Raw genomic sequence first — 142781 nt, 5'->3', positions numbered from 1 at the left:
ATCCTAAAGTGGCTTTGGATCAGTAGGAAGTTAGCATTCTGGTAATCTAACAGGCTTTAGGCTTCTGGCTAGCCAAATGACTCTTAGTGTAAAAAGGTTTTGAGTGGTTGGTATGACCAGACTAGTTCTAATTAAGTTCTGTCCATATACTGTAACTTTTGCTTTGATATTAAAGTCATTACTGAATGACTTTGGCTAGTTTCTGAGTTATTGCCAAGCACTGCTTTGATGCTAACATTTCTTTAAGGATGGTGTTGCATTGGACTGCCACAGTCATGTTTATATGTTTATATCCATCCTGGCCTTTCTTGCTTGTGTTCAGTAGTTACTTTATTCCCACTGGCATAAGGTTTATTCTTTGCAACAAAAAAAATAGTTCTAATGTGTACCAGTGTCTGGAGAATTGTGCTTCACTGAATATCAAATAACTCATTTCATGGACATAGAATCTCAGTCTTTGAAAGGTATCTAACTTACTCCTCTTTCCCAATCCACAGAAAGGAAGGAAGTGCTCGCGTACACACAAGGCCCCAGAGCCGCATCGCTTGTCCTACGCCGGCTGCAGGAGCACTCGCTTGTACAGACCCAACTACTGCGGGGTGTGCAGGGACGGCCGCTGCTGCTCCCCTCGTCGCACGCGCACAGCCACCGTGACCTTCGCCTGCCCTGACGGGGACCTTTTCAGCAGATCCGTCATGTTCATCCAGTCCTGCAAGTGCAGCGATGAGTGCAACCATCTGAACGACGCGGCGATGCCCCCACAACTCTGGCTCTACGGAGACGTTCACAAATTCAAGGACTAGTTGTTGTTGCCCCCGCCTTGCCTGCATTCCTCCATAACAGCGTAAATTGCCACCCATTAGTGATACTTTTTATAGAGCAGCTGTTCCTAGTGTAGCTATTGAATAGATGCAGGCAATGATCACAGATGAGGAGATGTTTTTTCTGGAGGAGAATGTTCTGCCTTTCTCGGAATGTTCCATGAACTGTGGCACTTCAGCCAAGGAGAAAGGAGCAAGCGTGGGGACAAACTCTTAAGGATGGCCATCATTTCTTGCTACTCTAGGTGTTGCTAACTTATAGAAAACTGGTTTTATGGTTGATATGAAAGGAAATCTGAAACAAGGACTTTAGTGGAAGACTTGACAAGACTTTAATGGCAATTGCAAAAGGTTGCGGTTTGTCTCGCAATGGTATTTATTCCTTGATATTTATTCAAGAGACAGACATGTTGAAACTTTGGCATGCCACTGGGATAAGAGATTTTTTCTTGGAGCCTCTCTGTGGCTGAAATCCACGGACGGACAGCTGTCAGTCACAAGCAGGAGAGGCAGACTGGTCCATGACGGTCAGAGACCAGCATCCGAAGACCGATGACCAAGAATGCCAGGGGGAGAAAAGCAAAAAAAAAAAAAAAAAAAAAAAGACAAGCTAAACCTGATGGGTTTAGTATTTGTACACTCCGAGGAAATATGTCAAAGGTTGTTTATACAGCTGGACTCATCTCCTGCCTTTGCCTTCACAAGAAACTGAGACATTTAGCAAGCACCAGAAGAACAAGCCTGGGATTCTGGCGTCGAGCAGTCGACCACCTAATTCTGTGCAAATTACAATCTTTCAGGGGAAAATCAGCCCCTCTCTGGTTTTTGCTATAAAAATAAAATCTAAAAGCTGCGTGTGTGATGAGGTAAACATGCAATTTGTGGAACCGCGCTACTGCCTAATCTGGCCTGTAATTGAGCAGCACCCAATGTGACTGAAACAAAACAAGAAGCCGTGTCTTTTCATGTTAAAGAGGTGTCTGTTTCCTCAAACTGCTGACTTCGCAGTCGAGTCAGAAATAAGTTTTCCGTTGGGTGCAAAACCCTGGAACTGTAAGGACTCTCAAAGAGAGACTGATTCTAGGTGGGCACTGTATATTCTTTGATTTATATACAACTGGGAAACAAAAGCATCACCCTTAACTATTGCTTGGATTAGTTTGTGCACCTTATGTCAACTTTTATACAATGTCTCAGTGTCAAGTGTGAATACAAGGCAGACATGTCCAAGTCATTATCTTGTACCACTGCAGGTGTAGTTTTTTTTTTTATCCTTGCTATCTGCCCATGTAGATGCTGTGGTTTTGTCATTTTGACTAGTTCCAAGAGACACTGTAGAGCAGCTATGTACAGATGAATTTGTAACTTTGTAGTTCTACCTGCTGTATAAGGGCCCCTTATTCTGTTGAGTTAGTTCATGTATAGTTTAAACACTGAACTCTGAACCTGGGTTCAGGTTCCTGATGAGAATACCATACCAATTTGAGAGCATTTCAAAAAATGTCTAAAGCAATACTGTTTTTTATATTGTGGAAGGAGGGTTTACCCAAAGATTGGTTTTGAAGTGATAACTTTTAAAAAATTTTTTTTACAAATAAAGAAACTCTTACCCTTACTGTGTTGAAGTTTTAAATAAAAACGCAGCCGTTAGCCATTGAAGCAATATAATTAATTTCCTCTTGACAATTTGGTCAAGGCTGCAGTTATCCCTGTTGTGGGTGTACCTTTTTTTCTACCACACTTTTTCCTTCCACTTAACTTTCTATGAATATGCTTGGCTGTAGCACTCTTTCTCATAACTGTGTCCTGACTCAGAATCCTTTTAGAGGCTCAAGAAACCTTGGCAGGTGTTTCCAATATTTTTCCCACGATGTTTCTTAATGCTTTTTGAGGTATGAACTCTTGGCTTTTTATTATCCTTAACCAAAATCACCCAAATTCACAACCCAAAGGCATGAAATATTTCACTCCATGTAAAATTCTAGTTTCTTTTGAACATTTTCTGAGCTGTAATTTTAAGTTAAATACTAGCTACAGCATGATACGGCCCATAATCCCAGTATTCCGTTCACACGCTATTTTGGTTGGTGTACCAGCATCAACATTAAAAAAAGGTGTCAAACTCATTAAAAAGAATAAACAAAAAAGGAGCTTTAATTTCCGTAAAATGTAAGAAAAGTGGTCTTCTATTTCCATAATGTGAGCAAGCGAGACTTTAGTTATGGGTGTCAAGGTAAACTATATTGATAATAGATAAACTACCTAGCTTAGCTATTGTTCTGTAGTGATTGCCGAAATGTCTTTTTTTCCCCTAAAATACAGATTTAACTGTTTAGAAGTATTTTAACTCATAATGTGAAAACTACAAATACCATTATCTTTTAATAAGGTAACTTCTGTAAAAAGGTAATATCAAGTAAAATTGACTTTTTTGAGCCCTACGCCATGTTGTCATTCCCTCATCAAAAACATACGCAGTGTCGCCTTGAATCTTCCGTACATTCTTGAGAAATCCTTTAATCTCCCATGGCAACCATTCAGGCGTGCTGAACGCCTCGGTGGATGTAGCACCGTTTCCAAGCTTCAGCCTCAGACAGGACCAATGTCTTCAGTTATACAACCCCTGGCAAAAAGTATGGAATCACCAGTGTTGGATGAGCAGTCATTCAGACATTTCATGCTGTAAAACAAACTCGGATCAAAAACATGACACAATATTAAGGTCGTTCCAAAGTGCAACTTGTTGGCTTTCAGGAACACTCAAAGAAATGAAGAGAAAACATTGTGGAAGTCAGTGAATGATACTTTTATTGACCAAACACAGGGAAATAAATATGGAATCACTCAATTCTGAGGAAAAAAGTATGGAATCATGAAAAACACATAAACAAAAGACCATTCAAAATACATCACTAGTATTTAGTTGCACCATCTTTGGCTTTTATAACAGCTTTTAGTCTCTGAGGCATGGACTTGATGAGGGACAAACAGTATTTGGTGCCTACTCTCTTTGATAGCAGTTGCCAGATCAGCTTTGCAGGTTGGAGCCTTCTTGTGGAACATTTTTTTCAATCTCCACCACAGGTTTTCTATTGGGTTGAGATCTGGACTATTTGCAGGCCATGACATCGACTGAATGTGTCTTTCTTCAAGGAATGCCTTCACTGTTTTTGCCCTATGGCACGATGCATTGTCATCTTGGAAAATTATTTCATCATCTCCAAACATCTGTTCAATTGAAGGGATGAGAAAACTGTCCAAAATGTCAATGTAAACTTGTGCATTGATAGAAGAATTAACCACAGTCATCTCCCCAGTGCCTTTGCCTGACATGCAGCCCCATATCATCAAGGACTGTGGAAATTTGGTTGTTTTCTTCAGGCAGGCCTCTTCATAAATCTCACTGGAACGGCACCAAACAAAAGTTCCAGCATCATCACCTTGTCCAATGCAGATTCTTGACTCATCACTGAAGACAACTTTCATCCAGTCATCCACAGTCCATGATTGCCTCTCCTTAGCCCATCGGAATCTTGTTCTTTTATGGTTAGGTGTCAATGCTGGTTTTCATTTAGCTTTCCTGTATTGAAATCCCACCTCCTTTAGGCGATTTCTTACGGTTCGGTCACATACATTGACTCCAGCTTCCTCCCATTTATGCTTCATCTGTTTAGTTGTACTTTTTTAGTTTTCAAGACAAATGACCTTTAGTTGTTTGTCTTGACGCTTTAATGTCTTTCTTGGTCTACCAGTACGCTTGGCTTTAACAACCATTCCATGCTGTTTGTGTTTGGACCATATCTTGGATACAGCTGACTGTGAACAGCCCACATCTTTAGCAACCATGCGTGAAGGGTTACCTTCTTCAAGAAGTTTCACAATCCTCTCTTTTGTTTCAAGGGACATTTCTCTTGTTGGAGTCATGGTTCTCGCCACTCCACTTCGTCCAGCAGCCCTCCAAGGTGTCATGACTGCAGGTGTTTTGAACTGCACACTAACGGGCACATCTAATCTGGGGCAGGTGTCCATTTAGGGAAAGGAAATAGACTGGGTGTGTCCTTTTTTCTACCTCCAATTTGAGTGATTCCATACTTTTTTCCTCAGAATTGAGTGATTCCATATTTATTTCCCTGTGTTTGGTCAATAAAAGTATCATTCACTGACTTCCACAATGTTTTCTCTTCATTTCTTTGAGTGTTCCTGAAAGCCAACAAGTTGCACTTTGGAATGACCTTAATATTGTATCATGTTTTTGATCCGAGTTTGTTTTACAGCATGAAATGTCTGAATGACTGCTCATCCAACACTGGTGATTCCATACTTTTTGCCAGGGGTTGTATTTGATATGTACAGCATTTCTTTTTATATAACTGAAGGCAACTTACTGAAGTTACTCGATTGTGCTGTAAAATTATATGTGGCTGGAAAACAAATACTGCCCCTTTAAAATCTACAGAAAAAAAGCTGTTCAATTCAAAACATTCACTATAAAAATAAATTGTTACTCATATCAAAGATTCTAGTGGTAGTTGTAGATGCTGTTGGTTGTGGGTAAAAAGGATCTCCTGTTTTAACTACAGCACCTAAATTTAGTGGGTTCCTTTATGTAGCAATGTGCCAACTATAACTCAATCTGCTGAAATATTGTAGCAGCAGTAGGAATTTTTGTACTAAAGAAATTAAAAACTGTTTTACATTTTCATATAAATTCTGCTACACCACCACTCCACGTGTTGCCAAGACCATTCCTAGCTGCTAGCATGGTTTATAAGTCAGTTTCAAGCAGCCACTTTTCTCATTTGTTTGTTCCAATTTATTTTTATGTTTACACACCAAAGTACTACGACATACATAGTGAGAATCAGCGTTTTGAGGGGGTACACTGCCTAAACTTAGCCAAAATCTGCCATTTCACCACTAGGATTCTACTTGTTGACTTAATATATAGAAGGTATTCCATTAGAAAGTTGTAGAAAGAGCTGCCACATGAGCCAAATCAGTCGGTTTACTCAAATCTAAAGACCGCTGACCTTTAGCATTGAAGATATAAAACCCTACAATACAAATCTAGGCTTCGGGAAAAGCAAAAAAGAAAAACGAAAAAAAAAACAAAACAAAAAAAGCAAGACAGCTCCAAGTTACTCCTCAAGTCTATTAAGGTTTACCTCAACAGCGCAATAAAACAATGAGGACAACAGTCTTAATGAGAGAGCACAACAATAAAAATGGCATTTTATAAAAAGTTTTAATTGAGGCAAAACAAAAAAAATAAAAGAAACCATAAAAGAAATTAAAATCAAACCCCCCTGCCCCATAAACTGACAATAAAAATAAAGGTTTTTGTGAACAAACGTGCAGAGCTTTCAAATCAACAACGAAGTACATCTACTTCCAAATAAAAAGACTGGATCCACGAAGAGGAGACTTCTGTTGGTCTGGAGGGGTGGGGGCTCATCTGGACTGCTCGACTGGGCAAAGGAGAGATGCATCAGACATCCGCAGACTTCTAAAATGCAATAAACACCTTTAGGCTGAGCTGTGGTGAGAACTTACTGTAAGAGGAGATGTCGATCTCATCCGGCAGCTCAGCCACGTTGACTTCAAAGCGGTCCTGCACGTCGTTCAGAATCTTGGCGTCAGTTTCATCCGACACGAAGGTTATGGCCAGGCCTTTGGTTCCGAACCGACCGGCACGGGCGACCTAATCGTTAAATCCAAAATCCAGTAGAACACCTTAAGTACGCTCCCAAATATCCAAACTGAAAAGAAAGTCTTGGAATGTTTTGAAATAGCCGAGAGAGAGAAGAGGAAGGAAGGAAGGCTGGTTTCTCACCCTGTGCAAATAGGTGTCTGAGTCTTCAGGCATGTCGTAGTTGAAGACGATGTTCACCCTCTCGATGTCCATCCCTCGGCCAAATAGGTTGGTCGCCACCAAGATCCGTCTCTGGAAGTCCTTGAACTGCTGGTAGCGAGAGAGTCTGGGAGGAGAGCAGCAACAAAAGTGTTAACGTCCTGCTTAGGGCTGCAAATAACGATTATTGTGTTGATTATTTTATCCATTTGTCAGGTAAAAAAAATGGACACATTTTGCAAATTTTTCATTTAATCATTTGCACCTTTTTTTTAAACAGCATTTGAAATGCATGTAAAAAAATTATTCAATTACTTTTTCGAATAAGAAAATAAAATGGCAACAGTATTTCGTGTCTACTTTTGGATTAATAATTGCATAACAAAAGGTATCATATCAAACATAAAACCGGTATTTATTTTACAGAATTTGAACTAAGCGTTGCTAAAATAACTGAGGAGTTCTGTGTGAACCACATTTACAGACAGAGATGATTTTTTCCCCCCCATTTTAAATACAAAATATCTGTGTTCTTTGTACAGTTCTGGCTTCATAAACACTCCTCTGTGTTGTTCCTCCAGCAGGTGGCCATTTCTTTGGTTTATATTCTCCAGTTAATGATTAATCGATTACTAAACTAGTTGAATTGCTCGTTTCAGCTTTAGTGCAAGATGCCTTCTGCTGCCATGAACACATTTAGCTGGTCCAGGCTTGTGTGTTTATCGGTGTGTGAGCAGAGCGATGAGCTTTCTTGGGGTCTCACCTTTCCTCCTGAACCATTGCTCTGTGGATGGCGATGGCAGGGAAGTTCTGCTCCACCAGCAGCTGAGACAGAGCGATGCAGCGCTGCACAGACTTGACAAAGATCACCACCTAGAGGCAAAGCGTAGGAACTTAGCGGCACGACACCAGGCTACAAATGTGGGTAGGTTTAAAGGGGAAATTTGAATATCTGTGAAACAGATCAATTTTCTGTGTCGCTCATTTCTGAAAATGAAACTCGGAATTGTATAGATTTATGACAGAGTGAAATATTTTAAGCAGTTATGGCTAACATAATGAAAACCCAAAATTCAGTCTCAGAAAATTACAATGTTGCTTAAGATAAATAATATACAGCACTCTGAATAACCAGCTTTTGTAGCAAAGACCTTTTGTCACATAACCTCCTTGTGGAGGATGTGAAGGACGTCTGACTGCATCCTACTAATCCAGACTGAGATCATCAATATACTTCTCTGATATCCTGAATTAGGGGTTTTCATTATCTGCAATAGGACAGAAGGTTTGAAATATTTTTGCTTTCTGCAACAAATCTATACTAAATATGAGTTTAAGTTTCTGAAACAGGTGACAAAAAAAACCTTAAACCTTTCCTCCATCCTTTAGTGTTTTTGCTGTTTAACTTGAGGAGCTCCATGACGACGACGTGTCAGAAAGTGTCTGGCCCGTAGATTTACCTGGTTGAACTCCAAGACGTCCAGCAGGTCAAAGAGCTTGCGGTTTTTCTCGCTGTCCTTCAGTTTACAGTAGTACTGCTGCAGTCCGTGCAGCGTAAGTTTGGTCTCGTCGTCCACAAACACCTCCATCGGCTGCAGGGGAAACATGGATGAAAATGAAACATGATACAAACGGCAGCCTCTAGTGAATTTACTCCTTTTTATTTGTATTTTGCTTTCCTTATATCTGAATGAAACTTACAGCGCTCGTTTTAATTTATAATGCGATTAATGGATAAAACGCTTATTGTGACAGGCTGAAGTAATCCTAATACCCCAAACTTGACAGAATGTGAAAAAGTTAGGAGTTTTTCTTACGTCCTGCATGAATTTGCGGCAGACTGGCCGGATCTCCTTACTCAGTGTAGCGCTGAACATCATGACCTGCTTCTCATGAGGGGTGATCCTGAAGATGTCCTGCACGTCACGCCTCATGTCTGCAGGGGGAAGAAAAGGAAAGAAAACCATAAGCACACTCGCCTTTAGCTTCGAACAGCTGGCGACAAGTGGGAAGACGTACCGAGCGCCTCCAGCATCTTGTCGCACTCGTCCAGGACGAAATGCTTGACGTTCTTCAGACTCAGGGTCTTGTTGCGGATCAGAGCCAGGGTCCGCCCGGGGGTCCCGACCACGATGTGAGGGCAGTTCTTCTTCAGGGTGTCCTCGTCCTTCTTGATGGCCAGGCCGCCGAAGAACACGGCGCACTTCACGTTGGGCATGTACTTGGAGAAGCGCTCGTACTCTTTGCTGATCTGGAAGGCCAGCTCTCGTGTGTGGCACATGACTAACACAGAGACCTGGAGGGAGTGAGGCGCCGTGGAAGACGAATCAGTTATTCCCCCAAACAGATGGAAACATCAATTTTTGACTAAGAAAAAGACTCATTTAAACTTTAAGTAATCAATTAATTTATCAATTATTCCGACAATTGATTAATCGGATTAAAACTATATACGGTCCTGTCACGATAAATTGTCAGACGTTATTGCGATAAACGATAATATTGTTGTTTTGAGACCATTTCCAAGTAATATTATGGTAATGGTATAATATTGCAAGAATACATTGTAAAAAAAAATCATTAAACTTTAAAATCTAATGAACATTTAACAAAAGCACTGGAAGACACTAAATATAAAAAATAAATAAATACACAAAAGAACAAACAAAAGGATTTATGGAGTCTCTAAACAGCTGTTGAGACTAAAACACCAGACTGAAAATTTTTATCATCCAGTTTTTGGTAGAAAGAGAAAAACAAATCATGCAAATGAATATTACTGAGTTTGTTTTAAATGATCATGGACTTAATTATGTCTATTATAGGAGAGCACAAGTAAATCTGCCTCAATTGTCTTAATATTGGAAGATCGCGATCAATCCTTCAGCAATAAACGGTTGTGTGATTCAATAACTTTTTATCAATCAAATCAAGGCAGAGTTTATTTGTATACTGCAAATTTTAGCCAACATGAAAAGATGATCAATATCATTTAACGTTAAGAAGTATTCATGTTTTGCAGCCAGCATCGGTTTCATACATATTTTTTCTTCCACAAACGGCCCTCTGAGGACATCTATGATCTTTGTGTGGCCCAAAACTAAAATGAGTTCTTTACAGTTTGCCAAATCCGACCCAAACCGCTGCGGTCCGCTAAGCGAACCCACCTGTCCATCGACGGGCTCAATCTGTTGCAACGTGGCCAGGACAAACACGGCCGTCTTGCCCATGCCAGACTTGGCTTGGCACAGGATGTCCATGCCGAGGATGGCCTGGGGGATGCACTCATGCTGGACTGAAAACAGAAACATTAAAAAGATACTTAAAAATAATAATAATAATAATAATAATCAAGAATCAAAAGAAAAAATACTTCAGCAGCATATTCATTGAAAATTATTGTCCTTGAATGATAATGCAGGTGCAAACAAACAAGCCTAGCCAGAAATTCCACATCTATAAAATACTAGGGTGTGTAATTTCTACTATGCTGTCCAGCTGTAAAATGTATGAGTCACTAGATCTGCCTTTTTCCCCTCACTGAAGCAGCAAGGAAGAAATAAATCTCCAAAAATAAGAGAAATCAACTCTTAGTAATTACTTTTTTTAATAATACAAGTTTAATAACCACTTCCAAGGTTTAATTCATGTTATTAATGCAGAATGACATTTATCTGCCCATAATAATAATAACAAACAATAAAAACAGCATGATGCTGCCACCGCCATGTTTTAAGATTTGTTCAGGGTAGGCAGTTATCACTCCATTCTGCAGGAGCATGCATCAGCAGCTCTAATCAAATTCAGCAGCAATAACAAGGGAAATGTCCTATAATCATATGTCTGATATAAATATGGTTGTTTAGAAAAGGTGTCTGATGGTTATTAAATGAGATTATAGAATCAGGTGGAGGGTGGAAAGGGAAGATAAAATGTCTGTTATTACTGCCGGAAAAACTCTGGTTAGTCAGAAACTAGCATCTTACTGTAGAAACTTTACACAGTGGAAGTGGCATTTCTAACTGCATTTTAACAAAATGTCTTTATACTTTGACAAGTTCTAAGTATAAAAATCATCCTGGGTATGTATTCTAATATTTAAACCCTATTCTCCACTCGGATTCAGTCATATCAAAATTTTATAAAAGAATCAAGCAAAAATGGAAAAATTTAAATAAAAATAAGTCTGAATAACTAAAATAGCTGGAGGAAGTTTGACTTCATTTTGCCACTGCAGTATTTTATAATAATAATAATAATAATAATAATAATAATAATAAAAACATGAAATGTCTTTTTACAATTGCGTGACCTTTACCTTCAGACGGATGCTCGAAACCACAGTCTATGATGGCCCGGAGGAGCTCCGGCTTCAGGAGGAAGTCCCTGAAGCCGGAGCTGTGGATGGAAACATAAGACCCCTTCACCTCCTTCTTCCCCGCTGGGGTTGCGCTCTCCGGGGCTCCTTGTGGCTCATCATCTTCCTCATAATCGAGCAGCTCGTTGTCAACGTCATTCTCAGCCATTATACGTGATTATGTGTTTTACTGGTAAACACAAACAAAACATTACTTATGGAAGTTTTCATTATAAAGTACGTCGTTTAATATGTGTTGTGGTTCCGTAAAAGATCCCGAATTCGCCCACGCTCAATGCAAAGCAGACCATTTGTATTGTCTTAGCCCGGCACGCTATTCAAAACATACTGGTATAAAGTCGACGTTTACTAGCTGATTCTGCTTGAGGTTTTTACAACCAACAGCAGTAGTTGTTGGAGTTTGCGCAAAAAGCGTACTTCGAACGAAATCTGCATGCGAGAAAGAAAAGAAAAACACACAAATGGGTCAGACAGCGCGTCGTTTTAACTGTTAGCTTCTGAATGCTAACCACAATGAAAATCTATTGTGTTGCATAACCGTTGCTAACTTAGCGTGTTGTACAGTTTAAAATGGACTTCTGCTACCATGCTCTACATATAAGACGTTTATTACTTGAAGTTAAATTTAGAGGTAAACACAGGAGCTAAATTTAAAGAAAAACAGCAGAATTGACCAGGCGTTGGAGAAGCTAAGCTAAAATGCTAAGCTACAGCGCTCTAGCGTCAACGGCCGGGTTAAGCTAACAACGATTTCAATTTAACACGGGCTTCCTGCTGACAAAATCTAAATACATACAATTAAAACGTGAACGTTTAACCATACACTAACCTTGTAAACACTAGGAACTGTAATAATTAAGCTCTATATGGAGCTAATACCTGTACGAGGTTAGCGCTGAAATCCACCGGATCAAAACCGCATGGAGAGGCCTCAGTCGGTTTATACAGGCAACCGGAAGTTCCGCATACGGCTGCAAAAACTCTATTTTATTGGTGGGTTTGTTCAAATGCGGCCAGCGATTGGAGGAAAGGTGTGCCACAGTTCTCTGCGGTCCGAAAAAGCGGGATCGAGCGACGACGCGTTCGGTGTACGGTTGCTCGTAAGGGACATTAACTAGCTGTATATAATTACACGTTTACGCTTTTAGGCAAGTACATTGAAGTGATCAAAGAAATTGTATACCAAGTAAATGATCTCATTTTAAAGTTCATAAATGTGATTTTTAAATGATACTTCTTAAATTATGTAAATTAAAATTTAGGGGGGTTGTAACTTGCAATATAATACATGCTTCTCGGGTAATATATATCCATCAATCTATATTTAAGCACTGAAGCGTTTAGGACTACAGCATTCATAATAAATAATAAACGTGAATAAAATATACAGACAAGTGGAAAGCAAATCTAGATTTTTTTTTCTTTCAAAAAGCAACTTCTATTCACATCACCTCCCTTCATTCAATAAAAGGTTTGTGGCTTTCTCAGTGTACCAACACATCTTGATTTATGTGAAGATGAATAACACTTCTTATAATCACTTGCAAGGAGTAAGTAAAATGTTTGTATATTTTTAAAATGCTTATGTAATAGGAGAGTATATGTATTCAAATATATTTCATTTTGAAAATAATTTAAATCAAATGTTCCCTTCTTTAGTCATCTATATTTGTACATTTACTAAAACAGCACAAAATACTAAATTTAGTTGTAGCGTGTGCACAATCTGTTATTGTTCCAGTTAAGCTATATGATTAAGTAATAAAAAGTATTCACAAAATAAAATGTATTCTTCTGAAACCAGAGAATTAAACCACTCTTTTGTTAATACAGACCTACATAATCACCAGTGTCATTGTTAGATCCAGAGTTATGCATCCTTTTGGCATCAGAGTCACCATAATTCTTTATGGTACTGATTCAGCAAAGTGTCAGGAACTCCAGAGATTTTGGTCCTTACAGACAATTGAGTAAGATTTCCTCCGTAAAAACACTCATCAGTCACTCCGCGCTCACCCTGAGGGAAAAATCTCCAACTCTGTCTACGTTCACTATCCAGTTTTCTCCCCAGGAACAGTTTCTTCCTCATTCTGATGCTCAGTTTGAACTTGAGCAAGCCGTCTTCACCATGTCTAGTCGCCTGAATGCATTGAGTTCCTAGTTTTGGGATTGGCTGATTCATTATTTGTGTTAACAAGCTATTAAGCAGGCATACCTTTGAGTGTAAAAGTAAGCTGTTGAAATGTGTTTTACAATGACGTGTATGTGTTTTTTATGCTACTTAGCATTACCATGCTGATATGCCAAACTGAGATGTTTCCTAATAAAAGTGACCAGTGGGTGTAAATAATTTTTGTGCACTGCTGACAATAAAGATATTTAAACAAATGCAAACTGACAGTGAGTTTAAATGATAAAAATACACATTGTGATCATTTTTTTATGTTTCCAACTGACTTAGCTCCAGTTTTATCTCCTCGGTGCTGCTTTCAATTAATATAACATAAAACAGACAATTTCATCCTAGGGTTAGCTTCAGAACTGACCAGTTTTATATGCGTAATAAGCATGTTTCTTATATGCATTAAACAATTTTAATGCATCATTCTAAGATTTGTTTTGCTCTTGTCAAAAATGTCAAATTAAGCTAAATAGGTAATTAAACGTACAACAGCTCCTTTGCCTTCCCCCATTGCTAACTAGAAAAAAAATCAATCAAAGCCAAGAATAGTTTTCCTTATAGCTGTCAATCACCTTCCATATGGCGCTGCTCACCCTCTCCTTCCAGCTTCCCATTTTCTCTCTGCTAAATAGCATGGTCACCAATGACAACGGATAAATTGTTTTCTTGTAACGAAAAGTTGTTTCTCCACATTTAGCAGCAGATACATAAAGTTGATTGACAGCGTTAAGACCCTCCTTCTGTCTCTGATTGGTTGTTTTTGGGATGGCAAAAAAAAATTTGTTTTGGAGATTTAAAAAGAATGTTAAAAAAATTATATATTTTTCATAAAAGTTACATAGTGCAGCTTTAAAAAGCAGTACACTAAGTTTAGTTAAAATGTTAAATTTTGCTCAGGTGTCAGGTCAGAGTCGCCTATAAACCTTATATCTGTGACTCTAGAGCTGAAGAGAAGCTCCACTGAGTGGGAGAATACGGGAAAGTGTCGGACTCTGGCCTGGAGAGATCCTCAAAGTATCCCTCTCTGGTGGCGTAAGAACGGCTCAGGAAGTCCCTGACGTGTGGAGGCAAGGAGAGGAACAGCCACCTCTCTACCAGCAGCCCACCTCCACAGAGCCCCAGACAGCAGCCCAGCTCCGCAGGCAGCTCTTCCAGACTATTGCTGCGCAAATCCAACCTGGACAGGTGGCTCAACGCTGAAATTCCCCCAGGCAGTGAACCGATAGAGTTGCGAGACACGTTCAGGATGCGGAGCTCCAAACAGTTGAAGAGGTCAGAGGTTAGGCTCTCTAACCTGTTTCCACTCAGGTCTAGTTCTGTCAGCAGCGCCAACGCCTTGACCTCAGAGGGCAGCTCAGGTAACAGGTTGCCAGCCAGCAGCAGCCGACGAAGCCGGTGGAGCGTGAAGAGCGCCGGGGGCAGACTCTTCAATTGGTTGTTGGACAGATCCAAGAGCTCCAAGGCTCGAAGGACTCCGACGGTGGGCGGCAGTGCCAACACACGATTGTAGGCGAGTTTGAGGCAAGAGAGACACTGCAGGTGGACCAGACCGAGCAGTTCCTCCAGGGTTCTCAAGTTGTTGTGCTGCAAGTCGAGCGTCCGGAGGTGAGTCAGCGCGAGCAGGGCCGAGGGCAGGCGGTCCAGCTGGCAGTCCTGCAGCTGGAGTTCTGTCAGGTCCGCCATTCGCTTGAGTCCCGTCAGCACAAGCAGCCTCGCGCCTTCATTGTGTATCTCCAGCTTCACCAAGCTGCCCGCCACCTCGCACAGCTCTGACGGAACCCTCTGCAGCATCCCGTGGATCACCAGAACGCGGAGGTGGCGGAGCTGCCGCAGGCTCCCCAGAGCCCAGCCGTGACCGACGCCGCCCTCGCTGCCCAAGCGACCCGAAAGGTGGAGCTCGTGCAGGTTGCGAAGGGAGAGGATCCAACTGGGGATCTGTGACGCCTGAGCGAAGGTGATGTGGAGAACCTCAAGGCGTTCCTGGAGGACCGCGAGCGCACCGGGATCCACAGCCGCGGGGCAGTGGTAAAGGTGGAGCTCTCTGTGTGTGTGGGGGGGCATCAAAGCAAGAGAATATGAAAAGTATGGAAGATGATCACTGAAAAAAACAACTCTAACTTTAATCTCAGAATTTTGAGTTTTTCTTGTCAGAATTCTGACTTTAATGTGAAAATTCTGTCAGAATTCAGATTATTTTTCTCAAAATTCTGACTTTAGTCTCAGAATTCTGACTTTTTTGTCAGAATTTTGACTTTAATGAGTATTCTGTCTGAATTCTGATATATTTTCTCAGGATTCTGACTTTTTTTCCAGTTATCTCATAACCCTGAGAAAAATAAAAGAAATCTGACGTTCTCATAATTCTGAGAAAAAACTCTAAATTCATTTTGGTTTTTTTCCACTGGTCCTAATCCTCTTCCGTAAGGTAAAGAACATGCGGCTGATTTCCTGTACATCTCACCTGAGTGAAGTCATGTTTGCCACCTGCGAAGTAAACCTGGCGTCAGCGATGAGCTCCAGTTTGAGGGCGTGAAGCTGGCTGAGGGTGAACAGAGCCGGAGGGAGGCGAGGCAGGGCGACGAGCTGCAGGGAGCTGCAGCCCTCTGCGTCCACGCTGGTCAAAGCCTGGAGCTTCTCCTCTCCCCAGTGCCTCTCCAGGCTCTGCTCCAGCAGTCTGCTCTCGCTGACCGGGGACAGAAACACGGAGAGGCGCTGCACCAGCAGCGGGTCATACTGCTCCAGCATGTGGATGAGGAAGGCCAGGTCATTCATCAGATCGGGAATGTCTTTCGGCGAGTGGAAGGAATATTTTCGAAGACAGCTAAGGAGAGGTAATGAAACAAGAAAAAAAAATCAAATGGAAAGAGAAATGTAAAATAGGACATAAGGTGATACACTTCTAAAAAAAAACTAAGTGACACAGAGAAATGCTTCATTAAATAACATTAATATTCCTCAGAATATTAATTAATTCTCTTTAAAACACAGAAATGCACCAAGTGTCAAAGTCAGACTTCTTTGACACAACTACATATTGTTTAATTAATTTTTTAATTTAGTTTTTTTTCTTCTTTTTTGCTTCATTTTGTCTTATTTATTCTTGTGTAATTTTATATAAACATACATAGATGTATGTGACTACATATTTTATATTCTTTTTGTAATGTGCAAAAGGTTACTTGTACTTCACTTTAAAGAAAAGTAAAATAAAACTTTGATCACAAAACAAACAAAAAAAAACAGCTACATGAGATTATTTCTGCCTCTAGCTACGGCTATTAACAATAATCTGAGTTTGCATTATATCTAATTTTCCTATGAGAATATATTTTGAATTGAATTTAACTACAATTAATTTCAGGAATACTTTATTAATCTCAAAAGGAAATTAAATGTTATTTTTATAGAAATTTTTTCAGAGTTGTCGTAGATGCAGATGGCTGCAGGAAGGAAGAATCTCCTGTAGCAGTCTGTACTACAGTGACTCTGAAGAAGCTTCTGACTGAAGATGCTCTGTTGGTTCCATAAATGTCATATAAACGACTAAACATCAAGTCAAACCATTTTTAAAAACATCATTGAGCTGGGGATAAAAGGCCAAACTGGATCTATGAGACACCAGGAACCTTCCTGAGGCTTAAACCTATGAAATGTCTGACCGCTTGACGCGAGTCCTAACCTGCGAAAAATCCAGCTGAGGGTGTAAAAATTAAGAAACGCATAAATCCCTAGAAGGATTAGGTAGGTCACAAGCAGCTTGCGCAGGAGGGACGAGAGCGAGTGGACGCATTCAAAAGTTTTGTAGCTCAGCAGGATTCGCTCTGCAGGCTGACAGATATGGCTGAAGGAGAGGGAGCTGAGGAACGGGATGGTGTAGCTCATGATCAGCGTTACCATCAGCAGCTTAAACATCGTTTGAGCCAAGTAAACCTGGAAAGACAAACCAAGACTTGTAAATGTAAATGTAAAATTGATAGCATACGTCCTTATTGGTATGTTGGTTAAAGGTGCAGTAGGTAACTTTTATTTAAAAAAAATATATGTTTTTTGAATATTTGTTAAAACTTCCACCATTTAATGACATGATGATATGAGATAGTGTGTGAAAAGTTCAACTCAGCCCTGAGCTACAATCTCCATCTGAAGAAATGCACAGCTCCCGGCCAGAAACAACCAATCAGAGGCAGGAGGAGGGGCTTAGTGCTGTCCATCTGTCTTGTGAACACGCTGTTAAATGTGCTAATGGCCGAAAAACAACTTAACATCACGGGGGAAACCTTTTATGCTTATGACCACTCTAACAAGCTTTAGCATTTATGGCAGCAATAGCGCTAAGGCCCGCCTCCTGGCTCTGATTGGTTATTTCTAGTTAGCACTGGGAGAAGGCAGAGGAGCTCAATTTTTCTGACTTATACAATACTGTCACGACATGGTGAGAGTTTTAACAAAAATGTAAAAAAAAAAAAAAAGACAACATAATTTCATAGATGTTATATACTGCAGTTTTAAAGCAACATACCTGACTGGAAGGTTGCCAGAACTTACAAAGTTTTCTAAACAACAGATTACAGATATGAAGTTCCTGTACCTTATAAATGACAGCAGAGCTTTCACAGTGAGACCGAAACTTCCTGACTCTTTCAAACAGGGCCCTGGCCTGTTCTCCGTCACTTTTATCCAGACTCAATACCTGCCTGGGGCGTTCACTGTCCACTGAAGGCTCAGAAGAGCACAAGTGCCCCTCAGAGCCAAGGGACACAGACGACATGGTGGAATTAGAGGAAAGGGTGGAAGGGCAAGGAGAAGGTGGGTAGGCCGACCGCCTCAAAAGCGGACTGTTTGTGCCGGAGTCTATGCTCGAGTGGCCCGTACGGGCCGGCGCCATTGAAAAGCAAGCTGCAGACGCGGTGGCGTGGCGGGGCCTTCTCTCCAGATCTCGGATGTTTTCCTGGCGTGCAGCTTGGGACAGGGCCTGGGACGTCCAGGGGGACTCGCAGCATTTTGCCAAAATGGACAGGAATTGTTCAATGCGGGAAGAGGTGTGAGGGAAGTGCAGCCAGAAGGAGCCGCTGGCGACCAGCAGCAGAGACTGCAGCAGGGCCATGTAGGGGAAGAAGCGTGAACAGAAGGGTAAAGCTTCATGGTAGCACACCTAGACGGACAAACATTTCCATTAGGTGAGGCAAATTAATGGCTACAGCTATGACATATTAACCACAGTTTTAGAAAACCTGCTGCCAAATAATACTTTCCAGGTAATAATTATTTCTGGTCATTGCCTTCCTACGCAATTCTCATCTCCCTTCCGTACTCCTTACGGACTTTCTCTCATTGAAGTGGATTTCTAAGATAGAATTTCAATCGGGCCGATCAACGAACAGGAGGAGAAGGGCAGGTTGTGAATGATGTCATTGATTTTCTACGCTGTTTTAGAATTGTGATCTGCTTGTAGTCTTAGCAATACCATCGGATGAAGTTAACGAAGCCGTTAAATTCATGTTGGCCATGCCTCCAAAGATTAAATTAACATTAGCAGCCATCTTGTTTGGCTCGGCAGTTCTCTCTTTGCAGTGGAGGATGGTTGTTTGTAGCGCAGCCAAATTCCAGTAAGCTTCATAACATGGAACTGGCACATTACGTTAGCTAAAAGTTAGCAACCAGGTAAAATTGACACTTCAACACAGTCCACACTTCCAGGAAGCAATCGTTTTGTCATCTCTGGACAAAGCAAAGCAGAGAAAAAGGGGCTGGTTTTTACTAGACATTTATAGGTTTAAGGACCTATAAATGAGGATGGAGAAAGCGATGGATAATCAAAGTTTTTTCCAAATGTATGAACCACAGTCATGTTGTGCTGCTTCAGAAGGACAAGTTGCTAACTACTGGTTATAGGCATAAAGTAGGAATTTCAGGGTGTTTAAGGATCTACATTAAGAGAGTCCTGATACTTTAGGCAAAGGTAACTGAAAGTTTTGAGATTCTGTTTACGCAATTTCTATTGAATACGATTTAAACCACAATCATTTATGGGTTTTACTTCAACAGTTTATCCTTCCAATCATATATAGCCTGAAGGTAAATAATGATACCTGGCTAACATAAATATACTGCTGGTAAACCAGATGTGTGCGGCGTCCCTTTGCAGGTGACTGAAGATTCGGACCGATGCTGTGAGGAACATGCAGAGGGGCTTCAGAAGACACGAGGACTGCGTCGCTGCCAACTGGTGGATGGTGAACACCGCCGGTTGCGTTGAAAGGCGGTTCAGAAGGAATGCACACCACCCTGTCCCTGGACAGCTGCACAGTACAAGCCAGGACAGACGTCATCAGCATCAGAACCACCAGGTAGTCCATGAAAACTTCCCACCAGGGCTTCAGCAGCTTCCACGTGTTCTGATGCGGATCCACAGGCGCCAGTTCCGACAGGGAGAACATGTCCAGTCTGAAGGATGTCTGTAAGATACTTGTTGGTTAAACTAAACACTACTTAGCTATTTTTAGTTTTAACTCTCACAGTCAGAGAACATCAACTTTGATTTATCCCACCTGGCTGAAAACTTGCTCCACAACTTTTCTGCTGTTCCTCCTCTGCCACTTTGCAGAGAGTTGAGGCCAGAGCGCTCCGGTTCTGTGGTGAAAAACAAACTCCTCCTGAGCTGGCCAACCCGCCAGCTTTTCCAAGTGTTGCCATAGAGATGGAGAATATGCTGCTGAGAATTCAGTCCAGTCGTAGGACCTTATGGTCTGTTGAACGCTTTACCACAGCCTTGAACTCCTTTCAAACTACAGAGAGGAATACCATGAGGAATTCACAAAAACTGAGAAAAATATTACTTTCTAGCAACATAACTAACCTGGAGAAGTATGCTAAATGAGCACCCGAACAGTTAACTTTCTTAAAGAATAAACTGGATTACAGGCAGATTACTCATGTAAACTAGTCCAAGTCAAGCATTTAGAGAAATGATCATAAACTCTCTAAATGATGTCTGCTGAATTCAATGCCTTGTCAAAGTTAACATATAAAACAATATTCTTTTCACATTTTGTCATATTAAAGTCACAAACTTTGCATTTTTGGGTATCTTTAAAGACCAATGCAAAGTAGTTCTTAATTGTAAAGTGGAACAATAATAATACATGTATACAAGGAGTGTGACAAACATTTGTATTTACCCACTTTTACAGCTGAGTACCTTTAACAATATCTCAAGCTCATTCTTGGCAGATAATTTCACTTATAACAATATTTTTTCTATGTTTCTATGTTCTATGTTCCCCACCTCTTGTGCAACTTCCCCACAAGAGGTGGGGAAGTTGCAGCTGAACATAATCTGACAGTGGAACAAGTATTTTATTTTATTTATTTTTATTATTATTATTATTATTATTATTATTATTATTATTTTAAAACAATTTTAAGAAACTAACTTGAAATTAGCTGCTATATCTTACTGAAAAGTTACTTATAAGTTATTTTTTTCTTATTCCAAGTCTACTAAGCTATTTGCACCAGAAACTAGACAAACTAGACTGGTGATCGAGCATTTGCTGTGGCTGCTCCTCGTCTTTGGAACTCTCTCCCGGACTATTTGAGAGCCCCGCAATCATTGTCCGATTTTAAAACTGGCTTGAAAACTTTCCTCTTTAGACAAGCCTTCTCCACTTTTATTTGACAGTCTTTTTTTTAATTGTTGATTTTATGTTTTTAGATGAACCATGTAGCACTTTGAGATTTTTTATTAATGAAAAGTGCATTATAAATTTAATGTATTATTATTATTATTAAAAGCACTTCAAACTTAAGTACTGAAGTTGAGCTAAGTTAGCAAAGTTTAAGCTAACTTAGCTTACTTAAGTTTAGCTAATTTAGCTTTAACTTTGCTAACTTAGCTAAACTTCAATGCTTAAATTTTACACAAAGTGTTAAACATCATTACTGACCGTTCATGATAGGTCAGACTGCAGACGCTTTGAAAATGATACGTGTATCCGATTTAGTGCCACACATGGAAGGGGCACAGATGTACTTTGGAGAGTGAAAAGATTAGAATTGGGTCGTTCTTACAAAGTTCGGAAAAGTTGGATGTCGGAATGTTCCTGCTCTGTGAACCTAGCCTTTGACTGGTCAGAGCAGACAGACCAGCCACTGAAAATACTTCATTTTATTTTCTAAAAAAACAAATAAACAACTAAGTAAACAATAAAAACATGAGGCAAAGTTAAAAAAAAATAAAAAATATATATATATATATATATATATATATATATATATATATATATATATATATATATATATATATATATATATATATATATATAGACTATATATATATATTTTTTTATTTTATTTTTTATATATATACTCAACGGTCAAAACTGGCAAAAAATCTAATTCAAAAATACTTTATTGATTCCAATTCAAATTAAATAAAGAAGCTCTTTTATAATTTTTTTCCATATGTTCACTTTCACAATCTACTTACTGATTTTGGTTTGCGTTGTAAACAAAGTTCCCTCATTTTCCAGCAGATGGTGCCAAAATCAAGGTTTAGACTCAAAAAGCGGCGTTTGAATCCACAGCTTTAATTATAGCAACGTAGCAGTTCCTGCCATGGCAGCTTTATCACAGACAGTGATAAATCTAAAACTGGCCTATTTCTCAGTTCATGTAACTATTAACATCTGTTCCTACTGAAGGATTACATCTTGTGCTTCATCATATGCCATTTCCTTTTGTTTTTAGACCACTAAGAATCTTTGGCAGAGATGCAAACTGACAATAAACCACAATGAGATCTACTCCACACAGCTGGTGTGTGTGTGTGTTCTGTATATCTGCGTTGTGTGAAGTATGGAGATGTGTGTCTACGTGTATACTGTCGAGCGACGAGCACAGAGTTAGAAAACAAGAGGTGGGGAAGTTGCAACTGAACATGTATGTAAGTGAGAGAGGCATTCGCTAGTACCACAGAGGAAAATCTCAAAATAAAACATGCAAGTGTGACGGGCAGGGTTGACTGTTACACACTGCAACATCTCAGTTGGCTGCTGTATCAGCGACAGTACATCATGCTCCTGATTCCTGAGCCTTTCTGTTTAGAAGAAAATAAGCAACAGAGGGGACCAGTTCTTAACTTGAGAATGGACAAAGGAACAAATACCGAGAAGAGTTCAACCAGGTTCAGGAAAACACTGCAATATTGTGCTTTGAGATTCTTGAAATGCTCCTTCGTTCATCGTTAAAATCCCTGAACAGTGTGTGGTTGTCAACATGAATTTAATTCCTTTAAGGTCCATTTATTGACTCAAATATAGCTTGAATTATTTAAATCGATAAGCATTTTTGCTATTGTGTGAAGGCAAAATTTTCTACATCACTTAATTCATTTCTGCTGTTTTAAGTTTTTGTTTCATTAATCAAATTAGCAACTCTCCCGTTTTAATCGAAGCCAGCAATTCGCCCAGACATACGTAGCCACTCCAGCCACTTATAATATGTCTACAGAAGCTTTACTATGAAATACACCAGGTAATAAAAAATAATAAAAAGTGAATTTACTTACAGAGCCTAGCTGGCATATTAACTATCATTTCATTGCCCAGCCAGGCCAGAAACCATCAACATCTGAACTCCTGTTCTTACTTTTATAAGTATGCAGAATATTTCTCTGGTATTTTTGTACTAATTTAATAATGAATGATTTAGGTTGTTAAAATGAAAATGTCTTAGGAATGTGACCAGTATTTTGTTGAATTGATGCCACAAAGAAACAGAAAAATAAACCTGCAAGGTGCACTTAATAAAGAAGTGAGTGTATAGTACAAACTCAGAAACATAATTGTTATTTAATTATTTTATTAAGTGGAAAAGAATTGACTTTGTTTTATAATATCGTTCTATTGCCATTTTAGTTTAACATTCTAAGATGTTGTAGACTAACATTAATATAACACAAAAAAGACTAAGAAAGCAAACAATTTAAATGTTCAAAAAGATGTCCAAAGCCAACTTTTTATATATTACAAACCCAAACATCCATTTTGTTTGGTTGTTGTATTAGTAAATAAAAAATTATTAACCAGAACTAACTACTGAAAGAGTTTCATGAGGTGTTGTCATGAACAATCACGATTTTGCACTGTGGTTACATGTTTCGACACCATCTTAGTTTAGCATGTGATCCTGCTAAGATATTATAAAATGCAACAAAAAAACATGTGTAGAACTGTTTTTAAATTACAAGTCTAAAACACATTATTTGTTGTTTTTATTTTTGAGTGAAAAGTCATTGATAAAAAATTGCTCACTATGTCTGCATGACTGCTTTGCCCTGAAGCTAATTGTTCCATTTTAGCTTAGCATATTAGCATGCTAACATTTTGCTGAAATAATAGTAGAAAAGCATAAAAACATCAAAGTAAATGTACAAAATAAAGGTCAACTTTATATTAAAAGTCTAAAAGATAATGTTGTGTTGTATTATTAACTCAAAAGGATCAGATAAATGGGTTTTTAAAATATATTTTAGTGATCTTTCTGGATTTTGCCTTCTAATTACAATCAGACGAATATTAGATCCTAATTTATATCCTTATAACACGTTGTATTTTTAACTTAAACCCTTATTAGCAGGTTACATCACCTATTGCTTCCTTAAATCTGATTATTAGTATTGTGTGATGTTTTATTGAGCAACAGACCAACCGGTTGGGTTGTTTGCGTTTGAGCTGCTTTGTTGCTGAGAAAACAGACAAAGAAACTTTTTTCTGTTTTGTCATTTGTTTCAGAGAAACATGGCCACAAAATTAGACGGCAGAACTTTGGTGTGGCAGGATGAACATTAGAAGCAGACCATATCCTACCAACACCCTCGGGGTTGTTTTTTTTTTTTAAAGTTCTGCTGCAAAAGAGCTTGCGGCTTGACACCTTTTTCATTTGCAATCTTATGCCTAAACACAGTGATGCACTCGCACATCCACACGACCCATGGGCAGATATGCTTTGGGTGGGGCCGTGTTATGTGACAGGATTCACACAAGTCCACATCATGAGAAAATATCGGCAACTTGTTGCAGACCTCTCACACCACGCGAAAAGCTTGAAGTAGAAGAAAACAGTTCATAACCTTTGCCAGTCTGAGTTTTCAAATATGTAAGATTACTTCCAATAATTTCCCAATTATGAGCTCAATAATGTACATCTTATCTCATTATATTTAAGATTTAAAACATGCCAAGCAGATTTTGGCAGAGTTAACTCAGCATCCATTGTGGATTCTGTTTTTTAGATGGGCTCTCTTATTTTGATCATTCTTTTTATTATATTCTGATTTCTTCTTACATTTCCTGTATCGTTTTATCATTTATTGTGATAAAATTCTTATTGTGATACAAATTTTAATTTATCGCTGTGGATAGTCTTGAACCATACATCTATGGTGTGTGAATGTGTTTTTTGTTACAGAACATTAGTGTACTTTGGTAGTTTTGGCCTATATTTGTTGGTTTCGGAAACCACGTCAACTGACTTCCAATCAAAATTGGGGTTTGGATCTGGAATATGGTCAATTAAAGTCAGTGTGTCATCAGAATTTTATCAATAGCCTGTTGTTTGAAGTAGGCATGCATCGGTTGGAGCTTTTATGGCCAATCGATGATTATCTATCATCGATTAAAGCATAACATGTCAGTTCGGATTTCTGCCAATACTGACTTTTTTGTCTGAAATATTGATAAATGTAGCAAGAAAGTCGCTGAGATGGCAACAGTCGATTTTTTGGCCTTTGCTGCGGTAGTTAATGGATAAGATTGACTTCACATGTAAGCATCAACCAATCACAAATCTCCCAAAATTACAAAAACCAAGGCCGATTTATCGGTGCATTCCTAGTTTGAGGCTTTAAACTCTCTAGAACTGTTTTAATCTAAATTCTTCACACACATAATTCCATTATGTAGTATTTAAATATTTTAAATACTTCTTCCTCATATGTTTGATCATTTAGATGGAGGAATTTGCTGATTTCTTTAGCAGCTGACCCCATATCAACACCCTTCCACCACCGTGCCTCACATTAAAGATGAGCTAGCTGTGGCCTGCTGCACCTTAGTTTATGCTATCTGGTCATAAAACTATCTATCCATTCATCTTCTTATATCCTTATCCCACTGGGGTCAGGAGGGGTGCTTGTGCCTGTCTCCAGCTGTCAACGGGCGAGAGGCGGAGTCACCCTGGACAGGTCGCCAGTCCATCACTGTGCATTATAAAAACTACTGTTTTATTATTATACTATATTTACAACCCATTGGTTCCACTGGTTTTCCAAAGTAAGATGAAACAAATTTTAGACTTCGTCATGACACTTTGGGACAATGGGTACCACTGCCTTGATCAGAGCCACAAAAAACTTGTTCTAGATCTGGTTGGAACTTCTGGAAGATATCGAACGTCTGCTCGATATCAAGTTTGATTTCACATGTAGGCAGCAGCTGGCTTGTGTACCATGTCAATTTAGAGTTCTCACACCTCCTTACCTCTCTGTAACCCTGCATCGCCAAAGTGAATCAGCTCTCACTTGGTTTCATGTGTGGGAGTGGGGATGCCCATATGATGGTTGAATTTGAGTGATTTTGAAATGATCATTGCTTTATTTAACCACAGCGACCGCCGTCGCCACGTTTTTTTTTTGTTTTTTTTTTTTTAAATATGTTTTCCTTTCTGTGCCTTTACAAAATCGCTATAAGCTAAAAGTTCGGGGGAGGTTTTTTGAGGTTACCTGAGAACACGGGGATAAATAGTGTAACTGTTGGGTTTGAATCTGAATCTGTGATGCTTTCAATCTGAAAGCAATTGATTGAAAAGAGTGGGAGGATGCTATAAGCTGCAACATAGAAAGAAAAATACCTCAGCAAAATATTTGCTTCCTGTTCAGTGGGTGGCAAAGGCCTACTTGAGAGCGTTGTGGCTTTACTTTTGAACATGACTCCGTAATACATTACTATACTGTGGGTCGAGTTCAATGTTCCCATGGCTGTAATAAAAATAGAGTTAGTTAGGAGGCATACATAACAAGGCGTCTGTGTTGTTTTTTTTTTTGAGTTAATCCCTCTGCTGTATTTCACTTCCACATGAAGCACGTGTAGATACCCCAAATCTCAAGAAGTTCTGAAGACTTGATTTCCTCTCTCTCTCTCGTCTACAAAGCGAGAGAAAGCCGTGCATTGACCTTAACCTTTGCTCTTTTGACTTACATAGCCGAAGAAAGTCGAACAGTTTCGCAGAAATGAGTGTCGAGCAGGTGGGTGGGGATTAACGAGGGACATAGTGGAAGCTGCTGGCCGTGAGAAAGTGGCACGGCACTTCGTTTTGCAAGTCCCATGACTGAAACCACTGTAAGCCACCCGCCGCAGGAGCTACTGAGATAAACACCAAAGAACAGAAAATGTGGTCTGACCTGCCACCGACCCAATAAGTGACATTTTTCTTGCTGCTATCATTGATAATGACTCATTATCAAAGCGACATCACCAAATGTTTTCTCTAAGATGCTGTATCAGAAGACTGTAGCTATGTGTATGATTTGCTCTTCAGTTGGTGTAGATTTAAATCAGGGGTGTCCAAGTCCGTTCCTGGAAGGCGTGGTGTCCTGCAACTTTCATGTGTGTCCCCTGTCCAGCACAACTGAGGATGTAGACGAGTTTGACAGATAATCAGTGTAATATCTGAGTCAGACATGCTGAAGTAGAGAGACATTCAGAAGCTGCAGGACACTGAGAAATGGAGTTAGACAGCTGTGATTTAAAAGATTTTTCTAGAAGCATGGATCCCTGGAGAGGATCCACCCAGAGAGGTAACACGTAATTGTCATCTTACCTTACCTATCTTTGAACAATCTTAGCTTGGATAAAATCAAAGAGCCCAGAACAACATCCAAAGAAATTAACGGTGAACTCCAAGGTCAAGGTACATCGGTGTCAGATCACACTATCTGTCATCGTTTGAGGCAAAGCGAACTTCATGGGAGACGACCAAGGACCACTGTAGAAAGCAAGTCTATAAAAAAGGCAGACTGGAATTTGCAACAACGCATATTAAAGACCTAAAAGGCTTATGGGAGAATGTTGTTTGGACAGATGAGACAAAACTGGAGCTTTCTCGTAAGGTATATCAGATGCAAAAATGAAGCATTCCAAGAAAAGAACAATGTCCCTTCTGTAAAACATGGAGAAGGTGTGTATTCTGGGGCTGCTATGATGCATCTGGCGTAGGGTGTCTTGAGTCTATGCTAGGTACGATGGAACCTCAAGACAACGAAGGCTTTTGGGAGCGACAGAAAGCCTGGTCTCCCCTCAAACCTGAGACAACTTGAGCAGTTTGAAAGGAGAGGGTAAAAATACATGTGGACAGGTGCAGAAGGTCTCAGAAATTGCTTGATTGCTGGAATTGCCTCATAGCTTTTACCTTGAACATGCTTGTATGTAGCTATCTTTCTAATTGCTTGGACAACTCTCTCCTTGGCTTCCTGTGGTCAATGTTGGGTGTGGTATGTGTCATGTCACCAAACCAAACTACTTGTCATCCTTTCAATAGACAGACTGACTGATTACAAGTTTGAATACTCTTGTAATGCTAATTAGACGACTTCCATTAGTTTAACATGTCCCTATGGTCAAATTATTTTCAGTCTTTCCACCCCTCTTTTACTAGTTTGTTTTTTAAACTAAATTATGTTGAATCACACTTACCATGCAAGGCAATGTCTGATTTTCATTGGTTCATTTTCAGTCATTTTTTATTCACTATTATTTTTTTCAGGTATCATTGTGGGCTTATCTGTCATTAACAGAGACGTACCAATAATTTTATACACGTGTATGTATTTATTTCAGTCACTCCCTTATTCATTTGCTGCTAGTGCCACAGGACCAATATGATTGAGAAGTAACTAAAACTGACATTTGCTTAAAGAGTTACATTGTTTTTCAATACTGATGTCTCATTGAACGTCTTCTTACAGAACGTAGCAATGCAAAAAAGTGAATAAATTTTACTCTGTTATGTTACTCCACTATTTTGCATTGTATCTTGTAATCCTGTTAGACCTAACAAGGACACAATGCTTAACAATAGCAGCTCTCTAATTTTGTCAAAGTAAACACAGTGCTTTCCAAGTACCACCAACTTTACAGACATATTAGAAATCCTACTTGGAAATGGATCATGGTTTAATGAAAGTGGGGCGTAATGTCATTCCTAGATCCATTGTTCACTTATATTTTTTTGCCATAGTCATTTTATTTGTATTGCTGATTGTATGAGCAAACCACTACTCTTCCTGCAAAAAAAAAAAAAAAAAAGAGAGAGAGAGAGACAAGGTATATGACTAGTCCTGTGTGACTGAATTCACCCTTTTTTTAATCTGTTATGCTTTTGGTTCATTCTACCCTTACTCTGTTTATCAAGCAAGCTATAATACATTACAACCTTTGTACTTCAGGACTTTGTACTTTATAATCAAATAGTAAATAGTAGCTAAATGTATTGCGGTTCATCTGGTTCAGAGAAACTTAAATCGCTTCACACTACATTCAGTCATGCACACATTCACACGCTGATGGTGGTTAGCTTCTACATCCTCTTATCTGCAGGATTTTGTGACTGGATTTTGTGATTCGGTTTAAGTGATGAGAACAAGTCAGGGCGTTCATTCTCAGTACGTCAGTAAGAACATACTGAGCTTTGCGGTGACAGAAGAACTCTTCAATCTGGTAGATATTGAAGCACAACCACCATTTTGCAAACGGTACATTTTATCCATCTCTGATCCACATTTAAAACTAAAGTTAAAAATGCATTTTCAATTTGAGAAAAGTACCATATTTATGCAGGAAATGTTAGCCAAACGTATCTTGGCTAACATTTTAGCTTAGTTCTGTCAATCAATCGAGTTTATTTGTAAAGCACATATTTGAGCAACAATGCAATTCAAAGGACTTAACATAAAAACATTAAAGGCGCCATAAAACCATCACACAGGCACCAATTGTTAAACCAGTAATGAACATTACATTACGTCATCAAAATCATCAGTATACATTGTTGAGAAAATAAATTTAAAATAAGCTAGTTTTAAAACTTAACATGTCTTGATTCAAATGGCCTAATTGTGGTTTTGAAATTAGTAATGTATTCTGGCCTATTGACCTTTATGTTACCTGTAGTTCCAGCAGATGGTTTGCTAGGATCGTTTGAACTGCCTTTTGTCTGTGGGAAAACAATACAGTGGAAGTTCCAGCTTTTCACACTCATCTGTGAAAGGCCATAAACACGGCAGGGGTTTTAGGCTTCAGATAGAGGGTCAGAGATAGATCCTGGTTGGATGAACAAAGATACGCCTTATTTGAATAAATTAAAGATAGGAATATGCCTTTTACTATAAAACTTTCTACACAGAAGTAACAAATCAGATTTGCTCTTGCAACTCTCCAAAGATGTCTTTGCACGTCTTTGCTTTTCTTCTTCTTTCCATTTATGTCAGGTAAATGAATGTATGTCTCCGTTGTTCTGCAGTTTCTGGTGTAAGTTTGTGCATTGTCTTACTTCTAAGTTTATGCATTGTCTTATATTGTAATATAAGAACTCTGTAATTCTGTGACGTCAACACGCATTGTTGTTTTCCTTGTGGCTACACGTGGCCCGCCGAGAGGACCTGGGATCCAGAGGAAGAGAGAGAGCCAGACTTTTTTCCAAAGTTAAACTATTTTAGAATATTCTTCCTTAACAACATGTAATAATGTTCTAGTCATTACTCTAACAGTTGGGCTTTTAAGCTAGTTCTCTATTAGCCGCCGACAACAAAGCTAGCTGCTAACTATTATGGGCTATAAAATAAAATCTGTAGTAAAAGGAAGCTTAAATGTGTTTTAGCAACTTTAGCAAACTGTGTAGATGTATAGTTTCATTGTCCAAATGTGTGTGAATATTTTCTTGTATGACATCCAAAAGTACAAACTATTCAAAATTTTTATGCTAACGCTCTACTGCTCTTTGTGCTTTGTAATGCTGAAGAGGGAAAGATACTTTGCCACATTCCTTTTTGTTTTTCTTTTACTCCTTCAAGCTACCGAGAAGCTTTTTAATCAACTTTATTCAGATTTTTTTTTCACTATCCTTACCCTTAGATAGTTTACCCTTAAGATAGTTTATTTGCCATATGGTGGAAAAACAAAAAAACTCCAACTGACTAAAGTCATATGTCTTTCTTTCTTTCTTTCTTTCTTTCCTTCCTCCTCCTCCTCAGGTTTCAGGTTCCTAGAAAGGCAGTTTTACGCCACCATCAAGGTAACAAGAAGCCCCTAACCCCCCGAACTCAGGAGAGGCAGAAACCCACCGAACCCACCAGCTCGTCTTGGCTCCCTGCACTCCTCTCGTCTGCTCTTTCAGACAACCCATGGGAGAAGGTTCCAAGCCCCCCACCACATGAACCACAGTGCTCTGCCATGCCTGTGTTTGTGCACATCAAGGGGGAGCTCAACACGACTCTACGCTGCTCAGATCAGAACTGCAATGAGATGCATGCAAAAAATGCAGCCATACTGAAAGGGGAAAAAAAGTGTTGGTTTCAGTTCATATGTGGTCTCTGAAGATAGCATTCAATCTGAGGACAGATTCAAGCTTTGCTACTTGAAATTTATTGGTGAAAATGCACGCACTTCAGAAAGTCTATGGTGCGAATAAAATAGTCTGAAAATGTTTTTCTCCACTTTGACCTATATAGCTTCAACGGGGCAAATTGTGACGCGTAGGACCAGTTTCATATCGGTATTTTTATGTCATCATGGCATCTATCTTTTAAAAGTGGTACTTTTAAGTTGTCAGGAAATGTGCACTGTCATCTGTGACTTTGAGAGATGGGGTGAAATTGAAAACAGGGTTATCTAGAGTTTATGAGTTGTGGAATCATTGGTACTTTCTTGAAGTGAATAAGAAAGGACAAGTTATCTTTTCCAAACTAGCTCATAGTAAATGGAAATCTTTGTCACTCAAACTCACATGATTAAAAGCAATGAAGAGCAGCGATACGGAGAGGAAAATTCTGCATAGGGTCTGGGCAACACATTTGGTAATACAGTTCTGGACCAAACAGCTCTAGATTGGTGCGATCTTTTAGTCTTCTAAGTCAGATCTCTGATCTGGGACACTTGAGTTGAGCTCGTTCGAGCGTCGAGTTGGTAAAACCTGTGGGAATTTCTAACTGCTGTGCTGCAAAACAGGCAGATAACAGGGTAGTTCTCCATTGTATGCATACAAACAGAGCAGAGTCACGTTCACAAACAGAGAAGCGATGCTATTGCGATACAAGCTGTTGATATGGAGTTTCTATCAGCAACTTTTTACTGCTTTTCTAATGCTTGCCCTCCATATTGAGCTATGGTTACTCTGACACCTCTGACTTGTGAGCAACACAGACTGACAAGCAGCCTAACGTCTCAGAAAGTAACACAGTGAGTACGTTAGGCTGAGGTGTGCCGAAAAAGACGGCTTTATTTCTGAACATCTGTGGGTAGTTTTAGTCAGAAGCATGAGTGCTTCTGGATAGCACAGGTTTAAGGGTCAAGGGTCACCTGCTGGCCAGATACTGATTAGTTAAAACATATCTCAACGCCCTTTACCAAATATAATTCTGATTTCACATGCTCTTGTTGTGTTTCCATCTAGAAATCCTAAAAATCTGCCTTCCAAGTCCATGTAAAGCACACAAGATGAAGGTGTATTGTTTGTTCTTCCTGTGGAAGAGCTTTGGTGAAGACTGTTAAAAAAATATGATGTTAAGAAATATTAGTATATTTAATCTTTTGAGTTTCCAGTTGAAAATTCAACAAGACCTTTGCCTGTCTGTATTGACTTAATGATGATTTTCAGGTCAAAATTTGACTTTTAAACATCTAGCGTTAGCTATGTAGCATGTAGCCTAACAGTATCTTAAGTTAACAAATGTGTTTACATAAATTCTTTAGCACAACACGGTCATATTTACATTTTTATACAGCATAATTTTACCATCTTACATACATTTTTTTATCCTGTGGAAGAGGTGAAGAACTGGCATTGCTGAAAGGTTTACCTATGACGAATGAAGGGGCTACTTCTGATTGCTGCTTTAACCCAATAAACTAGATTAAATGTTTTTACCCAATATTTGGTTATCATGAATTAATTTTTACAAATTTGTGTCCAAACATCATAAACCTAGCATTTGAATCAAAGACATTATCCAGTGGTCTTTTCTTAGCTAATCAACTAGCTAGCATTGCTCAAAGAAGCTGCTAACATTTCATATTCTCTCATTGAGAACAAGTTATTAATCTTTCAATTTATGTATTTTATGAGAGAGGGGGAAGACATGCAGCAAATGTCACCAAGCCAGGAATTGAACCTGTGACCACAAGGACCAAGGCCTTAATATGTGGGTTGTGCTTTGCCCCTGCGCCACCACAGCACCCCAGATGTATTACTACTTGATGACCGGAGCTTAAACGTAATAACATTTCCATGGAACCTGTCGGACATCAAATTAGCTAATTATCTTGTTTTGACTCAGTGGCCTTTGCTTAGCTAATCGACTAGCTAACATAGCTCAAAGAAGCTGCTAATATGTTATATTCAGTCACCGTTTCACTGAGAACAAGTTATTAATTTTTCATTTTATGTGTAATTATTTGATGACTGGAGCTTAAACGTAATAAAATTTGTATGAAACCTACCAGACATGAAATTAGCTAGGTTATCTTCTTTTGGCCTCATGGCGTAAAGTAAAAACTACATACACAAATAAGTGAAAAATAATTACTTACACAATCCATGATGTTTCACTTTATGATATACAAGCAAGAAATATTAATGGTTATTAAGAAAGACAATGTGACGTTAGCTAAACCTGAAGTAAATCCCTTGTTTAGGGAGGTATTTCTTGCTAGCGCAGGCCTCAAACTCAGCCAGACATTCCTGCTGTGCTAACTAGAGAAACAACAATGCTCAGAGAGCAGAAAAATTATGAAAAAAAAGGATGTCCGCACATCTTGTCACCTCCTCAGAACACCGTGGGAGGGTGCTACATCATTTATAAGAAAGTCCCTATCGTTTTTATGTAGCATGGGTGTCACTGAGAACAGGAAGAAGGAAGGGCATGGTAATTTGAATTTATATTTCTGCCTGATCTTCCTCATTCCTGTTTGCCGTTTTCGTTTTTGTTGAGACATTTTGCTGGCCAAAAAAACCTCCAAATTGAAAAAAGAAAGTGTTTCTTTCTAGAAATACTGTGCAGCTCTGAAGAAAATATGTATCATAGGAGACAAATTAATTCTGTAAAAACGTCATATAAAATCAAGACTAAAGGATTTAAAGATCTGCAACACAATTTGAGCAATCAAACCTTTTTTGATTATCAGTCAGTCTGACCATTTGTCCCTTATCATACAAAAATGAAAAGTTTTCCTTTAATGTTCTCTACACAAGGGAGTCTCAAAATTTTAATCTTAAAATAGGATAGACTTAAAATAGGAACTTCTATCTGTATGACTTTCAGCCCATTTAATTATGTGTGTGTGTGTGTGTGTGTGTGTGTGTGTGTGTGTGTGTGTGTGTGTGCGTGCGTTTGTTTGTAATACCTTTTGGGGACGATTTTCCTGACATATACTACGTTGTGGGGACCAATCGCTCCTTGTGGGGACCTGAGCCTGGTCCCCACGAGGGGAAACCCTGTTGTTGGGTCAGGGGTCAGATTTAGGGCTAAGGTATGAATTGAGTTTTGGTTAGGGTTAGGGTTAGGTATGTGATGGATAGGGTTAGGAAAAGGGTAAAGGTAAGGTTTAGGCTGTAGAAATGAATGGAAGTCAATGGAAAGTCCCCACAAAGATAGCAACACAAACGTGTGTGTGTGTGTGTGTGTGTGTGTGTGTGTGTGTGTGTGTGTGTGTGTGTGTCTGTGTGTGTGTGTGTGTGTGTTTGGGGTGAGGGTGAGGAATACACACCCTCACACACAAATGGTGTGAAGTTGGAGTTTCAGAGATGTTGAAATGGTGAGGAAGGGTAGAAACAATGCAGCACTCAGAAGCTGAGAGCAGCGCTGATGCAGGTCCTTTACACTATGATGATAATAATAAAGTTGTCCCAAGTAAGTAATTTTCACGTTTTCCAAGAATGAAAAGTACGGCAGAACTACTTATTTAGAACCTGGATATTTTTTAGATTAGTGTTTATGTTGTTTGTTTTTGTGATTGAAAGGCCCATTTTTCTGAATTTGTAATTTCCATGTTTGAAGTTCGAAATGTGTCCATAGAAGTCAGATTTGCCACCAAAGCGTTTCTCAAACATGTTTCCCCTGCATATAAAACTTTGTGACACCTACAAGTTAAACTGTTTATTTTTCACTTTCAATGATTGCTGGCACATTTTTTTTAAAGATTTTGTTGGCTCTAGTGGCCTTTATTTGATAGTTAATTGACAGGAAAGTGGGTAATGTGAGAAGGGGAAGATATGCGGCAAAGGTCAACAGGCTGAGAATCAAGCCTGCGACGGCCGACTAAGGGCTCCATATGTGGGTTGTGCTTAACCCCTGCGCCACCACAGCACCCCTGATTGGTGGCACACTCATGTTTCACATAAGCGGTAGTAAAAAAACTTTAGTGAAGATGTCGCAGGATTCAGAGAAACACATCTCTTACAAGCTTGCAAAAACGAGAGTGATCGAGTTACTATGGTTACACCAGATGAGGAGAAGATCCATAGAGCAACCGATCCCTAAATTTGAAAAAAATCAAAGCTATACACTCTTCGTCTTATTTTGCAGCATATTTTTTATTAGGAAATCCCACTAACATTGAGTAGACGGCGGGAAGATATTTATTACTTGCCTTGCAGTAATAAATAAAGATATTTTCAATGTGGTTTGCTTTTCCGACCATTGTGAAGATGAGTCAACAATGCTTCAAATTCCCAAAACAGATCAAGTACAGAGTGCCTTATCTGTTTTTATTCTTAATGGGGGCAGAGGCTGATTGTGCTATGATAAATTCTCTTGTTATGCAGATGACATTGAATGCTTTTGCTAGTATGAACTCTAGAAGTGTATTTAGAGCAGAAAAAGGAGTCGAGAGTAGGAAAAGAGTTTAATTGTGGCTCTGACAAAAGATCCAGGTTAAATTTTTGTGTAATACAAGAGCAAAGGAAAAGGAAAAATATTTTCATTTAGGAAAATATTTGTTTTAAAAATGTTCAAGCAATGTTAAATGGACGAGTGCAAGAGCTTTTTTTCAGTTATTTGTTTGAATCATAGACCAAGACACGTTAATTTTACCCTGTTGTCCCTGAAATAGCTCAGTCCAAACCCTTAACTTGAACTTTTAGTTTTATTTTTTCGGTTTTTGAGAATAGTTTCATTTTAATTGAGGGTGTTTGCATTTTAGTACATCTTTGTGGGAACTTTAAATTCTGACTCACAGCTTCATCATCCGGACTTTCTCATGTGTAGTTCTGAGCACATTTCTTGAACTTGAGCTCCGATTTCACAATTATTAATTGTGGTAGCTGGGGCGCGCAGTTAGTACGTCACTGTACTTTTGTTTAAGTTTGACCAAATAAACCTTTTGAACCTCAAGTTAAATTAGCTAATTTTATTCAGACATCTCTTCTGTTTCTCAGAATAAGGAAAAACATTTAGAAGTAGTTTTGCATTTCAGATTTTGTAAAAACGTACTTTGATTATAATAAATAATTCTTAATAGTGATAAATTCAGATTGTTCTTGGTGTTTTCTAACCTTGAAACTGAACATAAAATTGAAATTGTTTCTTTTGCTCTGCAAACATTTTTCCCCCTCAGTCGTTTCCATAAAAGCTTAAAACAAATCATGGATTTCTCTTTTAAAATATAATCAAAGTCGTTGTTGTTTTACAGTTGTTGTTTTTTTTGTTAGACTTTACACTGATATATCCAGTGAGCTCCAGAGTTAATATAAATAATTAAACAAATAAAATAGCAAAAACTGAAACTGAGGAATCATTTTAACTGAAATAAATAAAATCAATAATTAATAGGGGAAAACTAAAATAACTAAAATATGCTGAAATTACAGGTGTAATTTACTTCATTTTTGTGTTAATGAATCTATTTATTAGCCTTTCAAACTGATTTTTTTCCCTCACACACAAGAAGTTTATGTCAGCAAATCCCGTCACGCCATATTCCTCCACTTAATCTAGTCCGCAAAAATACTGATAAAACGCCAGAATAAGTTTGTTGTTCAACAATAATTAAATACATTTTTTTGAAAATGTTATCTTCCGTTGAGTATCCATCACCCGATCAATGTAAACATAATCACAATACAAATCTTTGACCTTTTTTGAATTTTGTACCTAAAAATTTTCCAGTGTATGAAAGAACTAAAACTTCTACTGTAACTATTAACAGATAACCTGAAACTGAGCTTCATTATTAATAATAGCAACCGATAAAATCTAGCAAAAGTACACTAAAAACTAATTTTAAAAAAAGTCACAGCAAAATAAAACTAAACTATAATGTAAAAACCCATAACCATTATAACCAGGTTACAGTTTGTAATGAGTTGCATCATCACCTCCGTCGTCATGACAACGAACACAACAAAGCACAAACAAACTCTGGGTCTGGGTCTATGTTTCCCATCCCTAGCTAGAGTCAGCTGAACGTTCTCGCCACTGATGGTAGGTGAACGTGAAAAATGACTCACACGTGGCAAAGAAAAGCTCCCAGATGGGTTGAACACAAAGGGTATTTCCACAAACTGGGTTCGAACAACCCTGAAGGTATCCCACCTATATGGGCTGCAAAGGTTCACGTGTTCACATGAGAACGATGAGATATTTAGACTTTCCAAACAATGCTTGGTGTGTTTGTAAGTTCCACCCACGGTGAACAGTCATTGCAACATGAATCCATCAGTGGGGAAACTGGTCCCACATTAAAAAAAAACAAAAAACAAAAACAAAAGCTTAACAGGTTTTACAGTCATCACACTTTTGAGGGGTCGGCTCAAAACGTATTCACAGTCAAGACCAAGCTGCTACTCTGTTTCTGACAGTTTGGCGACAAGAAAAAGTGTCAGAAGAGATAAATAATAGACGGGGTTTGCTTGCCTCTGAGGTGTTAACTTAGAACGTTCTAGTCTTTATTCTTTTAGCTCCTGAGAGCTAAAAGAATAAGCTTCTCAGGTGGTTTCACTTCCTTCACCTCCAGCAAAACAATCCTCAGCTGGCTTTTCAAAATCAAATCAAATCTCTTTGTGACATGCCGTCGGTTGATGGGTGTGAGAAAAAGAAATGAGGATGTTGCGAGCAATGAGGACACAAGAAGCAGTCAACATTTAGCTGCGCAATACTGAGGTAAGGTCAACCATTTCAAGCTGGCTTTCAAATTTCAAATTGGCACAAGGTAGTTTTAAGTACCAATTATTATCATTATTTTTGTATTCCCACAACAATCTTGTGTTGGAGTTAAAAGTTTCAAAATCGTCAGCAGCTAAATGATATACAACAGATTTACCAGATTAGAAGGTATAATTATTTTGCGACTGTATTTCGTGGGCTTATGCATTTCTTTTTTTTTTCTTTTTTTTTTTACAAAAGTGAGAAGAAGAAAAAAGTTAAAAGATAAAGAGACATGGCTTTTACAAGTAACCTCTCTTACACTTCACCACCCGTCGACAACCTCACAGTGATGTTAACACATGTTGGAGAATGTTTTAGACACTTGTAGTAGAGACTTGTAGCTCTTCATTTTTTTTTATGATATAATCCTACTTTTAGGTTTTAATAACTGGACTGTGTTTGCTTTTTGCTGTAAACATGCATGCACTACACTCTTCATGTAAAAAGCAGCGACGGAATCAGTTTCGAAGCTCCCTCCCAGCAGAGCAGGGTTTTCCTTAGTGAAAGCCCTCAAAACCTTTATGCAGGTGGCAGCCTGTATTTGTTGAGGAAACCTCAAACTTTGGCATTGTAACTGAAGATGAGCAGACAGGTGCGCGACATCTGAGTGTGTGCGGGGCTCTAAAAGTGACATGAAAGAGTTGGCTTCTCAAGACTCCTGCAGATTTACAGTGCACCATCTTCACTCCCTCAGACGCCTACCTCTGCCATGCCGCGCTCGTTCCTCGTCAAGACCAAACGGACGCATCCCCTCAGCCCGCCCAGGAACCACTGCTCCAGACGGCAGGCTGAAACTAATGCCAAGCATGGGATTGGGCTTCCTGAAGATGCTCCACAAACTTTATCCCCAGAGATCAGAAACCCTCTGAGTGATGGACTGGCAAACTGCTCCTACAGAACCCCAAAAGATAAACTCTGGCTTTCAGGTATGAGCCCGTTTCTTAAAAATGATACTTTTTGCATTAGTTGTTTTTATAACAAGATGATAATTAGCAAATGAAGAGCAAAATTTTATATTAATTGTACTAGAGAACACTTTAGGTGTTAAGAGCAAGCTGAGGTAGATTGAGTCACTGGGGGAGTCTTGACCGACCAACTGGGGTCTAGACTCCAAATGACATTGCAAATCAGGGGAAAGTTAGCCAAATACCAAACATGATAAAAGTAAAGCACATTTATGCTGCAAACTTTAGGAGATTAAAAGCTGCACTGACAAATAAAGGCAATATACTGACTGCTGATGCTGATGTTTGCTTGATTTTGTAGAAATGCTTGTAGACTCAACCGGGTCTTGTGTCTCTTCCTCTGTTATGTTGATTGGACGGCGATAAGTTTGGAACCCACCGGTTTAAAAAAATCTGTTTTATTTTCTGACTGAAGCCCCTGTGGAGAAGGAAGACCATCCCACGCCTGTCGCTCCATGGTCGCCTGACCGACAACAATCCGACCGAGAGAGAGAACTGGAGAGGCTCGTCTTCTTGTTGCTCAACCACACATCGCACACTGACCTCAAATCACCGGTCAGGGATTGTCCGCTCTGTGAAAAGGTGAGAAACGAAGAATAACAGACTGTATAAAAAAAAATAATTAAAGTCCCTATTTTGCTATCCGAGTAAAACCACATGCTGATGGTATCCTGCTGTTCTTTCCTCAGACAAAATGTGCCTTCATAGAGAAACCATTAGCAATTGTTTCTCTATGAAACAAATTCCATTACAAAACAACTGTATTTTAAAAATATTTATTCCAAAATTATGCAATTTTTCAACCTTAATCAGTTTTAGGATTGAGGGAGAGCTGGCAGCAGATGTTTTCTATGAAATCTTCGTCTATTATCTGTTTCAATAACATTTGAAAAGTTATCAGGAATAATTATGTTAACATAAGAATATCTCTATCAATGCTAATTTTATGTGTGTCTTAACTAGCTTTTGTTTTGTGATGGAGTTTGTATTTTTTTTTTTTTGGTTTGAGTTTACTTGGTTAAATTGTTTTGAAGATGATCATCGTGTAAAATATAAACATCTGTAGCTGTTATATATATATATATATATATATATATATATATATATATATATATATATATATATATATATATATATATATGGGAGATATGGCTCACCACCAAGGGAGCTCTTTCATCAGAGGGCGGCATTCTAACAAACACGCTTTCTGTCGCTCATTTACAAGTCCGGTCAGTGGGAAGTGGGCACTCCCCTGTGTTATATAAACTGTGTGAAGATACAACTTTGCACCGATGCTCTGAAATTGGTATCCCACTCTCTGCTTCCTATTTTCAAACAGAATGGCTATTTGACTTTTTGTCAAATTAACCTGGATCTCTCTCTCTAGGTTGAAGTCCAAAACTTCGGTAACACTTTATTTGAAGGGGAGTGAATAAGACTGACATGACACTGTCATAAACATGAATAAGCCTTCATGAATATTTATGACTGTTGTCATAAAGAGTCATTCGGTAAATCATGACACTTTTAATACAAAGTTGACATTATACAAAATGTCTTTGTTATGACAACTTCACATTAACCAAAAAATAATTACTGATATAAATTTGTTATAAAAGTATTACTGATTGCACTTTAAAAATCAAGTAACTTTATGTTATTAAAGGTAAAGTTTAAACAGTAATGATTTCTTGGTTAATGTCAAGTTGTCATAACAAAGACATTTTGGATAATGTCAACTTTGTATTAAAAGTGTCATAATTTACCGAATGACACTTTATGTCAACAGTCATAAATATTCATGAAGACTTATTCATGTTTATGACAGTGTCATGTCAGTCTTATTCACCCCCTTCAAATAAAGTGTTACCAAAACTTCAAACTAGACAACCTTGCTCTGAATCATTCTACACTTCCTGTAGATTGCTTACAGATTCTTTAAATCAGAATATATTAAACAGATACTGTTAAAAAAGATAAATAAAAAAGCAGAGGGAATTCTTTGTTTTATTCCTAAAACAAATCAGACACAGAAGGAAGTCTGACATTTATGCTAGAACCATCACTGACTGAATGAAAAATGTTAAAACAAAAAAGAGAAAATCGTATGATTTTGATGTTTTTTCCTGGTTTTTGAATTTTAGATAAACTAGCGATTGTTATGTCTATTGCAAAGGTGATTTGAAATAAATTTCAATGTCATTGTCATAGCTTAAGCGGTTTCTTGTAGTAGCTCACCTATTTCTGTGCAAAGTGAATCCACTGAACCCTTTATCTAACATGAATATATCTCATTCTTCTTGTTCCTTTCTCCTCAGTCTCTTTCAGATGTCCTAATGTCAGGGAGTCTGCGGGACCAAGTGCACAACACCCTCTCCATCCCTTTGTCGAGATCCCTGGCTGCTGCAGACATTTCCCACGTGCCCTTTGGTTTCCGAGCAGTTGGCAGCTACAGCAGAGCAAAGGTCTTTACCTCTTTAAGTGTTTCTTTCTTTCTTTTTTAAGGACTTTTGGCTAGTGCGCTTTATTTTACAGTATACTGACAGGAAAGTGGGTTGTGAGGTAGAGGGAAGAGTTGCGACAAAGGCTAACGGGCCGGGACTCGAACCCGTGACGGTGGGGTTGAGAACAAAGGCCTCCGTACATTGGCCGCGCGCGCTCTACCGGGACTTATCGTAAGCTTCATTTTTGTGTCCAGGAGCGAAACTTTGGCTGCAAAGTGTGTGGAAAAGTCTTCAAGCGCTCGTCCACCCTGTCCACTCACCTCCTCATCCACTCCGACACGCGGCCTTACCCCTGTCAGTACTGCGGCAAGAGGTTTCACCAGAAGTCTGACATGAAGAAACACACCTTCATACACACAGGTGAGAGGGAGACGCGCGATATAGGTTTTCTGTTAAACTTGAGCGTGAATCATTACGGGCTCGCCTTATTTCTGCTCCCTGCGCAGGAGAGAAACCACACGTGTGCAAGGTGTGCGGTAAAGGATTCAGCCAGAGCTCCAACCTCATCACCCACAGCCGAAAGCACAACAGCTACCGGCCTTTCAGCTGCTCCCGCTGTCAGCTCACCTTCCAGCGCAGGGTGGACCTACAGCGCCACCAAGAGACACAGTGCAGCTATGGAGACATGTACAGCCAAAGCTGAGCACATCAAGCTGAACTTTTTTTTGTACATAATTTTGACAACCTGTGTATAATGTTTAAATGAATAGACAGTGTGTAAATTTGTTACATGAATAAAGATCAATGTGACTTATCTTGGCTCATTATTTTAGCTTATCTGTTTATAATGCTAAAGTAGAACTAATTCTGTAATGATAATTGTGATATTTCTGAATCTACTTGATGGCATTTTCAGTTATGATCAGAAAATCAACAATTACAAAATTTCTTAAGCTCACTTTTGCTATTCTGACAGTTGTGTAATCCATAAAATGCCGTATAACAGAAAAATTATTCACTTAAAAATGTAATTTGAAAGATGCAAAACTATAAAATTTGCATCCCGAAGAGTAAAAGAACATTTCAGTCTGTATCTTCCAAATGTTAATGCAATAAAAATTATTTTTAGTAAAAAAAAAAAAAGCATTGAAATGTCAGTATATACAGCCTTAAATGTTATAGACGTTAATATTAATTAATTAGGGGAAACAATTCAGAATTTGTGAAACAGATTTAGTTAAAATATTAAACAGTCAATGCCTGCAATAGACCCTTTTCACAGTGACGTCAGACAATGGCCGCCATAACTCAAACCTGGGTATCTTTACTTCCGGTGTGATTTTGCCTTGGAAACCAAGCTGAAAAATTCCCGCATTCTCATAATCTTAAGGATATAATAAAAGGTAAGTTTAATAATAACAGCATTTAAGTGTTAGATAGCTGTTATTACTCATTGTAAATTCACAATTCTCTAACTGTGTATAAGATAAACAGCCTCCGATCGGAGAGTAAACCAGCTAGCAGCAGCTTTAGCCACAGTTAGGAAACATATACACCGCCGCCTGTCAGTGATGTAACGTTTAGAGGTTCATTTTCTGTATTAATGGAAAATAAAGGACAGCTTCCAACAACGTTGTTTAGAATAATATTTTAAATATTCTGGGGCTGATTATGTATTTCTGCTCATTTCCAAGCTCAAATGAGCAACTTTACGTTCAAACACAAGTCCCCCAAAAAACGCGACCGGTGAATCATTACTTTTTATGAGTTTAGAAAAAACAAGACAAAAGCCACAAATAACAATTGGGCTTGACGACATTTCTGTTTTTCCAGCAACAAAATGCGCATCTCCATGCACTGTTCATGTTTCTGTTGCTGCTAACTGTCACAGAGTCTCTCCCAAAGACGCACAGAAGGAATAAAAACAAATACAAAAGAAAATATTAATGCGCAGTGATTTGGATAAATAACTTTAATCTGATTACTGGATTTGAAATACGAACTCATTAGATTATTCGTTCCCGAAAAAGTGGTCCAATTAGAGGAAGGCATTACAAAGCAGCGGCGGCACCGGACATCTCTGCTTATAACAAACAAACCCCTATTTTATGGGATGAGTGGCAACTCCAGTCTATAATTTAAGAATCTGATCAAGATTAGAGCCTAAAACGTTATAGTTCAAAAAGAGTAAAACGTTCTGGTTAAGGAACAGTTATGTCACGTAGTTAGCTAGCTAACAAAATTCACTAATGCTAAGCTAACGGTTACGCAAAACAAAAATACCTACCTTCATAGTCAAACAGGTATTGTTCGGTGAAGAAATTGTAGCCTTTGTCTAATTTAGATTTTGTTGTCAGAGTAAATTGGTTTGCAAATCGTGATACATCTTCAAATCTTATTTTAGGCAAATGTTTTAGAGACTGAGTAAACTCCATGCTCCGGTGTTCTGTCTGATCAACATATGCTGTCAGATATATATATATCCCTCTCTGTCTATATATATATATATATATATATGAAATAGACAACTTTACCATTACTTACTATGTACACCGGAACTAAGGATACACAGCTTCGAGCCAAAACGGAAGTTGTGTGACGTCATGTGAAAAGGGTCTATTGGTAACTCTTCTCGTATCCCAAAGGCTAAAGCTAATAGCGCCGCACCTCCTCCTAACTCTATTTCCCGTGTTAGTAATGTAGACTTGCAAAATTTGAGGTTATAAATTATTGAATTAAAAATTGTCTTCTAATAAAACAAAAACAACCACTTTAAAGTGTGAGAGACATGCTGTAAGAAAACGTCTTGGTCGCTGTCATTAGCTACCGGGACTAGCTGTTAGCTTCAGCATCTTCTAGCTATCTATGCTAACTGAAGCCGACATGATAGTTTTCTACAGGAGCCTTGTAACAGGACCTTTCTGTGAAAATCCCAAACTGTACCCAATCAGGTTAACGGAGTACGGATGTCTAAAATACAGAAGAAAACTAAAATTAACATCACTAAATGTTACTCTTGTGTTTCCATGTTGGCTTCACATTGAAAACGAAACTTTGCTCTGCTGCCCCCGAGAGGCCAAAACGTGATTTATTTATACTTTAAGCAAATACAATAATGTAACATCCAGCATTACAGGTTACAGCATTTGACTTCAACAAAGCACATTAGCTTAAAAACAAACAAAACAAAACAACAACAACAACAACAACAAAACAATTGCACAGAAGTTGGGGTCTTGGAGTTGAAACAAGGGGCCAACGCATCTCAGCTCATTTAGTGCACCTTTTTTTTTTTTTCTACCACACAAACCCAAAGGTGTCGATGGTGTGCTCTCTGTTTGAGTCACTAGCAACATTTTTATTCCTCTGTTGGATCCAGATGCGGGTCTCGTCATGTGCCGATCAGGCTCCTTTTCCGTGATGACTCAGTGCCGACTGCTCTGCACTATCAAACTAGCGACTTTTCACTTTGAATCAAACCCGTAGCACTTTACACAACACCGCGCATGACTGAGACCTACTGTATTCGCATGCTTCGAGGCCTCTTGTCTCTTCGGCGCACATGAAAACGGCACTCACTGGAGGTGCAAAAACGGTTCTGCACACGCAAGAAAGAAAGCAGCTGTGTTCTCACATACAAAAACGCACAGAAGCTGTTGCAACCCCTGTCCCAGTTCTCCACTCTCAGATTTGCAGGAGGAAATCCTGAGAAGGAGATAAAAGAATGCAACTGTTCAGACTTATCTGGGACATCAGAGCTGAAAATCTGCAGGTGCTTTGCCTAATGCTGATAAATTTTCTGGAACTGACAGAAGCATTTAACCGCTGCAGTTTATTTTAAATGCACAGCTTTGAATTTCAGTTCAGTCTCTTCCCCCCCAGCTGGTCCACAGCTCTAATGTTTTTAATATGAAAAGAGGGCAAGCGGTAGATTGGGTTCTGACTAAATTGATTAGCTATTATTAGCATTTTGTCGGCATCACTTGGCAGGTTTCATGTGATGAAAGAGCTGTGCCAAGCCAAACTTTGATACTACAAATGAAAATAAAAACATAAATACAGCATTTGTCAAATATCAAAGTATTTCTTTAGTTCATGTACTAAAATCTCTGTCACTTACAACTTAAGAGTGAGGTGACTAATATAATGTCTGAGATATATGGAAGACTACTGAGGGAAAACAGAAGGGAACCAAGAATGGATCCCTGGGTAACACCAGGTTAGATTGGACAAGTATGGATGTTAAAAACCAAAAGTAAAACTTCTTCAAGTGGTTAGGGCCTTCAAATTACTTTTCAAATTTGTGACTATAAAATACTTAGATGTTAGCTGGTCTTGTTCTAAGTGCACAATAAGATAAGTACATACAAATGACAAACAATTGATTTATAATCAAAGTGTGCAAGCTGGAATGTCACTTCAAAACATTTTGAACCTAAAGTTGAGGAGCAATTACAGTCCTTAGATACTTTGATAACATTTCTCACATGTTAAGACCACAGGGCTTTGCATACTTGGATATATAAATGACCAAAATATTCAGCAAATACAACAAACACAGCAGGCATTTTGCTTTCTGATTATGCTGCTGTCATGTTTTACCTCTAAACTGAGCTGGAGGACTGATCAGACAGGAAAGGTGGAGTCCTGTTGTTGCATCCCTCTTGAGTCTGATTTGTTAAGTGAGCATTTCTAAAAGACTCTGGGTGTCCCCCTAAAAAACAACAACAAAAAACAACAATCAAAAACAAGATACAGTATAATTTTATGATGACACAGGAAGTCCCATCGGTTCACCAAAGCACACTTTCACGTCTCAAATTTCCATTGTGTAGCTGCGTCTAACCTGTGTCTGGTGTTCACACACATTCTCTGAGCCACAGATTAAATCAGCGTCTGCCCTGCTGTCGACTGTTTTTATGTTTACTGTTAAAACGGTACGGTCTGTGCCGAGATGCAGGGTGACATAGTTTCATTTCTGTGGTTGCAAACTGATCTTGCCTTTGGCAAACGTCTGCATATCTTTGGATAACTTTCACTTACACAACCAAACACAAGGAAATGTTTCTAACTGCCTAATCTGTTTCTCTCGAAGCAAAAAATATGAAAGTGGGGGTATTAAGTAAAATTGACATTTTTAAGCTTTACATCATGTTATAATGTTATTTTGCCTTTAAAAACACACCTGGAGTGTGGCTTTGATTCATTCATGCATGTTTGAGAAATCTTTTTATCTCTTCGTAGCAACTGTTCAGGGATGGCTAAGCATTTGCTCTCACCAAGCACCGCCTATTTACCCAAAGCCCCTCCCTTGTACATGACCCGCTCAGCTGCTCCAGACTAGCCAGCAGCAATTATCAAACACCTGGTGAAACTTCCTGTCTATTGAGCTCATTACAGGAGCTACTTCTCACTGCAATGCTCCTAAGAACGTTTATAAACTGCATAATGGAGGAGAACTGGTGTAATAACGAAGGCAGCGTTTCAGAAAGAGCAGAAGCTTCTTAAAGAGACAGAGGTCCAATTTCAAGGCGTCAAATTGCAAAGTGAAATTTCTTTTAAGTCATGTTTGATATGCACAGCTTTTCTTTATAACTGAAGATAAAATTAGTCATATTTTCACCACATTATTCATTCATAAATGAATGTTCGCTTTTTTACTCCTAATAAAAATCACCTTTGAAAACCTGAAATTTCCATTAATATTTCTTATTTTTCTATATTTGTTTGCTGATCTGAAACATTCCCAAAAGGGCGATTCTTGTTTTCTTTTTATAACACTCTGATATGTTTTGTCAGTCAGCAGGTCTGTGTCATTATCTGACCAGACTTGCTTCCTGCATTTACCTGTATATGTGTAGATGCACCACAGTCCCCCCATTAAACTGACTCCAACCAGAAAAGCTGCAAAGACGATTCCCATCAGCAGCCCTTCGTGCAACACAAACCCTGCAGACAAGAGCATGAGGCAAGTTAAACTGAGGTTCAGTGAAAGTATTTATCAGACGATACTCACTGCTGCTCTCTGGACTCAGACTCTTCGTTCTTTCACCAGCAGTTGGTTCCAGTTTGGTTACCAGTGAGCTAATGGGCCGGGTGACTACCATGGGCCTGGAGAGGTTTCTGATCTCACACTGACATTGGAATACAGGACAGAGTCAGGAGTTCACCACACACCTGACCTAAAATATTAGGTTATATAAAAAAACGTATAAATAGGGGTGGATGATACCATGGGCGTAGGTTTGGGTAGGGACGGTAGGGACATGTCCCGACCAATATTCACGGGATATGAAAAAGTCCCGACCAATTTTTGCCAAATTGGCTCAAAGAACGTGGATCTACGATCTTTGATTAGCAGCAACAGGCGGTGCGCGGAACGGAAGCTTCTTAGTTTGACATTTATTATGAGCCTCCGAGACCGTGTTGGAACGGTGCTGTCGGGTGGGGGGGGGGGTGGGGGGGGGAGTCAGTTGAATCGTCGACGTTCTTTGATTAGCTGCAAAAGGCGGCGGCTAGCTGGGCACACGCGTCTCCTTCTGAGTCTCCGAGACCATGTCGCCACCAAAAAAGAAAAGGACAGACATTAGAAGTTATTTCGCTACGTCGGCTGTAAGTACAGTGAGTGGACCCATAAGTTAGATATCTATCACGCAACGCATTTGTTGTAAAGTCCGGTGTTTAGTAAGGTCAGCACTGAATGTGAGGTAGAATAGGTCTGTTAATTATGTAATATTTTTTTCACATAGGATGCTCAGACAGCAGAGCAAGGGGCAGAGCAGAACGATGGAGAGGTGGCTGGAGCTTCAGGGCTCCAGGTGAGGTGTTAGTTCTCAGATATGAAATATACTGTGAAATTATCTCAGTAAATATGGCATTTGAAGTGTTAGTCTTAAATTAAGTTAAGCTAGTGTGAATACAAACCAGGTTACGCTTTGTTTGCTCTATAGGAGGCAGTCAGTGTGAGTGCCAGTGACCAGGGAGTATCCAGAGGATATTTCTTTTGATCTTACTTGTAACTTTTGCTGAATTTTGTAAAGGAAAAAGTAAAGTGTTCTTGAACTGATCTGCTGAGTATGACTGTATCTGGTTGTATACACAAGATGTATGATATGGTTATGGTTGGGGGGAGGGGGTTATTAAGCCAATGTGGTTTCCCCCCCCTTCTCAAAAATGTTCGGTGCTCTTGGGCATTTCACTGTGCTGCGGGGGGGGGTGGGGGGGGGGTGTCAAGGTCCCCACCAAAACTCAGACCAAACCTACGCCCTTGGATGATACGGACTTAACGTTTTATTGCGATACTTCGAGGTACAATCGTGACAATGGTAAAAGCAGTCAATAGTTCCTATCATCACTTTTATCGTTATCGCAATAGTACCGCTAAAATATTGTGATAAAACTGTAAGTTCATATCGTCCACACTCATAAGGAACTTTATTCTATGCTTTTTTTTAACCTGATGTCTGGATGATCCTGGAACAAGTGGGGGGATCGGAACCCCACTCTGGCAGCTATTCGCCTCCTGTGTGGTCTCTTCTTCTGCTGAGTCAGTGAGACAAAGGAGGAGGCTGCAGTGGACGAACTGCATGGACTCGTTATAAACCGGCCGCAGGACGAAGCTAAATCTCAACAGTTGCGTTTTTTCCGAATCTCCCACATTTGGCGAGCCGTCGTCTGTTGCCGAGAATCTTCTCCCACTGCGGTCGTTTCTGTCCCCCTCACGTCCGACATCTTCCTCCTCTTCGCCGTCAGCGTCTTCGTCCTCGTCACCACCTGCCTTTACGCCGAGCCTGACGGAGGGATCCGAGGAGCAACCGCCGCTTATCACGGTCCAGAAGGGAGATTTCTTCGGGTCGGACTGGGGAGATACAAAACACGACTCCACTTGCACGGCGTCTGTGAGGGAGGCTTTGACAGAAATCTGCAGCGAGATAGACTTCGAATTAAGAAACTTTCATAGAAGTTTAGAAGCAAAACATAAATAAAAAAATATATATATATTTGAATTAGCGCTGAAACGATTAATCTGATTAATCCTGACTAATCATCTATCTTAATGATTGTCAACTCATATTTAGTAATTCATTTATCGTTAACTGGAGTACACGGTTAAGGAAAGGGGCTATGTTTAATGGAAAATATACACATTTTGCATTAAATCTCCTGTTAAGCACCTGTTGCTATTCAATTATCAATTGGTTAGTGAAAAAAATAATATCACCAGATCAGCCCTACACTATACTGATTTTAAATAAAAGAAAAGAAATTAGATTTTCACATGCTGATGTTCGGAGGATTATTTTAGCTGCAGATGCTACAAATGAGCGCTCACCAAAGGAATGCTGCTATTGCATTTTAAGCAATTAAATGTTTATTTACCTATTTTTAAAAGGGAAATTCAAGTATTTTTTTTTGCATCTTTTAGTTTATTTCTAATATTGTGTAAAAATGGTTAAATAAAAAATTCCACAGAATGTGCAATTTTTTAAATCAGATTAATCAATTAATTGTCAGAATAATTGATTATTAAAATGTTCGTTTTCTTTATCTGAAATCTTGACATTCAATAAGCCGCCGGGGAATATGGTTTATGTTAACAAAAAAAAAAAGTCGGACCGGCGCAGAGACCTCGACAAAGACGCGGTGGTCAGCGGTGATGACACACGGCCCGGTCCACGTCCGCTCATAGCTGTCGGTGACATAGAGCCTCAGCTGCAGAGCGGGGCCTGATGTGATTACGGGGACCAGCAGATGGTGGGGAGTCGGGGCTGACTCTGGACCCCGCCGTGCCCCCCGTGCGAACCGTCCAATCAGAGGAAGGGTCACGTTGTCATCATCAGCAGCAGATTTTGAGGGGCTGGTGGCAAAGCAGCTTATCTGACAGGGAAAATGAGAAAAGCAGGTGAGTTCTTCTAAAAGTACTGATGCGCTTTAAAAAAATGTGAGTTTTGCTTATTAGTTGGAATAGATGAACACCTATAGGACGGCAGCGTTGTGAGGTGAAAGAAAAATAAAACATGTTTTTTTTCTTATAAACTAAGATCTGATAAGTGTGGTGTGCATTTATGTTTAATCCATGTAATCTGTTACCATTAAATAAAATCTAGTGAAACTATGTTCCTTCTAAAGTCACCTAAACTGTAAACAGAGTTCACACTGGCAATTTTTCATCTGCATAAAAACCAACAGCCCACCATAAAACACGGTGGTGGCAGCATCATGCTGCAAGTAAAATTAGGAAAGCTGGACAGAGTCTGTGGAAAGACATGAAAGTTGACGTTCGTCCAATCAGATTGATCCTCAACTATTTAACAAAAAAATTAAAAGTCCTCACTTTTCACAAATATTTCTCTGTTTCAAGTCTGGTTTCCGTCAGTATATCAAATAAAATCCCAAAGACAGACAGTAAAGTAAAAACTGTAAGTAAATGATTCAATGTAGCCTGCTGGGTTTCCTTTGATAAAATCTTTTTAAAAATACTTTGAATACTTTGAGCCTACTGCACTGTCGGATAACCGGGACCAATTAGATTTATGTAAGAGACGATATTTCTTGTGAATTGGTGCTATATAAACAAATTGAACGGAAACTGAACTGGAAGATTTTTTTTTACATTTCAATGAACTTTTGAAAGAACTCACATGTACGCCAAAGGTCCTGTTCTCTCCGTGTGCAGCGACGCTCTGCGGCTGGGCTCGCCATAGCAACAACTGATCATAAAACAGAATAAACACACACTATCAAAACATAAACACAAAAAACAACTCAACTTTAAGTTCTCTCATGTTCTCTCATGTTATCTGAGGTAACTTTCAGTAAGGTTTCACTATTTAATTTATTCATCAACGGCACCAAAAGCAACAATTAAGACCATATAAACAGGAAAATATATTTTATGTAACACCACAATTAGTTTTGCTTTTAAAAAAAATATTTTTCTTTGCTTTTTGCCTCTGAACTGACATCATCTTCCCAACTATTTGCCTCTTTTGATAAGATCCACTTTTAGTCCTCAGCGAATTCAGTGACTTTCTGGTCAACATGACACGGGGCACGAGTCACAAAAGGCCAGTCGATACATTAGACAGAACATTAGGCACAGCAGCAGACGTCTAATGGCTTTTAAGCAAGATGAATAATAAAACACTGCTGGTGTCACTGCTACAGCTGATCATTGCTCAGAAAAACTGACAGTAAAGCTCCCAATATGCAAAAATAAAATGATGTAAAGCGTAAAGTTTCTTCCTCCTCTAGAGGTTGGTCAACCAATGCCTTGTCTCCAATCTTAAACCACTATAAAAAAAATTTAGTGCTTCTTTTGCTTAGTGATACTTATATAAATATGTTTATACAAGTAATACACACATTATATGAAATGCTAACAAAAACGCATCTGAATCAAGTTCTGTTCCACTCAAACAAGTGAGTTTCAACCAATAATAAAATGTTAGCAAAATCTCTGATCTTAGTAAGTGGGCTGGCATTTATTGTTAGAAAACAGACTCCAAATGGCTCTTAATAATTTGGCTGAAAAAGTGCGGAATCAATAATAATAAAAAAAGAGAGATATAACAAATCCAGGTTTTGGCAGTTTTTAATTTTTGAGTGGAATAATTTCCACAACAGAAATGTACGTAATAATTGGGATAATATCATGTAAAATCAACTTTGAGCTTTTAATAATATTATAATATTATTCTGTCATCAATAACACATCTAGAGTGGCAACCATTCAGCTGTGCAAAACGCCTGGGTGGGCGTAGCTCTGCCTCTGAGCCTCACAGAGCAGCATGACTTCCTGACTCAGCTCCTTCAGACTAGCCAACAACAATTAGCAAACACCTGGTGGGCCTGCCCGTCTGCTGAGCTGTTATAGAAGCTACTTCTCAGTGCAATGCTGATAAAAATGTTAAGGGGTTAACATAGGAGCCATGTTGTGATGACTTCCTGAAGGTGGAGTTTCAGAAGGAGCAGGGGTTTCTTAAAGAGACAGATGCCCAATTTCAAGGTGTTAAATTAGGAAGTAAAATTTCTTTTAAGTCATATTTTATACATAGAGCACTTTTATAACAACTGAAGCTAACATAGTTATTTGCTGATGCTATAAAATGGCACTATGTGCCTGGAAAACTCATAATACTGTCCCTATAAAATGATTTTCTGTTCATTTGCACCACCACCATATCTGTTGTTTTCTTTAAAATTATTCATACACCCTGAATCTTTTTTCATGTTACAACTACAGATGTCAATGTACTGTTTATTATGTAGTAAACAAAAAATAAAGCAATATTTATTATAAAAGAGAAAGTTTTGAGTATTTTTTGAAACAAATTTGAAAAAGCGGAGCATCCATTTGTACTTTGAGACGATACATTTTAGATTACATCTGCAGGGATGTGTCTCTACTTCCTTACAGAGAATCTGTATTTAGGATGTAAAAGAATGTTGTTGTTTTTTCATCATGCTGAGCACACTCTGAGAAACTCTCACCATGTTTTTGTACAGCACCCCTCTGGGCTCTTCCTGCAGAATCCCCTCAGTTCCGCAGAAAATGATCGGCAGCGCTAACAGGAAGTGGCTCCCATTCGACATGGCCTGGCATCTCTGGTCCCGCAGCGTCATGGCAACAGCTGGCAAAGACAAGCTCTGGAGGAGACAACCCAGGGAATCCATTTAACTACAAACACACAGGACAAAATTCAGATCTGAACTAGTAGAAAAGCTTCAACTGGCACCAGGCGGTCACAGCTGAAACCAAAATGTTTACATACATTGTATGGAGACAAAAAAAAAAAACTTTATTGTTTAGGTCAGTTAGAATTATCAAAATTATTTCTATTTGCTAAGACTACTATGCATCTACAGGATATAGAATAAAACAGGTGATGAGTTTCTTTCTAATCAGTAATAAACTAAAATATAAGCTAGAATTAACATTTAATTAACTTAAATGTTAATTCTGATGCTTACTTTCTGATTGGCTGACAGACAAACTCATAAAGCTGCTTTGCTCTTCAGACTAGCTTAGCTAGCAGGAAATGGAAAAGTTTCTGACAAGGACGCTGCCACAACCCCCCCAATAAAACTATGAGAATAAAATCAGTTTTCATGTGATTAAAATAATCACATGAAATGTGATTATTTCATGTGAAATAATCACATTTCACATAAAATATCTTCTTAAAAGAAGATATTTTGATTATCTTCTTTTAATCAAAAAGCAGATTGTGATGAAAAATGGTATTATTTGGCTATAAAGTCATAATATATTATGTGATAATAAAATTTTCCTACTCATGGCCATCTAAAATCAGACTGTATGAAGTTAGCATTTATGCTAAGTGAATGTAATAGAATAGTGACTAAAAAAAATTCTAAATCTTGATGTTTCTTTACATATTTTGGAGAATTACTCAACATATTGAAGTAGACAGCCTATCTTTAGTGACATAAAACATTCATCGGAACAATTAACTTCTATGTTTGAAGACCTTGAGTTTTTGTTGGTCCACCGTCACACTGAGGAGCCCGCCATCGCAGTTCACCACTGGTAATCTCTCTTGGCCTGAAGGGACCAAAAAGAAGACAGGAAGGCAGAGATGGAAGAGCTCAAATTTTACAAACAATAGATCTGATCTGTACCTTAAAGCAACAGTACGTACAACCGGGAAGCTGGAGAATGTGATCAAGGAAACCCAGGTAAATAAAAGTAACAGCCAATGCAAATGTGCGCAGAACTTTGTCGAATGTCATCATCCTTACATTACTTCCAGTCATCTTCTTCTTTGTGGTTTCCGCTAGTAGTAACATCCGGTTGTTGATCATGTGACTTGTGTGATGTGGATAAAAGTGTTTCTGTTGCAGTTTTGCAAAATAAACAGATTTCTGAAAGGGCCGAACAACCCACCATTTTCTTTATTGAAAAACAGGTTGTTTTTTTTAAATTGTCTTTCCTTTGAGTGAATTTATTTTCAAAAGGTCAAATTGCCCAATTATATGGGCAATAGAAACGTAGCTAATGTGGGCAAGATTTCCATGTATGGGTATTATATGGTTAGAATAATGGGCCTAAGATATGACTCTCCTCAGGTTACATAATGGCCATATATTCATTTTTTTGTTGGTGCAGAACAAATCAGAATCTAAGGAGAGATCATTATCGGTCTTACATTATATTGTGTTATACATACATTACATAGATTAATCACACAAACAGGTGTTTTTTTTTGTCATAATTTTTGTTAATTATGATGTTTTTCTGCTTATGGCTGATGAAAACACGACATTTTAAGATTAGAATATCACATCGCTCAGTAAAAGACATTTGTAATAAAGAAATGTGGCCTTAAAGAGTGTTTAAAACCCCCTAAAAAGTTGTTATTCTCAAAGGTGACGGACATGTATCTGTCAAATAAGCTTCATATATTCGTATATTCTAGTTTACTGAGTAGGATGGCACATAACAAAAGAGACAGAAGGAACCTACTTGTCCCACTTTCTGCCAGCTGGATCACAAAGCGATTGGCCAGCTCAGCCTCAGTGTACGACCTAATGTCGGTGTAGCCGCTCTCAGTGGCCCAAACCAGAGGACCAGAGCCGGCAGACGGCTCAGATAAGAGCCTGCTGGACATGGTTACGTTGGGCTCTGGTGGAAACGGCAACAAGACGCTATTGGAGGACTGAAATGAAAGAAATTACAAGCATTAACCGCACATGTGGTCGGGCACACTGCAAAGAAGTTTTAATCTAGTTTCTAGTGCAAATATCTTAAAACACTTCTAATAAGACAAAACAAGCTTGCAATAACTTTTCAGTAACATAAAGGAGATTGTTTTTATGTCAATAATTCCTTAATATTGATGAAAAAGTACTTGTGAAATAATAACTAATACTTTTTCACAAATATAAAGGAATTCTTGACTTAAAACAAGCTCCTATTTCTTACTGAAAAGTTACTTGTAAGTTAGTTTTGTCCTATTTCAAGTGTACTAAGATATTTGCACTAGAATCTAGTCCAAAACTAATTAGTAAGATTCTGTGTTTTTGCAGTGTATGAACTGTAATTATATTTTTATTCCTGCATGTTAAATCTGTCAGCTCAACTGGCTGTTATATTAGATCATGTAAAATGTGATTCGAGCCTTACGTGAACAGAGACGTGACCCCTGATCTCTGTGGCTGTAATCACCCAGGTGACTGGGACCGAGCTGCTCAGAACCAGAATAACCTCATGGGGTTCTGAAGTGGCCACCGGGGGCACCAGAGAGACTGTGACGTTGCCCTGCAGAGAGCTGAGAGAAAACGATGCTTCGTTTTGTTTCCTTGTGGGTTCAACAGAAAAACGTCGGATCTTAACTCTGGACCCACCCTCTGATCCAGGATCCTGCTGAACGCAGCCTGATCACATGGACTTCAGGACTGGCCTCGCTCCCTCTGGGATAGCTGCAGCCCTTCACTGTTTGCGGCTGCAGGTCAGAGGTCATGTAATTAGGAAACAGGAAGGAGGACTGAAGCTGGCACACAGCAGGAAGGGTCGGATCTGTGACACGGAGCCAAAGCAAGAGAGAATTATTTATTTATTTTTTACACTCCAAAAATCTGGAACTAACTTCCAGAAAACTGCAAAACCGCCGAAACACCGACGTCCTTTAAATCAAGGCTAAAAACTCACCTGTTTACATTTGATTTTGATTCAAAATAACTGGAACATTTATTAAAAAAAAAAAAAAAAAACTGACGTACATTTAATGATGAATACTGTTGATGATTTTCACAAACTTTGGTGTTTGTTTCGTAAGTGTGTTATGATTTTATCATGTAAAGCACTTTGCTTTGGTTGCTAAAATGTGCTACACAATTAAACACGCCCTTACTTTAATGAACTTAATTTCACAAAATATTTCTCAACAAACTCCCAAAGAGGGGAAATGATTGCTGAGTCACTGCACTGACGTGAAATTGAACAACTTATCCTCAAAACATAAGCTTTCAAATAAAGTTGACCCACTGCTAATGACTCCAGTGCAAACCACATTATCGCGATGATTTCTGTACAATTAAAATTACACGTGAATAACTTTGTTCACATGATACGTCATTAAAACTCACACCGCACCGTCATGCTCAAACTACTTCCTGTCTTCTTTGTGGTTTATTCCAGTAAGAATGTCCGGTTGTTGATCATGTGACTCGTGCGATTTGAAAAAAGTGTTTCCATTGAAATTTCGTGAAATAAACCAATTTCAATACAGCTTAAAAAACACCTCATCCAAGCAATAAAAAAAACTTTTTATTGAAATCGAGTTTTTTCAAAATTGCTGTGTTTCCCTTAAGCAAATTTATTTCCAAAATGTCAAATTGCACAAAAAAGTGGTTAATGGAAACGCAGCTAGTCGCTCCTGTGCTTACAACCTTTACTTCCAGGGTCTCGGTTCTTCTGTAAATTCTCCATAAACATAATCCATCCTGGATTAATAAAATAGCAGCCCATTCGTTCTCAAAAGTCCTGCCTTCAATCATTTTGAAGGTTGTCGCTACACTTTGTTTTTTAATTACAGTGTAGTTTCTCTCTCCCTCACCTTCTCCCAGGTGGATGTAAACTTGATTGCCCTGCTTCGTGTGGACCAGTGAGGACAGGTTGCCATGGTGCTTCATCGCCCAGCGGTGCAGCGTGTGGAGGCGAAAAGGCAACGAAGGAACTGTTCGAATGCTCAAGCGTAGATTCTGTGATTGGACGCTGGAGTTTGGAGACACCTAGCAGGTCATTTAAAAAAGGAGTCTGAAATCAAATATTTGTGATCATAGTCTTTTTTTTTTTCCTGCTCTTTCTGACTGACCTGCACCAGCACTGGGAAGTCAGGGGGCAGCAGCTCAGCCTCCAACCACCAGCTGACTGGAAGTATGGAGCTGAGCACCAGGTGGAGGGCCCTGAGAGGGCCGCTGGGCGGATTCAGAGGCTTCAGGAACACAGTCACCTAGAGATAGGAGAAAAAAACTGGTGTGAAAGATCGACAAAAATTTATCTATTTATAGAACCTTACAAAAGGTTTTATACGCCTTCACATTGGTCATATTTTGTCATTAAACTTTATTGCATTTTATTAGCACTTTATGTGATGTACCGTTGGAAAGTGTAAAGTTGAAAGGAAATCACAGTTTCAACAGTTTTCAAATTGTGGCATACATTGGTATTCAGCGTTCTTTACTTTGCTCCCTCTAAATTAAACCCAGTGCCACCAACTGGCTTCGGATGGTCAAAAATAATAATAAATGTGATTTAATGTGTGGAATTTATTATTAAATAGAAAAAAAAATCTAAAAATAATTATCAATTTTATTTTGAAGTTTTAGCCCTCTTTCTATATTTATTTAATTGTCCTTGACAAATGAATAAATAACTTATGGAAAATGGCTAACCTGCTAGCTTTCTAGCTAACTAGCTAACGATGAAAGGTTGCTGCTCCGTCTGTCCCTCGGCCAATCAGTGAACAGCGTCACCCACCAAACCAGGGCCGAAGCAGGGACCTAAAAAGCAGGACCAGCCCCGGAAAAAAGCCGGTGGAAAAGGGGCTACCTTCTCCACTGGTTCATTGCTCACAGTTTTAATTAATTTCACGACACAACAGCCTTTACCACAATAGTAAGTAGTAATATTTATTTGCTTTTTATGAAGAAACATATCAACTACATATCATATTGCGTTTTGTCAGTTTTCATTGTAGAAATGAGAAATACCGTTGTGTTTTAGAGATACTGAGCATGAATATTTTAAGCTGCAGATGGAAAACATCCAATTTCTCTCAGTTTATGAGAAACTGCAGAGCAACAGGCAGCTCAGAGTCCCCAATGCACAACCTACCGGTGAAACACCGTTACTGTACCCATCATCTTTAATCCCTGTTAACAAATAAAATATCTTCTTATCATAACCCCATAAACATTTAAAGAAATGCATGTTCTTTTTTTCGCTTTTGTGGGCACACCAGTGGGCATCACAAGAGGTTTGACTGATAGACCGGCCCATCAGGTCATGTAGTTGTTCCATTGACACTTTGCCCTATGTCTGTTAGGAGATGGAACCCAAATAACAAATAAAAATGGGTAGGGCGGTAAAGTGGAGGGTCCAATGGTTCCCTGACTCCTCCTGTTAAGCTGTGCAAATCACTGCCAGTTCAGACTTGCGGGAATAATGCATTTAGTGCACACAGATTTTTTTATTTCATAGCGCATGCTCACTGCCTGCTATTTTTACCCTTAGCAACAGTTGCCATGCTTCTGACAATGATGTCATCAGCATGACTTCAAATGATGTCTGTGTCATGAGGCCCTTCTGAGGATGACTTTATGATGTCATAGAGTCCATGACATAACCAACTGATCAGTTAATTCTCTGATCAGTTACCACAAATCAGTCGACACAAGGTTCATTTGAACGTTTTAGCTCACCACAATAAAGATGACTGACGAAAACCCACAGAGGCAAATGGATGTGAAGCCTGAGGTCTCTTTTTGGACGAAAGTGAAGAAAACATTGTCCAACAAAGTCCATCCTGGTCAAAAAAGTCCAAATTACAAAAAAAGAGACTTTCTCAGCAAACTTCTGTGGGAAGTAATTGAAAAGGCTGCAGATGGATCAACTCTGCATCTTGTCCGACAAATCTTTGAAGAACAACATCGGAAAATTTTGACCTTGCTTTTAAGAAAAACTGGAGATATAAATGTGAACGTACTCTTGAAGGTGTCAGAAGAGCTCGGGGAAAGGATATTCCAGAGTATTGCGAGAGATGCATTCCACTTTGCCAGTGGACTGCATTTAATCACACTGCTCGATTACCCAGAAGGACACGAAGTTATTGTGGAAAAATTCAAAAAGCACCTGGAGAATCCTGTTCGTCCAAAGAAGATGTTAACATCTACAAAAAGAAAGATCCGAAAGACTTTGTTTCCTACTGAGGACTTGTACGCAGATGAAAACTGCCTGAGTGAGGATTATACTCAGGCAACCATGGATCCTGAACAATTTTTGAGGGACGCAAACAGGATGGGCTTCAGACGTGGAACAGAAGACGAAAGGAGAGTTATGGTGGAAAAGATCCTTTGGAGATTGATTTACAAGTCTAGTAATAGATCTAGCTATGGGGCTTACAAACAGAAGCACACCGAACCAGTCCAGAGAAAGCTTGCTCTAAAAATCTGGAAAGAAGTCAAAGATATCGATTTTGTGTTTTTTGACAAAATTGAGAAAAAACTCTGCCGAGATATCTTGAAACTTCTCTGTGGCAATGAAGATGTGGTTAGAGAACTGCTCTTCAAAATGATCAAAAGCGACAACGCAATTGTGATTTACAAGGTTGTAGAGTGCTTTAGAAGAACCCTGGCACGACCGCGGAAAATCAATCTCCGAGACACCTTTCTTCAAAAGGCATGGGGGCTCATCAAAAAGGCTACATGTTGTAGAGACGATTCAGATGAAGAAGAGAGGCAAGAACCCACCAAGACTGGACCAAACGTTGAGTTTAATCCACGCTTAGCTGGGCCTCTAAATTTGGTCAACTCAGAGGTCGGTACTGACTCGGAGGAGTCAGGGCCGGTCTCCGAGTCAGGACCTGCCTCAGAGTTAGGACATGTCACAGAGTCAGGTCCTGTCTCTGAGACGGGACCTGCCTCAGAGTCAGAACAGACCTCTGCGACAGGAACTGCCCCAGAGTCAGGACCTGCTTCAGAGTCAGGACTTGTCACCGAGTCAGGACCTGTCTCCGAGTTAGGACCTGTCACAGAGTCAGGACCTGTCTCTAAGACGGGACCTGCCTCAGAGTCAGAACAGACCTTTGAGAAGGGACCTGCCTCAGAGTCAGGAGCTGTCTCCGAGTCAGGACCTGCCTCGAGTCTGGACAGATGTCTGAGTCAGGTCCTGTCTTTGAGTCAGGACCTGTCTCAGAGTTAGGACCTGTCTCCGAGTCAGGACCTGCCTCCGAGTTATGACCTGTCTCCGAGTCAGGACCTGTCTCAGAGTCAAGACCTGTCTCCGAGTCAGGACCCGTCTCCGAGTTAGGACCTGTCTCCAAGTCAGGACCTGCCTCAGAGTCAGAACAGACCTCTGAGACAGGACCTGCCTCAGAGTCAGGACAGACCTCTGCGTCAGGACCTGTCTCAGAGTCAGGACCTGTCTACGAGTCAGGACCTGTCTCAGAGTTAGGACCTGTCTCTCAGACGGGACCTGCCTCAGAGTCAGAACAGACCTCTGCGACAGGAACTGCCCCAGAGTCAGGACCTGCGTCAGAGTCAGGACCTGTCACCGAGCCAGGACCTGTCTCCGAGTTAGGACCTGTCTGCAAGTCAGGACCTGCCTCAGAGTCAGAACAGACCTCTGAGATGGGAACTGCCTCAGAGTCAGGACAAACCTCTGCATCAGGACCTGTCTCAGAGTCAGGACCTGTCTCCGAGTCAGGACCTGCCTCGAGTCTGGGCAGATGTCTGAGTCAGGACCTGTCTCTGAGTCAGGACCTGACTCAGACATCTGCCCAGACTCGAGGCAGGTCCTGACTCGGAGACAGGACCTGTCTCCGAGTTAGGACCTGTCTCCAAGTCAGGACCTGCCTCAGAGTCAGAACAGACCTCTGAGACGGGACCTGCCTCAGAGTCAGAACAGACCTCTGAGACGGGACCTGCCTCAGAGTCAGGACCTGTCTCCGAGTAAGGACCTGCCTCGAGTCTAGACAGATGTCTGAGTCAGGTCCTGTCTTTGAATCAGGACCTGTCTCAGAGTTACGACCTGTCTCCGAGTCAGGACCTGCCTCGAGTCTGGACAGATGTCTGAGTCAGGACCTGTCTACGAGTCAGGACCTGTCTACGAGTCAGGACCTGTCTCAGAGTTAGGACATGTCTCTCAGACGGGACCTGCGTCAGAGTCAGGACCTGTCACCGAGCCAGGACCTGTCTCCGAGTTAGGACCTGTCTCCAAGTCAGGACCTGCCTCAGAGTCAGAACAGACCTCTGAGACGGGACCTGCCTCAGAGTCAGGACAAACCTCTGCATCAGGACCTGTCTCAGAGTCAGGACCTGTCTCCGAGTCAGGACCTGCCTCGAGTCTGGACAGATGTCTGAGTCAGGTCCTGTCTTTGAGTCAGGACCTGTCTCAGAGTTAGGACGTCTCAGAGTTAGGACCTGAATCCAAGTTAGGACCTGTCTCAGAATCAGGACCTGTCTCCGACTTAGGACCTGTCTCCGAGTCAGGACCTGTCTCAGAGTCAAGACCTGTCTCAGAGTCAGGACCTGTCTCCGAGTTAGGACCTGTCTCCAAGTCAGGACCTGCCTCAGAGTCAGAACAGACCTCTGAGACGGGACCTGCCTCAGAGTCAGGACAAACCTCTGCATCAGGACCTGTCTCAGAGTCAGGACCTGTCTACGAGTCAGGACCTATCTCAGAGTCAAGATCTGTCTCAGAGTCAGGACCTGTCTCAGAGTTAGGACCTGTCTCAGAGTTAGGACATGTCTCAGAGTTAGGACCTGAATCCAAGTTAGGACCTGTCTCCGAGTCAGGACCTGTCTCAGAGTCAAGACCTGTCTCCGAGTCAGGACCTGTCTCCGAGTTAGGACCTGTCTCCAAGTCAAGACCTGCCTCAGAGTCAGAACAGACCTCTGAGACGGGACCTGGCTCAGAGTCAGGACAGACCTCTGCGTCGGGACCTGTCTTAGAGTCAGGACCTGTCTCAGAGTCAGGACCTGTCTACGAGTCAGGACCTGTCTCAGAGTTAGGACCTGTCTCTCAGACGGGACCTGCCTCAGAGTCAGAACAGACCTCTGCGACAGGAACTGCCCCAGAGTCAGGACCTGCGTCAGAGTCAGGACCTGTCACCGAGCCAGGACCTGTCTCAGAGTCAGGACCTGTCTCCGAGTCAGGACCTGCCTCGAGTCTGGACAGATGTCTGAGTCAGGTCCTGTCTTTGAGTCAGGACCTGTCTCAGAGTTAGGACGTCTCAGAGTTAGGACCTGAATCCAAGTTAGGACCTGTCTCAGAATCAGGACCTGTCTCCGAGTTAGGACCTGTCTCCGAGTCAGGACCTGTCTCAGAGTCAAGACCTGTCTCCGAGTCAGGACCTGCCTCAGAGTCAGAACAGACCTCTGAGACGGGATCTGCCTCAGAGTCAGGACAGACCTCTGCGTCAGGACCTGTCTCAGAGTCAGGACCTGTCTACGAGTCAGGACCTGTCTCAGAGTTAGGACCTGTCTCTCAGACGGGACCTGCCTCAGAGTCAGAACAGACCTTGTTGTTGCACAACACCCCCCCCCTTCTCTCTCTCTACTTCCTCTTCTGAGAGGAGGGAGATGTTGCTCCCAGCTCTCCGTCTAACGGGTGAATTGAGTTTCCTAAATCTGCCGAGATTTACCCTACCCAGAACTGAAGTAAACTCTGTTTAAGCTGGGTGCGAGAAAGACTAGCCTGGTTTCTAACGACCTCCATCCAGATGTCCCACCCTTTTTCACCCTGTGAATTAGCCAGATAGAGTAGCCCGGAATCAGCTAGTTTCACAGAGCACACCTGTTAACGGTCGCTCTTTCTCTTATTACAACTTGCACTTGTTATTGAACCAGGTTGGTTTTAGTGACTCGGGCGAGTCCCAAGGGTGTTGTTTTAGTTTTGGCTAAAAGCAACCTATAAAACATTTTCCACTTTCTCCTCCCAGAATCAAACTTCATAGCTATTTTACACCATCAAAGAACTTTAAGGTGACTCATTAACTGAATGTCCACAACATCTTTTAGATTTTCTTAATGCTAAGTATTTTTATTAGTAAGGCAGTTTTGCAAGGGTCAGTACAGCTTAAATCAGTAGCAGAAATAATCAAATAAGTAAAATCAATAATCTAGCCTATCTTTCCCTAATGCTGACACTGTGAACTAAAAAAGGGAAACTTTGAGAGAGACGGATGGTGTTTGGCATTTTGAACCCCAGAACTGGCCTGATGATGAAAAAGGTGTTGCAGCAGCAGGAGGCTCCCAGTACAGGAAGAGTACTGAGTCAGAGCGGCAGGTCTCGGGCCTCAGGGTGACTTCCTCATGCTCGTAGCGGCCCTCTCCTTCTTGTCTTGCAGCTCTGTAGCTCCTTTCTCCTCGTCTCACGATCTTTCTGGTCTCTCGAGATGTAGAAGGGCTGGTCTCATGGAAGGAACACACCAGTTCTTCCTCTTTGCCTTTGTTCTTTGTCTTTGTCTTTATCTTCATCTTTGCCTTGGTCTTTGTCTTTGGGGTCTCGAACCCAGCTGAGAAAAGTGCAATTTGAAGCCACATGTTGCGGGGCTAACGGGTTGGTCCCCATGTGCAGAACAGTCTTCGGTTCTGTGGCCCCGGCTCTTCTTCAGCTGCAGAGTTCTTTGTCCATCTCGATCTTGGCTCGAAGCTGCCTGAAGGATCCAACCAAAGACTCCTCTCTTGCACTCACCTTATATAGGGTTTATCCACCCTTTTAGTGCATTTGCATTGGCTAGCTTTGTTGCTGTGCCTGTTTCATTGGCTGACTGCTTGGACCGATAATCTCATATCCATCACCATCTTTGGACATGACCTGATGTCTGTTCTAATGTCCCCGAGTTGCTCAACAGCTCTCTTGTGTCTAACCTTCTCTTAGGAAAGTTGAAGTTTAGCAATAAGGCGTTGGACACCTCCGCTCTCCCATCAGTTCCTCTTTCCCCCTGACCTTTCACCTACCATCTACCTCTAACACAACATCAGTGACCTTTAGTTACAGTTACACACTTTACACCATTTCAAGTTCAATGTCAAAATCACATTTATAACCCCTTAGTTTCTCTGATTTAGCATTCACTTATAATATTATAATAACCATTACTTATTAGTTACTCTTATAATCATAATGTGAGTTCTTACAGACATTTCTGAAAAGAAACCAAGAATAATTCATTATTCTAATCATTTGACACCATGTTACAGTTACTTGTTTCACCTTTAAGTACTTCCATAAGTGTAAGAGTAAGTGTTAAATATTCTTATAATCAAACCAACATCAACCAATATTAATTATTAGCTTAATTATAAGTTATCATTATTAATTCAAGTATTTTACTCTGGGTTTTATCCAATTACTCAAAATGTTTAGATTTTATTCTTTAAACCTTTAATGCCCAAAATGAGCAGTCTGAACTATTTTAATCACTGCAGGCTGGAAACTTCCTCTTTTTCCAGGAAACCTGCTTTTCCTGTTTCATAACTCTCCTGTCAGACTATGATTTTTTTTATGATTAAATAGAAAAAAGTAGAATTAAAGCAGGACACAATAACAACACACACAACCAGATTAATTTTATTACCGTCTGACTCTACTGTTGGGTCTTGATGTCACCTGTGTAATCAGTTTTAAAGATAACTTTATTTATTGTTATTATTAAACTAAAATCTCCAGCATGGGGAAGTGGGATGAGCTCGACTTTTCTCGACACCCCCTCCTCGAGGTCGGACCTTTCACATGCTGGGAACCCAACACCCTCCTTCAGGTCTGCGTCGTCATCCTCTGGAAAGAGAAGATGGTCCTCTGGGATGTGAAGATGCAGATCCTCAGTCGTCACCAAGGACTCAGCAGCTTGTGATGTGAAGATGCAGAGTCTCAAAACTCCACTGCTCTTTGACACCCCCTCCTCGGAGTTTTGATGCCTCCCAGGAAGTGACGAGTGTCGAAGAGAACCCAGGTCGCTCTGATCCTCAGCTGGATGAACTGTCGGTTCTTCAGGATGTGGCAATTCCTTAGGAACATGTTGATGAGCTGACGGGCTGAGGCAGAAACCTCACAAAAAAAAAAAATCTGGAAGTTCAGCAGAACAAAGCAAAAAGCCTAAGCAGCATGACGCTTTATCCACAATCGTAATCCTTTTCCGTCGCTGGAGGTCATTAAGGGGTACTGGAGTTGTTGGAGACATCAGAAGTTGTTCAGGTCCTGGGAGGAAACTGTTGACCCTTCCCCTTCCAGGTGTTCAATGCTTTGTTGCAGGATTGATCTTGGTGGTTCTCTATGATGTCACTCCTTTCTCATGACTTCAGTCCCTTTTCCATTTTAATCCATCCGTTTGTGACAGGAGTTCTTCTTTAGCATAATCCAATTTCTTCAGGGCCCTCCCAGTCAAAGCCTTGAAGTTGTTCTTTGAATGGCAATCATCCTGTAATAGTGGAAAATCTAACACATGATGGCATGTTGCTTGATTCTTGCAATGTTCTGGTTCGCTTTAGCTAAGAACTGGCTTGAGCACTGACCTTGTGGACCCCTTTCCTCATTAATAGTACTGTTTTGCAGTGCAGTACTTGCTTCACACAATCCATTCCATTGAATTTCAGCTTGATCACCGATGTTGCAGGCCAATCTTGAGCTTTAATCCAAACTTTCTGCCCTGTTTTCAATGACACTGCAAACTGCAACTTCCCCTTTCCCTCTCTGGGCCAAAAGGAGAAGCGCCTCCGCCCTCCTGCTTTCCGTGACGTGAACGGAGTTTCTCTGCAGGGGAAGACCTACTCTTCTACAGCTGTCACTGTTACACCATGTCCATCAGCACCAAGAGGTACTCCTGACCTCTCTTTTCTGTTATCCATGGGGTCTGCTACATCCATGCAGACTGAAGCCCTGGGTAATGTGCTCTTTGATGAACACCCTTCCAACCGTTGCCCTCGGCGACCTGCGTTGTATTTTCCACACACTTCACAGTCCCTCAGCACGCGTTGGACTTGTTTCAGTGGGATCCAAAGTTCATGCTCTTCCAGCTCCTTACGGGTGGGTCGTACGCCTGCATGTCCTAGGGCCCCATGCACGCTCCGCACGACCTCGTCCCCGTACTCTTCTGGGACCTCCCTTCCTCTGGGAGAACTGTCCCACTTCTCGATTCCAACAAAGACAACCTTCCTTTGATTCACTCGAGTCCATGTCTCAAATCCCTCTCCATACAGAATCACTCTCACTGGGGCTGACTGGAACAGGGATCTAGACAGGGATCAATCTTCATCTTCTCTCCTGCTTGTCTTTGTGTTCGAGTCGCCTTTCCCCCAAAGCCTCTCTTTAGCCTTCAAGCAGGGATGGGTTTAGGCTATTGGCTACTGGCTTCTCATCCGGATATTCGAATCTATCCTCAGCAGAAGCTCTCCCTCACCTGCATGCCATACAGTTACTGCGAGGGTTGTGACTGACAGCCGGATCAGTCACCACTAACTCTATTCCTTAAGAGCTAGCCTCCAAGTGAGCTATTCAGATATTCGCCTCTGTTTTTACTGACTTGGTAAAAGTAGGTCCTTCCTACTCATTTGAAATGGGCCCACCTCTTCTCAAGGGGCGGTGCCCCACCTCTTCTCAAGGGGCGTGGCCCCACGTTGGGCGCCACCTTGTTGTTGCACAACACCCCCCCCCTTCTCTCTCTCTACTTCCTCTTCTGAGAGGAGGGAGATGTTGCTCCCAGCTCTCCGTCTAACGGGTGAATTGAGTTTCCTAAATCTGCCGAGATTTACCCTACCCAGAACTGAAGTAAACTCTGTTTAAGCTGGGTGCGAGAAAGACTAGCCTGGTTTCTAACGACCTCCATCCAGATGTCCCACCCTTTTTCACCCTGTGAATTAGCCAGATAGAGTAGCCCGGAATCAGCTAGTTTCACAGAGCACACCTGTTAACGGTCGCTCTTTCTCTTATTACAACTTGCACTTGTTATTGAACCAGGTTGGTTTTAGTGACTCGGGCGAGTCCCAAGGGTGTTGTTTTAGTTTTGGCTAAAAGCAACCTATAAAACATTTTCCACTTTCTCCTCCCAGAATCAAACTTCATAGCTATTTTACACCATCAAAGAACTTTAAGGTGACTCATTAACTGAATGTCCACAACATCTTTTAGATTTTCTTAATGCTAAGTATTTTTATTAGTAAGGCAGTTTTGCAAGGGTCAGTACAGCTTAAATCAGTAGCAGAAATAATCAAATAAGTAAAATCAATAATCTAGCCTATCTTTCCCTAATGCTGACACTGTGAACTAAAAAAGGGAAACTTTGAGAGAGACGGATGGTGTTTGGCATTTTGAACCCCAGAACTGGCCTGATGATGAAAAAGGTGTTGCAGCAGCAGGAGGCTCCCAGTACAGGAAGAGTACTGAGTCAGAGCGGCAGGTCTCGGGCCTCAGGGTGACTTCCTCATGCTCGTAGCGGCCCTCTCCTTCTTGTCTTGCAGCTCTGTAGCTCCTTTCTCCTCGTCTCACGATCTTTCTGGTCTCTCGAGATGTAGAAGGGCTGGTCTCATGGAAGGAACACACCAGTTCTTCCTCTTTGCCTTTGTTCTTTGTCTTTGTCTTTATCTTCATCTTTGCCTTGGTCTTTGTCTTTGGGGTCTCGAACCCAGCTGAGAAAAGTGCAATTTGAAGCCACATGTTGCGGGGCTAACGGGTTGGTCCCCATGTGCAGAACAGTCTTCGGTTCTGTGGCCCCGGCTCTTCTTCAGCTGCAGAGTTCTTTGTCCATCTCGATCTTGGCTCGAAGCTGCCTGAAGGATCCAACCAAAGACTCCTCTCTTGCACTCACCTTATATAGGGTTTATCCACCCTTTTAGTGCATTTGCATTGGCTAGCTTTGTTGCTGTGCCTGTTTCATTGGCTGACTGCTTGGACCGATAATCTCATATCCATCACCATCTTTGGACATGACCTGATGTCTGTTCTAATGTCCCCGAGTTGCTCAACAGCTCTCTTGTGTCTAACCTTCTCTTAGGAAAGTTGAAGTTTAGCAATAAGGCGTTGGACACCTCCGCTCTCCCATCAGTTCCTCTTTCCCCCTGACCTTTCACCTACCATCTACCTCTAACACAACATCAGTGACCTTTAGTTACAGTTACACACTTTACACCATTTCAAGTTCAATGTCAAAATCACATTTATAACCCCTTAGTTTCTCTGATTTAGCATTCACTTATAATATTATAATAACCATTACTTATTAGTTACTCTTATAATCATAATGTGAGTTCTTACAGACATTTCTGAAAAGAAACCAAGAATAATTCATTATTCTAATCATTTGACACCATGTTACAGTTACTTGTTTCACCTTTAAGTACTTCCATAAGTGTAAGAGTAAGTGTTAAATATTCTTATAATCAAACCAACATCAACCAATATTAATTATTAGCTTAATTATAAGTTATCATTATTAATTCAAGTATTTTACTCTGGGTTTTATCCAATTACTCAAAATGTTTAGATTTTATTCTTTAAACCTTTAATGCCCAAAATGAGCAGTCTGAACTATTTTAATCACTGCAGGCTGGAAACTTCCTCTTTTTCCAGGAAACCTGCTTTTCCTGTTTCATAACTCTCCTGTCAGACTATGATTTTTTTTATGATTAAATAGAAAAAAGTAGAATTAAAGCAGGACACAATAACAACACACACAACCAGATTAATTTTATTACCGTCTGACTCTACTGTTGGGTCTTGATGTCACCTGTGTAATCAGTTTTAAAGATAACTTTATTTATTGTTATTATTAAACTAAAATCTCCAGCATGGGGAAGTGGGATGAGCTCGACTTTTCTCGACAACCTCTGCGACAGGAACTGCCCCAGAGTCAGGACCTGCGTCAGAGTCAGGACCTGTCACCGAGCCAGGACCTGTCTCCGAGTTAGGACCTGTCTGCAAGTCAGGACCTGCCTCAGAGTCAGAACAGACCTCTGAGATGGGAACTGCCTCAGAGTCAGGACAAACCTCTGCATCAGGACCTGTCTCAGAGTCAGGACCTGTCTCCGAGTCAGGACCTGCCTCGAGTCTGGGCAGATGTCTGAGTCAGGACCTGTCTCTGAGTCAGGACCTGACTCAGACATCTGCCCAGACTCGAGGCAGGTCCTGACTCGGAGACAGGACCTGTCTCCGAGTTAGGACCTGTCTCCAAGTCAGGACCTGCCTCAGAGTCAGAACAGACCTCTGAGACGGGACCTGCCTCAGAGTCAGAACAGACCTCTGAGACGGGACCTGCCTCAGAGTCAGGACCTGTCTCCGAGTAAGGACCTGCCTCGAGTCTAGACAGATGTCTGAGTCAGGTCCTGTCTTTGAATCAGGACCTGTCTCAGAGTTACGACCTGTCTCCGAGTCAGGACCTGCCTCGAGTCTGGACAGATGTCTGAGTCAGGACCTGTCTACGAGTCAGGACCTGTCTACGAGTCAGGACCTGTCTCAGAGTTAGGACATGTCTCTCAGACGGGACCTGCGTCAGAGTCAGGACCTGTCACCGAGCCAGGACCTGTCTCCGAGTTAGGACCTGTCTCCAAGTCAGGACCTGCCTCAGAGTCAGAACAGACCTCTGAGACGGGACCTGCCTCAGAGTCAGGACAAACCTCTGCATCAGGACCTGTCTCAGAGTCAGGACCTGTCTCCGAGTCAGGACCTGCCTCGAGTCTGGACAGATGTCTGAGTCAGGTCCTGTCTTTGAGTCAGGACCTGTCTCAGAGTTAGGACGTCTCAGAGTTAGGACCTGAATCCAAGTTAGGACCTGTCTCAGAATCAGGACCTGTCTCCGACTTAGGACCTGTCTCCGAGTCAGGACCTGTCTCAGAGTCAAGACCTGTCTCAGAGTCAGGACCTGTCTCCGAGTTAGGACCTGTCTCCAAGTCAGGACCTGCCTCAGAGTCAGAACAGACCTCTGAGACGGGACCTGCCTCAGAGTCAGGACAAACCTCTGCATCAGGACCTGTCTCAGAGTCAGGACCTGTCTACGAGTCAGGACCTATCTCAGAGTCAAGATCTGTCTCAGAGTCAGGACCTGTCTCAGAGTTAGGACCTGTCTCAGAGTTAGGACATGTCTCAGAGTTAGGACCTGAATCCAAGTTAGGACCTGTCTCCGAGTCAGGACCTGTCTCAGAGTCAAGACCTGTCTCCGAGTCAGGACCTGTCTCCGAGTTAGGACCTGTCTCCAAGTCAAGACCTGCCTCAGAGTCAGAACAGACCTCTGAGACGGGACCTGGCTCAGAGTCAGGACAGACCTCTGCGTCGGGACCTGTCTTAGAGTCAGGACCTGTCTCAGAGTCAGGACCTGTCTACGAGTCAGGACCTGTCTCAGAGTTAGGACCTGTCTCTCAGACGGGACCTGCCTCAGAGTCAGAACAGACCTCTGCGACAGGAACTGCCCCAGAGTCAGGACCTGCGTCAGAGTCAGGACCTGTCACCGAGCCAGGACCTGTCTCAGAGTCAGGACCTGTCTCCGAGTCAGGACCTGCCTCGAGTCTGGACAGATGTCTGAGTCAGGTCCTGTCTTTGAGTCAGGACCTGTCTCAGAGTTAGGACGTCTCAGAGTTAGGACCTGAATCCAAGTTAGGACCTGTCTCAGAATCAGGACCTGTCTCCGAGTTAGGACCTGTCTCCGAGTCAGGACCTGTCTCAGAGTCAAGACCTGTCTCCGAGTCAGGACCTGCCTCAGAGTCAGAACAGACCTCTGAGACGGGATCTGCCTCAGAGTCAGGACAGACCTCTGCGTCAGGACCTGTCTCAGAGTCAGGACCTGTCTACGAGTCAGGACCTGTCTCAGAGTTAGGACCTGTCTCTCAGACGGGACCTGCCTCAGAGTCAGAACAGACCTTGTTGTTGCACAACACCCCCCCCCTTCTCTCTCTCTACTTCCTCTTCTGAGAGGAGGGAGATGTTGCTCCCAGCTCTCCGTCTAACGGGTGAATTGAGTTTCCTAAATCTGCCGAGATTTACCCTACCCAGAACTGAAGTAAACTCTGTTTAAGCTGGGTGCGAGAAAGACTAGCCTGGTTTCTAACGACCTCCATCCAGATGTCCCACCCTTTTTCACCCTGTGAATTAGCCAGATAGAGTAGCCCGGAATCAGCTAGTTTCACAGAGCACACCTGTTAACGGTCGCTCTTTCTCTTATTACAACTTGCACTTGTTATTGAACCAGGTTGGTTTTAGTGACTCGGGCGAGTCCCAAGGGTGTTGTTTTAGTTTTGGCTAAAAGCAACCTATAAAACATTTTCCACTTTCTCCTCCCAGAATCAAACTTCATAGCTATTTTACACCATCAAAGAACTTTAAGGTGACTCATTAACTGAATGTCCACAACATCTTTTAGATTTTCTTAATGCTAAGTATTTTTATTAGTAAGGCAGTTTTGCAAGGGTCAGTACAGCTTAAATCAGTAGCAGAAATAATCAAATAAGTAAAATCAATAATCTAGCCTATCTTTCCCTAATGCTGACACTGTGAACTAAAAAAGGGAAACTTTGAGAGAGACGGATGGTGTTTGGCATTTTGAACCCCAGAACTGGCCTGATGATGAAAAAGGTGTTGCAGCAGCAGGAGGCTCCCAGTACAGGAAGAGTACTGAGTCAGAGCGGCAGGTCTCGGGCCTCAGGGTGACTTCCTCATGCTCGTAGCGGCCCTCTCCTTCTTGTCTTGCAGCTCTGTAGCTCCTTTCTCCTCGTCTCACGATCTTTCTGGTCTCTCGAGATGTAGAAGGGCTGGTCTCATGGAAGGAACACACCAGTTCTTCCTCTTTGCCTTTGTTCTTTGTCTTTGTCTTTATCTTCATCTTTGCCTTGGTCTTTGTCTTTGGGGTCTCGAACCCAGCTGAGAAAAGTGCAATTTGAAGCCACATGTTGCGGGGCTAACGGGTTGGTCCCCATGTGCAGAACAGTCTTCGGTTCTGTGGCCCCGGCTCTTCTTCAGCTGCAGAGTTCTTTGTCCATCTCGATCTTGGCTCGAAGCTGCCTGAAGGATCCAACCAAAGACTCCTCTCTTGCACTCACCTTATATAGGGTTTATCCACCCTTTTAGTGCATTTGCATTGGCTAGCTTTGTTGCTGTGCCTGTTTCATTGGCTGACTGCTTGGACCGATAATCTCATATCCATCACCATCTTTGGACATGACCTGATGTCTGTTCTAATGTCCCCGAGTTGCTCAACAGCTCTCTTGTGTCTAACCTTCTCTTAGGAAAGTTGAAGTTTAGCAATAAGGCGTTGGACACCTCCGCTCTCCCATCAGTTCCTCTTTCCCCCTGACCTTTCACCTACCATCTACCTCTAACACAACATCAGTGACCTTTAGTTACAGTTACACACTTTACACCATTTCAAGTTCAATGTCAAAATCACATTTATAACCCCTTAGTTTCTCTGATTTAGCATTCACTTATAATATTATAATAACCATTACTTATTAGTTACTCTTATAATCATAATGTGAGTTCTTACAGACATTTCTGAAAAGAAACCAAGAATAATTCATTATTCTAATCATTTGACACCATGTTACAGTTACTTGTTTCACCTTTAAGTACTTCCATAAGTGTAAGAGTAAGTGTTAAATATTCTTATAATCAAACCAACATCAACCAATATTAATTATTAGCTTAATTATAAGTTATCATTATTAATTCAAGTATTTTACTCTGGGTTTTATCCAATTACTCAAAATGTTTAGATTTTATTCTTTAAACCTTTAATGCCCAAAATGAGCAGTCTGAACTATTTTAATCACTGCAGGCTGGAAACTTCCTCTTTTTCCAGGAAACCTGCTTTTCCTGTTTCATAACTCTCCTGTCAGACTATGATTTTTTTTATGATTAAATAGAAAAAAGTAGAATTAAAGCAGGACACAATAACAACACACACAACCAGATTAATTTTATTACCGTCTGACTCTACTGTTGGGTCTTGATGTCACCTGTGTAATCAGTTTTAAAGATAACTTTATTTATTGTTATTATTAAACTAAAATCTCCAGCATGGGGAAGTGGGATGAGCTCGACTTTTCTCGACACCCCCTCCTCGAGGTCGGACCTTTCACATGCTGGGAACCCAACACCCTCCTTCAGGTCTGCGTCGTCATCCTCTGGAAAGAGAAGATGGTCCTCTGGGATGTGAAGATGCAGATCCTCAGTCGTCACCAAGGACTCAGCAGCTTGTGATGTGAAGATGCAGAGTCTCAAAACTCCACTGCTCTTTGACACCCCCTCCTCGGAGTTTTGATGCCTCCCAGGAAGTGACGAGTGTCGAAGAGAACCCAGGTCGCTCTGATCCTCAGCTGGATGAACTGTCGGTTCTTCAGGATGTGGCAATTCCTTAGGAACATGTTGATGAGCTGACGGGCTGAGGCAGAAACCTCACAAAAAAAAAAAATCTGGAAGTTCAGCAGAACAAAGCAAAAAGCCTAAGCAGCATGACGCTTTATCCACAATCGTAATCCTTTTCCGTCGCTGGAGGTCATTAAGGGGTACTGGAGTTGTTGGAGACATCAGAAGTTGTTCAGGTCCTGGGAGGAAACTGTTGACCCTTCCCCTTCCAGGTGTTCAATGCTTTGTTGCAGGATTGATCTTGGTGGTTCTCTATGATGTCACTCCTTTCTCATGACTTCAGTCCCTTTTCCATTTTAATCCATCCGTTTGTGACAGGAGTTCTTCTTTAGCATAATCCAATTTCTTCAGGGCCCTCCCAGTCAAAGCCTTGAAGTTGTTCTTTGAATGGCAATCATCCTGTAATAGTGGAAAATCTAACACATGATGGCATGTTGCTTGATTCTTGCAATGTTCTGGTTCGCTTTAGCTAAGAACTGGCTTGAGCACTGACCTTGTGGACCCCTTTCCTCATTAATAGTACTGTTTTGCAGTGCAGTACTTGCTTCACACAATCCATTCCATTGAATTTCAGCTTGATCACCGATGTTGCAGGCCAATCTTGAGCTTTAATCCAAACTTTCTGCCCTGTTTTCAATGACACTGCAAACTGCAACTTCCCCTTTCCCTCTCTGGGCCAAAAGGAGAAGCGCCTCCGCCCTCCTGCTTTCCGTGACGTGAACGGAGTTTCTCTGCAGGGGAAGACCTACTCTTCTACAGCTGTCACTGTTACACCATGTCCATCAGCACCAAGAGGTACTCCTGACCTCTCTTTTCTGTTATCCATGGGGTCTGCTACATCCATGCAGACTGAAGCCCTGGGTAATGTGCTCTTTGATGAACACCCTTCCAACCGTTGCCCTCGGCGACCTGCGTTGTATTTTCCACACACTTCACAGTCCCTCAGCACGCGTTGGACTTGTTTCAGTGGGATCCAAAGTTCATGCTCTTCCAGCTCCTTACGGGTGGGTCGTACGCCTGCATGTCCTAGGGCCCCATGCACGCTCCGCACGACCTCGTCCCCGTACTCTTCTGGGACCTCCCTTCCTCTGGGAGAACTGTCCCACTTCTCGATTCCAACAAAGACAACCTTCCTTTGATTCACTCGAGTCCATGTCTCAAATCCCTCTCCATACAGAATCACTCTCACTGGGGCTGACTGGAACAGGGATCTAGACAGGGATCAATCTTCATCTTCTCTCCTGCTTGTCTTTGTGTTCGAGTCGCCTTTCCCCCAAAGCCTCTCTTTAGCCTTCAAGCAGGGATGGGTTTAGGCTATTGGCTACTGGCTTCTCATCCGGATATTCGAATCTATCCTCAGCAGAAGCTCTCCCTCACCTGCATGCCATACAGTTACTGCGAGGGTTGTGACTGACAGCCGGATCAGTCACCACTAACTCTATTCCTTAAGAGCTAGCCTCCAAGTGAGCTATTCAGATATTCGCCTCTGTTTTTACTGACTTGGTAAAAGTAGGTCCTTCCTACTCATTTGAAATGGGCCCACCTCTTCTCAAGGGGCGGTGCCCCACCTCTTCTCAAGGGGCGTGGCCCCACGTTGGGCGCCACCTTGTTGTTGCACAACACCCCCCCCCTTCTCTCTCTCTACTTCCTCTTCTGAGAGGAGGGAGATGTTGCTCCCAGCTCTCCGTCTAACGGGTGAATTGAGTTTCCTAAATCTGCCGAGATTTACCCTACCCAGAACTGAAGTAAACTCTGTTTAAGCTGGGTGCGAGAAAGACTAGCCTGGTTTCTAACGACCTCCATCCAGATGTCCCACCCTTTTTCACCCTGTGAATTAGCCAGATAGAGTAGCCCGGAATCAGCTAGTTTCACAGAGCACACCTGTTAACGGTCGCTCTTTCTCTTATTACAACTTGCACTTGTTATTGAACCAGGTTGGTTTTAGTGACTCGGGCGAGTCCCAAGGGTGTTGTTTTAGTTTTGGCTAAAAGCAACCTATAAAACATTTTCCACTTTCTCCTCCCAGAATCAAACTTCATAGCTATTTTACACCATCAAAGAACTTTAAGGTGACTCATTAACTGAATGTCCACAACATCTTTTAGATTTTCTTAATGCTAAGTATTTTTATTAGTAAGGCAGTTTTGCAAGGGTCAGTACAGCTTAAATCAGTAGCAGAAATAATCAAATAAGTAAAATCAATAATCTAGCCTATCTTTCCCTAATGCTGACACTGTGAACTAAAAAAGGGAAACTTTGAGAGAGACGGATGGTGTTTGGCATTTTGAACCCCAGAACTGGCCTGATGATGAAAAAGGTGTTGCAGCAGCAGGAGGCTCCCAGTACAGGAAGAGTACTGAGTCAGAGCGGCAGGTCTCGGGCCTCAGGGTGACTTCCTCATGCTCGTAGCGGCCCTCTCCTTCTTGTCTTGCAGCTCTGTAGCTCCTTTCTCCTCGTCTCACGATCTTTCTGGTCTCTCGAGATGTAGAAGGGCTGGTCTCATGGAAGGAACACACCAGTTCTTCCTCTTTGCCTTTGTTCTTTGTCTTTGTCTTTATCTTCATCTTTGCCTTGGTCTTTGTCTTTGGGGTCTCGAACCCAGCTGAGAAAAGTGCAATTTGAAGCCACATGTTGCGGGGCTAACGGGTTGGTCCCCATGTGCAGAACAGTCTTCGGTTCTGTGGCCCCGGCTCTTCTTCAGCTGCAGAGTTCTTTGTCCATCTCGATCTTGGCTCGAAGCTGCCTGAAGGATCCAACCAAAGACTCCTCTCTTGCACTCACCTTATATAGGGTTTATCCACCCTTTTAGTGCATTTGCATTGGCTAGCTTTGTTGCTGTGCCTGTTTCATTGGCTGACTGCTTGGACCGATAATCTCATATCCATCACCATCTTTGGACATGACCTGATGTCTGTTCTAATGTCCCCGAGTTGCTCAACAGCTCTCTTGTGTCTAACCTTCTCTTAGGAAAGTTGAAGTTTAGCAATAAGGCGTTGGACACCTCCGCTCTCCCATCAGTTCCTCTTTCCCCCTGACCTTTCACCTACCATCTACCTCTAACACAACATCAGTGACCTTTAGTTACAGTTACACACTTTACACCATTTCAAGTTCAATGTCAAAATCACATTTATAACCCCTTAGTTTCTCTGATTTAGCATTCACTTATAATATTATAATAACCATTACTTATTAGTTACTCTTATAATCATAATGTGAGTTCTTACAGACATTTCTGAAAAGAAACCAAGAATAATTCATTATTCTAATCATTTGACACCATGTTACAGTTACTTGTTTCACCTTTAAGTACTTCCATAAGTGTAAGAGTAAGTGTTAAATATTCTTATAATCAAACCAACATCAACCAATATTAATTATTAGCTTAATTATAAGTTATCATTATTAATTCAAGTATTTTACTCTGGGTTTTATCCAATTACTCAAAATGTTTAGATTTTATTCTTTAAACCTTTAATGCCCAAAATGAGCAGTCTGAACTATTTTAATCACTGCAGGCTGGAAACTTCCTCTTTTTCCAGGAAACCTGCTTTTCCTGTTTCATAACTCTCCTGTCAGACTATGATTTTTTTTATGATTAAATAGAAAAAAGTAGAATTAAAGCAGGACACAATAACAACACACACAACCAGATTAATTTTATTACCGTCTGACTCTACTGTTGGGTCTTGATGTCACCTGTGTAATCAGTTTTAAAGATAACTTTATTTATTGTTATTATTAAACTAAAATCTCCAGCATGGGGAAGTGGGATGAGCTCGACTTTTCTCGACAACCTCTGCGACAGGAACTGCCCCAGAGTCAGGACCTGCGTCAGAGTCAGGACCTGTCACCGAGCCAGGACCTGTCTCCGAGTTAGGACCTGTCTGCAAGTCAGGACCTGCCTCAGAGTCAGAACAGACCTCTGAGATGGGAACTGCCTCAGAGTCAGGACAAACCTCTGCATCAGGACCTGTCTCAGAGTCAGGACCTGTCTCCGAGTCAGGACCTGCCTCGAGTCTGGGCAGATGTCTGAGTCAGGACCTGTCTCTGAGTCAGGACCTGACTCAGACATCTGCCCAGACTCGAGGCAGGTCCTGACTCGGAGACAGGACCTGTCTCCGAGTTAGGACCTGTCTCCAAGTCAGGACCTGCCTCAGAGTCAGAACAGACCTCTGAGACGGGACCTGCCTCAGAGTCAGAACAGACCTCTGAGACGGGACCTGCCTCAGAGTCAGGACCTGTCTCCGAGTAAGGACCTGCCTCGAGTCTAGACAGATGTCTGAGTCAGGTCCTGTCTTTGAATCAGGACCTGTCTCAGAGTTACGACCTGTCTCCGAGTCAGGACCTGCCTCGAGTCTGGACAGATGTCTGAGTCAGGACCTGTCTACGAGTCAGGACCTGTCTACGAGTCAGGACCTGTCTCAGAGTTAGGACATGTCTCTCAGACGGGACCTGCGTCAGAGTCAGGACCTGTCACCGAGCCAGGACCTGTCTCCGAGTTAGGACCTGTCTCCAAGTCAGGACCTGCCTCAGAGTCAGAACAGACCTCTGAGACGGGACCTGCCTCAGAGTCAGGACAAACCTCTGCATCAGGACCTGTCTCAGAGTCAGGACCTGTCTCCGAGTCAGGACCTGCCTCGAGTCTGGACAGATGTCTGAGTCAGGTCCTGTCTTTGAGTCAGGACCTGTCTCAGAGTTAGGACGTCTCAGAGTTAGGACCTGAATCCAAGTTAGGACCTGTCTCAGAATCAGGACCTGTCTCCGACTTAGGACCTGTCTCCGAGTCAGGACCTGTCTCAGAGTCAAGACCTGTCTCAGAGTCAGGACCTGTCTCCGAGTTAGGACCTGTCTCCAAGTCAGGACCTGCCTCAGAGTCAGAACAGACCTCTGAGACGGGACCTGCCTCAGAGTCAGGACAAACCTCTGCATCAGGACCTGTCTCAGAGTCAGGACCTGTCTACGAGTCAGGACCTATCTCAGAGTCAAGATCTGTCTCAGAGTCAGGACCTGTCTCAGAGTTAGGACCTGTCTCAGAGTTAGGACATGTCTCAGAGTTAGGACCTGAATCCAAGTTAGGACCTGTCTCCGAGTCAGGACCTGTCTCAGAGTCAAGACCTGTCTCCGAGTCAGGACCTGTCTCCGAGTTAGGACCTGTCTCCAAGTCAAGACCTGCCTCAGAGTCAGAACAGACCTCTGAGACGGGACCTGGCTCAGAGTCAGGACAGACCTCTGCGTCGGGACCTGTCTTAGAGTCAGGACCTGTCTCAGAGTCAGGACCTGTCTACGAGTCAGGACCTGTCTCAGAGTTAGGACCTGTCTCTCAGACGGGACCTGCCTCAGAGTCAGAACAGACCTCTGCGACAGGAACTGCCCCAGAGTCAGGACCTGCGTCAGAGTCAGGACCTGTCACCGAGCCAGGACCTGTCTCAGAGTCAGGACCTGTCTCCGAGTCAGGACCTGCCTCGAGTCTGGGCAGATGTCTGAGTCAGGACCTGTCTCCGAGTCAGGACCTGCCTCGAGTCTGGACAGATGTCTGAGTCAGGTCCTGTCTTTGAGTCAGGACCTGTCTCAGAGTTAGGACGTCTCAGAGTTAGGACCTGAATCCAAGTTAGGACCTGTCTCAGAATCAGTACCTGTCTCCGAGTTAGGACCTGTCTCCGAGTCAGGACCTGTCTCAGAGTCAAGACCTGTCTCCGAGTCAGGACCTGCCTCAGAGTCAGAACAGACCTCTGAGACGGGATCTGCCTCAGAGTCAGGACAGACCTCTGCGTCAGGACCTGTCTCAGAGTCAGGACCTGTCTCAGAGTCAGGACCTGTCTACGAGTCAGGACCTGTCTCAGAGTTAGGACCTGTCTCTCAGACGGGACCTGCCTCAGAGTCAGAACAGACCTCTGCGACAGGAACTGCGCCAGAGTCAGGACCTGCGTCAGAGTCAGGACCTGTCACCGAGCCAGGACCTGTCTCCGAGTTAGGACCTGTCTCCAAGTCAGGACCTGCCTCAGAGTCAGAACAGACCTCTGAGACGGGACCTGTCTCCGAGTCAGGACCTGCCTCGAGTCTGGACAGATGTCTGAGTCAGGACCTGTCTCAGACATCTCTCATGGCTAGTGTACCATGAGAGGTACACTAGCCCCCCCTCAATGTAGAGGTAGATGTGAGGGGTCGAAGAGGGTGGGGATGATCTAGCGTACCGGTGAGTGCTAGGGGGGCGGATGGATGGCGTATTGCAAGAAGGAGGAGGAGGACTGGCTGTAGAAGGAGGGGGGCAAAGGAGAGACATTGAGGGGGGGCTAGTGTACCATGAGAGGTACACTAGCCCCCCTTCAACGTAGAGGTAGATGTGAGGGGTTGAAAAGGGTGGGGGCGAACTAGCGTACCGTTGAGTGCTGGGGGGGCGGACGAACGGCGCATTGCAAGAAGGGAGAGGAGGTCTGCCTGTAGAAGGAGGGGGGCGAAGGAGAGACGTTAATCTACCCGATCCCCCTATAAATGCTATTTTATTTATATAATTAGGCCTATATGGGAATATGGTAAATGTCGCCTGAAGTGGTGGTGGTGGTGGGCCATAATTTAACAGCTTTTATATGTTAAATTACGGGGAAAAAATCTGTTAAATTACGGAAAAATTCTGCTGAAATTCCATAAAAAACCATAAAATGTATTGGCAGAAAATTACCAGGACATTTCCCCTTTTTTGTAATGGAAAAAATTGAAATAAAATACTGTTAAATTACGGGAAACTTCTGACGGAAATTCTATAAAAAACACTGAAAATATCCTGGCAGAGAATTACCAGGACATTTACTGTGTTTTTTATTTATATTTTTCAGAATTTCCATCAAAATATTTTCCAAAATTAAAGTTTTTATGTCAAATTTACCAATATTTTGTTAACCCAAAACTGAAATTCTCTCTCTTTTTACTCTGTCTTTTGTGATTTATTAATAAACTTTTTTTTAAAAACTTGGAGATTTCCAAATACTTTTGTCCTCCAAACAATTGAAGTCTGTATTCTATACCATATGTTAATTATAGTGTAAAATATATTAAAGTTAATGTATTTAATATATTCTTAGCATAATTTTGAAACAAAATTTAATTCTAAGTCCACAGGAAATGTAGTTGTAGAACACAAAACACTTAGTTTGAAAGTAGCTCATGCAAAGTGATGTAAAAATGAAACCATTCTACAATCAATTTGTAGACTTTATTTAGCAATTTAAGACCATAAATTGACATGTCATCTAGTTTTTATAACTAACCTTTACTATTAAGAGCTCAACATATTCTTGAGCTTGCTAATGTTTATCTTCTGTACATCACAACTAATTTACTGCATTTTACTATGCAAATTTTCAACGTATAAATTAAATGTAAAGCAGTCTTGACTCTAGTCTTTGAAGTCAAATAAACAATTTTGTTAAGTTATTACTATAAGATGGAACATAAAAAAATTGCTTTTGAACTTGAAAATCATAGTTGTAAACAGGATCAACAAACTTCAACATAAATGCCGAAAGTCAACCATTATTTTTATGAAATACAGGTATAAATATTTTGTTAAAAATCAAATGCTACATTTGAAGGCCTTTATTTGAAGGCGGGTGAATAAGACTGACATGACACCATCATAAACACCTGTCATGAACATGAATAAGTCTTCATGAATATTTATGAATGTTGTCATAAAGCGTCATTCGGTAAATCATGACACTTTTAATACAAAGTTGACATTATTGAAAATGTCTTTGTTTTGACAACTTGACATTAATCTAGACAAAGATCAATGATTAATTAATATTATTCATCAGGTTGTTTTCTTGACAGCACAAAGACGGTACTCTTATCTTTCATGTGACATAAGTGTCAATAAAATGATAGTATTATAAAAATAAAGCTGTGGTCAATAAATCCCCACATATTTGTTAATTATTTCATAAGTAAACCAATGATTTACTTATGAAATGATTTATTTATAATATGTAAATAAGTTACCAGTTCAGACACTGCTAGGATCCTTTTATTGCAATTTAGATTGTGGTGATTTTGTTCTTTTATGCTGAGCTTGCATGCATTTCTAGAATGTGTAATATTACCTTGACCTTTATAATCCTATGTCCTAATTTATTACTTGAGAAGAATTATCAGAAAAAACTGTAGCAAGTTTTACATTCAATGAATAAAAATTTAATTTTGATTAAGTATGAAAAGCAAATGTAAGGTATCTTTATAATGATTGTTGTGTTTATGATATTCTATTTGGAAGCTTGTTTTTTCACCAGGTTCCAGTTTTGTCTCAGACTAACTGTGGTTGACAGTAGATTTGGTGTGAATTATATACATGACTGCCTCATAAGTTTTAGATAAATCAGTGAAATGTTTGTAAGCTGTTGGTTCAGTGGCTAATTAAGACACACATCACTTTATTTTATGTCTGGAATTTACAAGGTGAAGGTAGTTTTATAGTAGAGACACTTCACTGCAGATATTTAGACAAAGCACATCCTTATGATGATAAAAAACATCCAAGGATAGCTTCAATTTGAAATAACACACAAACGGGCATGTTCTAAAATTCACTTTTTTTTATTGCACTCATTATCACTTCCAGATTTTTTATTTTTTTTGTAGACATGACCCTGCATGTTTTGGTTTTACTTTTATACTGAAGCTTATATGAAGTTGGTTTCCAATTCCAGCTGCTAAAGGGCGATTCCACTTAATTTTTCACTACTTTCCGCATCTTTAATGAACTCTAGTTTAAAAACTACTGCACCTAGAGACTTGAAACCTGGACTAGATTATTCTGCTCTAATAGCAGAATATTTATAACCATGTTTGGGATTTGTGAAACTTTTATCTGATTTGTGAAAACTCAATAAAGTTAGATTTTCACCATTTTTGGCACCTCTTTCATTAGTACAACTGCTCTAATTAAAAAAACTTCAACTCCTAGACTCTTCAAACCTGGAATAGATTATTCTCCTCTTCAAGCTGGATATTTAAAACCATGTTTGGGATTTGTGAAACTTTTTCCTGATTTGTGAAATGCAGAATTCTTCATCTTTTTAAAGGAAACTTTAAAAAAAAAATACAAGTAAAAGTTTGTAAGTTACCATGTTCTCAGGGCTGTTGGTTGCTCTTTGCAAAGCGATGACATGAGTTTCCTTGTTCCCCTGCTCCCTGGCGGCGCAGCCCCGGCCCGCCTGAACCCTCTCCAGCAGAGCCCGAACAGGATGCTGCGCTCCGGCCGGGTCAGCTGGAGAACACCGCCCCTCTGCACCTTGAGCCACGGAGGAACAGAGTGCAAATAATAACAGCATGTAATAATAGCATGAATATTCAATTCTCAGTTACAATGCCATACAAAATCTTTGAGCTTATGTTCTTGCATTATAATGTCATTGCCATTATATTACTTGACAATTGTCTCAAAACAACTATATCATTGTTTATCGCAATAAACGGTAACATTTTCTGACACAATTAATCATCCTGTAACATTTGTTGTTTTGACAGGCCTAGCTCTATTTAATAAAAAGAGAAATAACACAAGCAGAATTTCTTTGTTCTGAGGTATTGCCCTAAATCTTTCTATTTGCCCTAAATCTGTCTAAATTTGTCTCTAACGCTCTGATTAAAGTCGTTTAACCAGGAGACTATCCCTTCAAGCGCATGTTTAATCATCCTTTGGGATCAGTGAAACATTTTGGAGTGGAGTGATTCTCACCTCTCAGTCTTTCCCAGAGGAAAACAAAGCAGAAAACCCAAAATCCAACCTTTGTTAGCGATGGCATTGTGGATTCAGCTGCTGGTGTCGACCTGTAGTCATTGACGGCAGTCAGCTTCACTTAGGGCAAGCTGTTAAACACATAATACCATCAAAATCTTCAGTTGACTGAACATTTTATCTTACAGACATTATCACAATTTTTCGTCAATTACTTGTAAATATAGGAAAAATGGATGAATAGTGAAAACATCAAACTTCTTAAAAGTAATCTAAAAGACAGTTTAAAACATTTTTATACCAAATATTTGGTAAATGCCACTTTAGGACACTGAAATCGAGCTCCTCAAGCTCCCTTTTACCATGGAGTCTGTTTAATTTGGCAGAAAGAGAAAAAAATCTTTTGCTTCATTGTTTTTAGTTTTTCTATGTAAGTATCAGCCTTATCCAGTGATGTTCTCTCTCTTAAATTAAGATAAAGTTGTGCAAAATTGACTAAACTGCAAAAAGAAACAAAACTTTGCCCCACTGAAAACAAAGTCTACTTAAAAAGCTTTTAACAAACATTCACAATCCCGTTTAACATTAAAGTTCTTCCCACTCGTATCTGAATTGCTGACCTGTTTAGAACTGTTGCAGTGAACGACCTCAGTCATGTTTACAGTCGATAAGAGATGAAATCTCACTCTCACCTGCGATGCTGCACAGAGGAAAAAGCGGACTGATGTTCCAGGGGCTGGTTGAAGCTGTTTACTAAACACACACACACACTTCACATCCTAAGCTAGGCAAAAAGACACCCACCAGTCTCAGCTGGGTTCCGCTGGGGAGGGAAGCTGCACCAAAAGACGACTTGGCAGGAGCAAGTTGGACGTAAAGACGCGTCTAAAGGGGCGATGGGAGGGCTCAGGGCATGGTGTGACACGGTGGAGAGAGAAATAGTAAGGAGAGGTATAAAAGGCTTTGGAAACGTCTCCAAACACAGATGGCAACGGGAAGGAGGAGCAGAGAAGAGGAGAGGAGGAGGAGTTTTAGGAAAACACAAAAAGCAGGAGCAAAATGATAAAATGTCTCAAGCAGGGAGCCAGTAAACACCAGTGTGTTTACTGGAAATCTTTACTCAGTGATGGACTTTTAGCCAATTAGCTTTGGTTTTGCTTTCTTGCAGATTTTTTGTGATAAATCTTTTTTTTGGGGGAGGGAGGGGGGGTTTGTCACACGTTTTTATATGACAATAAGAAAATGCAGTTTCCACTTGATTTCATTATTAAGGGAAAAAATGGCTCCTGAGACGAATGTGGCTCTGTGAAAACGTAATTCTCTCTTTGTTAAATCATGAATTACCTGTAATCATACACATATTTATGTATGATTTTGGTAATGGCACTCATCAAAATGTAATGTTTCTTCAATTGTTGACTGTTTGCTTTGTAACTTTGTGTTTTTATTATGTAAAGAACCTTGAGCTTTACATCAAAAAAAAATAAAATTCCCTTCTCACCCTCCGTGGATGGTCTCTCTCTTTCATCCTCTGAGCTCGGGTCCTCTACCAGAGGCCTGGGAGTTTGAGGGTTCTCCTCCAGTATCTTGGCTGTGCCTAGAACTGCACATTTCTGGACTGAGATGTCTGATGTTGTTCCTGGGATCTGTTTGAGCCACTGCTCCAGTTTGGGGGTGACTGCCCCGAGGGCCCCTATGACCACAGGCACCACTGTGGTCTTCACCTTCCAGGCCTTTGTTCCTCTCTGAGGCCCTGGTATTTCTCCAGTTTCTCATTCTCCTTTTTTCTGATGTTGTGGTCACTTGGTATTGCTACATCCACCACAACGGCTTTCCTCTGTTCTTTATCCACCACCACAATGTCCGGTTGTTTCGCCATTACCATCTTGTCTGTCTGGATCTGGAAGTCCCACAGGATCTTAGCTCGGTCATTCTCCACCACCTTTGGGGGTGTTCCCCACTTTGACCTCGGGGCTTCCAGTCCATATTCGGCACAGATGTTCCTGTACACTATGCCCGCCACTTGATTATGTCGTTCCATGTACGCTTTCCCTGCCAGCATCTTGCACCCTGCTGTTATTGCTGGACTGTCTCAGAGGCCTCCTTGCACAACCTACACCTTGGGTCTTGTCTGGTGTGGTAGATCTGAGCCTCTATTGCTCTGGTGTTTAGGGCCTGTTCCTGGGCGGCCAGGATGAGGGCCTCTGTGCTGTCCTTGAGTCCAGCTTTCTCCAGCCATTGGTAGGTGTGTATATATATATATATATATATATATATATATATATAAAACACCACCACTGCATCATGTGACCTTCAGTTAAAGAACGATACCCAGTGAGCTTCCTGGGAAGGTTTTCCACGGATGGCTGTGGCTGTGAAAGGAAATCTTTATGCTCCAGAATACAGGTTATTTTTTAAAGTACTGTTGTGGTAATGATAAAGATCATGATTTAAAAAAAATTTAACTAATTTTTTCTGGTAATTGATTGTATGGCTGTAACTGCATGGCACAGCATTCATAGCGCCACAAACACAAATATTGTTCTTGAAAAACGTTCCTGGCTTTGCCACTTACTTAAAAACTTGTAATTTTCATCACTAAGTTGCACATGGTAACTTCATTTAATCATATTATCAAATTTACTGACACTGTGAAACACTGGGAGAAATAGTAAAAATATATCCGTTCATACCGTCAGATTAGTTTTTTTTTTTTTTAAACAATCAATAAGTGAAATGTGTCACAAAAACAATAAGAAACCTTTCCCGATAAATTATAAACAATAAGCATGCAAAGATAGTTTCATCACTTTCATGCCTGATTTGTGGAAAAAGGTTGGGAATGGTTTGGTCTTGTTCCTACACAACTGGAAACCAGCGCAACCTTAGAGACTACATCCTCATCCAACATCAGTGTCTGATCTCACAAATGCACTTTGGAAGAATGGCTATGACTCAATGGCTGTACTATGGCAGCTCATGTTCATATGTGTGTAAAGACACTCACACAAAATAATGCTTTTCTCAATATAATGAACACCAATGCAAAACCTGACATTTTAGCAACAATGAAGTTTTAAGGAGATACAGAAAGACAGTTACTTGCTGCTCTATTTACTGCAATATGTTTTAACAAATGTGCTTGAATACATTCAATAAATTTCACAAGAGACACTAGCTGCGTTTCCATTACAAATGTGACTAAAACTTTCAAAATTTTATGTTAATGTAAAAGAAAAGAAAAAAAAACATTGCGATTGTGGTGTTTTCATTAAATAAGAAACGCAATTAAAATCCCGCGTGAATAAGCTTGTTCAAGCAATAAGTCATTAAAAAAACATGCCATTGACCTCCGTCTGCTTCCTGTTGTCGTCTGCTTCTTCGTGGTTTGCACCACTGCCAACATCCGGTTATTGATCGCATGACTCATGTCATGTGGTGTGAAAGATGTTTGCAATGCATAAACCAATATAGATACAGAGAATAAAGAAAACCAACAACAACAGAACTACCTCATCCTAGCGCAAACCGTTTTATGGAAAAACAGAATTTTTAAGATACTGCCGTGTTTTCATTAAGTGGATGTATTTTCGAAATGTCAAAACGCCCAATTACATGGTCAATGGAAACACAGCGGAGCGAAAGGTTGATTTCCCCCCTCATCCTTTGCGAGTGCATTTGCCCAATTTGATTTCTAATAGCCGCAGGAATGTTCTCGGCCATGTTCTTTTCGGCAAACCATTAATGGGAACAGCTGGGTCCCTCCGCTACGAGGACATGATTGCATTTTACCTTCTTGATAGATCTACAAAATCCATCTGGAAGATTTGGGAGTTCAGAAAACTGCTTACCGTGGTTAATTGTTTCTGATGTCAGTGGGACCAGACAAATACGTACATCTTGCGCAGGAGTATCTCGCGGAAGTATTCAAACTCCTTGAACTTCTTTCCATTTTGTTATAAAACAAACCTCAACTTTAACATATTTACTGGGATTTTATGTTAAAGAGTAACACAAAATAGTGCAAAATAGCTCCTGCTAAATACAGTGTCTTAAACTGGAAAAAAAAACTACAATGTTTCCTGTCTTTATTTTATTCTAAATGTTAAAAAAGTTCAATTTAAATTTTTTATTTTAAGGTATAAACAAACGCTTCAAACGTTCAAGATGAGTTGAAAAGTGTTTTGGAGTCAAGTGAATTGTTTCCATATTACGGAAAACCAATAAAAACTGATGGGACCTAAACAAAACAGAATTTTCAGCCTTTTATTTTTATGTCCAACTAAGTTTTATTTTTTTTACTATCCAGAGTTGTAAAATTATTATTTTAAATTATTTACTGTTCCTGACCATATGAAAAATACACTGACTGGCTGGATGGATGGATGTCATCCAAAACTCAGCATGAGATGGTGAAAAGAAAAATCAGCATAAGCAATAAATGACAAAAGTTATCACACAGTTGGTTTCACATCTTTACTGGACCATGGCTGCTACAAGTTATACCAGCAAACGACAAAGGAAGAAGAAACACAGACAGAGATAAAAATTTTATCACAAAAAAAAATAAAAAAATCTCCTGAAGAGTGATTATGCTTGAAAAAAAAAATCTGTAATGTACCGAAGAAAAGAAGAAATGAATGTGAAGGAGAATGAGTCAGCAGAGACACGCAGACAGCACCTCGTCCTTTAAAACGTCCACTTGTGGTGGTTTTCTTTGGCCATGAAAACCAAACACTTTCTCCTTCTACTCTGTCCTCTGGCGCCCACAAGTGGCGGTTTACAGGTAGTGCAGTGCCTGATTGAGGCAGGGGAGTTACGGTTCACATTGAAACGCACGGTGAACGGCGAGGATGGAGACGAGAAGAGTGTGGGGCGAGTCCAGATTGAAGTGGAGGGGGAAAAAAAACAGCTTCCTGTCTCCGTCAGAGGATTTTTTCCATCTCTTACATAATCTGGATAATCTCTTATCACAGCTTCCCTCCTCTCTGAAAGCAACCCGGAGGTTATGCGTGTGTCCGTCCACGTTCAGTTCCGCTGTCCTGTCGACCTCACACACTCACGTAAAGAAAGACAAAGGATCCGTTCCTCGTTTCTCCATCGTGTTTGTCTGTATCCTGCGCAGCACAACAGTCGCCCTTCCCTCACCATTCCCCTTTCGGAGTCTGTGGCTGACCGCTGGGGCCGATGACCCCTCCACTCCGTGGCCCCGGGCCCCTAGCAGAGGTCGGAGACATAATCGAAATCCTTGAAGTAGTCCTGCTCCTTCCGAGAAATGGCGCGGCGCTCACGGGGCGGCGTGAGCGCGGGGGCCTCGGCGGTGAACTCCGCGTCGAAGTTGCTGACGTCTTCCTTCCCCACAATGGTCGGGACGAAGGGAGGCGGGACTTTCCTCTGGAGAAGCGCGTCCCAGTCCATGCCCTGAGTGGGGTTGTTTTTAAATCGGTTAGTGAGGCGGTTAAGTTTGTGCTTTTCAACAGAGCGGCTGGTAGACTCAAAACAAATCTATCCGAAGTTCTCATCTCTGTTTAAAACAGTAAAGGGTCTAAAATATTTTTCCGGTGCTTCTTCTAGCAACTTCTTGGATTGAGAAATTTTACAGATGTTATTCCTTTATGGTTGTTAAAGTCACAGGAGTCCCGATATAACTTTTTTAAACTTGCGAATATCGCAGCTTTGAGCATTGGCAGATACCGATATTGACCGGATACAATATTATCACAAAACATACATACATTTATCACTTATTATGTAGTGTGGAACAAAAAAGGCTTAAGTGATTCTACTCTAACAGAAAACAATAGTCAATGACAATAGTTATTAAAACAACTGACCATTCTAATAGTTGCAGGACACAGGCACTGCTGGATAGAAATATTGGGCCGGAATCCTGGAGCGGACTGCTTTTATCGGAGATTTTAGTCGCAGGGCGATATAACCCGATACTCATTTTTCGGTTGATATCAAACAGATTATCGATATCAACATCAAACCGGGACACCCATAATTAAAGCCAGGTAAGCATCTTTTGCCATTTCATTATTCTGTTGCTTTATGTAATTCACGTCGGTCTCGCAGTTAAAGGTACTAAAATGTGAAATCGTGACAGAAACATTCGACCGAGTTTATGAAAACCTTGAAGGAATGAGAGACTCACTCTGAAAAACGGTTGTTTCTTGACGTCCTCTGCGTCCTTCTCTCCGGAGCCCAGGCGCCTCTCAGGGTTTCTTCTCAACAGCTGGTGAGGGAAACCAAAGGAACTCTTAGAAAAAACACATCGATACAGAGAGCCTGGCAAAGGGATTCCTAGCCCTTCACCAGGCTGTGTGTGTGTGTGTGTATTCTCTGATATCCTTAATGTAAAAATGGAGAGAATACAGTATGTGAACATCAGTCAGATTCAGGTCTGCACATTGAGAGAGATTCTTCCTTCTGAAAGACACTAGATTACATTTTGGTGTGTCAGAGTAAAGAACTCTACTCCACACTTTTCAGATTTTTATCTGTAAAACAAAATGTGGAAAATTATGCACAGTTTCACTTCCACTTTGTAACTACCTGCTACTTTGATTATACTTAGGTCTTTCACATAAGATTTGATTAAATAACATTGAAATTTGTGGTTGTACAGGATAAAGCACATAGAAAGGGTCATGGGTTTGAACACTTTTACTAGACACTGTCTCTAACATTTGACTTTTTATATATATATAAAAATAAGAATGTAAACAAGCAGGGGGAAGTGATTCAGTCTAACCCGTCTCATGATGCCGATGGCCTCGGTGGAGAGGAAGCGCGGGTAGCGCACCTCGTCGTTCACGATGCTGTCAAACACCTCCTCTTCATCGTCACCTGGAAACGGAGACTGAAACAGACCAGGATGGAAAAAAAATGAGATGTGGAAATCAGTTCTCTTCATTTACTCAGACTAGTGTCCAGACTTGTTCATCCATATTAATTGTGTGCATTAAACTATCTATTTATAGAGAGATATTGGTTAGTTTTGAAGTAGATTAACACTTTAGAATTTATCTAGAGAATTAATTTAAGAGAAGACAACTGAGTCAAACTTTCTCAGACTAAGCAAAAATGTGCTAAATAAAAAAAAAAAAAATTAGCTCTGCTAATAGCGCTTTAGCAGATTAGCCACCGCTATAAGTTTCGACACAAACTTGTGTCTTAGCCTTATGCTTAGCTTCCTCCCTGCTGCTCCCTACTCATCGTGGCCCTCCGTATCAGTGAAGAACATCCACTATGCGCTCACCTCGCCCACCAACATCTCGTAGACGAGTACGCCGAGCCCCCACCAGTCCACCGCTCTGGTGTAGGACGTGTCCGTTAGCACCTCGGGCGCCAGAAACTCTGGAGTACCACAGAAAGTACTGGTTCTGTCTCCGTAACCCATGCCTGGGGAAGGAAAAAACATGAAAGAGTTGTTAAAAGTGAAAAACTAGACATGAATAACAAAGTGCGACTAACAAAGAGGAGCATGCAACAGCAGCAGTGGAAGCTCATGGTCGACCCTGGAAGATGCTACTCATACTCTCTGTTTAAGCAGTGGTGACTCAAAGGGGGGGATTAAGGGGGGCATGCCCCCTTGAAAAATGCTTGTCACCCCCCAGAGAATCATAATCAGTTCATAGAAAAGCATTCAGTCATATTCTTCAATGAAGCATGAATGTAAAACTCAATAATTAAATAAATACATAAAAGTTAGTAATATATATGTATTTATAAATATACATTTATTTTGAAGTTTTTTACTGGGCTGGTCTGGCCAACAGTATGAACATTTTCTGAGCAGCAGCTGAGTACAAATTGACATGTGGAATTATTCCTGTTTTAGTTAAAGTCTGTTTCAAAAGTATTCACACCCCTGGGTTTTATTTCCCTTCATTTTGTCACCTAAAATTTGAAGGAAGCAAAAAATAAAGGTGAATGACTTCTGAAGGCAGTTGTTTACACAGTTTTTTAAAGTAAACATCAGAGTACAGTACCGATCACTTTTCTTCTACATTAAACTGGTACCACTAGATTGTGTTTGTACCAAGGTGTATGATGGGTTTTAAGCACTAACCTTCTTTACAGAGCCCAAAGTCGGCTATTTTCACAAAACCCTCCATATCAAGGAGCAGATTATCCAGTTTCAGATCCCTGGGAAAGAAATGGAAGTGGAATTATATCTAGTGTTGACAAATGAGTTAAGTCATATTATCCCCCCCCCCCCCAAGTACTCACCGATATACAATCTTATGGTCGTGAAGGAACTGCAGACCCAGGACAACGCAGGCTGAGTAAAACCTGTTCATAAGATGCAAACAGGAAGAAATTCACCAAACCGATTGGAGCTAAAGCACAAACCAGCTCTGCTTAATTCAGCCGCTAAACCTGGCAAGGCGCCAGAACTCACACAGCCCGCGGCTCGGAGAAGACGTCGGCGTGGATGTGCATCATGAGGTCGCCTCCCGCCGTGTACTCCATGACGAAGCACACGTGCTCCGGCGTCTGGAAGCACGCAAACAGGTTGACCAGGAAGGGGTGGTGGGAGCTGTTGACGGTCTCGAAGATCCGCTTCTCACACATCAGACTGGAGGAGAGGAAAGGGAGAGGTGAACGGGGAGCGTGTGACGAGTAAGCGGTAAAGCACTGGTTACCTTTCCACCTCGTCCCTAGCAACGATGTCTCCTTTCTTCAGGGCTTTGATGGCGTACTGGCTGCCGGTTTTTTTGTACTCCGACAGCAACACCTGACAGGAGGAGAGGAAGAGAACTTTAACCAGCTGCAGATTTCCATGACTTTACTGCAAATAACAAAAATCTCACCGAGTGTTTCTGGTCTAGCTTCTAGTGCAACTATCTTACTACCCTTGAAATAAGAAAAAAACTTATTTTTTTCTTATTTCAGAAAAAAATAAGAAACTATGACTGTTCAGCAGTACCTTCCCAAAGTGGCCCCTGCCAAGAACTGCGATCAGCTTGAAGTCCTGCAGACACAGAGGCCCTCTGCTGGCTCTGAGGGAAACAACATCAAACAGTTCTATTTCATCCCTACTGACCGCCAGAGGGCGGTGCTGAAAGCACTGAATGTTCCTTTCGCGCATGCGCTGTTCGAGCAATAATGTCAACAGAGTCACACCTGTGACACATCGGATGATCAATCAGAGGCTATATAGCATGACGTCATCCGAGGCTCTGTTCCTCTTTTCTTCTCGCGTGCGGTTCGTTTCGTATGGCATCAGCCTTTTGGATTTCTGAATCTTTTGCCGTCGTTGGACGCCCGACTGCCTGTTGGCCGGAGTTGCGGAGTATCGCCCTCCGAGGGCTGCGACGGATCTTCATTTAAGGAACTGTTTGTTGGTGATGACAGCGTTTCCGCCTCCTCTCCCAACTCACAGGTTAGCCCTACTGTGTCTGACGTTGCTGACCGCGTCTGCCTGCAGTTGGTCTGCTGGTCTTTTCTGTAATTGGTGACGGTAGCGTCTCGCCCCCTCTCCCAATTTCAGCCAATTTTGTGATCGTAGCTCTTAATTGGTGACGGCAGCGTTTTCGCTCCCCTCTCCCAGTTTAGTTTTTTCCCTTTATTCTGGACATGGACAGCTCCCACTGTTGTTCGGATTGTGGAGCTGTGCTTCAGGCAGATGATGGTCATGACCTGTGCCCTGCCTGCCTCGGGCATGATCACCTGGTTGAGGCCCTGTCGGATAATCCCTGCATGAACTGCAGCTACATGCCCCATGCAGTGAAGGTGGCTCGACTGGCCCAGTTACGCCCCGAGTGTGGACATGACCTTCCACCTTCTGGGCAGGTAACTGTACCTAGGCGCTCTAAGCGCAGGTCTGAGGCCACAGCCTCTGTGGCTCCTCCTAAGAAGAAGCGAACTAAGTCTGACCAGGGTCTTTCCACAAGGGTTGAACGGTTGTCTGCAGAGTTGGCGGAGATGAAATCCCTTTTTCAGGCACGTCAGGTGGAGGCTCCCCTGACTGGGTTCCCTTCCCCACCTATGCCAGAGTTGACTGTGGAGGACGATGTGCTGTCTTTGGCTGCCTCTGCCTCTCACTTTGGGAATGAGGAAGAGGAGGCACAGTCGTCTCGCGCTTCGGAGACTGGCTCACACTCTTCATCTCAGAGTGCAGCTAGTGGGGCTGGTGACAGCTCAATACGAGACATCATGCGTATGGCCTTCAGACAACTGCAGCTGGATGTCCCGCAAGAGGTGGACTCCGCTCCTGGCAGTGCTTTTTTCAGGCGTGGCCGAGGCCCTACTCCCTTTTCTGTCCCTCCATCGGAGGAGTACCTCAGGGAGTTGCATGCTTGTTGGCGGGACCCTAAAGCCTTTTCAAATCTCTCCCCAGATGGTCGAGTGTTGGCAGCTATGCATGAGTCGGTCAAGGCGGGCTTGGACCGCATGCCTGCGGTTGAACCTGCGGTTGCCTCGCTCATCGTGTCTCCAGATGAAGCACTGCGTGATGATGTTCGGTGCCCGCGGGCTCAATGTCGTATTACAGATGACTTCCTCTGTAAGGCGTATAATGCTGGAGCACATGCCGGCCGCCTTGGCAATTCCTTGGCACACCTCATGTTTGCCCTTTCTGCATCCCTTCAGGATACCAGTGGGGCAGATGCAGCTGTTGGCTTTAGCGATGCAGCGCTTCAGGCCTTTGCATTGATGTCCAGGGAGCTTGGGCGTGTGATGTCTTTTCTGGTCCAGGCTCGCCGACAGGTCTGGCTGGCTCAGTCCACGTTGACTGAAACATGCCGTAGGACCCTCCGCAGTGTTCCTGTTGTGCCAGGGGAGTTGTTCGGTTCTGCTGCCTTAGAAGCGCTGGACCGAACCGTTCAGGCGCGGCAGACTAGAGAACAGCTTTCGGGCCTCAGCAGAGGTATGCCCCCTCCTCATCGTAATCTAGGGCGCCCAGCGGCTGGCCCCAGTATTCGGCCATTGCCTCGGGGTTCCGCTCGGCCTAGTGGGTCTTACCCTCGTCATGTAGAGCGGAGATCCAGCAGGGACTTTCGTGAGCTGGTCCGCCAACCAACCAGACACACCCGGGCCGCAGACGTTGGCCACCGCCCCCCCAGACCACCTAGGGGTCGGGGGGAGAGAAAGTGAGGCCACCAGGCCGGCCGTCGGATATTTTTCTCATCAGCAGCTCAGTTACTGGGCTGCTCTCGCTGTGGATCCATGGGTGGTTGCCACTCTGACCCATGGTTACCGGCTACAATTCCGACGGCGGCCTCACATCTCACACCGGGTCAGGGTGACCGTCATTGCCGACCCGGTGAAAGCGCAAGCCCTGGACCAGGAGCTTTCCGCCCTCCTGTCCAAGGGTGCAATCGAGGCAGTGGATCCTCTGCGGCAACCCAGAGGCTACTATTCAATGTATTTTCTCGTGCCAAAAAAGACGGGCGGCTTTCGTCCCATTTTAGATCTCAGGGGACTCAATCAGTATTTAAAGGTCCTGCCTTTTCACATGCTCACGACGGCAGAGGTTTTGCGGGCTGTGACAAAGGGAGAATGGTTTACATCAATCGACCTTACAGATGCGTACTTTCATGTACCTATTGCGGCAGAACATCGTCGCTTTCTCAGGTTTGCCTATCGGGGTCGCCACTGGCAGTTCCGTGTGCTCCCGTTCGGCCTCTCACTGTCCCCGAGGGTGTTCACTCGGTGCGTGAAGGCGGCCCTCTCTCCTCTGCAGGCCCAAGGTATGAAGGTTCTGCCATACCTCGACGACTGGCTTCTCTGCGCCCCGTCTCGAGAGCAGGCATCTCGCGATGCGAGTCGCCTGCTCGCTCATATGTCCCGGTTGGGCCTCAGGGTGAACATGGAGAAGAGCTGTCTGATTCCTTCACAGACAACCACTTTTCTTGGGGTGATTTTGGATTCTCCCTCCATGACAGCCTACCCATCTGTCCAGAGGGTGGATGGCATTCTCCGACTGGTGAGTCGATTCAGGCTGGGCAGGCGGCTTTCTTACATCGTCTTCCTGCGGCTGCTGGGCAAGCTAACATCAGTTACTCGGGTTGTGCCCTTAGGTCTGCTGTCTTTGCGCCCTTTGCAGAGGTGGATCAACAGCTGGCGCCTGGATGCGAGACTACACAGGCATCGCAAACTTGTGGTAACGTGGCCATGTCTTCGTGCCCTGAGTCCATGGAGAGACAGGGCCTACTTGTCCAGGGGCGTGTCCATGGGGGTGGTTGTGTATCGCAGGGAGGTGGTCACGACAGATGCCAGCTCCATGGGATGGGGTGCTGTGTGGCAACACAGGGCGGTCCAGGGCCGCTGGTGTCCACAGGATCGCTCCAAACATATAAATGTATTGGAGCTGCATGCTGTGCATTTGGCTCTCAGGCACTTTTTGCCCCACCTGCAGGGGAGACATGTCCTGATTCGGTCAGACAACACCTCTGTTGTCTACCACATCAACCACCAAGGTGGCACCAGGTCAGCACAGCTTCTGAAGGAGTCCCAGGATCTCCTGGAATGGGCGTCTGTTCACCTATCCACCCTGCAGGCGGTGTACTTGCCAGGGCTGCACAACCAGGTAGCAGACTCCCTTTCCCGACGGGCGCCGGCTCCGGGAGAGTGGTCCCTCCACGGCGATATAGTCCGCCTGATCTGGGACCTTTTCGGTCAGGCAGAGGTCGACCTATTCTCCACGGAGGAGTCGACTCATTGTCCTCTATGGTTTTCCCTTACAGGGGCGGCAGGTGCGCTGGGCCAGGACGCCTTGGCCCATCCTTGGCCAAGAGTCCTCCTATATGCCTTCCCCCCCCTTTCCCTGATATGGCCGACTCTTCAGAGAGTTCTCGAGGAGGGCCACAAGATGTTGCTGGTGGCTCCATATTGGCCGGCACGGCCATGGTTCCCCCTACTACGGAGTCTGTGTCACGGTGTCCCATGGTGTCTTCCGACCAGGAGGGATTTACTGTCTCAGTTGGGGGGTCAGATATGGCATCCCGACCCTCAACGCCTCCGGCTGTGGGTGTGGCCACTGGGAGACTTGAACAGCAGCTGACTGGGTATTCAGGTCCTGTCAGGCACACTATTTTGAGTGCCAGGGCATTCTCCACTCGTCAGCAATATGAAAACAGATGGCGTCTGTTTTCCCGGTGGTGCTCTGCCCACAATACTGATCCAGTAACCTGTCCGGTTCCCACTATTTTGGAATTTCTTCAGTCGCTTCTTGATGAGGGACGTTCTCCTTCTACGCTTAAGGTATATGTAGCGGCTATATCATCTTGTCATGCTGACGTTGATGGCTGTACAGTGGGGAGCCATATGCTGGTTTCTCTTTTTTTGCGTGGTGCTCGTAGGCTGCACCTGCCAACAATTCCGCGAGCACCAGTTTGGGACCTGTCCTTGGTCCTCAGTGCTCTGTGCCGCCCTCCATTTGAGCCTTTGGTTCATACAGACCTCAAATGGGTGTCATGTAAAACGGCTTTTTTGTTGGCTATTGTCTCCGCTAAGAGGGTCAGTGAGCTACATGCTCTTTCTGTCAGCCCGTCGTGTCTCAGATGGAGTTCAGATGGTTCTGGGGTTACCTTGTGGCCAAACCCAGCGTTTGTTCCTAAAGTGCTCTCTCGTTCTCATTGTAACCAACCATTGAGGTTGGCGCGTTTTCAGCCTACGTCAGGGGAAGCTGACGATAGTTCTGAGTTACTGTGCCCAGTGAGGGCACTGGAAGCCTATATTGCAGCCACTGCTGCTATAAGGCGCTCGGACCAGCTTTTCTTGTGTTATGGGGGCCCGAGATTAGGTTGTCCTCTGTCCAAACAGCGCCTCTCCCATTGGATCGTGGACGTCATCTGCCACGCCTACACTGTAGGGCATCGCCCCCGGCCAGTTGGCGTGAAGGCACACTCTACCAGGAGTGTTTCCACTTCCTGGGCAGCCTTGAGAGGGGTTCCACTGGAAGCTATATGTGCTGCGGCGTCATGGGCTTCTCCGAGCACGTTCACTAGATTTTACAATGTGAATGTGGCCTCCTCTCATTCTCTGGACCAGGTTCTTTTACAGGGGTCCTCTGGGTCTCCTCATTGAGGTATGTGCTCAGGATTCCTTGTGACATTGCTGGTATTAGTCATTCAGTGCTTTCAGCACCGCCCTCTGGCGGTCAGTAGGGATGAAATAGAACGAAAGTTACGTATGTAACTACGGTTCTATGAATCCCGGATGACCGCCAGAGATTCTCTGTCACTCAGAATCCTTGCGTTTCGCGAGAAGATTCTGTAGGAACAGAGCCTCGGATGACGTCATGCTATATAGCCTCTGATTGATCATCCGATGTGTCACAGGTGTGACTCTGTTGACATTATTGCTCGAACAGCGCATGCGCGAAAGGAACATTCAGTGCTTTCAGCACCGCCCTCTGGCGGTCATCCGGGATTCATAGAACCGTAGTTACATACGTAACTTTCGATTTATGTCCTGTTTTCTAAAACCAGGGTTTCCTAATGCAGTGTTTCCCCACTCTGGTCCTCAAGGCACACTGTCCTACATGTTTTAGAGGTTTCCCTGATTCAATGTGCCTGATTCAGCTGATTGCAGTTCAACAAACGCCTGTTAATCAGTCATCGATTGAAACCAGCTGGGCTGAAGGAAGGAAATACCTAAAACATGCAGGGCAGTGAGCATTGAGGACCAGGGTTGGGGAACACATCAAAGATCTATCATTTGGCAAAGTACTGGATGACTGGATGACTGGATGTATGGATGGATGGATGGATGGATGGATGGATGGATGGATGGATGGACGACTGGATGGATGGATGGATGGACGACTGGATGGATGGACGGATGGATGGATGGATGGATGGACGGACGACTGGATGGATGGATGGATGGATGGATGGATGGATGGATGGATGGATGGATGGATGGATGGATGGATGGATGGATGGATGGATGGATGGATGGATGGATGGATGGATGGATGGATGGAGAAATTCTTCAGTGAGCTGGATATGGACTAAAGTCTAGAAATAGGAAACTTTTCCAGACTCAGTTCTCATATTTAAATGTAGGACCGAACCGATCGCTAGAATAACTTTATTACAATTCAGTTCAAACATACTTTATTGATCTCAAATGGAAATTAAATGTTGGAAGTCATTCATTCAAATTATCTCATTAATCCAAAAATAAATGGCTTTGATGGAGGGGAAAGATGCTCTAAATGTAGCTATAAGTCTTAATCATGGGATTATTTAATACAATCCATTATTACTAAAAAAATCTGAAGCTGTTTTACTCCTAAAATCCTTATTTTGGAGTTCAGAGCAGCTTAGTGCTCCTCACTCCGGGGCAACATGTGCAATAATTCTCATTACTGATGACTCGGCCCTATTAACAGGTGTTGCAGCCTGACACAGGCTCACACTGAGCCAGTAGGCGGTTTCCTGATCTCACGCTGAGGCGGCCATATTGCAAAGTGTCATGTTCGGGAGTGTGTTTTGATCATGAGTGGGTGTGAGGTGAGAAAGACACACTGGATAAGAGGGGAGGGTTCTCGTTGTGTGTCTGCACCTGCGCAAAGAGTTCTGGGACTGCGATCTGGTTGGCTGCTGCTGAGCGGGGACGTCAGGGGTGGGCGGGGCCTCGATGACGGCCGTCTGCTCCTGTCCGGACGGAGAAACACAGCGGGGTGAAAGTGAAAAGGAGGTAAAGATGAAACGCCAGATTGCTCCTGTCCTCCTCGCTCCTTCCCTCCTTCCTCCTGGTTAATTATTTGTCTTAAAAAAAACATCAACGTAATTAATCCTGTAGCGCTTCAGCCCCACTGAACGCACCATCTGTCGAAGGCCCTCAGACTCCGCTTGAGCCCCTCGCATTCGATCTCTCTGGCGCTCATTAGCAGAAGCCCGGCTGTGACGTGTCCAAGCATGTTGGACACACATTATGTACGCAGACACCTTGTAGGTTATTGTTTACATATGGAAATTTCGTGCACGCACACAACTCTGGAGGGCAAAAGGACGATTTTTTTTTTTATCTGCCTCAGTAGAGCAGTTGTATTGAAATGAAACCTGGAGACGTAGGTGTTATTAATTTAGTGCAGTGTGCCACAGGAAAGGGAAAATGACAGAAAAACATTGAAGAACAACTTCAAACCACACCTATTCTTTGTTTCTAACTCTGTCGGCTAGGCTACACATACTCATTGCCATAGCAACTAACTGACAACGTCACTAATGTGTCGGGATTCAACGCCAGAAAACACGCAAACATTTCTCACAAAGAACAAAACGTTCAGTCCGTTAAGTTTTCAGGTTTGATGTTTTCATTTGATGCAACGATCAATAAATGATTGTCTGAACATAAACATTCACATATTAACTCTCTCACCTAAGTTTAAACTGTCCGATTGGATATTTTTGCTCATTTTCATTGTACGCAGTTCTATAAATGTCCTGTGAGTAAATATATTTTCCCATTTATCCATAACTGGAACTTTCAATATCCAGCATGTTATTTTCACAATTTACCGTCTATTAAAAGAGTGCCCCTCAGATTAATTTCACCAAAACTCACAGAATTCTGCAGCACGTCTACATGTTACATTTGTCAAAGTCAAGCTAGCATACCTGACCTACTCGCTGTTTTGTTTTAATTAAAACTTTTTCCCAACCTTGTTGTCTAGTTGCTGACAATTTGTAGCAAAGCATTGAGTCACTTTTGTTTTATAGATCATACCTATATTTAAGATTTAGCACCTTGTGTTGATGACTTGGTAGCTAAACTAATGGTAGTCATCCTCAGCGTGCTGTTTTTTGCCCTCCAGGTGTCGACACATAAATATTAGATTAGATGGCTATTAGAGAGGCACACCTCAAAGTAGAGATGCACCAATATAAAAATTTGGACTGACAAGTCCGATGACAGATATTTACCGATATTGTACATATATCTTCCTACACTTTTCGACACACTACCCACATTGCCTCTCAGTTTCAGTTAAACACCCCATAATCCTTTGTGAGCTAACTGTGCATACCTCCTGCAAACATATACCTTTTATACATTTAGTTATAAACAAGTTTCTGTCATGAATCTGGATGAAGAGTTGATTACTAATCTTGTAGAAACTGGAGATTTCTTTTTAAAACTTGCTTATTTCCTGGCAAGAACGTAGCTGTTAAACATGGTAGACAGATTTTCAGCAGGCTGGTGCTGTTCCAGAAAGTTTATGCTAGCCAGATTTCAAAATGATTTCTGAAGAGTCTTTTGAGGAACGTTGTTAATTTGGAGGACCTCGTTATATTTAGGGTTATACCGATAAATCTGTCCATATTTCCTTAGATTAGGGATATCGACAATCGGCCGATGCTTACATGTGAAACCAAGCTATAACCTCTGCCTGCTTTCTTTTTCACTGTAGCTGCTATTCGTCTCAACTTACCAGGGGCGCTGGGGCGTCCACCACGTCTTTCCTCGTCTCTGCTTTCGGAGGAGAATCGCTGTCCAGATTCAACTTCTCCACTGAGATTTCTCTGCACAAAACACAAAAATGACGGTTACTGTCAGTAGTTTAAAGTCGTTCACAATTCATTCTTCACTGGCTAATCTGTGAACTACTTTGACTTTCCCTGAGAAACATTCTTCAGATTACCAGACCTAGCCTCAGGACAGTCATTTCCGTACCCCGTGGTGTGTGCAATCGTGTTGCTGGAGAAGCTGGGTGTGTATGCAGGCGTGTTGCTTCCAGTGGGGATGGCGTTCCTCAGCAGGCGGACCCAGGTGGCGATGTCCACGTTCATCTGACGGGCACGCAGGAAGGCTTTGCCTGAAACGCAACGCACAGCGAGACACGTGTCAGAAACAGCTAAACGTCATCAGCGTACGGTGCAAGCCGCCTCTCGCGGATTTCAAGAGCCAACCCCACGAAGCTGCCGTGCTTCCTGGATCTGATTTTTCAGAAATGTTCATAATCCCTTTGAGAGAAAGAATAATAATAATAAAAGATTTTATAAGCAGCAGCTTTGCTCAATCCTTCTGGATTATAAAACCTTTAAATCAAGCATAAATCAGGTTATGCTCTCTGGCATTTTGCATGATCTACATCTAAGTTTCACCTAAAACCACTTTCAGACCCGATCTAAACTGTAGTCTACATTAGGTCTAATTCACAAATCAAGAGCTCTAAATTTACCATCTCAAACCTCACAAAATACGGATCATGGTTGGAAGAACAAGATCCTGGATCCACACTGTGGACCAGACAGTGAAAGTCTTTGCTCAGAATGGACAGAAGCGATTGACTTATTGAGGACAAGAACTCCTCTATCAGCTGGTGAAACCTAAAAAATGCAAGTCTGACAAGAATCAACTTCCTGTTTCCTGGAATTACTGGTATTTTTTTTCCCAAGGTTCCTCTGTGGAGCATTTAGCTTAAGAATGAGAATGTTGCCAGAGTCCAGTTTGGAAGTGAACCCACCATGCTGCTTGGAGAAGACCTTCTTCTGCCTCTGCAGTCGGCGGCCTCGCTCTATGACCGGGTTGAAGAAGGTCACCTGAAAGCCAGACGTTTCCGTGTTACAGTCAACTCAACCCTGCCATTGTTTCCCAGTATTTGGTCACGTGCTGCTGAGCGGAGCCCCACCTCGGCCAGCAGCAGCCCCTGTGGCTCCAGCTCCAGCTGGACCTGGTGCCTCTGGTTGTCCAGGAACTCCTCCAGCTTCAGGTACTTCAGGGCGCACAGCGAGCGATAATCTCTCCAGTACACAGCTATCTCCATCTCCCGGGACTAAAGCCAGGACATGACACGTTTTTTTTTTTTAGAAAAAAATAAAAAATCTCTTTATAATTACGCATTTCCAGCATGTCTCTAACAAAGTCTTACTCGCTCCAGTTCTACGGTGAAAGTGTGGTCCCAGGCCTGCTCCCCCACCGTTCTCCAGGGCGTCTGGCCCACCATGGTGTTCTCCAGCTTCAGCACTGCGCTCACCTCCGCTGCAAACCAAGCAGGGAAACAAAAACACTTAACAAGTTCTTCTAGAGTTTTCTTTAACCTACCAGGCATATTTTGCGCGTGCAGAAGATTAGTCCACATATTAATCTTTGTTTGATCGATCAAACATGTTTAAGTTGATTGAGTGTATTGCAACCTTTCAAGAAGGAAGGCCTCTTGTTCAGATTAAACCAACAACCAATGATTATTTTAGTAATATAGTTATTCTATCAATTAATCGATTAAGCGGATAAAATAACTGGGACATTCTGCAGACTTTTCTTTAGATCACTTGAGCTTATTTTACACAGTATTAGAAATGTATATAAAAAATACAAATACACAAATAACTCCTTTTATAATGACAAAATAATTATTTTGCCAAAAATGCAACATATCATTCCTTCGGTAAACAACTTAATCATTTGCAGCAAAGGATGCATCTCTAACTAAAAAAATAAATATTTTAGCATTAACATGTGAACACCAACACAGTGTAGGGCTGATCTGTTGATGACTTATTTCATAACTAGACAGCAAAAGGTGCCCAATAGGATTTCTTTTTTTTTTTTACAGAATTTGAACTAGATGAAGCTAAAACTGCCAGAGTTCTGGCTAGAACACATTTACAGACAAAGGTTATTTTTTTAACCTTATATATGAAATGAATGTATTCTTTGTACAGTTTTGGCTTAATTAATTGCTGCTCTGAGTGTGTTGCTCTGTCACCTAATGAATGGTCTTTTTTGAGACTGTATACTCCAGTTAACAATTAATCGATTGCTAAATTAGTTGACGATTATTTGAATAATCGATTCATTGGGATTAATCCGATTAATCGCTTCAGTCCTAATTCAGACTTTGGTTGTTTGTGAAGATTTTTGTCTCTTCAGGGTTTTTTTTCTCAGCTGTTCTTGTTTCGTCCCTGCCATACGCGTGTCTCAGTTACAGTGCTTTTTATTGCTTTCCCCGAGAAAAATGTTTTAAAAAAGCCTTATTTATTGCAGCAGGATGAACTCACACATCAAAAATGAGAAAAATAAAACTTCTAAGTTAATTCAATGGGGTGGAAAAGCCCATGTTAAGAAATAACTGGTTCTAATAAATCATTTGGTGAACAAGTTATTCTTTTTTGTTAAAAAAAAAAAAAGTTTTTAAACACGTCAAGTATAAATGCTACGTTTTTTTTAAAGCAGTTTAGAGTTTCTAGGATCTTCTATTTAGTGATCGTTTTGTTTATGGGGAACAAGTATGATGTGACAAAGTGGCCTTTTTGTTTTAGCCATTAGTGCTAGTAGGACCAAGGACCCATATTTGTTTTACCACCATGTTCAGTGAGCAGGATATGTAAGGGAGTGATTAATAATAATAGAGCCGTTCTCTCTTCTACCATCACAAACACACAGAGTTTTCTAAACTCTGGAGCTTTAACAGGAACTGCTTGCTTTGAGTCTAGATTTAGGTTTTTACAACAAACATTCCCGGGAAAGCAAATCGGGCCTCTTCTTTTCCCAAAACTCTGAGAATGTTTTGAAATGTAGAAAAATTTAAATATAAATCAGAAAACTGTGAACTTACAACGGACCATCATTAGCTATTTCAAAATAATAAAAGAAAAAAAAACAAGAACATACGACCAAATCAAGACAGAAATTAAAATGATCAAACTTCTTCCAGGCTGAGCTGAAAACAGATTTTGTGATTTCACCAAGAGAAGAAATCACGCTGCCCTGTCGGCAACAGTAGAGGTGCCAGAAGCTTTGATGTCTGTAATTCCCACTAAAAACCTGGAACAATAAAGCTCAGTTTGTCTGAAGGCTTTTTACACGTAGTCACCAGGGACAAGGGAGTAATTATTTCATACGGCGCCAATTTGTCAAGTTTCCTTACAAAGAACGGAGCGCTCTGTAATTTTCATTGCAGGCACACCTCAACTGTGAGAGACAGAATCTGAAAGCAAAGTCTAGAAATCATGTTGCATGATTTTAAAAATAATTAACTTGCATTTTATCACATGAAATAAATATTTAGCACAGTAGAAAAGCAAAACTTTATAACTGGGTACAGAAACCTTTGTTTACAGTCACATGATGTTTCCTGTAGTTCTGGACTAGGTTTTGGTTGGTCCACTACTCCATACATCACCAGACCTTTCAAGGTTTTGGAGCGGTTGCTAGGCAACACAGAGTTTCAGCTCTCTTAAAAAGGTTTTCTATTTGATTCATGTCCATCACACGGATGAGGTGTGACTGTGTTGAAAATGACGGTACTCATTAATCTTTGTAAGCAGGAGAACTTTAAAAAATTTGATCAAATACTTATTTTCTCCACTCTAACTCTGTTTGTTTACATTAATTGCACTTTTCAAAGTTGAAACTAAAGTTATTTTCATTTGTTGGGTAGCAAATACAGTTCCTGCTATGCCTTCCTGGTGTAGCTAGCATTAACAAAGAGCGGTTTGAAAAGCTGGGCTTTAACAGGACCCTTACAGGAGAGCTCGTCGTTCTTGCCGGGCAGCTTGAGGCTCATGCTGCTGGTGCTGCGGCTGTAGAGGCCGATCAGCTTAAACGAGGAGCGCCCGTCCGTCTGGGAGAAAGACGGAAGAGCCACCTGGCTCCCTCGGCTCCGTCCCGGAACGACGTCCAGCAGCCCCACGCAGCCGAGGAGGCGTACCTGCAGAGTGCCTGGAGAGAGACCAGGGGTGTCTGATAAACACGTCGGCTTGCGGGAACACGAGGAACGAAGCGAGGCGTCCCGCCGGCGCCTGTACCTGTGAGCGGCGACGGCTTGCTCAGCGTGCTGTACTGGTTGTGCACATACGGGGTGCTCTGCTGGGAGCTGAACGCCGAGGACGAGGCCAGCACCAGCTCCTCCTTGATGAGGCAGGCCTTGGGATGATCCTCCGGGAGCTCCTGGAGCCTCTGCTCCAGGGAGCAGCGCAGCAGGTCCAGACGCTGGGACGACTCACTCAGACCGCACTGGGCCTGCAGAGCGGCAGAGGAAACGGGAAATGACCTCAATGTTCGAGTTTGAGCTTTGAGAGCCGGTGCTAATAAACGCAACTCTGATCCCAGCCTGTGGTGAGGATGACAAGTTTAAAGAAACTGAAACGGGCAAAAACGAAAGGCTGACTGCCTTGGTCAAATGTGAAAAATAAACTTCAATAAACCTGCTTTCAAATGGTTCAGAAAGTGCAATTATTATTACATTTAATAGACAGATCTATTAAATGTAAATATAATGTACATAAATATGTAAAATAAATGTAAAAGAAATAATAAAGCATGACGTCGCTCAGAGTGCAAAGCATAGAATTAGACTGAACAGATCTGCTCTAATGGATCGGGCATATTGCCACTTATATTCAATCTTTTTCAATATCGGGGCTGATACAGATATAAATAAAGGATCGGTGCATCATTAGATGAAATCACAAACTACGAGGTGTTTTACAGCAGCTTCATGTGACAGAGCAACACAAAGTGGCAACTAATTCTGAGAGGAGAGAAACGATATCTAGTTGTTAACAGTCCTGTCAGGATAACAAATTTTGCTGGACGATAAATTGTTCCAGAAGTTACTGCGATAAACGATGATATTGTCTCTAGATCATTCTTAAGTAATTTAACGGTAATGGTAGAAGTAGTAATGCAAGAACGCATTCTAAAAGACCAGTACACTTTACATTTTAATGAACATTTGGAACTGGAAGACATTTTAAATATCCAAAATAAATGAACAAAACAACAAATAAAATGAATTTTGAAGTCTTTGTAAACAAAATTGTCCTTCAAATAAAGTCTAGTTCAGACCAAAGCATCAGACTGAAGGCTTTTATTATCCAGTCTTTGGTAGAAAGACAAAAAAAAGAAATAAACGATAAATCATGCCAATAGCAATTATTGAGTTTGTTTTAATTTATCACACAATTAATTGATTTATTGGTTATTATGACAGATCTATTAAATGTTTTTATTGTCTAGGCAATGAATTTATTTTCTATTGGCAGTTCTTCTTACTGCACTGATTGAACAAATTAAAGTTTCTGTTTTTACACGTTTGACCAAGCTTGAGAAGGTATTTGTGTTTTTAAGAGTGCTGTACTGGTGCAGAGTTATCAAATGAATTTGTAATCCAGTACATTTTAAGAAATGTTTGAAGTCAATTCAAGTCAAGTTTTTCTGTATCAGATCGGTATCGGTCGATACTAAACCTCAGATATTTGTATCGGTATCGGATGTGAAAAAAAATTATTTTTTGTTTGACTTGGCGCTCTGTGGTTGTTGTTGTCTCACCTCAGCGATGGCCTTCTTGTCCTGGACCTTCCCCGCCCCCAGCAGCCGCAGCATGTTCTTGGCTCCCTCAGCCATGGCGTGCTCCACGCGATAGTGGTGCCAGAGCTCCTCGACGCGCAGCTCCACCCCGCACAGGTCCGGCTTGCCTGGGAGACATGGGTCAGGGGTCAGGGGTCAGGAAGGCATGTGGTCGACATCACACATGGATACATGCGGTGGGGATTCACAAAAAGAAACCAAGCCGCAGAAATGTGCAACTGCGCTGTTGGCATTTTTCTAAACATTGAAGGCTGGCATAAGCAACGCTAAATAATCATTGTGTTTGTTTCAAAATAGTATGATTGGTGCATCTCTAATAGATCCTTGAGTTGAATGCTTCTCTGTTTTTTTATATTTCTTCATTTTTGTTACATATTCAAGTTTTCCAATGTGACTTCCTCTTCGATCCACCAACAAGCTTCCTTTCCCTCACCGCTCCTATTTTGCTTAGAGCTGCTCTGATTTTGAAACTTCAACATACCAGATTACTTATAAGTCAGCCAGCTGTAACAACGTGCACACACAGGTAGGGGGAGCTGTTTGTGAAGTTACACAGTCAAGAATTAGCAGAAATAATTTGGGTTATTTAGCCTTTCATAAAAGAAAAAGAATAGGGTGTTGATATTTTCACTATGTTATTTGTTTACTTGTAAATGCCAGTTTCAAACTGAATGTTTATTTAGTACCGTAATCAAAATAAACTAAATATTTAGCTCCAAGTAAAGTATTGAGTTAGCAAGTTAAATAAGTCAAGTATTTACTTTAGTAACTAAATATTTGACTTCAAACTAAATAAACAGTACTGTAAATATTTTGTTTACCAATATTTAGTCAAAAATTAGCAGCAATTTAGTTAGCAAGCTAAATATTTACCTCTAAACTAAATATTTAGTTTGGAGTTAAACATTTAGTTGGAAGATAAATTTAGTGGAAATATTTAGCTATTTAGCTAGGCTATTTAGGAACACAATATTTAGCTCGAAAACTAATTACATACTTAGCTAACTAAATAATTAGTTAGGAAATATTGTGATCCAAACTAAACATTTATTTGCTCAGAGCAAAATATTTAGTTTCGAACAAAATATTTAGTTTGCTAACTAAATATGTTGCATGGAGCTAGACATTTATTCTGTAAAATATTTTGCTTACAACCTAAATATTTAACATGGAACTATATATTTAGTTTGTTAATTAAACGCTTTGTTCGAAACTGACATTTTTTTCCTCTTTTGACGGGCAAAGTAACCTAAATTATTCCTGTTAATTTTAAATTACAACGTCACGTCACAAACTGCACCCCGTACACAGACTCACCCGCATCCTTTGAAAACTAAAGAAACCTACTTTGGAAATGCAGATCTCAAAGCCAGAATGTTCAAAAACGATTTGAGTCAGATCTGTTGTTCTGTGTAAATTAAAGTGTAAGATGGCATATGTTTTCACAAATGCATGTTCAAACATTGATTCCTTTAAGGAACTAAATGGATGAAAACCCAAATATCCACACAAGAAGCCTTTGAATGCACCTCCTCCTCTCCTCCTTCCCTGCAGCCCTTTCTGCTGCCATCTGGGAGACAGACTCCCTTCCTGGCCCCCTGCACCTGCCCTGCCTCCTCCCTCCAGCCGCAGCTAAATGAGGCATGGCTTTTAGTTGTTGGCCAACATCAAGGGGATGGAGGAACATCAATAAGGCTCTAACCTAAGAAGGCCGTAATGGACAATGTGAATATATATACACACACACATACACACATATATATATATATATATATATATATATATATATATATATATATATATATATATATCGATAGATAAATGTGTGTGTGTGTGTGTGTGTGTGTGTGTGTGTGTGTGTTCTTCACTGGACTACTAAACACTGTGAAGATCTGAAACAAGAACTGATCGATTACCACTCGTCATTAAATATGCAGCTCTTCCGAGTCCAAAGGGTGACAGGTGGGATGAAAGAGAGGATGAAGCTTAAAAGAGAATTTAAAAAAAAGAAGAAGAAAACAAAAGCGGGTACTTTGGTTGTCATCGGACTGCTCGGTGGCCTGCATGGCCTTTCGGATCTGCATCCGGATGATGTCGATTTTGGTTTTGCTGTCCTGCAGCATCTGCTGAGCCGTCTGGAGGAGCTTCTTGTCCTGCAAAATACACCAGCAGAGGCTAAGTGTCGGAATCGGCAGCTGGATTGGGATTTTTGGTGCTGTGGAAAGAAATATCTCTTCTTTTTGCCACACATAAAACGAAATTTTATATCAGACAAAAGTAGCATAAATCCAGTTTCCAGAAGTTTTTTTTTTTTTTTTTTTTTAATCCTTTCAAAAAGTTTCAGCTCAGGTCAATATGATGTGAAAAAGTAATTGCTCCCCTCAATCAACCAATAACTTCCAATAAGTGTTTACAAAAGCTGGCAATAAGCTATTTTTTTATGACTACAGAGGAATTTTGACCCGCTCTGCGTTGAAGAATTTCTGTGATTCATCTAAACGTTTCTGAAAATGAACGGCCTCCCCGTCTCAATACAATTTAAAATATTATGTATTTTCCAGGAATATAGTGTCATTTTATAGCACAATCAAGTAACTACATGCTACCTTTGGTTTTTATAAAAATACAGTAGATATCTATATGTCAATTTGACTTTGTAATTCAATGCCTTGAAATCAGGATTCTGTCTATTTTAAAACTCCTGGTCTTTCTAAAACTCTTCTGCCCTGGCGGAAAAAAACCCACTTTTGGCAAAAAATAACTGAGGCCATTATTTTAGGAATGGCACATTATGTAAGGGGGAAAAGAAATGCAGATGTGAAAAATGAACAGAGAGTATACCTTGGTACCCCCACTTGAGTATATTGGGATCATGTTCTCTGCTCCCTGCTTGACCTTCAGCTCGATGTTTAGCTGTCGCTCCAAAGCTGCGATCCGGTGCTGATTGGCCGATGTCCGACTGACTGAGCCCGGAGACTTAGTGGTATCTGCAGACACATGATAGGAGGTCGGATTACTTCTGTGTTCACTTCATCAACATGTGGTAAAGGCCACATCTTAGTGTGGATGGTTTTCCTGGAGACAGTGCAAACGTCCACAATGTCTCCAGAAATTGGGGTAAATTATCTACTAAAAGATGGGAGAGAGATCTGAAAAAAGTTATTTGTTGTAATTTTTAAAGTATCAAAAACCTGGGATTCTAAAAGGGTATTTTGAGAGCCGTTGTCGCTCAGTAGAGATATCATACAGAGGCAATAATCACCTTCTGGACTAACCTATTTGGGTATAAATAAAATTATATTTTAAAAATTATATTTTACTTCCTTTAAACCCTCCTGAACTAGAAAATAAAATACATCTCATCTGTCAGTTGTCCACTGACAGATGAGAGTCAAGTTGGTCCACTGAACAAGTTTGCCATTACCTGTATGCATCATGTGTAGTGGGATATGTTGCCCTTAGTTGCCGTTGAGTGCTGGGACAATACATTACCTGCTTTCTGCTACAAAAAATATATAACTGTGTGGTTAATCTGATTAAATGTGTTAAATGATCACAATAAATACAGCTAAAGTTGTACTTTTAGTAAATACAGAAATGAATTAAAGCTTGGAGTAGCGCTGAAAGACCCTCGCACTTTGTAACCGAGGTCGTTCCGCTTTGCCACCTTCTTCCAATAACCTGCCATGCAATTCCGCACATCACCAGCAGGCTTCCAACTCAGAAGTAGGAATTTCCAAGCTCAGAACACAAAGATGACTCACCAATAGCTCATAGTGATTGGGAGGGATTAATCAGTGTACCAAATTTCAAATATTAGACGCATAGGTCTGTCTGAGCTTAGGGGGCGCTGTTGAGCCATTTGGCCACGCCTAAATTTTGGTGAGTTTTTGAGTACTTTTAGACCCTCTTAAAAGGCAAAGTAAAGAAATGTTTTCGAAAGTCAAACAGAACTTCGCAGCACTTTTGCTGCCCAGGTCTGATGATGAAACAGTTCACGGACGTTGCGTCCCCTTCCTGTTGTTTACCTTGGTTGTCATCCGGACCCTTGACAACAATGTGTGCGTCCAGCTCCTGCAGCTGAGCCTGGAGCGTCTCCAGTTTGCGCTTGGAGCTGCGGAGCTGCGAGTCCACCTGCTGGCCCTTCCTTTTGTCCGTGATGGCCCTGCGCAGATTCTCCGCGCCCTCCTTGATCTTCAGCTCCTTGCGGATCTCCCTGCGGATCCTCTCTCGGTGCTCGTCCAGCCGCTGCTGCACGCTGGAGTCCGAGAAGTCCGAGTTCTGGTCCAGGCCGAGCTGCTGGAGCACCGGCAGGCCATCCGGGTCGGTCTAGAGAAGGAGAAAACAAACGCAGTGAGATGCAGAGGTCGAAGCATTTCGTTCAACCAACACTCGGTAATATGGCGGTTATTCTATTTGAGACACAAAGGGACCAAATAAGCTCAAGGGAGAGCATCTGATGGAGTGAGGATGAGTCAGAAAGAATGCTAGCCAACCATTCTGACAAACTGAAACAAAGAAGAAAGGAAGGGGAAACAGATACTGAGTGAACTGTCATCCTGTGAAACCTACAAAGCTGACACCTTAAGGCAGAATCAAAGCTGAGGTTCCATTTAAGAGCATAAAGAGCTAAGTGCTCACATCAGCAGCCCAAACAAGATTAGAGCGGATTAGAACAGAGTCAATTAAGATTCCTGTCTGCTTCTGCTCGCGTTGCATGGGAAACAAAAATGTTTAAATATCATAAAAAGTGAGCATAAAGCTTTCAGGATCAAACTTGCCAGGTTGTTTTTATGCTTCATCTTATTTTTGCTGTTCTTTTGTTAAAATCTACAACCAGGCAGTAACTATCTATCCACACAACATGGAATCCAAGAAACTACTTGTGTCAGAATAAGAGTGCAACACTTAGCAAGTCTCACCAGATGAAGACGTGCCTGCAGTAGTGCTTTGAAAGGCAAATTTAACTGAGGTTATTAATACACTCCTTGTGAACAACCGCTGTATTTCATTTTATTTGGTTGTGACTTTGTCTCATTTGAGGTTCATCAAATTTTCTTGTGTTCTGGGCATCGTCAGAAAGAAGGAATCAGAAGTTATTCATGAAAAATAACTCCTGAACTTCTTAACTTCACTAAATAGTTATTTAATATTTACTTATTCCACAAGTAAGAAACTGAAAATAGGGTTTCTGCAGGTTTCACCAATTCAAATTTGAGACCTTTTTAGATATTTTAAAGACCAGCATGAATGAAATTTCAAACCTATGTCGCCACAGATATGTACAAACTTCTTCTGGCCAACAGGCGATAAATCTGCACGTACCAAGGTAGACACACAAAAGCTAGCTTGCTACTTATCTGGCTAGCTAGCTAACCATAGTAATGTCTGCTAGCCAGATAGCCTAGCTAGCATGGGTGTGTTTACACAGATATAAATACATTAATGTCTACGTATGTTAGCAGCTAGTTAGCAGTAACCCCAACTGTCTCGAGTTACAGAAGGCAATGAAGATGTCTGAGTGTGACTTAAACTTTTGCCTGACAGAAAAGTTTTACAAAAAAACATTACACAAGATTAAAATATCCAGTCAAGACCAAATTTGAAACCTTTGATTAACCCATTATAGACCAGCCTACTTTATAAATTTTTTTTTAAATGAAATTTAAGACATTTTAAGGCCTTAAATCTAGATGCATGAATTCAGGACTTTTTAGGGACACCCTGGAATAGTGCTGAAAGTCTCAAGAGAACCCCCTTCTGAAAATAAAATAAAACTGATTTACTCCCTTGAGCAGTAATAAACAGAAAAAGGGTAGATATATGCTGTGTTTATTAATGTAACCTTGTTTTCAAATAAATTAACTTTTAAGAAAACTGTCATGTATATAACTGTGAGTTATGCAATGACTGCTATGTACTAAAAAATATGCAAATGGCCCAAACACATTCTTTGTGTGTATGAGTAATCCAACTGAGTCAGCATTTTGCCAATTAAACTGTCTATATGTTGGACGGCTGTCAAGATTTTGAAACCTGAAAAATGCTCCATCATGTCATTTCAACGTTTCCTTCTTTTGGTTTTTTTTAAACGTCAGTGCTGCACACTGCAGATCAGCCGTCATCCTCTACATTATGCCATAAAGAGCAGAACAGCGAAACTTATAAAGTCAATATTCTACAAAATACTATGTTTACTTGGAAACTACTTAAGTTTTCAAGTACTTAAGCATTCAACATGTGTAACTCCACATTTTAAAGTATGTGAACTTCAGTTATCAATGTTATTTTTTACAGCAGATGGAATAATTATTATTTTTGTGTCTTAGAAAAAAGTATTAAAATGCCCAAAGGATGGCCCGTGTGAACTTGGTGTCCATCAGAATGATTTGACCCACAACCACAATTCCAGACTGGTGACAAACTTCATTCACCACCACAGGTGCTTGATTTAAATATTTTGAGGTGAGATTTTCACTGACCTTCCTAAAATAAGAACAGAAAATGTTACCTGCAACACAGCACACTTGTCTTTTATCTGAACTTCAATGTAGACTGAAGCATCAACTTTTATGTTTCAGATCTAATGTGACTTACAGATTTATGTTCTGCAAAAATTAAACAGCTTTATTAACAGCAACTTATTTTTGACCCAGCTCTCCTCAACTTGTCCATTTTGGCCTGCATGGCATAAAGACACGGCTGCTAAAGATAATTCCAAATAGCTTTGCTTAAAGGGGAAGTATTATGTCTTTTCCAGGCCCATAGTGGCATTTTATAGCATAATCCAGTAACTATGTTACCGTCAGTTGTTACAAAAATGTGTCAAATATGACTTTATTACCCTTGAAATTGGGCCTCTATCTCTTTAAAAACCACTGCTCCTTTGGAACTCGGCCTCCATCGTCACAACATGGCTCCTCTATTAACCCTTTAGCGACATTTTTATGTTACACTGAAGAGAAGCGAGTTAAAGAGCTCAGCAGACGTGCAGCTCCACCAGGTGTTTGCTAATTGCTGCTGGCTAGTCTGAAGGAGCTGATTGGATGAGTCTTGAGAGAGGGCTTCTCCGTGAGGTGAAAGCTTGGAAACTGCAGCTCAGAGGAGGAGCTGCGCCTCAAAGGCGGAGCTAGGTCCACCCAGGCGTTTTGGACAGGATTTCTCAGACATGCATGAAAGGATCAAGACAACATTCCAAGTATGTTTTTGATGAGGGAATAACATTATAACATGATGTAAAGCTTAAAAAAAAAAAACACCTTTAATTGTATTTTTATTTAAATGCCATGATACTGGGAAAAGTGTGACATTATTATTCAAGGTTATCATGCAGTGAGAATCTCACACCACTCCATTCTGAGTAATAAACTGCATATTTTTCTTTAAAAAAAAAAAAAAAAAAACCTGGTAGATTGACATTCATCCATCCACACCGGCCTCATCGGATCCGTCTCAATCACATATTCAGTCATTGTCCCACCGTCCCCTCCTCTCTGCTACAGAGTAATGACAAGGGACTCAGAGTCTTTGACCGTGCAGCCAGCCCTCCAAGCTCAGGGGATCTGATTACAGCTCCTCTGGCTCTCTGTGACCAGCCAGCTACGCGCCGGCCGCGGCCACAGCTCTCTGCTCATTAAAGCTGTAATCCATCTGCTTGCACAATGCACTACAGCAGCCGGGCACAGCAGCCCGAGCAGCACAGCACCAACCACAAAGTGCTTACAGGATTTTAGACTGCAGCTTTAATGCACAACTCAAAGACACGCAACTAAGTATGTTTGACATACCGGCAACAGAGAGGGATGATCAGGAGGGACATCACTGTAGAAATGTGTTGTCTTCCAATAGAGCAGTCGGAGAAAAACAGTAAATTTAAATGGAGATGCGCCAAGATGTTTAGGATTTATCAGACCTACCTGGTGACTGGAGGATAGAAGGTCAAAAATCCAATAATTTTCACTTACTAATGAATGCAGGTAGGCAAAATGAATGCAAACCCGATCTCACCAATTAGAACACTCTTCAGAGTGGGGGTTGCTGCAGAATGATGAAGAGTTAAATTTAGCTATGTTGAGAACAAGTAAATGAAATGAAATCATAAGCAACACTGAGACGCAACAAGTTGTTTTTTTTACGACATGTCATTTGCTCTGCAAAACAGAGAGAGAGAGCAAGACTTCCAACTAGGCCGGTCATAACAAATTTGGCTGGACGATAAATTGTCCCAGAAGTTATTGCAATAAACAATGATGTTGTTTTGAGACCATTTTCAAGTAATGTAATGTTAATGGCATAGTAATGCAAGAACACATTCTCAATTATCAATCAATAAACTTTAAGTTATAATGAACACTTAACACTGGAACTGGAAGATATTTTAAATATCCGTAATAAATATGGATATTTATTTTGAAACAACAAATAAAATGAATTATGAAGTCTGGACTAGTTGCGACCAAAGAAACAAACTGACAAATCAAATTTTTGGTGGTGAGAGAAAAGAGAAAGAGGCTAAATTATGGAACTGGAAATGATTGAGCTTGTTTTAATTTATCATGCGATTAAATTGATTTGTTGCTTAATGTGACAGGTTGACTTCTAACGTCTGTCTGTCAGAAACTCAGGATGTGGACATGCTGACAGATTTGTTTTTTGGAAATCTCAGATGGCCTTTTTCACAAAGCGACCCAGAGCCTGTCGTGGCTCCTGAACGGGATTTTGAACCAGTGTTGCATATTTCCATTGGAAGAATGAGGTTCCAGTTGGACACTGTGGAAAACACTTGCACATCCTCATCCGTCCTGTGAAGACGTGCGCACACACACACACACACACACACACACACACACACGGTTCAGTTCCTGATCTGAAGGTTCAGCATCATTTTGACCATTTTAAAGGACTTTTAATACAGGTTTTAATGCAACTTCGCATTAAATGTGTCATTATTTATTGAATGACACTTCATGACATCAGTCGTAAACATTCATGAAGACTCCTTCATGTTCATGATAGATGTTATGTTTATGACATGGTCATGTCAGTCTTATGCACAACCCATCATATAAAGTGTCACCAAAAAGGGTTTCTCATGTCACGCCCCTCAGAAAATATTGGCCTAAGTTATTTTTTCCCAAAAGTGATTTTGGTAAAAAAGAATGAAAAAAAAAAAATCACTATAACATCTTTCCAAAAGATGATTTAGGTCACACAAAAACAAAACACTTTTAGGCTGTTTTCTTCAGAAGGTGATATTTTCTTAAGGCTCTTAAAAGAAAAATTGGAATCAGCTGCAACTGGTATCAAAGGGTCAAAGGCTGACAAACCCTAGAGATCTGCTGCAGAACATCTCTACTTTTACAACATGTATCTTTGGCACACTTCAACACTGATGAGGTAGGCAAAAAAAAAAAAAAAAGGCAGGCAGCTCGTGGCAGCACAGAAAGCGAAGCCAGCAGCGAACCACGAACGACAGGAAGGGAGAGTTTTTGTTGCTCTGACGCACTTCTGCTCCGCACAATGCAACTTAATCCTTCGTGTTTCCCCAACAAAGCAGTTCAGGAGCGAGGTGGGGCGACAGATCACCCCGCTCAAAGCCACAAAACACCACAATCGATTCGCAGCAGCAGAGCAAGATGTTTTGACAGGAAGTAGAACGAGGAAGCTGACAGAAAAAGACGGCCATAGCTGAGGATTGAAAGAAGGCGCAGGCAGAAGCAGGTGGCGGAGTCGAGGCCCTGCTCCAACCGAAGTCGCCTACCGAAGACTCTGCGTCGCTCTGGTCGCCGGGTACCGTGGAGTCAGTCAGCTGATCCCCCACCACGTCCTCCAGTAAGGCCTCGCTGGCCATCGCTGGTCTCCTCGCTGGCCTAACTCACGCGCACACTCGCACAGCAAAGGCTCTGACACCAATCGGGCAAACCTATTGCGCTATTCCTGCCTCTTCAAAATCCAGGATGACCATGAATCAAAAAAGGAGAAAAAAACAAAACAAAAAAAAACCGCGCAGGGCTAAATCTGGAGCGAGGGGATTGAGATGGAGAAAAGGAGGAAAGAACAGCAGAGAGACGGCCGCCCCACCTCGCTGCTTCCTGTTCTGCTCTTTACCAAATAGAAAGCGAGACGTCGTGCACTCTGTGCACACACACACGCTCGCCTGGGTTTTGTAAGTGAGAGAGATCGCAGTCACTGTGCTTCCTGCTACCGGGTCTCCAAAGCCCAGAGACAGGCTGTTGTGACAGAACGCGCTCGCTCTGACCGTCAGAGGCCATGCTCGTCGATGTTATGGAGTGTGTGTGTGTGTGTGTGAGAGAGAGAGAGAGAGGGGAGGGAAGAGAAGGACAGATTACTCACATTAAATGTGTATTAGAGTCAAAACAGAGGAAAATCAAGAATATAGATGAGGTCATAAGGCCACCGCAGACCACAGTGAAATGGGTTTTAAAAAAAATTGGACAACAAAAAAAACACTGTTTTGACTTAAACTGGTTTGTGATTCCCTGGACAGGGTCACCTGTCCAGGGAGTCCAGGGTGACCCCGCCTCTCGCCCGAAATGTCTCGCTTTAGATAGGAAAAGCACCCCTCACAACCCCACTAGGGACAAGGGTGGAAGAAAATGGTTGGATGGAGTGTTTGTGATTGTAAATGTATGATGACCTCAAGCAAAAATACAAGGGTTATACATAAATCTAAATCAAAGATCTTGTTTCTTTAATTCATAGCAGAAATACAATAATAATTCAGACTGTTGCTACCTAAATGCCATGACATGCCTCTCTGAGTCTGGACAAGCCTGCATTGTCATTTCATTCCAGTTTTAGCTGAGCTGAATGACAGTGACACACGTATCACTGCAGCCTTCTAGGGGCCAAAATGAGCTGGTTTCAACATTGGAGGACAAGAAGTAAATATTTCATGGTGTCTTCACACCTGAGAGTTCAGCAGAGTCGGTTTGAAAATGTAATATTTTCAGCTGGTGTGGGTAGCTTTCACACTGCACTAGCTCAAGCGAACCAAACCAATGGAAAAACCTCTCCCCCCATCTGGGCTGTGGTGGCGCTGCACCAAGAACCACTGAAGGAAACAATAAGAAAGCCTCTGAAGAAGACACCAAAGGAGACGCAGCGTGACTTCTTTAAGTAACACATAAAAATGGAGTGGCGTCAGATTTTAGCAGCTGGAAGATTACTCTTTGGCAAAAGACCCCGAGGTATTTCTCTTGCTAGCGCTAGCAGCACACAAGTTTATTTTGGTTGTATTTACCCACAATGCCCTGCGCTATAGTTCGATAGTCTGCTTCCTTCTTTTGGAGTGCTCTCCGGTCTGCTTGGCGTGTTTTTGTACCGCACCAGAGTTCACTTCAGCGGAACCGAGACCTATGTGTGTCGGCGGATCAGAGTTCGCTTTGTTGGTCCACGTCAGACTTTGACTGCGCATCCGAACCTCCCCAAGCGAACCGGACTTTCTAGGTAAATGAACGGAAGTTCGATTAAAGCAGACTAAACTGGGCTGGTGAGAACGCACCATAAATAAAGACATTTCTTAGAGAGCCATATTATCCAGTTTTATTTATTTGTTTGTTTTGCATCGCCCTTTGACTGGGAGTGTTAAGGGCACATCAACAGCTTTGACTCACAACATCACAAAAATATACTTCTACTATTTTATAGAAAACAGGACCCAGGGTCAGGTCAGTGGCCGACACTCTCAGCGATCATTGTTGAACCTCTTCTCCTTCGATTTCTACTAAAACTCTCCAAAACTGAAGACCAACAACATCTATTGTCTCAAAGCATTTCAGCTTTTAATGTGTGCTAAAGCCACCAACTGATAAAAAAACAGCTATCTGCTTTAATCTCACTCCTGGCACACCAACACCCAACGCCGCTGCAAACCACTGAGCTGCACTCGGATACCTGGTGTAAGTCTTTGTGGGCTGGTACTGATGACGACATTTACGTCACACAGGTTGTTAGGTAACGCGTACAGGAGAGTGGACTTATGAGGATGAAGCAGGCAGTTGTGCACCATGATGGTTTGTGGTTTTTGTCAAGAAAAATCTTTCAGCGACCTGACCAGCACTGTGGCGCAACAAGTTAGGGTGTTGGGGGGGAAAGACCTGCAGTCTTTCACTTCGTCCTATCTAGACAAGACTTTGCAAGTCAAGTGGCAACTCGCAAAAAAATCAAACAAGGTGAAGAGTAAACAGTTGGCAGAGAGAAGCTCTGGCTAGTTGTTTGTGACCACTTTTCTCTCTGATTTCTATCCTCTTCCTGCCCACCTGAGACGAGCAGATCAAGAGTTAATCTGACTCAGACACTGAGCAGTGCAGTGTCACGGGCCCTTGAAGCCCACACTGAATATTTCTCATGAAATAATGCCCACAATCAGAGGCAGGCCGAAGCAGAAAGGCAAGTAGCACATTCAGTTCTTTGTTACTCTGTTGTAAAGGGAATAGGAAGTGAAATCACATGAAGTGCAGTACACAGGCGGCGGACCGGGCCTCGTTGTCTGCTGGATCTCTCGCATTAACTTGCAGCGCATGTATGAGCAGGTATTAAATTTACATCCTTACCGAGCAGCTGGGCCTCCTGCAGTCTGCTGTGTCCCTTGGAGTGGCGGCTGCAGAGATAGCAGCCCCCATGCATCCATACTGCCACTCACTCCTTTACGCAAACATCCGAGCCATCCTCATCGTCACTGCAGCGCTTAGAAGGGACAGTCGAAAGCTTGAACATGTCCGAGACCTGTTCTGATGCCCGCAGTCACACAGTGAAATAGAGGCAGCAGCTAAAAGTGAGCTGACCACAGTACCAGGAACTAAGATCACATCACTTTTTTACAGCCACAGCTCTTAAAGTTACAGTCTGACAGACGATGTCTATATGTCAACAAATCGGACAGTGCTTCAGATTTTACAGCTGGTAGCTTTGAAATCAGGTCAAATCATTTTATTCCTCCTTATCAGGGAGCTTAAGCGTTCAAACAAGTTTAAATCGCGCTTCAACTGTAACAGGATGTTCATTAGCTTACCACAGCCTTAAAAAGTCAAAACACAAGGCAGGTTTCATGTTACGTCACTCTCTGCCTGGCATTTACAGAGACGCAAGTCCCCAGTGTCAAAAACAAAAAGGTCTTCTTTTTGTTTTTTTGTTTTTTTTATTTTAGAAAGAATATGATTATGGGGGAGGATCTATCTCTAGATAGACCTAAATTAAAATCCTTACAGATTCTGACCTGAACCCAGAAACCATGCAACTCTTTAATTGGGGGCGGGGGGATGGGAGAACATATTCTGACAACAAAAAGGATATGTGGACAGTCTTGATAACATCCAGCATTACTGAAATGACAAGATCTTCTCAGTGTTGGAGGCTCCATTATAACCTTGGTACTTTTTCCTCCATTGGAAAAATTGAGGTTCAGGTTGTACAGGGGCGTCAAACATCCCTGTTGACCGAGGCCCCTCGTCTTAGCCGCTATGACCGAGTCTTTCAGTAGGACAATGCTGCGGTTCACAATGCCCGTCTCACAAAAGGACTTCCTCCAGGAGAATAACGTCTTTCTTCTGGGTAATTCTGTTTGCCCCATGATCTGAATTCCACTGAAATCATTTAGGGATGAATGGCAAAGGAGGTTTACAAAATCAGATGTCAGTCCCAGCCCATGGAAGTCCTTCATGAAGCCATCTTCACCCCACGGAGCAGCACTACCACCAGACTATCAGAAATAATGACCTCAATCATGCCTAACAGGCCTGTTAAGGATGTGACGTAGGTCTTGATTGTAAAGGAAGCTACACTATAAATTTTATACCATCCCCCACTGCAAAGAGAGAAATGCCAAGCCAAACGAGATGTCACTTCCTCTGCTGCCTTGGCAAACTACAACCCCAGATAAGCAGACCACAATTCAAAACTCCAGCCCACAAACCTGATGTCATCGTTCATAATTCGTCCTTCTGTTCACTGAATGGCCCGATTCAAAGTCCATCGTAACAAATTGAGCTCTATGAGAAAAATCCCGGACGGCGCATGGAAGGGAGATGAGAATCGAGCAGAAGGCCATGCTACTGACCAACCAGTTCTTTTGAAATGGTCTACAAAAACACTGGACATCTCACTGATGAGTCCCTTTTGGAATCATTTGAAAATAGTTTTAGGAATTTTTTTTTTTTTTTGTTTGTTTTTATTTTTTGGGTTCTGCTTCTTTTTCCTCCTTTAGGATTTTGATGCACAGCTTTTAACCTAATTACCATTCATCTACACATACTTATTGCAGGCACAGTAAGGGGCAGCTTGGGGTTCAATGTCATCTGCTGATGTTGGTCCAATGACTTTGATAAACTCCACTGTCAACGCAGTCACCTGTCCCTTGTTGGGACACCAGACCCAACAATGCAGAAAACCAGAGGACACGTATCACAGCAACATGGGCCTCCATTACACTCCAGCAGAACAAGCACACTGATGCAGCAATTCATGCAAAAGGAGCAACAGCAAAGAGCATCTGTGCATAGCAGTGAACACAGTTTTCAGAAGCCTGACATTTCTGTTTAAAACATCTTTACTTGTTGATCTTATGTAATGTCATTTTGTGAGACACTCAATTTTTGGTTTTTCTGTAAGCCATGATTATCAAAACGACGAGAAATAAAGGGTCACATTTATCATTCTGTGGACTGAATCTATACTTGAGCTTCACTTTCTGAAATAGGTCACAAAAAAAATTCAACTTTTTCAACTAACTAATTTTTGAAGATGTACCTTCACTAATAATATAACAATGTGTAATATTGAAATTAGGACTTTTGCAGACATGCCCGGTGATGGAAACGGGTGTGTTAGTGGGAAGATGCTGGACCTTAAAGCCATGAACTCCAGTTCCAGGCCTCTAGTCGGCATTTCCTGGTTGCTATTGGGCGAATAAAGAGAAACTTTAATTTCTGCTCAAACGTCACTGTCTGGACACAGCCTTATTCACGGATTTGGGTTAAGAGGGGGTGAGGGAATTTGTTTGGAGGTTGACATTTGCGAGCGTCGGGAGGGGTCGGTTAATCTCTGTATACACACACAAACACATGCAGACAGACACACTTCTCGTGAAACAAAGTGACAGATACCATGGAAGAAAGCATAAATAATACACAAAAGTTTGAGCATCAAGAATTAACTCTCTGTTCATGTCATCTCCCACAAACCTACAAACACAGAGGCCGAATGTAATGTGACTGGCTGGCGATGAATAAAACAGCAGTGTGAGCTGCTGCCTGAGCTTCATGTTGAGAGTAGCAACAGGAAGAAGCGTTGCCTCTCATTATGTCAACACAGCGGGTCGGACTGCGCTTTGGGACGACCTGAAATATGCGGGCCGGTTTCACTGAACACCAAACAAACGCCCCGTGTTTGCTGCGACATACTTGGGTGAAATATGTTCGCTAATTCTCTAAGTCTCCGGCTAAAGCAGCAGTTTGGCCTTTTGGGGGGGAAACGGCTCAGTTGTTTAGTTGCTTGGTCTTAGATGAGAAGACTGATAAGTCGCACATGCTGAATGTGAGGTTTGTGCTCCAACAGAACTCCAATTTTCAAGCTAGTCAATCCGTCGACTCTTAACTGATTTACATCTGGACTTTAACTGGGCCATTTGAACCAGGAATATACCAATACCCCTTTTTCACAGCCGATACCAATACCAATATCTGAGCCGTAGTATTGGCAGGTAACGATCCGATACAGAAAAATAGCACTAAGTTAAATAAAAAACGTAAAAAACATTTTTAAAACACAGACATAAATGTACTAAACTACAAATTTATTTGATAACTCTGCACGAGAACAGCACACTTAGATACACCAACAGCTTCAGTTAGCGAAATTACAAACCATGTAGGGGACACAGCAAACATGTGGAGGAAGTTGCCCTGCGTGGAAAACCAGGACTGTACATCTGTCTGAACACACCGTCCCCATGGTGACCCAAGACGATGTCGGCCTCATGTTGTAGCAATGCGTTTCTTCAGGAGAGGCAGAAATGTTAATAGAAAGAAAGTAATCCAGGAAGAAAAGCTGATAGACACAGCAAAATACTTTAGATTTCACCTTCTAGCAGCACCACAATCCTAAACATACAGCCAGAGCTCCAACAAAAGGGTTTATGTTGAAGCGTACTGCAGCTAGAATGGCCAAGTCAAAGCCTAGATCTACAATTTCGGTCTCTGAATGTGTACAACTGGTAGAACGCAGCTGGGATTGCAGCAAAAAATGTCACAAAATCCTAATAAAGCACATTGAAGTTTGTGGTCGTCACATGACAAAATGTCAATAAAGGTCATGAGATTTTAAACACTTCTGCCACAGACTACATGCTGGCTACTTCTATTTAATCATATTTCACTGACTGTCCCTCAGTTCTGAGAGGCGAACTACTGAAAAGTGTGTCGCTTAAGAACCAGACGTGTTGAGAGTCCGGAGCTGTGTTCCTCTCCTGGTTCTATTTTTGCTGTTATTACTCAGGAACAGAGAAGCACAAAGGAAGGGAGCCACGCAGCTGCTCACACTGGGCCCGGCAGGTCAAGCTCTGATTGGCTCCCAAAGCCGTTCTGTGACGCTGGCGTGAACCCGGGGCTCAGCAGTGCTTGTGAAAATAGCTGACACTGTGACTTTGGTCTGCTGCTGTCAATGACGAAAACAGAAGCATGCATGTGTTTAAATGTATTTGGTGTCTTTTCTTCATGGACTTTGTTTGGGCAACTTTCTAAATCTCATTGAATTTGAATTGTTCTTTATTTATGAAAATCCTGTTGTTTTGCGCCTTCCTGTTTCCGATTGCGACACACCTGGGTTATGTTACCACCAAGCGGCCAAAAACAAGATTTCTCTTGTTCTGATTGTGGTCACTTGAGGCAATAAGAAGAGATGCTGCACCGCTGTGTAGATGCCATGTGATATCGTGAGCATTGCTTTGAAGGTTTGAGGTTAAGAGGAGAGCAGAACCGAGTCTTCATGGGATCTGAAGGGCGCTGGGCAGCGATGCCACCCTCAGCAGTTCCTGGTATGTCCCAACAGTCCTGAGCCCATAAAAGTGAAACAAGCTGATAAAAATAACAGTTTCTTCCTTACACAAGAGGAAGAGATGGTTGGTTGACATTTAGAGCAGCAGCGAGGCAGCCCTTCAGAGTGCAACTTACACTTGCCTTGCAAAGTCGGGACTCACCAATAAATTGTGTTTATTCCTTAGTTTTAAGAAATCAGACGACACTTTAATGAGAAACTGACCTTATTCACATGCCATGTTTTTTTTTTAAATAATCCACCAAAGAACGAACAAACGTATTCACATGAGATTTTAATTGCGTTTCTTATTTAAGGGAAACACAGCAATTGCGGAATCATGTTTTTACAACGTTAGCGGAACATTGACAAGGTTTTGTGCATATTTGTAATGGAATGCAGCAACTGTTGCCAACTTTTTTTACTATATTTAGAAATTTTCAGATGAAACAAAAAAGATAATTGACAAAATAGGAATCAGCAGGTCAGTTTTATTTTGTTTAGAGATTTATGATGGGCCATAACGGGGTAATCGGTTCTCTGCTATTGCAAAGTATTCATACCCCTTTAAGCCACTGGTGTCAAATCTCAGTTCTTCAGTCGATGCTCTGCATATTTTTGACATTTTTCAAAGTGCAACGCACCTGAACGACATAATCAGGTCATTAACAGGACACTGGAGAAGTGGTGTCCACGAGAAGGTAATTCAGCCATTTGATTCAGGTACATTGGACCTGCACACATCTAAAAGTTGTAGGACACCGTCCGCCGAGGACTGGAGTTTGACATCCCTTACCACCATCAGTGAATGACTGAAAGTAGTCTGAAGCGCTTCTGGGGTCCTCTGGACTTGATAAAGTGCTGTACAAGTCCAGGCCATTTACCATTAACTATCACACACTGGGACAAATTCGCACGTCACTTTCAAGCAGACGGAAAATGATGTTGGTCTGAAAGTCGTTGCATTGCATCTCGGTTTAGACTCTTTGAAGCAAAGGTTTCTAGAATCACCTTCTGTTGCAACTATGGCTGTAAGTCATTGTCTCTACCAGCTTTGCTAGTTAAAACATTTGATCATCCATCTCACAAAGGAGCTCACTGACTAGATTAGGTGGAGAGCATACATTTTCAGCTCTTGCCAGAGATTTCCAATAAGATTTAATAGACTTGGCCATTCTGGCATGAATACACTTTGATCGAAACTGTTCTTTATTAACTTTGGCTAGACGCTTAGCGCTGGCCTGAAGATCTCCATGGTTGGAGGACAAAGCAAACTGAAGACACTTGTTGCTCTCTTCCTCTCCCACTTAGGGCTGTTGTAATCTCCGGCATCAGTAAAAACAGATAATCATCTGCATTACAGAGCGGCCCTGCTGCCAGATTCATTTTTAATCTTCCATGTCCATTACCGTCGCGTCTGCACAGCCATTCCATTACACATCAGGGGCATTTTCCACTCCCCGTCTCCCAACACCGACCGCTGCCTGCGACTCGCCGGGATGTTGCTGTAGCACTAAGCGCGGTCGTAAAGCACGTCGTCGACTCGTTGGAGAGTGCAGGAAGACCCGAGTCCACATTTTAATAACCTCAGTTTGATCTTCCGGCGGACATCCTAAATGATTTACACAACATCGGGGTCTGGATCGGGCCCAGGGAGTTAGGGATGTAGTAATGGATCGGGTCCAGAAGAAGCTCATTCACTTTCAGCTCTACATCCTGAGGTTCTGGGGGGATGTGGTGGTGAGGGGGGGTGTAAGACGGTGAGTTATGGAACATTTATGAAGGAATGCTACACTGAAACACACTCATTTAACCCGCTCTGCTGGGAAGTTCCTCCGTGTTAGCGGGAACAGTGTGTGTGTGCCACTCACTAAAAATAGACTGAGACAAGTGAGAACATCATGGAGCAGCATGGCTCACAGTCAGAGGCCAATCTTTACCATTTAATGCCTGGATTTATTCACAATTAATAAATAAAAGCTCTACTTTTCTCCCAAGATTAAAAGTTAAATAGATATAATTTGAGAATTCAACAGATAGAAATCTGGTAATTTGGCATAACTATGACCACTAGATGGCAGTAAAGTGTTGAATACGCTTCAACAAACATGAATCGTTTACAAACATAACCATGACTACGCCTCGGCCTACTGGCGGTTCAGTGTTCGCAGATTTTTCATTTTTGGTAAAGTAAATTTACTAAAATATTTTTTTAAATTTCAGCTTGGGAAGCTGTAATGCGTAACTGCAATGATGCTCGACATGCTATTGGCTGGAGTTTTCAAAGCAGCCAATCCGGTTGCACCGTTCGTTCTGCTGGGCATATTGGGGGTCCGCTGTATAATGACATCTAAGAGTCAACCTTTGAAGACTCTGTCATGCCAGTATGACACAAAGCTTTACAGATGCGTGAAGGTGTCTTTTAAATGTTTTACAATTAGTTATTTTATAAGCTTCATTTTGATGCTTGTAAATTATTCACAAATAACTTTGGCTTTTGTTATGTTGCTCATGAGACATTAATTCATACAAAAAAAAACACACAAATTGTTCAAACCTGAAATTGAACACCCAGATTGAACATATTTAAATTATGTTTTTTTTTTTTTGTTTGTTTTTTTTTTTAATTGATATAATTTCAGGTCATTCGTTTACTTACTACAGGTGAACAACTTTGTTTAAATCCACTGGATGATAGATCCACTGGGGTTGTCATGGAAACACTAGTTGTTCATAAGCCTGTCGTAATAAGTAATTAATTGCATAATAAATTAAAATTTCTGATTATTCATATTCTTTGAAGAGCATTTTCTTAAAGATACGTCATAATTCATTTTATCTATGATTTTGATTGTACATGGTTTTATTCACTTTTTTTTTTTGGTTGTCTTTTATTTTGGATATTTAAACATCTTCCATTTCTAGGGTTGGTGTTTGTGCTTATTTTTATTTATTTATTTTATAGGTGTTTGAGAGAGTGAACTTCCATTTTCATGTCATTATCAATACATTACTTGAAAACAACAATTTCATCGTTTATCACGATAAATAGGACAATTTATCGTCCAGCAAGATCTATTATCATGACAGGCCTGGTTGTTCATTTTACATTTAAATTTGTATAGAAGTGAATATCTTTTCTTTTTCCCCTGATTTGCCCTTCCCTCAGCTGCCTCAGGTTTAAAAGCTGCTGTTATGTGACTGACAGAGGCAGATCCAGTCAGCATGCTGCAGAGCTTTGTGCCATCTTATGCCTCGGACTTCACAACAGGCCGCCTGTTTGCTGCAGCAGCGATCACAATGGACAAAGTTGGGAGCGCAAACATGCAACCGCTCACTGAGGCCTCTTGAGAAAATAGTCTTTGACAAAAGGCAGCATTCATGTCTGCCCGCTCCTCCTCCAGCTGCAGAGCGGACGCCGGTCGCCACATGCTCGCATACAAGCGGCAGACAGATTTGCGTTCGAAGGGGTTGGAGGTGGTCCTCGAGACCCTGGCTCTCACCGGTTCGACCAGCCTCACGACGCCTCCGCCTGGATCCTCCGCGACTGCGCATGAGCACAAAAGCGCCGCCGCACGTTATAAAATGGCAAAAGGAGATTTGGCGACAGAATTTATCTGGAATATGAGGGATTTGGGGGGATTAACGGGGCAGCGGACACACATTCCAAGGTAGATTGTGTAAGCTGTTAACTCATTCGCTGAGAGAGCTAAGATGGCTTTTTTTATATAAAGGAAGGTTGCAGAGGTTGCAGAACATGGATTATTAACACCTTTAATCAATTCTTCTGACTTTAAGGTCGTCATTCAGTAAAGTGCAGTAACATTCGCCACTGTGATCCCGTTCTACAGGAATTTGCTAAAGTGCTCGTATATCATTTCACATTTTCTCCCATTGCAACCACAAAATTCTGTCTAATTCATTGGGATTTGATGCCGTAGCCCGACGCAGCACAGGATGGATCAGAATTGTGAAGGAAGAAGAATCAGGAAGTAAGATGAGAAACGGCTCTCAAACATTTTAAGAAATAAAAATACTCACAACTGTTTTGCCCCCTTTATTCTGATGCTCCTAATAGAGTCCAATGTCAGCTTGCTAATAGTCAACATGTGTAAAATTTGATCTACTCAAACTCATTTTGGCCGTTTGCATCCAGGATCTTGTTCTCGATCCATATCTCATGACCGCTGGTGAGGTCAGAATGTAGATGGAGTGGAAAATCAAGGACTTCACTTGTTGACGCAACTCTTTCTTCACCACAACGGACCGGAACAGAGCCCGCATGACTGCAGACAAAGCCCCAATCACCCGTGAACAAGACACCAAGAAACTTCAGCTCCTTTTGAGCTGAAGGCAAAGACTGAACCTCAGCCCAGAGGGGGGCAGTCCACCTTCAACCACATCTGTGAATAATGTAAATAAAATCTGCCAGTGTGTAATTTAAGCTGTAGAGAACATTAATAATTGATGAAGACCAAGAAACACAGGAGACAGGCCAGGAATGAGGTTGTAGGGACGTTTTTGGTTTTGCGCTCCACATATACAACCTTTGTGGAAGAGTGTCGAGAAGAAAGTTATTGTTGAACGAAAGGCAAACAAAGTGTCGCGATTTCACACTTTCATGTACAGACAACAAAATGCTCTAACTGGATAAGAAACTTTTCGGCCTTCATGCAACGTGCTACAGGGAAGGGGCACCAGAGCGCTCTTGTAACACACCGTTGGTGGTAGCAGCTTTCCTTGAACAGAGCTAAGTTTGTTAGCAGCAGAGAAAGAGTGCAGACTGGGCGAGAGAGTCTGCAGTGGAAAGGTTCAGATCAAAACATGTTTGTGTCGGGGTGCTGTGGTGGCGTAGGGGTTAAGCACAACCCACATGAGGAGGTTTTAGTCCTCGACGTGGCTGCCGCAGGTTCGATGCCCGGCCTTGTGACCTTTGCTGCATGTCTTCCCTCTCTCTCATTACCTACTTTCCTGTCGTAGCATCTTCAAATAAAGGCCACTAGAGCAAAAAAAAAAAAAACCTCAACAAGAAAAACCCTGTTTGTGTATTTGAATTAGAGATGCACCAATCCGATGTTAATACTTGTATCGGTCCCAATATTGAAAAAATTCTAGATCGGCTATCAGTGACAATGTGCCCGATCCATAAGGGCAGATCTATTCAGTCCAGTTCTATGCCTTGTGCTCTGAACAATGTCACACTTTGTCATTATATTACATTGTATTTAGAATTCCTAATTGCACTTTCTGAAAGAAGGTCTGTTGCAGTTTATTTTCCATGTTTGGCCAAGGCAGACATTGTTTTCATCAGTTTCAGTTTCTTTATTTACTTATCTTCCAGTTCCTTTGTTATTCTATTTATTGTACTTTATGTTTGTCCAGCTTATAAAACCCCAATGAAAAACATTCACGTTTGTGGCACATTGCAAATAACTGATAATGGGTATCAATTATTTCACTAAGCATTGTAACCAGAAATTAGAAATTGATCCTGGTTCTTCAGTGTCTTTATGATGCTGGTTTCTTCTTTCATCTTTGCAGCAGAGAGAAGCTGCTTGGTGCAGCAGCAGCTGTCTGGGCTGGTCAGCTGAACAGAACTGGACCTGATGAATGGAGCCATTACACTGAAACCCGGATAGACCTGGGGGGGCCGCTTGAATGGATGCTCGACAATTGTCACATTTTTCATGTCAAAACTTTTCCTGACTCAACTTTCCAGGGTTCTCGGTCTTTCAGTTTGAAACGCATCACACTTTATTTCACCTAAAATCTATGACAGATCGTTCCAGAGTGGACATGTAAGGACAGAAGGAAGGAAAGGAATAAAGGCCACACAAAGAAGAGATGGACTGAAGGAAGAAGGGAGTAAGATGAAAGAAGGAGTAAAGCAAGGACACAGAAGAGAGACAGGAAGGAAATGAGGAAAGAAGGGGCGTCGAGGTTCCAACCTCGGCATCCCACCTTTCCTGTCTCTACTGCTGGAAAATGGAAAAAGGCCACCAGCACCACACAAAAACAAATCATATAAAAAAAGGAGGAAAGAAAGAAGGGATCAAGGAAGAAAAGAAAGGAAGGACAAAAGGAAGAACGGAAGGATCGTAAGAAGGCCACATAAAGAATGAAAGGAAAAAGTAGCAAGGGGTTGAGAAAGGAAATGAATAAGCTAGGACTAAAAGAAGGAAGAGAGGATGTAAGGAGGGAAAGAGAAATGAAACAAGGAAAGAAAGAAAGGAACGCAGCAAGAAGGAAGGAATAAAGCAAAGAAAAAGCACAGGGAAGGAAGGAAGAACATGAGGAAAGAAGAAAGCAAGGAAAAAGGCAAATACACAAATCAGGCAACAGAGAGAAAAAAAATGAAGAAAAAGATTTTAAAAAGAACTGAAGAAGGGAGGCAGAAAGGAACAAATGAAAGACATAAGAGAGGAAAGAACACAAGAAAGGAAGAAACTAAGGACTCAACATCTAGACTAGGGATCTTCAAATTCAGGTCTCAATGTCCTTTTAATGTGTTTCTGCTTCAACACACCTGCATCCAATAATGAAGAAATCAGCAGGACTCTGGAGAACCAGACAGCATAATGAGGAGGTAATTCAGCCATTTGACTCAGGTGTGTTGGACAAGAGACGCATCTAAAAGTTGCAGGACTCTGACCTAACCCTAACCCGGAGTTGAGGGCAGCTGATATAAGCTGTGGGTTGTGGAACAAAAGTGTGAAATTATTTTTTTTCATCTTCATCATCTTCTTCTTCTTCACTAAAATCAAATCCCAGACTTTTCCAGATTGTCTGGGAACCCCGGCATTCTCTTTGGCATTCCCAGTGTTATCATCAGCATTAGACATCTTGACTTCACCTTAGACCGAAGAAGACAAATCATATTGTCCTGCAGACAAGCTCCACCAAGACGTCCACTGGCATGCATGGACAGTGGCCATAAGCTCGTCTCCCGGGGTCTCTGGGAGGCAGACAGATTGGTGCGTCCACATGATAATCCTGGACTTGGGCAGCAGGCGGTGGGTGGGATGTTGGAGCGTGAGCCTGGGAGGGTGGCCGAGAGCCCTAATGCCACCCGTCTCAGAGATGGAGTGGAAGTCCACAGTCTCTTAATCCTATTATCCGTAGCAGCTGGAGACAGCAGCATGTATATTCCGACACACGTGACCAGAGAACATAAGCCCGGCCAGGTTGCCTCTCCACTCTCTGTGAGGATCAATAAAAAAGTCATTTGGGCGCTTCTCCTTCTCAAAACACACAGAGGAGAGGCATCAGCAGCTCCCTATGCACCTATGGGGCCTCTTCCAGACATCGACTGCAGGAAACAGGCAGGAATAAAGAATTCATGAGAGGATGGCCGTGGAGAGCGTAGGGCTTCCTCAAAGGGTGCGTGGAATCGGCTCAAAGCCCAGAGCCTCGCGGGTCGCCGGGGTTTTACATCCTGAAGGAGAGGCCGGGCCAAAACATAAACAGGCTGCGAATCGATAAGATGCGAGAGAGCGCCGATGAGATGGCAGAGATACCCGGGCACTCCAGCTGCTTTTTACGCGGAGAGTCTCTGGGATAAGAGGGTTTTAACAGATGGAGAAGGGGGGGGTGGAAGGAAGAGGAAGAGAACTGGGTCATTTCAAACATTTTCAGACATCAGTTTGGCCTTGATGATGTGTTGGGGAAAAATAGGTGGAAGAGAGCGCACAATGGAGCAGGTGCAATCATGACAATGAGGCATCCAGGGCCAGTGTGACAGCTCCAGTCCATCGTCGTTACGGAGGTGGCCCCTTGATCTCAATCAGCCCGTCTCCAGGCCCACAGAGACGATGCCCGCGAGAGGATGAATTCATCATTTCAAGCAGAATCTGCTCAATTTCAGCTCAAGCCACCGACAAATGACTTTTATATAGATTCAGCACAAGACAAAGCCAGTCAATCCTACAGCTTAGTGACTTGGTCTCCGTTTCTGTCCTGCAGGTTTTAGTCGTTTCCTGGCTGTAGTATGTCTTGATCGAAAGAAATTATTTACCTAATCGTTGTGGCACTAAGTTCTGCAACTTGGACTGGGTGTGTTGAAGCAGGGAATGTCTAAAACCCAGTGGAAACTCTGGTATTTCCAACAACACATTTTTAGCTCAAGAACAAACAGCTTGGATGATAAACAGGGATAAGACGAGAACAAGAAATAGGTGGAAGTGACTCAAAGAAATGAACTGATTTCACAGTGTGGTGAAATCAGTGCAAGGGTCAGTTAGCAATTTTCAGACATGCTCCATACATTTTATGTCCAACTGTCCCTTCATTGAAGTTTTCCGCATTTTGTCAAAGTATGACTGGGGAGGCACAGATTAATTTTCAAAGAAAGGCGATTGGCCGATACTATAATGAGAAACTGATCTCATCCACTGATCTTATCTACCGCCTCAAAAGTCTGAAAATCAGCCACTGTCCCCTTTTGCTCTGTCTTGAGGGAGGTCTGACTGAGACACCCGCCAACCTGGTCACATCTGCAGGTACATGGTTACGTGTCGTCACCCCACTGTTGCCAACTAAGCAACTTTTTCACCATATTTAACAACTTTTCAGAGAGAAAAAAAATAGCTTTTGGCCAAAATCGTGAAAATCGGCGATTGGCCAGCAAACTGCAATCGGTGCACCCGACAAACACCAGCCACCCTATTGGCTGGTGTCTGTCCATACAGGAGCACCATTTATTTTCCTTGCTGCTGATTGGCTGAAAAGCAGAGATAAGGAAGACTGTAAAGATTAGCTTCTGTGGTAGTGGTTAGACAGTTTCCACTGTGCATATTAAAGCTTATTAAGGTATATTTAATGTGTGAACTATTAAAATAGGCATCTATAGTATTTTTAGAGGGGGTCTCAAGTATTTGCTGCTCTAAGCTAATCTTAGTACCTGAATCCTATCATTTCATAGAGTCCACTATAGTTCAAAAAGTTCTATTTTAGTCTCATTTGTGACTTTTGATGGCAGTCAGATGTGGTTTTTTGGGGTGTGAGAAGAACAAGGGCCTGAACGCAAACGCATGCCACATGTTTCCTGTCTATAACTGCACAAACAACATACAATTTTCCTTCCACTTTCATATTTATGCACTCCTGAGTGTAGCTCTACCACATGTCAGTAAAATGCAGAAAAGAAAGCTGCAGTTGTAGCATTAATGAAATGGTTCGAGGTTATGAATACATTTGGGAAAACACTAGATCTATAAGTCTGTGACACGGTGTGAGTCGTGCTGACTGAAAACACTCGCATTCAGTGGAAACTAAACCCAAACTGAGAATAACACGGCTGTGGAGTGCTGCTTGGCGTTGTTGTAGGCTGTACCATATCCCGCTCCAAGGCTCCCTGCAGCCCACATCAGCTGTTAGCGTTCCTCCACATGCCCACATGCGCAGCACAGCCTTCCAGGAAACACTGAAAACACCTTCTCCATTCAGGGAAGAATCGCTCTGTCACTCAAACTGATCCCGGAACAGCCTGAGCCGGGGGGGAACTACGCGACAGCTCTCTTTTATTTTTACATCTCTTATCTACACACCGGCTGCCTGGCGGTTTGCAGAATTACAGAGCGAAAAGACCAAATGAATGCAGGCTAACATGAGCAGACAGAAACAGGAAATATGAGGTACGCTTTTGCGGCTGTGACATTTTGCCCTCTCAGAGCAATTGCGGGCGGCCGGGGGTCCGAGGTCTCTGGAGCGACTCGCTGCCTTGAATTTTTTAACATTCACCTCCTCCAGTGACACCAGCGTAACTGGAAGCCTTAAATCAGACACCAGCACGCTTCACACGACTCCACCTGAGGATGAACGCTGCGTCTCACACGGGGTCAGTTCAACCGGGCCGATCCGGCGAGCCCCCAGAGGGACGGTGGAAGTAAACGCGGTTGGCTTAACTGTGACTATTTCTGTCTGTGCGACACATCTGTGATGGAGCAGGACTGCTGAGGAGTCACAATCAGAATGGGAACTCAGCAGTTTTTTTCCCCCTCCAAGAAATTTCCTCATTTAAAGCCTCTTCGCCACTGACTGTGTACGCTGATGACACCATGATTCAAAATGTATTGGGGATGCACCAAAAACAACAACAAAAAAATCGGTCCTGATTGCTGTAGTTTTGGGTGATTGGCTGATAGTTAAATGAGAAACTGATCTTAGCCAAAGGTGTGAAAATCAGCCACCGCCCCCTTCAGCTCCGTTCTTGAGAGAGGACTGACTGACAGATTGGAAAATTAACAAAAGTCACCTCAATGTTGCCAAGTTGCCAACTTAGCAATATTGTCACTATATTTAACAGATATTTAATGGTGAATTGATAAATAAATTGTATCGATTCACTTAATTTTCTGTTTCTGAACACTTAATTTGTGGAGAATCTATTCTATTGGAATTTCACGTGGCCATAAACTGGAGCAGAAGTGTAAAAAAAAAAAAAAATTAAAAAAAAAAAAGATATTGTCTCGGCTCCCCAGACACTGAGATGTTAGCGACAGTCTTCAGTCAGAGGCCTCTTCAGATTATAAACAAATTTACATCCAAACGCAATGCAAAATTTCAGCTTACTTACTTGTTCTGTTCTATGTTTGCGTGCATTGTCCCGCTTAAATAAATGAATAAATGAAATGAAATGAATTCACACCACACTGAAACATGGTGGTGGTAGCATCATGCTGTGGGGGAGCTGGTAAGAGTTGTTTGGAAGATGAATTGAGCAAAATATATAGTAATCCTGGAAGAGAATCAAATGAAATCACCATGAAAACACCCACAGATTGAAACACAAAGGGTGGCAGCATCATGGTGTGGGGCTGTGTTTCTCCAACAGACACAGGAAGATCCAGATTGTAAAAGTTTGGCACAGAAGTTCACCTTCCAGCAAGACAACAACCACAACCTAACAGCAAAAACTACAGATAAATGGATTAGATCAAAGTAATGATGTGGGTTTTGGAAACCACTGATTAATTTTAATTTCACATAGACTACATTGACTTCTGTGGCTTTTACTGTCGAGATGTCGGAAAAGTTTAAAGAGCGACAACTTTTGAAAGGCCCTTCAAGTAATTAGAAATAGACAACTTTGACTGGATATGAGAGCAGCCTTAAAAATAAAAAGTTGAAAAACTAACCTGTAGCTCGTTGTTGTTGGCCATCATGAGCTCCAGCTATCAGATGACTTCAATGATCTTTAGCTCAGGCTATGGCCGTCGGGTCATAGTAGAAATTTTGCTCTCAAGTCCGTCAATATTAGAATAAAAATAGTTTAAATAAGCAGCAAGTCCCGGTGAGTGTTTCGATCCCGAACGTCTGGAGCGCGGCGGCAGGTTGAGCAGAGGGGGCGAGGACACCATCACCTCCAAGCGGCAGGACGTCAACTCTTGGACGGGGGGGTCCGCATCACGCAGTCCGGTAGTGTAGGTAGTGGAGGGAGCGAGGGCTGCTTGCGGGGCTTCCTGCTCATCGTCGGAGAGGACAGGAGCCGGAACCCCGCCGGGTCTCGCCGGGACTCTCCGCGCTGCGGTTACCTGGAGCCATGTTATTTCCCCCGCCGGAGGCGGTGCGTCGCTGCTCGGCTCTGCGGTGAGCTGGGAGCCGGCGGCTGATGCTGCAAGGGAGTAGGGGCACGAGGGAGGGGTCAAACCAGCAGAATGTACAAGCACAATTTCCGGAATGGGCCTTCAGAATAAAGGTCGTGAGATGTTGTACTTCAGATGTCGATTTCGAATTCTAGTAAATGAAATACTTATTTTAAATAATAAACAACAACTCTTCTAAACACTTATTTTCTCTCATTGCCATTCAACCCAACTGTGACTTGACTTTCTTGACGTTTTTATGGTATGATTTTATTTGTTTTACTACTTTGTTATGTGTTGTGTTTTTTAATTCAGCTACTCTGTTGTGTGCTTAGCTTTGTCACTTTGTTTTGTTGTTTTCCTTTATCTTATTTTTATCTTATCTCCGATGTCCAGCACTTTGTTTTAGTCGTGGCTGGCGCTAAATCGCTTTATAAATAAAACTAATGATGATGATTTTATTTTGAATTTCACACAGTTTGCTTATGTTGTGATCTCTGGCTTCCACGCGCAGCTTGATGCAGCTGGAAATCCTCACTGCGGCAGCTGAGCGCCCCCTGCTGCCACTTGTTGATCAAATTAAAGCTCTGCTGCGTGTGTGTCTGATGTCAGGATGAAAACAGCATTAAAAGAAAAAAATCAGAGAAAGCTGGTGCGTGGAGTCCATCACTGTTTAAAGCAGTATTTTAGACCAGAACCGGCCCAATGCATAAGCAAACTCAGCCCCTGAGAAAAGCGGGATGAGTAACTCTAAATTTCACTTTTATTTTTCAAGAAGAATTGTACTTTTAAATCTTCACAGAAGATTTTTAAAAAATCAAGCTTGTGGAAATTTTAAAAGAACCGAGTAGGCCAGTGTTTCTCAACCCTGGTCCTCACCGCCCCCCTGTCATGCATGTTTTAGGTATTTCCCTTCTGCCACACACCTGAATGGTATCTCTTGGTGATTAACAGGCTTCTGCAGTACTTGATGGTCATGCAATCATTTCAATCAGCTGTTCTGGAATAGAGGCACATCTAAAACATGCAGAGCAGGGGGGGCGGTGAGGACCAGGGTTGAGGAACACTTGTCTAGGTATTCAATTGAGAGCATCACTGTGGATGCTATAAAAATGAAGCAATATTTCACTAACTAAACTCATAAACACTTTCCCAATGGAAAGTGAAGAAAAAAAAGAGATTAATCACAAAATCGCAATATATATAACCAACTAAACTAATCATGTATATATATATACATGTTATCAAAAAAATCCATCTAAAATCTATATCTGTAAAGATGTTGATTAAATTTGATAGCATTTTGTCATTGTAGGTTTGCTCTTTTCTGTCTGTTGTTAATCTTTGTGTTTATTTTTTGTGCTTTATTTTTAGAAGGCAGTTGAGAAAACCAAGTGACTTTCTGAAACAACAATGTCCTCCTGCACGATACAGAACTTTCAAATATGTTCCTTCGTCTTTTTTGATATTTCATATGTAATGAATTAAGAAAAACATACTAAATGCCTTGAATACAGCAGATTCAACTCAAAACTTGTCAGATGTATTTTATTTTTGTACACAAGGTGGCGCCCAACCCAAACAATTGACTTCTCATTGAACGTCATCACATGACAATACATTTAATATCATTATGAAGTTGCTACCCTTTCTAGTTAAAATGGTAAACATGGTTATCATTGCATTTCTATCTAAACCTATTAAGGAATCTTCTCCAGTCTCTTTCATGACATGCTGTTCTGTTTTCATATAAATTTAAGCAGATGGTTTTGGTTCGGAGACTTCTTTACTTTTCTCTCTGCTGATGCAGGAAGAAAATTTCTTAATAAAAGTTTCTGGGAGGAAAGGAACCTTCTCCAGACGGGACAGGTAGACAAGTGGCTGGATAGTGCTGCTGATGTTGAGAAAAGCGAAGCCGGCGGGCTGCACATAGCAACGAAACACATCAGGGGAGTAATGGTCTTCGAATGGGAACAGTGCGACGAGAGGCAGATAGTTGAACACAATGATACAGAGGATGGAGAGCACCATCTTGAATGCCTTCTTCTTCATGGGATGCATTTCATCTTTCCCAACGCCACGGGATTTCTTTAGGACCCATAAGATGCTTGCATTGCACAGCACCATCCAGGCGAAAGCTGCAAGGACCTCACCAGTGAACACCTTCTCGAAGTTGGGGAGACCGCCCACCATCTTGGCAGCAGAGTAGGCAAAGGTGAGACAGAGTACCAGCAGGGTGAGGCTTAACCTGTACTTGATGGACTTCAGCTGCCCAAACGCGATTGGAAAGAGCACCGCCACAAATCGATCCAAGCAGATACAAGAGAGAAACAACGGGCCGCTGGTGTCTTTCACTCCAAAGGAAAACTTAATCGCTAACCACACCTCTTTGCTTTGCCAGAGGTAAAGATTTAAGAAGCTGAGGGGCGTCATGCTGCCAAAGTAGGCATCCATGAAGGCCAAGCAGCCCAGGAACAGGTCCGAAGTGGACGGTTCTTTGCGATTGTGGATGAGAATCGCAATAACAAGGAGGTTGGCAGGTATTCCCACGACTACGTTGATAATCTGAAAGGTAAGGTCAAACAGAATTGCCTCGATGTACATGTCACAGCCATCAAACACACTGAAAGGTTTGAAAGAGGCGTTCATATAAACCGTGGCGTTGTAGGGGAGTTGTGCAGGAACAGAGGTTGAGTTAAGAGGCAAGGTGTATCTCTCCATGTTCACCAGCAAAAACAAGGACCCTAAAAGGAAGAAGCAGAGAAAAAGAATGCTTTTCTTCAGATTTATACAGTGACAGATCAAAAGAATATTTCCTTTGAAGGCCAGAGTTAGATTGAAGATTTGTTCCATTTTCTAAGCCTTTTCCATCTGAGTAAAACTTCAAACTGCCTATTTAGACAAGATGTTCTTTAGTAGCTCCTTTGGGTTGTGATCTCTGAGAAGTTGAATCTCAGCAGGAACAAAGTCCCTGCAGAGGGAGCCGTCAGACACTAAAAACATGTTACAAACACCGACAGGACCTCTCCTCCGGCTGTTATCTTGTTATTGTGTCTGTGTGGGCTCTCCTCCGGGAAACCTGAGTCCCTGAACAAGAAGACGCTTGAGACACCTGAGGGGCTTCTTCTACAGGCGCCACCCTTTCATAGGAGCATATAAGAGCACCGACTCTCAGATTTAAACAGCAAAGATCATTCTTTGCACACAGACAGTCAATGATGTAAGACCATCTAGAGCAGGGGTCTTCAACTCAAGACCTTGACGGTTGGTATCCTGCAACTTTTAGATGTGTCTCTGCTTCAACACACCTGACTAAAATAATCGGGTCCTCCATATGAACTTGACTCCATATGGAGAAGGTAATTCATTCATTTGACTCAAGAGTGCTGGACCAGGGACAGATCTGAAAGTAGCGGGACACTGGAGGTTGAGGACTGGAGTTGAAGACTCCTGATCTAGAGCTAGGAAATTGTTTCTCAAGCAAATTCTGAACAAACGATACTAAAATGGGAAATAGAGCAAATAAAGCTAAATGTTGACAAGCTGATGTAATACATCAGGGTAATTTATGCTGGTGTTTCTCCATTCCGGTCCTCAGGTACCACCGCCCTACATATTTCAGACGTGTCTCTATTCTAGAACACCTGATTCAAACGATTACATGAGCTCCTCTGCATCCCATCCAGTGCTACAGAAACCTGTTAATCACCAGCCTGTTCAAGACGGGTTTGTGGCAGAAGGGAGACACCTAAAGCAGGCAGGTCAGTGGTCCTCGAGAACCGGCATTGAGAAGCACTGATCCAGGCATTGTCCTCATTATCTGTGTATTTTCTCACAAGAAGGAACACGAGCTTCTCTGAAGACTTTGTTCAAAGCTGTAGAAATGTTGGCAGACGATCTGAAACTTAAAGACTGTCTTAAAGTCTTTACACCTGAGCTGCCTCCAGCAGTGGACCACTGAGACCAGAGCCTGTGGTTACTCCTCACCACCAGGGGGTCTGTTCTGCTTTATTGAAGACCTTTTTTTAGCCTTGGTCCCTTTGCGAATCTGCAAACGGTGTTTTCAGCCTCCCTCGGCTGAAGGCCTCACTTCAGGCTGGTTACACTCCTGTGGGGTTAAGCTCACTCATAGAGGAGTGAAGCTTTTAGCCAATAAGCTTTTCCTTTGAGATTACAGACTGAGTTAATTGTGTTTTTTTATTCAAGCCTGTCTTTTAAAAGTTCAATAAGCAAATCCCAATCTGTCCTAAACAGTAAATTTTAGGACTTGTTGGTCTACAAGTCCACTTGTAATTTTCAAGTTGTTGAAAAAGAGACTTAAGTCATCGGTATATAGTTGAATTATTTGTATGTCTGACCTATGAACCACAAAGCTGTGAAAGTAGACATCTGTACCATTTTGAACATTTATAACTGAAAGGTTTCTCTCATAAAAAACTATTTTAAATACCTATTCACTGTTTATGCCGCTCATCTTTGCAATGTTGTAGGGCGGCCACTGGTTGAGAAGGAGGGTCCACTGTGGACAGTCCATCACACACCAAACTATTTTAAATGATATTAGCTAAATATACTGTAATCTGCACCTAAACATGTTTTTCCTTCATTGGGATAATTGTCTTTACATCTTTGTAACATAATAAGAATCACAGTTTACTCCAGTGTTCTGTTATTAACACTAAGAGTCCCTTATGTGGTTTCAGAAGGTGAGTAAAAGTTGAAATTAACAAGAAAGTTTAAAAAATGCCTCTAATTTGCATTTGTAAGAAAAACCTGCAAACTCTATTCATTTTTCTTGAATTATTCTTATAAATTCTAGTTTATAAAGTCAAAATTTTGTCTAATGACTAAAACTAACCAATCAGTGATTCCTGGCCTTAGCAAACTCAGTTTCAGTCAGCTTTTTATCATGATGAAAGAGGGTTTTTTTCAAAAAAACAACTACTCAAAAATATATACATGTAACAGAGTCCAAAGTTTATACTCACCAGTTTGTTGGTCCTCTGTGTTGAGCCCTGATATGGATGCAGAGTGTAGTTCGAGGCGTTCTTTTATCTGTTGTCTGGAGTGTCGTCAGTTTGACGCCGACCAGTGAGGGAGGAACGTTCACATATCCAGAGAAAATATTGACATTTTCAGTTGAGTGCTTTTTATTTCCCAAAGTGGGAAGGTTCTCCATGCGCCGAATAAAGGTGACTGAAAGTGAAAATTCATCTGGAGAGAAGCCGCGGCTCTGTATTTATCTTGCTTTACAAGGGTATCTCTATTAGGTCTTTTTTTGTGCTAATTTTATCAAAGTGTTTGGGAAGATGCTTGGAAACAGCATCTTTCTTTTCTTTGCATTTGAACATTTATCAGAAAGGGAGCATCAGTCCTCCAGATTTTTTTTTTTTTTTAAGCATTTTATTTTTCTTTCCTTCTATCACTGGAGACATTCAGCTCAGAGACACAGACGGTTTCAGAACGTCTCCATGTCTCAGTCACGCATCCAAAAGAGGACGCGGTGCCTTAAAAAGCAGGCCACACAGGTCCTCTCTGCAGGGCTGAGTAAGGGGATGGAAAAGCAGGAATTGGAGATTTGTGAGCTAGGGAGTTTCAGAAGTGAACAAAGGGTAGTTAATTACATTTGAAGCGCTGCAGAGGTAAGGAGGACCCGATGTTCTGTTCCCATGTGGGGAATTAAGACAAAACCCATGATAATTGTTACACCGATGCGTAAATCACACCAGAGAGCTACACAGAAACCGCTGTGAATTGGTTCTACTGGCTCTTTTGAAAAGGTTTAGACGTTAAAGTCCCTTCTTAACGCACATTTTAAAACTTTCAATGACGCATAATATGTAGAAATTGTGTTAGATTTAGAATCTGTGATCTGACATTTGTTAGGTATCCTTTTGTATTTAAAAATATGATAAACAGTTAAATAAAACATAGGTCTGGACTGTGAAAGTGGCTGCTAATGTTCAGAACAGCGTCGCAGAATGCCGATTCATCCGTGTGCCGAGTGAAGGTCCATGCAGACGTTCGAGGAGCCAGAGATAAACTGGCTGTGCTTCCAGAAAGTTTCAGCTCAGAGCTTCTTCTTTGCAACAGTCGACCAGGCGACTCAGACAGTTGACTCGTTCCTCTGCGTCAACCTTACTTGAATGTGTCGCTTGTCTAAAACCGACATTTCAGTTTCATCCTTTGAAATCTTTTTCTTTCTAAACACTTTCAATGAAGTAAAAGTTCCAGTTATTTAAGTCAATTACTCGCTGATACTAAAACTAATACGTTTGTGGTTCTCCAGCAAATGACAACATTGCTTTCGTGAATGGAAGTTTTATTTGGCTCGCAGAGTAAAGATGGCCGCGGTATCAATACGACCTCTGTGTCTCAGAATCCGGACAGAGGAGGAACTGGGACCAACACATAAACACGGAGAGCGGATTCACCAAGTCCCACACGGACATTTATTCATTATGAAACAGACTGAATGTTTGTGAACCAATGTAATGACCAAATGTGGCAGTTGAAAATCAGCTTTAAGACAGACAGGTAAGCACATTTTTCACATTTTGTGACATTACAACCACAAACTTAAATATTTTTTAATCTGAAACGTTGACACAGATCAACACAAAGCAGGAGCACAACCCCAAAGAACAATAATACATGGTTTTCTATTAATTTATGTGTAAATCACAAAAGGAGGGAAAGGAAAGCTCACACGTTTAGTGAAGGTATTTTTGAAACATTACATTTATTAAAATATGGATGTAAAAGCTTTACTCCCACATATTTACCTTTCTGTTATCTTTGAATTAGCATGGTTACTAATACAAATGTGAAAAGTGTAGCATATATTTTGTCCACCGTTATGCACCGATATCCTTAGGAGATACTCCATTAATCAAAGACGCCTTCAAAGATGACCAAGGTCTTCTTGCCTTTATTGAAAGATAGTCATAAAGGAAGTAGATAACCAAACTGCTAATGGTTAGCAGAAGTAGTTCTACAGTTGAACATGAAATGCTTACATTTGGAAGGCATGTAAAACTGGAGATCATCTGCCAAGAAATGGAAGGAAATGTTTGTTTTTTAGAACCAGGTGAAATTAAAATCAGGGGAGTGAGAACTAACCCTTGAGGAACTCCACACGTGAGAGGAAAAGCATTCTACTAACTGAACTGAGAGACTCCTGAGATCTAGAACAAAACAAAACTAATCCTTTTTTGAGTGTGGACAGGAAGTCCAGGTCACTCAAATGCACCACAGTGAACAACACAAATGTGAGATAATGCATTTAATGAGACGGTCGATGTGGTATTTGTCTAGTTTTCATAGCGTATTTGACTTTAGCTCTTCACCATGCAAATTATTCACAAAACAAAGTACGACTAACTCTCACAGAAACAGCATGTAAACGGTCACATTTCATATTAACAGTAGCAATATAAGAGGTTTAATAGACAAAAACAGAGAAAAGGAGCTTCAGGCACTGTGCTGTTCCTGAACAACAGGGGTGTATAATTGCATGCAACATAGCAGTGTTGTGGTAAAATAGGTAAAAACTTCTAATATCAAATGTAGCAGCATACAAGATTAGGGAAATGCATACTTCTTTACACAATCTGATTTGTCATGCACAATAATTTGAGTATAAATATATTAAAAAACTAAGTATTGCTTTTAATTTTATCTTTCAAATATTAATTTAATATTATTTATATAACTTTTTAGTCTTATAAAAAGTGCATCGTACCAACAGGCTGTTGAAAACTAACATAAAATCGGTTTGACGTAAAGTAGCCTTGTGGTGTTGTGCTTCACACATGCCACCAGCAGGTGTCAGTGTTTCCTTACTTCTGATATTTCTAACTGAAATCACCTACCTTGAGCAGACAGAGAGAACAGGTGCTTTTTTCTCTAATAACACACCAGGCTTGGATT

General features: G+C 41.7%; 7 protein-coding genes and 1 long non-coding RNA gene across 10 annotated transcripts in view; 3 read left to right on the top strand and 5 right to left on the bottom strand.

The window, feature by feature from the left end:
• Window positions 1–2436, top strand: part of LOC106930819 (CCN family member 1) — a 9761-nt gene extending 7325 nt beyond the window's left edge. Inside the window, exon 5 of the mRNA XM_015008611.2 lies at window positions 498–2436. Within this exon, the coding sequence (XP_014864097.1) occupies window positions 498–803 (306 nt within the window). The 3' untranslated portion in view covers window positions 804–2436. The remainder of the gene's footprint in view (window positions 1–497) is intronic.
• Window positions 2437–6047: 3611 nt separating this feature from the next.
• On the bottom strand, window positions 6048–12055 carry ddx39ab (DEAD (Asp-Glu-Ala-Asp) box polypeptide 39Ab). The gene is made up of 10 exons (XM_015008610.2): window positions 11930–12055; window positions 10991–11219; window positions 9840–9967; window positions 8692–8968; window positions 8490–8608; window positions 8133–8264; window positions 7436–7545; window positions 6655–6799; window positions 6375–6522; window positions 6048–6289 (listed from the first exon to the last, which is right to left on the bottom strand). The coding sequence occupies exons 2-10, from the start codon at window positions 11196–11198 to the stop codon at window positions 6273–6275; spliced, it is 1284 nt and encodes a 427-aa protein (XP_014864096.1). The 5' UTR covers window positions 11199–11219; window positions 11930–12055; the 3' UTR covers window positions 6048–6272.
• A 2018-nt stretch (window positions 12056–14073) lies between these two features.
• Window positions 14074–20150, bottom strand: LOC106930817 (volume-regulated anion channel subunit LRRC8D). Its single transcript, XM_088008115.1, has 5 exons — window positions 19322–20150; window positions 17821–18384; window positions 16912–17162; window positions 15694–16053; window positions 14074–15273 (listed from the first exon to the last, which is right to left on the bottom strand). Exons 1-5 carry the CDS (start codon window positions 19667–19669, stop codon window positions 14157–14159), a joined length of 2640 nt encoding a protein of 879 aa, XP_087864241.1. The 5' UTR covers window positions 19670–20150; the 3' UTR covers window positions 14074–14156.
• On the top strand, window positions 19493–32433 carry LOC106930821 (uncharacterized). The gene is made up of 2 exons (XR_001420941.2): window positions 19493–19579; window positions 30538–32433. It is a non-coding gene; the product is annotated as an uncharacterized LOC106930821 (long non-coding RNA).
• A 4513-nt stretch (window positions 32434–36946) lies between these two features.
• Window positions 36947–41927, top strand: LOC106930820 (uncharacterized). Its single transcript, XM_015008613.2, has 6 exons — window positions 36947–37659; window positions 38399–38630; window positions 39085–39251; window positions 40988–41134; window positions 41368–41533; window positions 41620–41927. Exons 2-6 carry the CDS (start codon window positions 38414–38416, stop codon window positions 41814–41816), a joined length of 894 nt encoding a protein of 297 aa, XP_014864099.2. The 5' UTR covers window positions 36947–37659; window positions 38399–38413; the 3' UTR covers window positions 41817–41927.
• Window positions 41928–44166: 2239 nt separating this feature from the next.
• Window positions 44167–54747, bottom strand: engl (endoglin, like). The gene is made up of 10 exons (XM_015008596.2): window positions 54603–54747; window positions 53608–53681; window positions 52607–52762; window positions 50755–50823; window positions 49742–49990; window positions 48570–49034; window positions 47130–47247; window positions 46961–47062; window positions 45716–45827; window positions 44167–44818 (listed from the first exon to the last, which is right to left on the bottom strand). The coding sequence occupies exons 1-9, from the start codon at window positions 54745–54747 to the stop codon at window positions 45718–45720; spliced, it is 1488 nt and encodes a 495-aa protein (XP_014864082.2). The 3' UTR covers window positions 44167–44818; window positions 45716–45717.
• Window positions 54748–87400: 32653 nt separating this feature from the next.
• LOC106930631 (serine/threonine-protein kinase N1-like) lies at window positions 87401–134877 on the bottom strand. 3 transcript variants are annotated; one of them, XM_015008292.2, is made up of 22 exons: window positions 134403–134877; window positions 110247–110547; window positions 109060–109205; window positions 108251–108371; window positions 106180–106325; window positions 104655–104868; window positions 104374–104568; window positions 101777–101886; window positions 101537–101680; window positions 101372–101447; window positions 100579–100720; window positions 100337–100427; window positions 98464–98555; window positions 91877–91949; window positions 91593–91684; window positions 91349–91525; window positions 91177–91239; window positions 91016–91092; window positions 90203–90345; window positions 89696–89803; window positions 89096–89176; window positions 87401–88359 (listed from the first exon to the last, which is right to left on the bottom strand). In XM_015008292.2, the coding sequence occupies exons 1-22, from the start codon at window positions 134427–134429 to the stop codon at window positions 88156–88158; spliced, it is 2823 nt and encodes a 940-aa protein (XP_014863778.2). In that variant the 5' UTR covers window positions 134430–134877; the 3' UTR covers window positions 87401–88155. The 3 variants fall into 3 exon arrangements, with proteins under 3 accessions (XP_014863778.2, XP_014863777.2, XP_014863776.2); XM_015008291.2 differs by lacking the exon at window positions 134403–134877 and adding an exon at window positions 118794–118997; XM_015008290.2 differs by lacking the exon at window positions 134403–134877 and adding an exon at window positions 115979–116787.
• Window positions 134878–136604: 1727 nt separating this feature from the next.
• Window positions 136605–137570, bottom strand: LOC106930629 (G protein-coupled receptor 183-like). The gene has a single exon (XM_015008283.2). The coding sequence runs from the start codon at window positions 137568–137570 to the stop codon at window positions 136605–136607; it is 966 nt and encodes a 321-aa protein (XP_014863769.1).
• Window positions 137571–142781: the final 5211 nt, after the last annotated feature.

The sequence above is a fragment of the Poecilia mexicana genome, unplaced genomic scaffold (assembly GCF_051168715.1).
Source record: "Poecilia mexicana isolate PSO_F unplaced genomic scaffold, ASM5116871v1 scaffold_8, whole genome shotgun sequence".
NCBI lineage: Eukaryota > Metazoa > Chordata > Actinopteri > Cyprinodontiformes > Poeciliidae > Poecilia > Poecilia mexicana.
Note: the sequence above shows the minus strand (reverse complement) of the source record. Positions and strands in the feature narration are given on the sequence as shown.

What these genes read in the sequence shown, in the direction of transcription:
- LOC106930631 (XM_015008290.2), bottom strand. Translation starts at nt 116,068, where the DNA reads ATGGCCAGCGAGGCCTTACTGGAGGACGTGGTGGGGGATCAGCTGACT. An exon ending in CAAGCCGTCGCCGCTCACAG is followed by an intron (nt 104,569 to 104,654) that starts GTACAGGCGCCG and finishes GTCTCTCTCCAG; the next exon opens with GCACTCTGCAGGTACGCCTC. An exon ending in TCACCGTAGAACTGGAGCGA is followed by an intron (nt 101,681 to 101,776) that starts GTAAGACTTTGT and finishes TCCTGGCTTTAG; the next exon opens with TCCCGGGAGATGGAGATAGC.
- ddx39ab (XM_015008610.2), bottom strand. Translation starts at nt 11,198, where the DNA reads ATGGCTGAGAATGACGTTGACAACGAGCTGCTCGATTATGAGGAAGAT. An exon ending in TTGAGCCCGTCGATGGACAG is followed by an intron (nt 8,969 to 9,839) that starts GTGGGTTCGCTT and finishes CACTCCCTCCAG; the next exon opens with GTCTCTGTGTTAGTCATGTG. An exon ending in GCAATGGTTCAGGAGGAAAG is followed by an intron (nt 6,800 to 7,435) that starts GTGAGACCCCAA and finishes CTCTCCTCCCAG; the next exon opens with ACTCTCTCGCTACCAGCAGT.
- LOC106930817 (XM_088008115.1), bottom strand. Translation starts at nt 19,669, where the DNA reads ATGTTCTCCCTGTCGGAACTGGCGCCTGTGGATCCGCATCAGAACACG. An exon ending in AGTATATTTATGTTAGCCAG is followed by an intron (nt 18,385 to 19,321) that starts GTATCATTATTT and finishes TTGTCCGTCTAG; the next exon opens with GTGTGCTACCATGAAGCTTT. An exon ending in GCAAACATGACTTCACTCAG is followed by an intron (nt 15,274 to 15,693) that starts GTGAGATGTACA and finishes CCACACACACAG; the next exon opens with AGAGCTCCACCTTTACCACT.
- engl (XM_015008596.2), bottom strand. Translation starts at nt 54,747, where the DNA reads ATGTCCAGCAGGCTCTTATCTGAGCCGTCTGCCGGCTCTGGTCCTCTG. An exon ending in ACAGGACCTTTGGCGTACAT is followed by an intron (nt 49,991 to 50,754) that starts GTGAGTTCTTTC and finishes TTTCCCTGTCAG; the next exon opens with ATAAGCTGCTTTGCCACCAG. An exon ending in ACCACCGCGTCTTTGTCGAG is followed by an intron (nt 49,035 to 49,741) that starts GTCTCTGCGCCG and finishes ATCTCGCTGCAG; the next exon opens with ATTTCTGTCAAAGCCTCCCT.
- LOC106930629 (XM_015008283.2), bottom strand. Translation starts at nt 137,570, where the DNA reads ATGGAGAGATACACCTTGCCTCTTAACTCAACCTCTGTTCCTGCACAA.
- LOC106930820 (XM_015008613.2), top strand. Translation starts at nt 38,414, where the DNA reads ATGCCGCGCTCGTTCCTCGTCAAGACCAAACGGACGCATCCCCTCAGC. An exon ending in ATTGTCCGCTCTGTGAAAAG is followed by an intron (nt 39,252 to 40,987) that starts GTGAGAAACGAA and finishes CTTTCTCCTCAG; the next exon opens with TCTCTTTCAGATGTCCTAAT. An exon ending in ACACACCTTCATACACACAG is followed by an intron (nt 41,534 to 41,619) that starts GTGAGAGGGAGA and finishes CTCCCTGCGCAG; the next exon opens with GAGAGAAACCACACGTGTGC.